Raw genomic sequence first — 144,179 nt, 5'->3', positions numbered from 1 at the left:
CAGGCTGATGCTTCTATATGTTTCTCTACACAAAACTTTTTTGTTTCTATACTTTTTGCACAATGATAACTTTTGACATATATGGCAACTCCTCCTTTCTCCATATTTTCTCTAATTACATGTGCAGAGAGCTTATATCCACTTACATTTGCCTTATCCATATCAGTAACAATGTGATGCTCAGACAGGCATAGTATATCTATTTCAGCCTCAGTTTCTAAATCTTCTAAACAAACCAGAAGCTCATCTAATTTATACTTTAAACTCCCAATATTTTGATGAAATATACTTACATTATTTTTAATTATAGTTTTATGAGAACCTTTCCTTATTCTAACATTTGCAGTACTCTCCTGTCTGAGTTTCTCATTGTGCTTAGGCCTAGTTCCTATACCAGTGGTCACATGGTGTTCAGAGGGGCAGATTATGTCAACTGGGTTGGTGACTTTAATTCATCAATACAATTACCCAGGACTGAGATACAATTTGGTGGAGATAAAATTTCTGGTGATTGGTAAGAATTTATAATTGACAGCTGTGAGTGGTGATCCAACGTGCTAGAATTGTGCTGTTTAATTTCTTTCCTAAACTGAAGATTTGTTTCAATCCTGACCTCTCGTAAAACTTGACATCTTTCTGTCTTACCTATCCTAAAAAAGGTAAACACTGGTATTTTACCATTCATGGCATTGCCTCCCCCCCTTAAATTTCCTGCTATTAGCCCAGCCAGTTTGCCCTTCCCTTTCCTGTTGAGATGTAGGCCGTGCCTGGTATAGTCCCACCTACTGGGAGAATCAACAGGAACCACACCAATATGAGCCCCCGCACCCGACCCAAGCAGCCGTTCCAACACCAAATTAACTCTCCCAACAGAAGAGTTCAAATGAGGCTGGTCATGGCGTCTCAGGACAGATTCAAATTAACACTGGTGTGTCTCGATGCCGAAGCAATCTTTACCAGGTCACACTCTATACTGTACCCAGGATCTCTGTCGAGACTGTTCCCTGGCCCTCCCACAATAACCAAGGTGTCTTCCCTGGCAAATCCTTTACAGAGTGAACCTAAATCCTCTGTCACCTGATCCATACTAGCACTTGGCTTGAAAAAATTTGTGACCTGGTATTCTGGTCCTAACTCCTCCTGCAGAAGTTGGCCTACCCCTCTGGCATGAGAACTGCCTAACAACAAAACTTTCTTCCTTTTCGATGACTTTCCTACATTCTTTTTCAATTTCCTATTGAAAGTTTGTTGTGTCGTGTCTACACCTACCTCTGCTTGAGGCTCATCAGTTTCTAACTGAAGCAACAGGTCAAACTTATTTTTGACATTCACCACAAAACTGTCAGACTTAGTTCTAGGCCTGTTCCTTCTGTTACCTGTTGCCACTTCCCGCCTCTCTTTGCCCTTCTCCCTCCTTAACCTGTCCAGATCTTCCCTAGCCTGATCTAGCTCAGCCTGAAGGGCAGCAATATTCCCCTCCTGTTCCACTATCCACATATCTCTGCTGCAAATCCTACATAACCACTGATGAGCCTGATCCCCTTTCCCGACACCCACGCCACTGCAGTCCCCCCAATGAAAGAAACTACTGCATCCATCACACCAAACCCCGGAACTAATAATTCTGCGGCAAGTCAGGCACTTCTCACTCATGGCAAAAATAATACTTTAGCTAGAATAAATCAAATTACCGAAAATCAAAGAACACCTTACAAGAATTAAGCCTATTCACAAATGTATATAAGCAAGTTTCTGATCTAAAATTCCGCTGTTTTTCTGAGATCTGTATTAAAACAATGAAGGTATACGCTATTTATTATATGTTTCACTCTATGGAATGAAAAAAAGGACAATTAAACGAAATACTTTAAGTTTGATTCTCCAAAAACGTTACGAGAATTAGGCCTATAAACAAATGTATACAAGCAAGTTTCTGATATAAAGTTATGCTGTTTTCCTGAAATCTGTATTAAAACAATGAAGTTATACGCTATTTACGGTAGTTTACTTATTTGTTACCGAGAAACTAGTCAAATTACCGCGAAACAAAAAACAAACCCGTTTACAAAATTTAAGCCTAAAAGCGACTTCGCGAAGTTACGATCTCTTCATGTTTTCTGAAAAAATACGCAAAGAAAAGTGAGACCTTTAACGGCAAGACTAAACGATACACTAATGCACGTATTTAATTTGTTGTTGTTAAACTAAATTATATTCCTGTCTAAATCACTTAACTTTCTGGAAATAGTTTCTGGCGTCACTTACTCGGCGGCCATCTTGGAAGCACCTCCAAGAATGAATGCTCTGAAAAGCTAATCACTTGCATATCACAGCATGTTCTTCTGTCGATTAAATTTCGCGTCTGTAGCACGTCATCTTCGTGGTGTAGCAATTTTAATGGCCAGTAGTGTACTTTCAAACCGGTTGAGTAAGTAGCGGAAATGCCGCGAGTCCACGGGTATATTTGCGAACTCGTGTACTCAATCTCCTTTCTGAGCGAGTCGAGTCCACTCGTGCCCTACAAAAGATGAAGGTGACGAGTGGGCAGCTTCGGCATCTCACAAGTTGAGTCTACGGGCACACGGAGACGACGAGTTCGCGGGGCCAACGAATATACGGGCCATGCAACGAACTTGTGACGGTCACACTAGCAGGCTTCTCCGCCAAACTTGGTGAACGCTCGGCTCCGAGCAGGGTCCACGAAAATCAGTATTGAAATGAAAAGGTGCCGACTAAGGCTCTTAATTTTGTCGTGCGCTGTCGAGAGCTTGCATGCATTTAAACGCGCAGTTAATAATTATTAAACTCATCTGAAATAGTTACTCACTCCTGGCCGGAGATGGCTGCTGACACTCGTAAGACCCCCAGTGTCACAGCACGTAACACTGGGTGGTTTTAATTGAAGAACAGCTACTCACAGAGGTACAGTGTGGACTATAATTATCTTTTGCTAGTGAAACTTAGTAGATATTCTTCAGCGTTAATGCGGAACCGATTTATGCTAGAAGTAAAGTAGTTTAGATTTTGGCCACCAGATTCAAACCTGTGAATCAAGAAAGACGTAGAGAAATTTTTCTGTACATAATACATTAGGGACGGAACGTGGGCAGAAAACATCAAACATATGAGAAAGGCATAATGTTGATTTTACTGTTCACTGTCGCTTACACATTATCTTCAATACGAGCACGGGAAGTGTCGACGAGATACTCCACAGCGTCAGACTTTCATCTAACGGGGAAATTTTGAACTCATTGGTTTCCAGCGTAAATCGGCTCCGCATTAACACATTATCATATCTACCAAATTTCACTGCCATAAGATACTTACAGCCTACACTGGACCTCCCTGAGTAGCCGCACTTCAATTATAACAGCCCGATATATACTCAACAGCCTCTGTTAGTCCTGTCTGGTATGGGTCTCATTCAGATTTACATTATTCTAGGATAGGTCATACGAGTGGTTTGTGGTCAGTATCCTCTGTAGACAGATTGTATTTTCCCATTATCCTACCAAGAAGCCGAAGTCCACGACTGATTTTCCTCTGAATCAGCCTATGTGAATATTTTATTTCATATCCCCCGAAATAGACCCAGATCTTTGTATCCGTTGAATAATGTCATTTGTGACTCATTAATACCTTAGTCACAGGCTAGTGAGTTTCTGCTCCCTTTGCATACAGAGGATCCATAGTTTAGCTACAGTGGAAATCCAAATGTTTTATCAGCCAAATCTCACATTTTTCGGGAGAATCAAAAAACATTGTACCTATCTTTATACGTAGCTTCGTTGTATCCAAAACAATGAGAAGGTGTTCTTGAAAAGCGTCAAAGCTTTCCATGTTTATAATTATAGGAGATAACTGCTTTTAAAATCAGTCATTAGTTTATTGCAATATATGAAGCGTGATGGAGGCGAATTATTGTGTCATTAAGCATCGGTAAAGGGCTTTGATTATTCTCTTTGCAAACTTGGTACCCTTTGTGCATGAAAGGAATTCTTCTGATGCGTTCCTAGCTGGAAAGCCCGGCGACCTGGTGGATACAGGTAGTGCCCACGGGCGAGCGGCGGTCGCGCGCCTATCTCGGCACGCTTCACAGAGGGCAGGCCTCCAGAGGATTAGCGACAGGCGAAGACGCTGCATACATCAACACGCTGCCAAGGGAAGCCGTAGACATTCGCATATGTGCCCGAGGCAGCGGAAACTATAAACTTAGAGCGAAAAACAGGTTTGGCTAGGTAATGCAGACAGAGCGGCGAGTTGAATAGCAACAACACGAATTGGGGGCCCAAGAATCTCAAGTGGCCCGGGGAAATTTGGGAGAAGTCTTGGTTTATTTGTATACTCTGTCTCACACAGGGTATCGCTCTCTTTTCCTCGCGGAATGCGACGGCAAGGAGGGAGGAAATTTTGAAACGGACCTCTTCATTGGCAAGAATCTCATGTTCGATTTGAAAAAAAGTACAAGCTACGTAATCTGCTGAAGGGCGGAGACAAGACGCTGGAGGGGAGCGGCTCTCTCTCTCCAGGTACGAGGAGCGCACTAGTATTGGGCAGTCTGAATATTGCTTCTGAGGAGGCAAGAGTTCACTCTTGAGTGCTTCCGGTAAGTCGCAAGGATTCTCTTATCAGTTGTCATGAGACAATGCACTTTGCATTCGTCGCAAACAGCGTAGAGAGCAAAGTTTGTTAGATCCAAGTAGGCGACTTTCAATCACTGTGCGCGTTATGAACAGCTTAACTCAGGATAACATTTTGATTTACTACATGTCCGATGACGGTAGTACTGTTAGAACAGTTTTGAGCCTTGTTGAACGCAGTTTCATGTAAGTTTGCACTTGAAGATGGACGCATATCGTCGCCCAGTAATGATAACTTCCAGTAAATGGTTTCGGTCACTATTTTCAGCGTGGGGCATGTTAGACGCTATCAACTACGTCGCCGGCAGAGTTCCGATGCAGCCGCACGCATTCAGCCGACTCCACCGCCACGCCGACCACGCTATGAACATGGTAATACAGAAAACGCCCGCCTTCCTAGCTGCGCATTCTTCTTTCGCTTTCTTCAATTTCTTTGCAATGTGTTTGATGCTCATACAGACACAAGGCAGAGTATTCACCGTTTGCCCGTTAAGAGAGTCATACACTCCTGGAAATTGAAATAAGAACACCGTGAATTCATTGTCCCAGGAAGGGGAAACTTTATTGACACATTCCTGGGGTCAGATACATCACATGATCACACTGACAGAACCACAGGCACATAGACACAGGCAACAGAGCATGCACAATGTCAGCACTAGTACAGTGTATATCCACCTTTCGCAGCAATGCAGGCTGCTATTCTCCCATGGAGACGATCGTAGAGATGCTGGATGTAGTCCTGTGGAACGGCTTGCCATGCCATTTCCACCTGGCGCCTCAGTTGGACCAGCGTTCGTGCTGGACGTGCAGGCCGCGTGAGACGACGCTTCATCCAGTCCCAAACATGCTCAATGGGGGACAGATCCGGAGATCTTGCTGGCCAGGGTAGTTGACTTACACCTTCTAGAGCACGTTGGGTGGCACGGGATACATGCGGACGTGCACTGTCCTGTTGGAACAGCAAGTTCCCTTGCCGGTCTAGGAATGGTAGAACGATGGGTTCGATGACGGTTTGGATGTACCGTGCACTATTCAGTGTCCCCTCGACGATCACCAGTGGTGTACGGCCAGTGTAGGAGATCGCTCCCCACACCATGATGCCGGGTGTTGGCCCTGTGTGCCTCGGTCGTATGCAGTCCTGATTGTGGCGCTCACCTGCACGGCGCCAAACACGCATACGACCATCATTGGCACTAAGGCAGAAGCGACTCTCATCGCTGAAGACGACACGTCTCCATTCGTCCCTCCATTCACGCCTGTCGCGACACCACTGGAGGCGGGTTGCACGATGTTGGGGCGTGAGCGGAAGACGGCCTAACGGTGTGCGGGACCGTAGCCCAGCTTCATGGAGACGGTTGCGAATGGTCCTCGCCGATATCCCAGGAGCAACAGTGTCCCTAATTTGCTGGGAAGTGGCGGTGCGGTCCCCTACGGCACTGCGTAGGATCCTACGGTCTTGGCGTGCATCCGTGCGTCGCTGCGGTCCGGTCCCAGGTCGACGGGCACGTGCACCTTCCGCCGACCACTGGCGACAACATCGATGTACTGTGGAGACCTCACGCCCCACGTGTTGAGCAATTCGGCGGTACGTCCACCCGGCCTCCCGCATGCCCACTATACGTCCTCGCTCAAAGTCCGTCAACTGCACATACGGTTCACGTCCACGCTGTCGCGGCATGCTACCAGTGTTAAAGACTGCGATGGAGCTCCGTATGCCACGGCAAACTGGCTGACACTGACGGCGGCGGTGCACAAATGCTGCGCAGCTAGCGCCATTCGACGGCCAACACCGCGGTTCCTGGTGTGTCCGCTGTGCCGTGCGTGTGATCATTGCTTGTACAGCCCTCTCGCAGTGTCCGGAGCAAGTATGGTGGGTCTGACACACCGGTGTCAATGTGTTCCTTTTTCCATTTCCAGGAGTGTATGTTCAACGGTTTTTTTTTTTTTTTATTCTTCCCTCATTTAATACATCAGGTCAACCCGTCTCGCGTAATTTTTTTATATGTTAAATTAGAATGAAGTCATACAATGCTCATGTTAAAAGGCAAATACCAGGGCAGGAACCTTATATAATTCACTTGTTGTGGGCTCTTGGTGCCAATTCAATTCTATTTGTTGTTTTTTTATTTGATACTTTCTACAGTATCTGGCGATCCAAATTTTTTATTTTTGTTTATCAGTATTTGAATAATTTGTGAGTGATTGTTAAATCAATCTGATAAAATTTCAATAATTATTGCATGTGCCGTTTAAGGGGGTAGGACGTGAAACGGGCCGACTTTCAGCAGGAGAGGCACCACAGGACATATTAATTTCCACTGTCTATACTTTTACAAATAAATTCATGAAACTTTGTCAGCATGACCAGGAAGGATTCAGGATTCACGCTCACAGCATTGGAAGTTCAAAAACATAAGAAAAAACTTATTTTTACATGTGACATTTCATCATATTTTCACTTACTATTGGCTGCAATTGTTGCTATAGGTACACTTTTCTTCGTGAGTAAGAGAGATTCTTAAATGAATTTTGCACAGGATACAAACCATACTTATAGCTGTATGAAACTCTAGAATTTATTTAATTTATAAAAAATGAATGAGCTGTTACATTTTAAACTTCATGTTTAGAAAAAGCTCAAATTTTATAGATAATTAACTCAATTTTTACCACCGTTTTTAATAGACTTGGAAAATTCTAGAGTTTCGTCCACATGTAAGTATGGTTTGTATGCTGTGCAAAATTCATCGAACAATCTCTCTTACTCATGAAGAAAAGTGTACCTTTAGCAACAAATGTAGCGAATAGTAAGAGAAAAAATGGTGAAATTTCACATGTGAAAAAAATTTATTTTGTTATGTTTTTGAACTTCCACTGCTATGATTGTGAATGCTGGATCCTTCCTGGTCATTCTGACAAAGTTTTATGAATTTATTTGTAAAAGTAAAGACAGTTGAAATTAAAATGTCTTGTGGTGCCTGTCCTGTTCCAAGTCGGCCCGTTTGACGTCCTACCTTCGTTAATGTAGTTTCACTGAATAAAAACACTTATATGTTGAACAGCACTAGAATCTAAATAAAATCCATACCTCTTTCTCCGTCCTATACGAGGTAACTTGCATATAAAAAATTAATAACATATTAAGAATGTTCTAAATTCCACACCAGGGAACTGACTGGCAGTAAGTGCCAATATTAAAGTTTTTGTTTCATGTCGCATTAATTCTGAGGCACTACATTTTATTTGTGATAATACTGATATAGATATGCAGCAGGAATGCATTAACTAGTATAAGTCTAGTCCGAAATAACCATTTGTGATATCTTATAATTTTTTGCAAGCGAATGAAAAAATTAAATTAATAAAAATGTTTCAGTTGTGTCTTCTGACTCTTATACAACTCCATTACTGGCATCAGGTATTGGAAAGATTACTGTGGAATTTCCAGTGCTGATGAATAAGAAAAGGCTTTTTTCTGGATGCAAGTTGTTTTGTCTATTCACTCTCCAACATTTTAAACCCAAATTATCTCCTTCCATTTGCTGATGGAAATTAAAGCTTTCACACGTTCTGATTACCTCACAGACCCTGCATCAACTAAATGGAACACATGCCTCAAGACACTGCTTGGCACCTAGGCATGTGCCGTATAGTAGCGGATGTTTTAAAATTTTGCCATGATTTGGCAGTTGGAACATCTCTAGAGACATACAACAGAGTACCGAGAACACAACAGCACAGGCAACGTGTTTTGTGAGAAAATGGTGCTTAGAACGTTCCACATTTCTTACATACAACTGACACTTAACGAAAATAAAAGAGCATATTGCACATAGATACGTGCAGAGATTCATTACTGTTCAATTGCACTATTCGAAATAAATTACTAGAAATGGGAACATCCATTAAACACCAAGAAGTAAACTTCCAGCGCGACGTAGAGTAGAATGACCGAAAGAAACAACGAGAATGAGTCAAAAAATAAGTCCCAAACGCTAGAATACCGCATATCGTTTCAAATTTAGTGGCAGTGGCTCGACACTGGACTCGCATTCAGGAGCACGACGGTTCAATCCCCCGTCCGGCCATCCTGACTTATGTTTTCCGTGATTTCCCTAAATCGCTCCAGGCAAATGCTGGGATGCTTCCTTTGAAAGGGCACGGCCGACTTCCTTCCCCATCCTTCCTTCATCCGATGGGACCGATGACCTCGCTGTTTGGCCGGCCGGAGTGGCCGAGCGGTTAAAGGCGCTACAGTCCGGAACCGCACGACCGCTACGGTCGCAGGTTCGAATCCTGCCTCGGACATGGATGTGTGTGATGTCCTTAGGTTAGTTAGGTTTAAGTAGTTCTAAGTTCTAGGGGACTTATGACCACAGCAGTTGAGTCCCATAGTGCTCAGAGCCATTTGAACCATTTGAACCTCGCTGTTTGGCCTCTTCCCCCAAACAACCAAACCCAAATTTAGTGCCTATACACATCTAGAAGGTGGCAGCAGACTTCAAGTGGAAGGTAGCCGAGACACAGTATTCGTCGCCAACGCTTAATGATCTACGAATGCACTTCAAAAAATTATTCACGTCAGTATTATGGTGAAGAAAAGCTGGAAGAAAAGCTTTAAAAAGTAGAAAGATATGGAGCGGAGATGGAGCTCAAAATTAATCAGTTACAGACCAAGTATGTATTAACATCTAGGAAAAGGTATAGTGAAGGAGTAAGAAGCATGAGTTTGAACAGGAAAGAATATGAACGCTGTGACAGCTTTAAATATCTTGGGTCACTGGTAACTGAGGATATTTGTATGAGAGAAGAAATACATGCAAGGATTACAGCTGGTAACAGGAGATACTTAGCACAAATTAAAGTATTTGAAGCAAGAAGGCTTAGTAGGAATCTGTAGCTGACAGTGTAACGTACAGTAGCCAGGCCTGTGGTGATGTATGGTTCGGGGACTTGCACAGTGAAGCAAAATGATGAGGGGTTGTTGCAGAGATAGGAAAGGAAGATACTTAGCAAAATCTTCGGGCCAGTGAATGATACTGGTTTTTGGCGAATCAGAAATAATAAGGAGGTCAGAGAGTTGTACAATAAACCAGATATCGTGGCAGAAATAAAAAGTAATAGAGTCCGTTGGTTGGGACATGTAGAAAAAATAATGGAGAGCAGCACAATCAAGAAAATTTTGAAAGGAAACGAGGTGTACACCATGTAAGGGGCAGACCAAGGACCAGATAGCTAGGAAACGTGGAGGAGGACTTGAGAAGAGTGGGAGGTAAAAGATGGAGAGCCAAGGCAGCCAGCAGAGAAGAGTGAGCGGAGTTTGTAAAGGGGACCAGGTAGCAAGTGAATAAGTAAGTATTATTATGACGGGCCAAATATCTTTTATTGAGTGTTGCGCCACACTACAAAGTGACACAGCTTTGGCCCCAAGCCTTTCAAACAATGGTGGTAACGATCAACGAATCATTTAGTTGCTCAACAATAGAATTCCGCTCCTTGTTCAAGGAGACATACGAGATCCATTGCTTGTATGTTGTCATTCTTGGACTATCCCTCTCAGCGACTGTTGCGAATCAGTTGCTCGAGTGCCCGCATATGGGTCGTCTATGATCGATGTCGACAGTCTTCCTTCCCGATCAGCATCACCCATTCTGGTGCGGACTAGGTCCAATTGTTGACACCATTTCACTACGGCTGGACGCAACACTGCGTTTGGTCCATGAACCAAAAGAATTTTATTGCAAATCTGCGACCAAATTAGACATTTTGCCCACAATAAACGCGCTGTTCCACGTACTTCAACGTTTCGTTATCGCGCCGTTTCACACTAATACGGTGATGCACCTGCTATCCCTACCGCAGTAGAACAGAGTCTGCAGGAAATACTAGACATGTACTTTGTTCTAACGAAGCGGCACTCTTGCTGAGCATTGGTCACAGCCCGCTGGGATGACATGTTTAACTTGCTTTCTGAGGTCTCTACTATTTATGGAAGGTGCGTCTTAGTAGTTCAGTGAATGGCCTCAAGAAAATAAAGGAAACAAGAGTTACGAACAAAACATTTAAATTAGTTTTCTGAGTAATCACCGTTAGTTACATCACACTTGTGACGTCGGTTTTAAAGCAACTGGAAACCGTCAGCAAACACTTCTCGTGGAATCGCTCGGAGCACCGTGGTCAGGCGCTGTTCTATATCCAAATCATTACAGGAGATCAGATCTCCTGGTGGCAATGCGATCCTGAAACAAACTGACTGTCAATGGCATGGTCTTCATCGTCTTTCTCGTCGCCCAAAGAATTTCAGCTGACAAAATCCAAGATTCAGACGATGTTGATCGCCTTTTTCGACAGCAAGGGCTTGATCGATCATGAATGTCTACCCTAGGGAGGCGAGGAACATGGTGAACACCATGACGCAACGGTGCCTCGAGCGACCCTACAGAAAGCGCTTGCTGCCAGCTAACAACTACTTTACAGCCGATATCATAAATCACGTGGCTGTGCGCCCATGACCCTCTAGCGGCGAGCCTGTGGCCTCATGGATTTTGCAGGGACCACACATTCCCCCGTAGACAATGGCAGTACGATCCCTTTACCTATTTTCATTTTGCAACCTCATGCTCGTTTCCTTTTGAATAATAGTCATACACACCGTTAACCAGCTTCAGTTGTATCATTCCCTTCGCTTCTAAAACCATCTCTGGTGGGTCAAATACAAAATTGTTCAATATGAGAATCCATCACATACCTCCGCACGACAACAATTAGCGCTTCAGATACCACAGTGAGTAAAGGGGAGGAATCTATCTCAGCACTGCTGTATATATCACTGATATCAATGGAATGGGATCACAGCATTTAATCTTTAACAACCGCCTGAACTGAAACTTCCCTGTGACTTCTAGGGCATGTCTAACAGCAGTGTAGAAGTTACTGACTGGCTTTACCAACGAGCTCTACAAAGCTTGGACGCGAGTTTTGTCCTTTTTGCTCAGCTCGTACACCCTCTGTTTATCTTAAAGCTCCTCCCAGGGGAAGCGTGAAAAATTAATGGAGACAATGCCTAGCTATGTTGCGTTCTTCATGCTATCTCTTTGCTCGAACGTTTAGTTCTATTCTCTTGCTATTTCCAGATGTTGAGAGTCAAATATTTGATTAATGCACATGTTTTCCATTATACTTTGAAACGTGCATGCTTATGCTACATTTGACGACATAAGGGTTTATATGTTTGAAACTAGGGACGGACTGTCCTCATCTGTGTGACGGTTTTTTCGAACCGAGCCTGCTACATTGATATATAGCATAACTCCGCCAATAATCCTAACAACGCTACAAATATTTATTTTCGGTTATAGAAGTACTGGTGCGACATTAAATAAATTGTTTACATGGCTACTGTAGCACATTGAGAAACAATCTCTAAATTATGTCTGAAAAAACATAGTAGGACTTCAAGATATTGATATGTAAATATGTGAAGCATACATAGGGGTTTGTTGCTTGCTGGAAAATTTAAACCATTTCAGTGCTTTTACTGCTGTATTCGGTGACAAAGTATCACAATTTTCCGTATTCTTATTAAATTATATGTCATTGATACCAACAGCTCTTCCACCTCCTTCTTCCACACACTAACCACGCAAATACTAATTCTTCAATCAGTTGGCAACACATAAGAATTATCTTCGAGTGATTTAGTATACCAGTAACTGCTGACCACGTTTACTCTCAGGAACAATACAAAATATTTGATTGCCGCACGCTGATTTACTCGAGTAGACTCTATGGTCTAAATAGAATTTTTTGTTTTGTTTTCCTTTCATATAATTTTTATATCTCTTCGTGATATTTTCATAGAAACATTCGTCCCGTAACACAGGCTTCTTTATATCTAACCGAGAAGAGAAATGTCAGTTTTCTCAGATTAAGCTTTAAATACTTTTTAATGAAACAAAATATATGTTTCTCCGTCTTAAGTGTTGATTTTCTAAAAGATATGGAACATTGTTTTTTTCTGTTTGTAAAAGAGAAGAAAAATATACATTTTCATAGACTTAGCTTCAAAAATACTTACATAGTGAAGTTTCAGTCCCTATTTCACCCCCATAAGAGTTTACTGTCCATAAACTGTGCAATATGTATTTTTTTGTGTAATAGAGAAGGAAAATACAATCTTTTATAGATTTAGTTTTGAAAATGCCTTCACAATGAAACAATTTCTTAAAACTTTTCATCCCCTGTTTCCTGTCTTAGGGTTTGAATTTCAAAAACACTGAAATAGATATTTTTCATTTCTAATGAAGGAGCTAAATTCAAATTTTCATAGATTCAGCTTTAAAATGCTTTCATAACGAAATATTTTCATAAAATATTCCACCTCCTTTTTTCCGCCCTATGGGTTGAATTTCCAAACACAACGGAACATCTAATTTTTGATTTGTAACCCAGAAGTCAATTACCATTTATCATAGATGTAGCTTAAGAAATAATTTAGCTGTTCTTTAATAATAAGTTATTTTTTTTAAAAACTATCAACCATTCACCCACGTAGGGGTTACATTTCCAAAAATGCTGAAGCACTGTCTTATTTATTTCATACAGAGAAGCCTAATACCAATTTTCATAGGAGAAGCTTCAAAATTGCCTTAATAGTGACTATTTTCAAAAAACTTTCATCCCCTACTACACACCATTAGAAGTGAAATTTCTGAAAGTCCCGTCTTAAACGACGCCTAAATTATAAGATCGACACCCTCTCCAATTTTCAGGTTTCTATCCTTACTGGTTTGAGCTGGGGCATGACCAGTCAGTCAGTCAGGACATTGCCTTGTGTATGTGTAGATGAGAGGGATTTGACTTCAACCAATAATTATATCTACATACTTCCCAAGGATGAGGTACCGAGAACTTGTAACATATGCTCCTGATTAAAGTACGTGATTCTTGAGAAGAAAACTGTGAAAGCTACCTAACAGTTCTACCTTGTTGCCCATAGAATAGCCCTGGAAAACTACATCACGTTGCACTAACAAAAATATGCTCGGCAAACCTTCATAAAATTATAGAACAGAAAGATATTGATAACAATGTTTACTTCGTTTCTACAGTTTCTGTTCTACACATTAACAATTAGTAGAAAACACAGTATTTGCATTCAAACTTTAAAAGTCTTTCTGTATGCACGTGTACCGTTCCATAATCATAGGCCAAAGAACGTAAAATGATATTTATGTATATTTTATTTATTAAACAATATGACAGTTTGTATTGTGCTCAGGTGTTCAGACAGGTGCAGTCGTTTCCGTCACACGATATTTCGACAGTATATCTTGCCGTCATCTTCAGGTGATACATGTACAATGAGCGTCTTCGCTACATACCGCCTCCTTTATAGTGTGATCACTCCCAACCGCTTCTCCCACTAACCGGTCATACAACGGGTCGGGTGGAGTGCTGCGCGGACGACATCGCCGAAGTCTGGGCGCGAAGCTCGGTCACTTAGCGTTTCTGCAGCTGCCGTCCGGCGTGGAAGTGTCTCTCGATCGACGCCTTGAGTTTAGTTGGCTGGACGCTGGGTCGCAAGCTCTGCTTAGGGTACAGCCACTGTCTATGTTGATCAACCTGTCGGCCACTCAAATTTGAAAGACCTCTTTCAGAATACAGTCTCAACACGACGATCCTCTCTTAACACTTCAGTTTCTTCACGTTTCATTGAGTAACGTATAGCCATGTAATTTTCTACATCTGCAGATTTTGTTGTGCGCTTAAGTTCAGTGTGTCTTCTTTGTAACTTGCATTTTCCACACAGTCCGCCTGATGTACGAATTAGGCATTTACAGGAAATATATTAAACAGTTTACGGAGCCCCAAGACGTCTTTCACCGTACTTAATAGAGCATTCGTTTGTTACGTCGAGCCATGCTTCTGCCGATTTTATTTCATACTTTGCCAGCGTACGGCAGATACAAATATTTTCAAATTCTTCTCGTTGTGTTCTGTTTGCTTGGCCTGTAACTTACGCATGAAGGCACGTCTGATTTTTCTCCCAGTGTGTTGATTCTTCTTGAATACGTCCTTAAGGGACTGAGCTCCTCTGGCAGGTTCCCTTCGTCCGATATTTCCCGGGCGCTGTGTGCCAGTGTACGTAGCATGGTGTGAAGGATGATGTCAGCTGGGGGCACGGACACAGAAATCAATGTGGGCGGCTTTCCCTTACACGCTTTCACTCTGTCACATAGTACCATACGCCTTGTGCTTGACAAAGACGTCCGGGAGGTCAAGCACCTTAACATCGTATTCAAAAAGAACATATAGGCAGGAGACAAATAGAACACGAGGAGGATAGCACGATATCTGTATCTGCCGCACGCCGGCAAAGTATCTAATAAAAGCGGCAGAATCCTGGCTCGTCGTAACACTGAATGCGTTTTCCATCCACCTAGGAACACGCTTGCACTATTAGATAAAGTAAAAGACGACTCAGGGCTCCATAAACTGGGTAAAGTATTCCAAGTTACTGCGGTAAGGCATACATCTGGCAGACTGTGCGGACAATCGAAGAAAGCTGCAAGGAACACAAAGAAAATAATAAACTTAAGCATTTTTATGGTAATTCATCACTTAGCAAGAAACTACTGATTGCACAAAAGCGAGCAGTAAGAATAATGTGTGGTGTTCAGCGACGGACGTCATGTAGATACCTCTTCAAGGAGATAGGCATTTCAGCTGCACCGTCGCAATACATATATTCGCTAATGAATTTCGTCGTATACAATGTGTCCATTAATGTTAACAGGAACCATGTTTACACATCCTATACACTGACTCATTCCACACCATTTCGATAAAAGAATCATTCAAATGACCTATGGAACAAATAACTAGTGACCAACTTGAGCAAACAATAAAGCCTTCGGCTACAAGACATTACATGGATATTGGTGAATCAGTGCAGTATGAAGAAACGGAAGTGTTATGACATACCTTATCGTTTTAGGACTGTGTTCTGAAGGAGGCTATTGAAATTCGATTGGCCAACTGACTGATCGAGAGAGATAATGATCTCACCCTAGGCAAAGTTTGACCCTCGACTCAGCCAGCTAAAAACGCAGCGTAGGCCGAGAGCCAGTTTCGCGTAGAATGGGGGCTGCAAAAGAACTGAGGAACCGGGGTTCGTGCCCAGACTTCGGTAATGTCGTCCCAGCACCACTCTAAGCGCCGAGTCGTGTGACCGGGTGGTGGTGGGGAGCGTCCGCAGTATATAGGAAGCTGGATTTAGCGGAGACGCTCAGTCTTGCGCTATAGGAGATAGAACGGTGACTGCACTAGGTGCAGCCTGCCTGAATCTGACGGCCACACATTCGATGCGGCAAAATGTGATGGTAACACCAGCAGCACTAGCCAGGGTTTGTGGAGGTTGCCCCTCGGCTGTACTGGTAAGGCGAATGCCAAAGATCTCTCCCAGAGCCTCCACCGAACATCACCTTCGACCCAAATACAGAGTGTCAAACCAGGATGTTTATAAATTAAGCTAATACTTCTGCACCCTACCGTGTCCCTCAGAGATTGAAAAAAGTATTCTACAAGTATCACCTGAAGATGACGGCTATGTACGCTGACGAAATACCGTATTACAAAGATGAGTGTACCCGGCTAGACACACGGTAACAGTACATATAGTCGATTCACAGTGTAAGCTTAAGATCACACAGTGTGACAATATGATAGTGTTTGCGTCTGCAGATTAATGTGTAAAACTGTAAAAATTGTATAGTCCCGGAGTACCAAGATTTTACACAGACTGCATAATCATTCCTATCTATTCAGATTGTAATGAATGACGACAGGTGTTGATGAAAGACTCTTTACTGACAATTACATGAATATTCGCACATCAAAATATCCATGTTCGTCATTTAATGTAGGAGGCACTCGGGCCACCCGCTTACGACAGCTGAAATACTGTGGCTGCGTTCACTATCGCTCTCTCGCAGACGTAAGTGTGCCATGGGGTGACTAGTGACCCGTAGGTGCACGTAACCCCAGATGGGACAGTCTTCTCCAATGGCTTGGTCGAATATCGATTGACTCAAATATATTATCGGTGTCAACAGAATCAGGGTCAGGAGAACACTGCTAAGCTCCTTACCCTTACCTACCAATTTCCTCGAAAAATAAATCTTCCTGGTCGACTATCGATTGACTCAAATATAGTATCGGTGTCAACAAAATCAGGGTCAGGAGAACACTGCTAAGCTCCTTACCCTTACCTACCAATTTCCTCGAAAAATAAATCTTCCTGGTAGAATATCGATTGACTCAAATATATTATCGGTGTCAACAAATCAGGGTCAGGAGAACACTGCTAAGCTCCTTACCCTTACCTACCAATTTCCTCGAAAAATAAATCTTCCTGGTCGAATATCGACTGACTCAAATATAGTATCGGTGTCAACAAAATCAGGGTCAGGAGAACACTGCTAAGCTCCTTACCCTTACCTACCAATTTCCTCGAAAAATAAATCTTCCTGGTAGAATATCGATTGACTCAAATATATTATCGGTGTCAACAAATCAGGGTCAGGAGAACACTGCTAAGCTCCTTACCCTTACCTACCAATTTCCTCGAAAATTAAATCTTCCTGGTCGAATATCGATTGACTCAAATATATTATCGGTGTCAACGAAATCAGGGTCAGGAGAACACTGCTAAGCTCCTTACCCTTTCCTACCAATTTCCTCGAAACATAAATCTTCCTTATCTCAGCTACTGTGCTCAAATTTCAGTTTCTACGTTAGTAAAATTTTTAAACGTTTCTGTAATAACGGCTCACATTTCGCAGACGAATACTTTCCTTTAACATCGTGTCCTTTCTCTCTATTGTAGTGTCTGCTCTAGTTTGACGTAGTCCATCTTCTTAGTGTCACCACAAATTTGTTATAAATCTCGTGAATTGCACTGTTTCGTCATGCACATAAAAATATTCAGTCTACTTATTTACAAATAGTACTTATGAATAACGGGTACGTTTTACGTCTTCATTTTGAGAGATTATGAGCTGGTTGAGGCTAATGTAAATATGGAGGTGATGAAAATAACATGTCGGTACACAAACGGACGAAAGTAATTTTGTGGCTCTTACCAGAGTTTTTGTCATTTAATATTAATAACACCTCTCGTTTCAAATAGGAAGTGTGAAAACTCTAGCGTGTTTTCTTTTCCCTGTCTCTGGGTGGTTACAACATTGCTTCCTTTCGTTTAATCCTGAAACGCATATGATATTGTTATTTAACATTTATTAACCCTGGCCATCATAATATTATTATTGTTATTTTAATGTTGTGGTACCTGACTTATTGTAAATCGCCTTACTACTTACCAATTCAGTGTTGCTATTTCTGAATTACTATTACTCAGTTTTGTGCACTCTTTAAAATGTTGTTTGTTCACGATCAAACCAATCTTGTGACACAGAACACAATATGGAGACAGCAGGATAGAGACCTTTTGCAGGTGGGCGGCCAAAGTGCCATGTCCAATAGTCAAGCGGAATATGGCTACTATTTCTCTTCTCGGTCCATCTCGGGGAACCGTGTCGTCTATGACGTTTTTTCAGTACTTCAGTTGTTTCCCTGACATGATATTTTGTTGGATCACATGAATAATTATTAAAATGTGTCGTTAACAATACGTTCCGCTGCAAAATAAAACGTCTTATTTTTTCCAGTCTCTTTAAATTTTTGCCCTTTTAGGCTACAACTCTATTTTTTCGTTACCACGTAAACCACAGTGAGCTAGTATCCACTGAACTGTAACTGCCTCGTTCTTCTGTTGCAGACATTTAATTACGTCTGGACTTCTTTAAATTGAACAATAAAATTTCCTGTCATACGCCGATCACTTAGGCTGGGAGTCGGCCAGTTATTGGGAAAAGAAGCACACTGGTTGTTGTATTCCTCTTGCTTACTGTTGGAGAACCGTTCCAATAGTGGAATCGCTCGCACCTGATTTGCCAACATCGTAGTCTCAGAAAGGCAATATTTACCATAATTTGCTCCAGTGTCTGTTGCATTCTGTGGGGTCAATGACTATGACTTTTGCCCATCAAGTGTTTGCCTGCTAATACATTCGTCAGTGGTGTCTGGATAGCAGCTGAATGAGGTAGGTGACTGCGATAAATGTTTACCGTGCAGAGAAACCTGTATAACTACTGTAAGCTCAGTGGCCATGGTAGTTGACTATTGAGCTCAGCCTATTGTGTAGTAGGCCATCACTGATAAGAGAATGGACAAAGCAGGCAACCTCTGAACGTCGCACTTACCATATATCGTCATTGACTACGATAACAAGCTTACGTGAGACACAAAAATTAGTTTGAGATACTCTTTGTATTTATGTTGAGAGGGAGAGAATACTAAAACAGCGTCATCTAAGCAGGTGTAGACAAGGGAAAACTTGAAAAGAACATTGTCTATGAGTCTTTTCCAAGTCTGCACTGCATTTTTGTGTTCATATAGCATGTAAAGAGAGTCGTAAAGGCTAAAACTGGTGATAATACCCGTTTCTGATATGTACTCCTGGTTCGTGGGAATCTGCAAGTAAATCTTTTTACAGTCCATGACAATAAACGCCGAGGCTCCTGCTGACCTATGAGTAAAGTCCTAACATTCAGGATTGAATAAGTGAAATGTTGTGGGTATTAAGAGCACAATACTCACTACACTGACTATATCTGCCAACCTTTGTAGGTATGAGATGAATGGGCCTGGCCCAAGGTCTGTCGTATTATATAATGATACCACATTGCAATAACTCATGAATAGACAACTTGGCTACACGAAGTTTATCCAGAGCTAATATATGTGCCTGATGTCGGACTGGAGGGCCTGGTGTGGATAGCACTTTGTCCGAAATGAATGAGTGAATCTAGCAGGGTAGATGAAACACACGCAGTAGCTACACAAGCACTGGAAGAAGGGTTCATTGTGCTGACTTGTGTCGGTGCTGCTATAAATGTTACAGGCTGTTCTGACAGGGTGTGTCTGTTGCCGGCTGCTTCACGCTAGCTGCCTCATTCATGGTGATTGTGTCGAAATGATTAGACTGTTCTCTAACAAGCTGATCCAAGTAGGAATACAGAGCTGTGAGTTCGTCTGTAGACACACGAATTTTAACGGCTAGTATGGTTCTTTTCATTTAGGTGAAGTGTTTCCTCTTTGAGATTGAGTAAGCGCTGCGTGAGTTAATTCAGTTCTAACGCTGATGCCAGACAGTCTAGAAGTATGTGTTGGTCATGTTTGCATGTGAGAGCAGAATGAGTGGTTTGAGAGCAGGCGTTTATTGAAGGCAGCTGCGCGGATGGCAGTGGAGTACCAGTGATCCTGGCTGGCAAATGTCCACTGCTGTGATACAGAACAGTTCCATGTGTCCCATCGGGGGAGAGATGAAAAAGTCATAGAAAATCAGACCCCAGCTTGGTTACGTTGACGTCGGTGATGAAAAACTGCTATAGAAACATATGAAGATGGTATCTATTCCCGAAGGAACAGATACCATTTATGACCATGCAGCTTCTCTAGAACGAAATGGTAATTAAATCGAAACCCTGAGCTACCTACAGGTGTTGTGGATATACATCAATGAGGACAGCTGAAAATGTGTGCCCGACTGGGAATCGAATCCAGGATCTTCTGCTTACATGGCAGACGCTCTATCCACCTGAGCCACCGAGGGCACATAAGATAGTGCGACTGTAGAGACTTACCCCTTGCACGCCTCCCGTGAGACCCACATTCCCAACTGTCCACAACCTACATTTGTAGTACTCCTCATAGATATTTGCTAACTAGCTCATTACTCGCGGCAGACTACACTGACGATTCCCGTAAGAGTTCGGGCAAAGCGTGTGCATTCGCACAGAAGAAGATACCATCTTCATATAGTTAAAGGCTACCCGGCCTTTGACCTACTTCTTTGCAAATGCACGTGCTTTGCTTGAAGTCTTACGGGAATCGTCAGCTTAGTCTGACGCGAGTAACGAGTGAATGGGCAAATATCTATTAGGAGTACTACGAATGTAGGTTGTGGACAGTTGGGAATGTGTGTCTCACGGGAGGCGTGCAAGGGATAAGTCCCTGCAGTCGCGCTATCCTCTGTGGCTCAGGTGGAGCCGGCACGGTAGCTCAGCGTGTTCGGTCAGAGGGTTTAGCTACCCTCTGTAATAAAAAAAAAACTGAGTGAACGGATCAACGAACAACCCGAACGGGTGTCATCGGACGTTCGCCACGAACATATTCAACGAACAATATAGAACAATAAGGAGATCAACAACAACAAAAAGTGGATGGAGAGTCTGCCATATAAGCAGGAGATCCCGGGTTCGAGTCCCGGTCGGGGCACACATTTTCAGCTGTTCCCATTGATGTATATCAACAACACCTGTCGCCACCTAAGGTTTTCGATTTAATTATTATTTCATGCTATGGAAACATTAGATCGACACCGAAGTCGAAGGTTGGAGATGTGTGTTCCTTAGGATGTTATTTGTGACTAGTTTAATGCACAAAGTTAAAATATGGATAGAAGTTTTTCTGGCAGTTGTAGCTCACTCGGCATAGCACTCACTTGTATTGACAAGAAAATATCGATTGCGAGTGTGATCCAGGATGCAGAGTCTACTACCCTGGGGTGGGGTCTGTGTGGAACTTAATTAGCTTACTGGTTTAGTAGTCAGGTGATCTGTATTGTAGCTACGATCCGGAAAGCCGCAATAGGCGTTCAGAATCGCATCGTTAATACGAGTCACCTGCACGCGTGATTGCAAGGTGCCACGCAGTTTCATGCTTTCTCGCCGAAGCGCTCGTGAAACCAACAAAAGCATGGCCGCGTCTTTTTGTCCGAGTGCGGAGTGCTGTTGACAGCTGGCTGCCTATTTGCTTTGACCGGTTCGAGGTCGCTGCTCGAACGTGTAGGAGTAACGTTATCCTCGGCAGCGTTCGTCAACACTCGGTTCCACCTGGCTGCCTGGAGCTGCCAGCTGTGGCATGTTCTCTGGGGCGGAAGTGGTCATAGTTGTCCGGTGAATTAGTGCATTGTCGATGTTGTAACACAGCTATAAGACTGTCTGTCAAATCACGTTCCCTTCTAACGACTCATGCTCATACGAGCTCACAGCTAATGGCGACAGAGGAGGTAGCTTCACTGTCCACTAAACACTGTGTAAGTCACTTTCTTGTATTCATACTTCTCCGGCACTATAGTTGTGAAGTATTTCCATTGTGTCGTGTATAACATGAGACGAAGAACGCAAGATTATCTGTAGTAAGTTCGTCGTGGGGCGCCAGTGTGGAGAAGACCCCGATGAGAGGTTTGATGATATAATGAAATATACACTATGTACACTATATTTCTTCATAACAATGTATAAGAATGCATGAGAATGTATACGGCCGAAGCGCGACACGAACTGAAGGCAAACATAGCCCTGTAGCAGAGAGAATGCATCGCTCACCAGAGAGTTGTCTTACATTAATCGACGCAATCGTTTCTTCAAATCTCTCTTCCTGCTTTCGCCTGTTAATTCATACCAACATAGCGTTTGAAGGCCGCTCTACAGCAGACTGTTTCGATAAGACAGTTCATAAGACTAATAAACTAATCAAAATGAATTCCACGTATGGTGTTGATTTGCTGTAGCTGCAGAAATGAATCGAGCAATGAAGGAAGGGGAAATAATAAGGTGGAGGCATTTCGTCGTATTAACTATTTGCCATTTCCAGTGGTTGAGGTAAGAGCATTTACGTCAAAAATGTTATCACTAAATAATTCTGTCAAAAACTCTCAGAATGTCCAGAACTAAGCCTGCTTAGTTAGAATCCAATCTGAGAAACTTGTCTTTGCGGTGTACTGGTCGTAAAATTCCTGCCACAACAATTTTACTTATCCCAACTACGTAAAGGCTGGTTGTAATGAACCTTTCGCTATCTGAGCCACTGTAGACGGTAGAGTATTTACCTTAGGGGTAACCAACTTTATAGGAACGATATTCAGACGGTGTGATGCAGAATTTGCGTCGTTAGTAGTCTTAGAGTCATGACCTTCCGGTAGGTGCCGGCACTGGTACCACTACCTGGAGATGAAACACAAGGATCAGTGTTCATTATAGATGCAGAGAGCCAACATTGGCAGCACGAGGTTAACAGGACTTGACTCGTAAAGCTTTTTATCAGAAGAACGGCAGTAGTGCACTGATGCCCTTCGCGATTATCGACGCGTCAAAGGAATAAGGAGAGGCCCTCTTTCCGCACCGGGATTGAGCAACACGAATCGGAAGTTCGAATCAACTGGCGGTTTGGGAACTGGTCCTGGGGGAGGCCGACGGCCAACTGCGCTACAAATTGTAGAAGAAGTTACTGTGATTGACGTAATATGGGAACTTCAAGTAGTGCATGAGCTGTGTCATGACAGATGGACTATACAAGGTCTACCGTTCGAAAAGTGCGACGAACAGATGTGAAATGGTATCTGTAAGAATTTGTGAATACAGATGGTCGTCACGTTGACCAAAGTTTGTAATCTGCAACGTAAACCTGGTACGCAATTAGCAAATGCCACTTTATCATGTGGAAATTACAAAGTGTTTCTTCAAATGGTTTATTGGTTGTTTCTCCTCCATATGTCGTTACAAATGCTCACACAAAGTTTTATTGTGCTGCGATCACTCGTTATTTATGAGGCGCGTCTCAAAAAGCGAGAGATTAATTATAACCACCCAGTATTTCCAAAACACGTGACATCGGTAAAGAAGTGACCAAATTGAGATGCTGGAAAGATCGGACATGCTACAGACTCATCAGGATATATTAGGTTCTCAACAAACTACACTGTTCTTGATATTCCGCTGTACCTTCTGACAAGCTGGCTCTGCTTCTTATGCAATCTTCAAGTGACGCTTGAAAATCAGCTGAATAACATTGTGTCCCGACACGTAAAGAGAGATAATTTTGTTTTGCAGTTCTAATTTTTTTTTCCAAAAACCACCCAAAATTTCAAATAATTTTTAACACATTTGCTCTGTTATCAGGTGTCTTCCCTTTTTATTTCATGGATTTTCTTTCACGCTGTAGAAGTCTTCCTTTTCGTGAAAATAGGTCTAAAACTACAGCATTATCCTGTACATTGATATGAGGGAGCTGTTTTGCGAGGACACACGATTCAAAGCTCTTACTGACTTCTGATGGCACTTCTGCTGCACCACCAGTTGCTCGGATCGTCCAGAAAAACATCTTCAGAATTCAATAACCCCATGACGGGTTTCTCGCCCCAAAAGATCGCAGTGCGAGCATGACGTGACGTTTTGCCAATGCTCTATTCTCCATTCACAACATAGCAAAGTGCCGGTATATCACAGTCCGTTGCCTTACATTGGTATAGACTATGGGTGAAATGATAATTAAATCGACACCCTAGCAACAAACAGGCGTTGATATACATCATTGAGGACATGTTTAAAATGTGTGCCCCAACCGGGACTCGAACCCAGAATCTCCTGGTTACATGGCAGACGCTCTATCCATGCCACCGAGAGCACAGCGGATAGTGCGACTGCAGGGATTTATCCCTTGCACGCTCCCTGTGTACCCGCAACATGTCCACACCACTACATACGTAGTGCGCCTAATAGATGTTTGCTCAGCACACTCATTACTCATGGCAGATTAGTCTACCAAGTCCCGTACCCCCCCTGCGGGTCCGGGGTAAGAATGGGCACGAGGTATTCCTGCCTGTCATAAGAGGCGACTAAAAGGAGTTTCAACCGTTTCGGCCTTACATGTGATGGTCCCCATTGGGGTTTGACCTCCATTTTTCAAAATTCTACAGAAGTACGAGCCTTTTGGGGAAGGACGCCTTACGTGGTGTACCACTGGTCCTCAGTGCACTAAGACCTTGGCACTCAGCATTGTAACAGCGGTGTAACCATACCCACTATTCCTCAAATTGGGCCTAAACGCCTGATGGGTTGTACAAGTTACGCCCATAGTGCGTCCCCATCTGCACCTACGATCATGATGGACTTTCCATGGCACCCGAAATCCAGCACGGTAGCCAGCCCGTTGTGGTGGGGTCGTCATGTATCCTCTAGGTTGTAGCCCCCTGACAACACAGGGGTCGTACTGCCGATACCTGAGCTGCATCCTCTCCACGTCGGCCAAAGAGTAGATGCCCGTCTCCTTGGGGAATCAGGACTCCCGGCAACGGTCATCCTGCCAGGTGGCCCTTGCTGAGGCTGGGTGGCGCCCGTGGGGAGAGCCCCTGGTCGGAGTGGGTGGTATCGGGGCGGACGTTTCGCAGATGAAACGTCAACATGTATCAGGTCACTCTGCGGCCGAGTCTTTTAAAAAGAAAGGTACTGTCTCTGGTTCTGGTTCTCCTGCCCTTTCCCCCTTGGCCACTCCCTGGGAGGAAGGACAGGCACGCCGGCTTGGGCGAAGTACTTCCCCCGCTATTTGGTCTGTTCTCGAACCGATGGGGGGACGTTCGCCGCCTCCAAGCCCATGTTCTTTGTTCAGCACATCGAGGACATCTTTGGGGAAATCGAGGCTCTCAGTAAAATGCGTTCGAGGTCCGTTCTTATAAAGACCACCTCCGCCACACAGTCGGTGGCGCTCCAGGCGTGCGACAGACTAGGGGACATCCAAGTGTCCATTGTCCCACATCTGGCACTGAATAGGACGCAGGGGGTTATTTTTCATCGGGACCTCCTGCTGCAATCTGATGAGGAGCTCAGGGCCAACCTGGAGCGCCGAGGCATGCATTTCGTCCGGCGAGTCCAGCACGGCCCCAAAGACCGTCGCATCGACACTGGGGCCTTTATCCTCACCTTCGAGGGGGACGTTCTCCCAGAGAAGGTAAAGGTGATGTGCTACCGGTGCGACGTGTGACCTTACGTCCTGCCTCCTATGCGCTGTTTACTGTGTTTACACTTTGGGCACATGTCGTCACGGTGTGAGGCTGAGCCCCTTTGTGGCGATTGTGGATGTCCTCTTTGTGAGGAACATACATGCACCCCACCACCTCGGTGCATTAATTGTCCTGGCATCCACTCGGGTAGATCCTTAGACTGCCCTGCGTATCAGAAGGAGAAGAAGATTCAAGAACTCAAAACTTTGGATCGTCTCTCTTATTCTGAGGCCAGGAAGAAGTATGACCGCATCCATCCCGTGACGTTGACCACTTCGTTTGCCTCAGTCATGTCCACTCCTTCCACAGTATCCTAACCCATATCCTGTCCCCCCTCCACCTCCTCCCCCTATCCGGGTTCTATGTCTCTGCCTCCCAAATCCCTCCCTTCCAAATCCTCCTCCCCCATGGCCCCCGCCCCCTCTGCCCCAGGGGCCACCCTTCCTCCTCCTCCCCCCCCCCGCCGCCTGAGAAGCGATCCTCTTCTCAGGAGTCCATCGGGGAAACATTCTGGACCCCGGATTCCGAGGTCTGGCGTTCCAAAACGGACCCCGCGCGTGAGGACCTTCTTCGGGTACAACCCACCATCCCTGTGCCTCCTCGGACTTCCAAGAAGGCCTCCAAGAAGAAGTCTCTATCCCCCTCTCCACCCCGGCGCGTTTCGTCTGACGCTCCATCCGTGAGTCGCTGCTCCCGGCCGTCCTCGGTTTCCCCGGGATGCTCTGCTGCCAGGTGCTCAGCTGGCCTACCGTCGGCAAATGATGCTGCCCCTCCTACCCAACCCGGGACCGCGGCCGCAGCTGGCGACTACTCGATGGAACAGGATCCGCCTCCCGCCGGTTGTAGCGTTTTTCCCTCGAAACCTGGCCCTCCGCGGCCGTCTAGGTGACCAGCTCTTCCCCCATCTTGTTCCGCCTTTTTTTTGACTAGCGATGGCCTTGTTACATTGGAACATAAGAGGTATTCGATCTAATCGGGAGGAATTACAACTGCTCCTCCGCCTGCACTGTCCGCTCGTCCTTGGTCTCCAGGAAACCAAGGTGCGCCCAACTGACCATATTGCCTTTACCCACTATACCTCGGAGCGGTATGACCTCACCCCTGTGGACGGTATCCCAGCTCATGGTGGGGTCATGTTGCTCATTCGGGACGATGTCTATCACCATCACATCCCATTGACCACCCCACTCCAAGCAATAGCTGTCCATATTACTCTTTCTGCTTTTACTTTTTCAGTTTGTTCCATCTACACTCCATCGTCATCCGCAGTTAGTCGGGCTGACATGATGCACCTGATTGTTCAGCTTCCTCTGCCGTTTTTATTGTTTGGCGACTTCAATGCCCATCATCCCCTTTGGGGCTCTCCTGCATCCTATCAAAGAGGCTCTCTCTTGGCGGATGTCTTCAACCATCTCAATCTTGTCTGCCTCAATACTGGCGCCCCGACTTTCCTCTCGGACTCTAATTATACCTACTCCCACTTGGACCTTTCGATCTGTTCTACCACTCTTGCCCGTCGGTTCGAGTGGTATGTCCTTTCTGACACCTATTCGAGCGACCACTTCCCCTGTGTCGTTCGTCTCCTGCACCACACCCCATCCCCACGTCCTTCGAGCTGGAACATACCGAAAGCTGACTGGGGACTTTTCTCCTCCCTGGCGACCTTTCCGGACCACGATTTTCTCAGTTGTGACAGTCAGGTCGAATACCTCACAGCAGTTATCATCAATGCTGCCGAACGTTCCATTCCTCATACTACCTCTTCTTCACGTCGCGTTTCCGTCCCCTGGTGGAATGAGGCTTGTAGAGACGCTATCCGTGCTCGACGACGTGCTTTACGCACCTTTCGCCGCCATCCTGCGTTGGCGAATTGTATTGGATACAAACGACTCCGAGCACAATGCCGTAGAGTCATCAAAGACAGCAAAAAAGCTTGTTGGGCCTCTTTCACCAGCTCCTTTAACAGTTATACTCCCTCTTCTGTCGTTTGGGATGGCCTGCGCCGGCTGTCGGGCATTAAGGCCCACTCCTTGGTACCTGGCCTGACCTCAGGTAATGAGGACCTTGTTGATCCTGTGGCTGTCTCCAACGCCTTCGGCCGCTTTTTTGCGGAGGTTTCAAGCTCCGCCCATTACCACCCTGCCTTCCTTCCCAGGAAAGAGGCAGAAGAGGCTCGGCGACCTTCCTTCCACTCGCTGAATCTGGAAACTTATAATGCCCCCTTTACTATGCGGGAACTCGAACGTGCGCTTGCACTGTCCCGGTTCTCTGCTCCGGGGCCAGATGCCATTCACGTTCAGATGCTGGCACACCTTTCTCCGGTGGGCAAAAGCTTCCTTCATCATACCTACAATCATGTCTGGACCGAAGGTTAGGCCCCCATGCGTTGGTGTGACGCCGTCGTTGTTCCTATACCCAAACCCGGGAAGGATAGACACCTTCCTTCTAGTTACCGCCCCATTTCTCTTACAAGCTGTGTCTGTAAGGTGATGGAGCACATGGTTAATGCTCGGTTAGTCTGGATTCTTGAATCTCGACGGCTACTTACCAATGTCCAATGCAGCTTTCGTCGCCGCCGTTCTGCTGTTGACCACCTTGTGACCTTGTCGACATTCATCATGAACAACTTATTGCGAAGTCGCCAAACGGTGTTCTTCGATTTGGAGAAGGCTTATGATAGCTGTTGGAGAGGAGGTATTCTCCACACAATGCACAGGTGGGGCCTACGCGGTCGCCTGCCCCTTTTTATTGATTCCTTTTTAACGGATCGAAAGTTTAGGGTACATGTGGGTTCCGTATTGTCCGACGTCTTCCTCCAGGAGAATGGAGTGCCTCAGGGCTCCGTCTTGAGCGTAGCCCTTTTTGCATCGTGATCAATCCAATTATGGATTGTATTCCACCCAATGTCTCAGGCTCTCTTTTTGTCGATGACTTCGCGATCTACTGCAGTGCCCAGAGAACATGCCTCCTGGAGCGCTGCCTTCAGCGTTGTCTAGACAGCCTATACTCATTGTGCGTGGCAAATGGCTTCCGGTTCTCTGAAGAGAAGACGGTTTGTATCAACTTTTGGCGATATAAAGCGTTCCTTCCGCCATCCTTACTTCTCGGTTTCATTGTTCTCCCATTCGTGGAAACAACTAAGTTTCTAGGGCTCACATTGGACAGGAAACTTTGTTGGTCTCCGCACGTCTCTTATTTGGGGGCCCATTGTACACGTTCCCTTAATGTCCTCCGAGTTCTTAGTGGTTCATCTTGGGGAGTGGATCGCACTCTCCTGATCGCTTGTATCGGTCCATAGTCCGATCGAAGCTGGATTATGGGAGCTTCGTCTACTCGTCTGCTCAGCCATCCCTCTTACACCGTCTCAACTCCATCCACCATCGGGGGTTACGTCTTGCGACCGGAGCCTTCTCCACTAGTCCCGTCGAGAGTCTTTATGCTGAAGCTGCCGAATTACCATTGACCTACCGACGTGACGTACTGCTGTGTCGGTATGCCTGCCGGCTGTTGTCAATGCCCGACCACCCCTCTTATCAGTCCTTCTTCGCCGATTCTCTCGACCATCAGTACGGGTTGTATGTGTCTGCCCTGCTGCCCCCTGGAGTCCGCTTCCGTCGCCTGCTTCGACAATTGGATTTTGCCTTCCCTTCCACCTTCAGAGAGGGTGAGAGCCCGACACCACCTTGGCTCCAGGCTCCGGTTCATATTTATCTCGACCTCAGCTCACTCCCGAAGGAGGGTACTCCGGCTGCAGTTTATTGCTCACGGTTTGTCGAACTTCGTGCTCGACTTGCCGGTCACACATTTATTTACACCGATGGCTCCAAAACTGACGGTGGTGTCGGCTGTGCCTTTGTCGTCGGGGCCGTCACCTTTAAATACCGGCTCCTCGACCAATGTTCCAGCTTTACGGCCGAGCTTTTTGCTCTCCATCAGACCGTTCAGTATGCCCGCCGCCACCGCCATTCATCGTATGTACTCTGCTCTGATTCACTCAGTGCTCTTCAGAGCCTTGGAGCTCCCTATCCGGTCCATCCCTTGGTACAACGGATCCAGCAGTCCCTCCATTCTTTCGCTGATAATGGTTCTCCTGTCAGCTTTCTGTGGGTTCCCGGACATGTAGGAGTGCCTGGGAACGAGGTTGCTGATGCTGCAGCCAAGGCTGCAGTCCTCCTGCCTCGGCCAGCCTCCCATTGTGTCCCATCATGTGACGTTCGTGGGGTTGTTTGTAAGAGGCTTGTGTCGTTGTGGTGGGATGCTTGGTCATCCCTCCAAGGAAACAAGCTCCGGGCAGTAAAACCGCTCCCAACTGCTTGGACGACCTCCTCCCGACCATCTCGGCCAGAAGAGGTCCTTCTGACTAGGTTGCGGATTGGGCATTGCCGGTTTAGCCACCGCTACCTGCTCTCCGGTGACCCAGCCCCGCAGTGCCCTTGTAGTCAGGCATTCACAGTGTGCCATGATTTATTGTCGTGTCCCCGCTTTAGTCAATCTCGTGTTGTCCTGTCCCTGCCATCTACTTTACCGGATATTTTAGCTGATGACGCTCGAGCAGCTGCTCGTGTTCTGCGTTTTATAACTTTGACTGGCTTATCCAAAGACATCTAACTTTTTTACTTATTTTATCTGCATCTTTGTAAGGACTTTCTGGTGTCCCCCATCCCCTTGAGTTTTACTAGATTCCATGTGCTCTAACAATTGTGACTGGGCGCTAATGACCTCAGTAGTTGAGCGCCATTAAACCCCACCAAAAAAAAAGAAAAAAGTCCCGTACGAGTTGGGGCATACCGTGTGCGCTCGCACAAGAAGTTCAATGGTCGGGAAGGCATATTTTAACTATATATGTTGACAGTATCTGTTTTTGAAAGAACAGATTCCATATTGGGAATGTGGGTCTCACGGGGAGCGTGCAAGGGATAAATACCTGCAGGCGCACTATCCTCTGTGCCTTCAGTGGCTCAGATGGATTTCTTTTTAGTGGGCATATTTACAAAGTTCAATTCGATACCTTCACCTTACCTCCGTCCAAACGTGGCCTTAACCTCATTAAAGTACACAAAAAATGTGTCACCCTGCTCCTAAATCGCATCAGGAAGGAGTTTCGTACCTGGAGGACCAGTATCATCAGAAACCTCATTCAGCTGTGGAAGCCTCATAGCCTTGACCCACCCGTTAATATCGCCGGCATTCCACTTTCTTACTGACATGTGCGACTGTACTACATGGAAATGAGCTACATTCGACACAACATCGTCGATAACGGAAGCCTGACGAACAGGAAGCTTTATCACCTTCTCATGACAACAAATCACAGGAATCGTCTCGAAGAAAAACATCCACATACACATTGGAGTATAGTATGGCGGAATGTGCACAGCGACATGTTACCATCACGCGTCATAGCCCACTGGTATCTAACAGTCAACAATAAACTAGCAACGAATGAAAAGCTACATAAAATAGGCCTTCATCCAACGCCCAACTGTGACGCATGCGGAAGAGTCGATACGCTTATTCATAGGTTGCCGGCCGAAGTGGCCGTGCGGTTAAAGGCGCTGCAGTCTGGAACCGCAAGACCGCTACGGTCGCGGGTTCGAATCCTGTCTCGGGCATGGATGTTTGTGATGTCCTTAGGTTAGTTAGGTTTAACTAGTTCTATGTTCTAGGGGACTAATAACCTCAGCAGTTGAGTCCCATAGTGCTCAGAGCCATTTGAACCATATTCATAGGTTCACGTGCGGACATGCAGAAGAAATTACAACATTTCTTCGTCAACGATTGTCGGTGATAGACCTTTTAGAGATCACTCAGCCACAAAAACTGAGATATCCACGAGCAAAAAACAACCCTGCAACGTGGATCATGGGCCACACATCATCGTTTATTATGCAGAATAGGCGTGCTACTTTCCTAGACTATTATTCTTACATAGAAATTGAACGCTTTAAAATGAGCCAACATTGTGACTACAGGAGGATATTTGGAAATATGCTGAAAATCATAATTATCGGTTAAATGCTTCAAATACAATATTTCGGATAGCAGAGGTTGCCAGTGACCTGTATGTATGAATCCTATTTGCTTCCTGGGACTTTTGTTCTTGGTGGAATTTTAAGATACTATTCAGATGCTCACCAATGCAGAAGGCATTTTTTCTTTCCCATTTTCGTTTTAACATTTTCCTTCTCTCGCAGAGCAGCGGACCAACTTTCCTTCAACAATGAAGTGATAGTCTTTTGTTCACCATAAAATATTCTATTTACTACTTGGCCAAAAGAAAAAGAGAAAAAAACTCAGGAAGATATTTCATTTCTTATACTGCGGAACGGCAGCCTAGAAATGATATTTCCAGAAAAATCTAAAAAAAAAAAAAATTGGTAGGATCCTATGATGGTGGTCTGGGTTCGATTCCAACTTCTGCCGATGATTTTTAATAGGGAGAGACAGATTCTATTCTCTTCTGGTTCCGCCAAGTGGAGAAGGTATAATGGCATTATGGTCTGAAATTGACATTAAACATTATATTCCTTCTCTACCAAGTAGACGTTAGGTTGAACCACAATAAAGTCAGGAGTGGCGAAATGTGGGAACTTTATCACCAAAAATCCAAAAAGATGGATCGAGCGTCAGCCATGTAAGCAAGAGATCACGGGTTCGAGTCCCGGTCGGGGCACTCATTTTCAAAATGTCCTCAGTTATGTATATCAACGCCTGTTTGCAGCTAGGGTGCCGATTTAATTATAATGATAATTATCATTTCATTCTAGAGACGCTGCACGGTCATCAATGGTATCTGTTGTTTCGGGAACAGATACTACCTTCATATAAAGATTATGGGCATTTAAATCTCGCAACGGCCACTCCACGACAGTTTAACAGCTGCCCCCTTTCACTGTTTATGTAGCTCGTAAGTCGTGCCCGCCCCCCCCCCCCCCCCCCACCGCTGTCTAACGCGATGCAGACTGCTGTCTCTCCCGTCTTATCAATTCACAGGCTGGCTGCCAAGCTGCACTGAGGGCAAAACCCTTATCTCTATTAACATGATTCGTAGACACTCGCATCTCGAGTGTCCCCACAATAGTGTTTTCTCAGAAACCATTAGTTGAGCAAACGTCATTGTGACAGATGCGAAAGTGAAATCAACAGTCCGCAGATGGCTATAGTCCAACCAAACGGACCTCTACGAAAAGGGCGTATTGAAACTGGTACCACGATGGAATACATGTGTTGAGAACGTTTGTGACTACGTAGAAAAGCGTATAAAAGATAAAGTTCATTTCTGATTTTTTTGTTTTATTACCTATTATACATTTTGGTAATAAAATCATTGTGCGTTACACATCGATCTTCCCTCGTATGGTCATATGAAATGAATGTCGTGGTGAGTAGGCATTAATATGATAGAATGAAAAACCACTGTGTTTTCCTGTAGTACAGTTAATTTTCACTTGAGCCTGTGAAGAGCAATGTTCCTGCACCAAAATGAAATGGCGTTGTCAGGACACGGTGCACAGCACCTTTTGGAAGAGCAAGGCGAGAGCCACACCCTATCAAAGTAGCCGGCAGCGAGAGGGGGCGTTGCCCTTACCAGTACGTGGGGGATCGTCGTGCCTCTCAATGGCAACCGTCGTACACTGCGCTGCCACTGAATTATAGAGAAGCCCACAGAAGAGCGCGCAGTCAGCTGGTGAGCGCACAATGAAACAGCTCTCTTGTGGGTAAACGCTACATATCCTTGCTTCATATACCATTCCGCCCTCTCGCCTCTTCTCAGCAATGTGTGTGTGTGTGTGTGTGTGTGTGTGTGTGTGTGTATCTGTGTATTGAGTGTCTGGTGAGGTGCGATATGAGTGGAAGTATAGGTTTTGTTCAAACGAGACATTAAATAAAATTAAAGAAGAAATGAATGGAATGGAAGAGGGTCGGGATAACAGAAATGTCGGACTTATGTCTGCTGTCTAGAAGTTAAAAATAAAAAGAAGTTTCACAAATTATCCTTTTTATTCTCTTTCATTCACGAAGTTTCATATTGTTCTTTCGAATTTATGTGCAGTTAAGACTGGGAAATGGGCGCATAGTGCTGTTATTGTGATTCGCTGGGGTACACCACTGTAGCTGACGTAACCTCTTCGCCCATGATTAAAATCCCCATGTCACTGAAATCCTCCCTCTCTTGGCAAATACGATGGGCGTTCAATAAGTAACACAACGAACATTTTTTGTGAAAGCAGACTGGTTCTATTCAGGATTCCAATAGACCGTATTATTCCCCCTCTTTTGTCTACGAAACCCTATTTTTCAACATAATCGCCGTCCCAAGTGACGACCTTACGCCACCTAACTGGGAGAGGCTACATGCCCTCATGCTGTCACTCTACGACTCAACGTCGAAGCCAACGTCTCGCTGCATCAATAACGCCTTCGTCATCCACGTAATGCTTCCCGGGGAGTGCATCATTCACTGGGCCAAACAAATGGAAGTCGGAAGGTGCTAGATCTGGGCTTTAGGATGGATGAGGAAGAACAATTCAATGAAGTTTTGTGAGCTGCTCTCGGTTGGGCAGACTTCCTCGATTAAGATTGTCTGCATGTTTTAACATTGCAAGAGTCACAACTGCTTTCTCCCAGCCGGCAGGCGTGAGATCGGACAGATTTGTTCAACCTTGTTGCGGTGATGACGGCCGCGTCGCCCAACGACTCACCGTGCTTTTGTTCACTGCCAGGTCTCCTTAAACATTCTGTAAGTCCCTATGAATATCTGCGATGCTCTTGTTTCCCGCCAAAGGAAACTCAATGACAGCTGTCTGCTTGGTACGTATATAATCCCACATACTATCATAACTTCATGAAATTGTAGGGGCCCAACAAATTCTACGTTTTTCCCCCGATATCGGCCGAGGAAAATGGTCTTACGTTACTTCCTGAACGCCCATCGTAGGTAGCGTCTCCTGAAAGCAGTAACGCGTGATAAACCACGTTAAGATCATTGCGTAAGAAGAGTACCACAGTTTCAAAAGAGAGTGCGTGTTCGAGGTTGCCTGCAGACACAGTTTTTCTGCGTTACTGATAACAGGTGCATTACCTGTGCAAGTGAAATGGCGCAGTAACTGGAAACGTACTGAAAAACTGAAGTGCGTGGAACAGTAGGATTCTTGTGGGAAATACGTCTAAACTGCACACAAATGCACCGTGATATCCTGGCGTGTATAGACCGAATGGAATGTTGCATCCAGCCATAGTGACATGGTGCCATCTGATGGTGATTCTGACCAGGAAGGAAGGCCATCCGTATTGACCACTGACGGCAATCACCAGGCAATTGAGAACTGATTCACAGTAATAGCAGACGTTCATACAGAGGCTCTCTAGCAGCTCCGTGACGAAGGAACTGATTTCTATCATAAAGTAATTGAAGAATTGATAGAACCTACCGACAGTTATTTACAGGGACGTGGAAACTGTGTTGAAAAATGGTGTCATTTATATGTGTCACTTCGATGTGTAGTGCAGCAGTCAACTGAAGTTATTTTGCCTACCGGAGTAACGTGTAGCTTAATTTTCGAAGGCCTTTCATACAACAATTCAGTGAGACATAATTTAATCGAAAGAACGGATATTTGAAGATTTAGTGGATTATATCGTTTCATTAATTTATTGGTGTATCTAGTGAACAAGTATAATTACGTACAGGTACTTGCATTACTTACCAGTTCTGACTGAACGGCGTTAGGTAGTAAGCAATACAATAAATCCATTTCGCGAGAAAATGATTCAGTGATAGTTCAGCTACCCTGACATACATGTATTACGGGGTTTCTCTAATTTTTTGCAGGTGAATACTGCAGCTGTTTCCAAGACAGGATCACCGCCCATTTCCCGCCCCTACTGCACCCGATTGACAACCTAAGGACCTAGATACCGTTGTGACGATAAAGTCAAACACTTGTTGCTCCACCTTGTAAGCGCGTAGACGGAGGTATACTTGAGGAAAATGGTACCGATGCCATTGTTTGAAATTCCTCGAAATATCCGTCAAACGACGAGTGTACATTTCTTAACGTATGACGGATTTTTTGTCCCGGTAGAGTGTGGCATCTAAACAAACAGAGGTTACACAGAGGAAACCAGATGCGCATCCGGTGTCTCAGAGAGGTGAGCGTCAGATGATGTGTTTGTGAAGAGGGGTGAGCTCCATACATACTACTGAAAAGTGTGTGACCTTTGCTGAAAACAAGCTCTCGTTGCTTCACTGGCTTGCAGGATGCACGCTCTGGTAGCTCCATCAGGAGAATTTTAATCGAATTTCAAATAGGTGTACGTACCTAACAGACTAATTCGTCGTGTGTTTATAGCAATACATGGATTTCAGAACACGACCTCAAAATTCCCTCGGTCTTTATCACTCTGTGTGCGGTGTCAGATGATGACCATGATACAGATTTTCAATAACAATTTAACAGTGTTAATGGAGAGTGACGAATGGTTTTCAATAACAATTTCAGAATATTAATGGATTTATGATGACTGACTGCCGGCCATGGTGGCCGTGCTGTTCTAGGCACTTCAGTCCGGAACCGAGTGACTGCTACGGTCGCAGGTTCGAATCCTGCCTCGGGCATGGATGTGTGTGGTTCTTAGGTTAGTTAGGTTTAAGTAGTTCTAAGTTCTAGGGAACTGATGACCTCAGATGTTGAGTCCTATAGTGCTCAGAGGCATTTGAACCATTTTTGATGACTGACTGTGAAACTATTAAGATGGAGCACTTTCCAGTACATACCGCCAGTCAAACTACCAAAGCAGGTGTCTTCTTGCCGCACTTGTCCCACTACACGTAAAATAACAAGAGAGAAACCTGAGATAAGTCTGTTCACCTTAAGAAAGTGTATCAGAAATGAGATACTTCACCGTATCGTTCATTTTCCGTGTTTTAGTGGATTGCTGATTACGGTTACGAGAGGTAAATTTTTGCACGTTGTAAATAAATATGTCGTACATAGTACTATAATGACCTATAGTTCCTCAGCCACATGAAGAGAGTGAACACTGGTGTTCACGGCGGCGCCGCCACAAGTGTTTTGGAGCACGCTGTTCAGCCTTGTTTAACACACGCAGTATCATGGTGTGGGAGGTGGGACTTTGTGTCCACCTTTTGAATATATCGTAATCTTGTCTGGTACTTTATATTTTAAAATTCTGAGAAAAAATTTTTACTGTCTTCAATGATCTATCAGATTCCGTAAAGATTTTAAATTTTTCAGTAAAACTTAACTACAAATTTAAATCTTAGTAGTGAATTGAATATTTTTCAGGTTCGGGACACTTCTTACACATCTACAGGGGATAGGCAAATAATATGAACACCTTTACTTACTTGGGAATGGTTTATTAATAAGGGGTTGGACCCCCATTTACGCGTAATACAGCAACGATTTTTCTTGGAGTACTGGCATATAATGATTCTGTAGTTTCCAGTGGAATGTTATGCCACTCCTCGATCGGAACCTCTTCTATCTCCTGTAGTGACAAGGGAGGCGGAAATCTGCTCCGGAGTCTGTGCTCCAATACCGCCCACAACGGTTCGATAATGTTCAAGTGCGGGGACTGTACTGTCCCCCGAAGACGCTGCAGTTCAGTTGCATGCTCGACGTATCACGATTGTGGTGTCATGGCTGTGTGAATGGCTGCGTTATCGTCCTGAAATACGGCATCATTGGTGGCGATCAACATTTGAATCATGGGGCGTATCTGATCACCTAAAATGTTCACATAATCGTCTGTAACACGGCCATCGAGAGTAATGACAAGACTAGCTGAATATAATGATATGGCTGCCCACACAATCACACTTCCACCTCCATGATTAACAGTTTGAATCAAGCAATCAAGATTGCAGGTTTCTTTTGGCGTCTTCCAGACATAGACCCGGCCCAATATTGGGATTAACGGAAACGTTGCCTCGTCGGACCAAATGACGCGTTTCCACTGATCACCCGTTCAGATTTATGTTCCTGTCACCATGTTTTACGCTCCTTTGCGTTGGTTGTTGTCACTAATAGTTTCGGTATAGCAGCTTGTCTATGAATATTCGCTTTATGTAGTTCTCGGCGAGCAGTGCCCGTAGATACGGGGTCTCGAAGATGGCTATTAAGCTCTGCAGTCACTTTATCCGCCGTTATTTTATGTTGTTTTGACACAATTCGTGTTAGCGTACTACGATCTCTATCATTTAGTTTTGATTTGCGCCCACTATTGCGTTTACACGATGACGTCTTTCCATGTTCTGTGCAGGCTGTCATGATTGTTGAAACAGCTGTTCTTGAAACATTCAAAAGTTGGTTACTGACGCTTCAGCTAATCGGCCCCTACAATGTGCCCATTTTATAACTCTATCAGGTCTTTCACTCCACGTCGACCTCGGCCTCTGGATGCAAATACGAAGTGTGCACTATTCGTAAACAGCCTGCACTGATGCCTAGTCCGTACTGAACACGCACAGTTCAACGTGACACGTGCCTTATCTGAATTATAGTATGAAGGCTTTCACGACCGGATGACATATCTTCTGGTAAACCTTCCGGGATGTAAGGACATGGTCCATGAAACTCTTCAGCTCCTAACGTCCGACCCGTCAGTCGGCAAGACTCACCGGAGGAGAAACACCCCTCTGAAGATGTCCAGCGCAGCTCTGGACGAAACGTTAGGAGCTGAAGAGTTTCATGGACCACGACCTTACATCCCGGAAGGTTTACCAGAAGATACTTATCTGCATTGTTGACAATCAAATACAACCATCCCATTACTACCACTGTTTACATTATTTTGCCTATCCCTGTATGTAACATTAAAAAGTGTGTTGCGAATGAAAATCGGCAACAGGTAAATGAGTTTGTATTTTTTAAATTTTTTGTGGTGGTCATAAAGTACCCCTCTACTCAGTGTGAACACTTCGAAAAAAGGTTTTAGTGTTGCTGAGATTGTCCTAAAAGATATTTTCAGGTACTACACCCAAATTATAATGCAAAACCTACTTAAGAAGTGTGCTTTTTCTTAAGAGTTAAATACGTTTTACGAAATTTGTTTTTTTATAGCCTTTTTGGCAGTGGGCGCAAAATATTCCCCTTGGTGTTACAGGTTATGTAGAACGTGTTAGTATTGCTAGGCTTGACGAAACGACGTCGTCAGTTATGAGTGCGGTGGTCACGGATGCGTCGAGATTAGACCGTAGGTAAATGGAAACGTGTCGCTTGGTCGTACGAATCAACGTTTCTTGCTACGTCAGGTCGATCGTCGTGTTTGTATACACCATTATCCAGGCTCGAAATATACATCGCGCCACACTATCTGACGCCATCTCTACGCCTGCAAACCACCCGCCCGTAATATCCAGGTATTACTTGGGCCTCTGGGAACTTAACGAGGACTGATCGAATCCGTACGAAACAAAATCGTTACTGGTTTCCGTTCCAAATGGAGATCAGTATTCTACTAAGCAGTTAGTCATAATGTTTTCAGTCCTCAGAGTCTTCTTCATATAGAGAGTAATATTGAGATCAATAGGACTCTTGCTAACAAGAATCCTTTCTTCTTAACTGTCTCAGTGTTCCCTGCAACATCCTTCTCTCGATAACAAGGGAAAGAGAAGCTAAGAGAGTATGAGTTTAGGACACAGTATTTCCGGGCTGATTCTGTTCATACAGCTCGTTTCACGTCTGATACAACCATAGATTTGTGCGGAAAGTGTTCGTGCCCTGCCCAGAGGGGTATGGAGGGTCGTAGTATAATGCACCGCCCACGGCTCCCACATTCGCGCGTATCTCTTCCATTAAGCGCGTTCGCGGCCCGAAAAGAAACCCGGCACTTAGAATTCTCGCTGCGTTTTTCATTTCTTTCCTGAGGCGCGACCAAGAGGCCTAATATATTCCGGGCGGGAACTGCAGTAAAAGCATGTCACGGCAACCCTTAAACGCCGAGAAAAAGCCTGGGAAGGAGACATTCTTCAGGCTCTGTCAGAAATTAACCTCCTCGGGAAGCAAGAGGCAGAAAGAATTTCGTTATCCGCCTTCGCGCCGGCGGAAACCTGCGTAGAAGCTTTCGTCCTCGCCTCGCCTCGCTCTTTCTCTCCGTTCGGCGAAATGCAAGTCTCCCCGCGTGGAAACAGCTGCTCCAGATTTTATCGCCTTCCTTATTCAGTTCATAAGGCGACATCTGAACTCAAAGTAATTTCGTGATCAAATTTGTGGACGACTCAAGTCGCCCACACTTTTGGGTACTACAAGCAGAAGAATTGGACTGCGATATTGTTTTCTGTGGAATCTCTGACGGAAGAATTTATGTTGGTTCTTCTAGGTAGATTTCTTGTGCATAATTTTCAGAGACAAACTGAAATGTCTTTAAACATCGTGGAACTTCTCTGAGGGAATTCGTAACGTAGTTGCGTCCTTATGCTATCCATAAGTACTGTAGAATACTTCTGTAGTCTAAAAATAAAGGCTAAAGGCCACGTTCAGACCCTGACGGCAGCCCCATGCTGACCGATGGCCGCGTCATACTCCGCCATGTAGCATCAATGGTTCAAATGGCTCTGAGCACTATGGGACTTAACATCTATGGTCATCAGTCCCATAGAACTTAGAACTACTTAAACCTAACTAACCTAAGGACATCACACAACACCCACTCATCACGAGGCAGAGAAAATCCCTGACCCCGCCGGGAATCGAACACGGGAACCCGGGCGCGGGAAGCGAGAACGCTACCGCACGACCATGTAGCATCATTTGAATGCAGTATGGAGGGGCAGCACGCCGCTCTTCCAGCCCATATCAGCTTTCGGAAACTTGGAGCGGCTACTTCTCGCTCAAGTACAGATACTTCAGAAACTGGCCTCGCGATGTTGAGTTTACCCCTTTCCAGTACTCGCACGAAAGAAAGAGTCGTGAGAGTGCTGTATATTGAACCCCTATCCTCCACATGGCAATCAAATGCGTTGGTTGACCAGCTAAGGAGGCGGAGTCTTCGGTCGTTTTAAGAAGTAGAAAAATGGTGAAGATTTAATACTGTCAGAAGAGAAACTAAAATGCACATAACATCCGTTCGTATCTAACGCAGCTTTGTATCATAGCAACTTGATCAATAACTGACATAGAAAAATGAAATTGATTTGCTACCACACGTGGGTCAAGAAATTCAGTCCTACCTGAATACATCCATCTTTGATAGCATGCTTTAATATTTAATACTCATTTTAACCTCGTCCGCGCACCACGGCCTCATGTGCAGTTTTCATTACGTTGTTTCTAGAATTAATTATTCAATTTACAGCGGAGAGTACGCTGATTATGTTTTCATTGTGTCTTGGACAGGAGTTTGGTAAATATGGTATTTATTGTAACCAAATAAAAAATTCTGAATTTATGCAGTCGAGCGTCTAGGGAGGTGAGAAAATTTTTCCTGGTGTGCCAATCTTATGCCGAGCAGATCCGTAGTTTAACACAAATCACATTTTCTGTCTGTTCAATACGCGTTGAAATGTGCATGCGCGTGCAGTTATTAGCAGTGGGACTGCAGGCACACACACCTCTAGCCCGCCTTCCACTCACGCCACAGCATCGACGTGCACGGATCGATTGGCGCCGTCAGAGGATCACTTGGAAGATGGAATGGCGCGCCGTCGTCTTTAGAGATGAAAGAAGATTCTGCCCGCACGCTAGTGATGGTTGTTTGCGCGTATGTCGTGGGCTTTGTGACCGCTGCGTCGTACAGTGCGTTTTTCCAAGACACGCTAGCCGCACTCCAGGCCTCATGATCTGGGCCGCATTAAACTAGAATGCTCGCACACATTTAGTGTTTCCGAGGGGACGCTAACCAGCGCTCGATACGGGACGAATGTTCTTATACCCGTCCTTTTTCCGTTCTTGCAACAGAAAGGTGATGTGTTGTTCCAGCAGGATAATGCTCGCACACACACACTACCCATGAAACTCAACGTGCTCTACAAGATGTGCAGAAATTTGAGTGGCCAGCAAGATCTCCGGACTGGGTGTTACAGCATGGGTCAATACCTCAAAACCGCTTGTGCTATTCCTCTGTAAATGTAATTATTTCATTTACTTCATATGCACTATCGCAACAATAAATCTTGAGTGAACTGGAAACCTCTAAAAGGGTGCACTATTTTTTTCCGGCAGTGTTGTTGTGAGGAAATTAAACTGCTGACTAACAGGTACCAATCAATGTGAAATGCTGATGGTCTGAACTGTGTCACTAAACCTGCTTTAGGAAATTTTCTACCTTCTACAAATATGCAAGAAACTTTCTAAATGCGTTTCGATTTATCATTTGCTTTAATTGCCCACAGTAACTGCTGTGTGTACTGGTACATTTCAACACGTGTTTGGGTTGCCCAATGTACCTTCACACGAAGTCTCACACTGCTAGTGACACACCTCAGTCGGGTGTTTGTGGTAAATGCTGGACGGAGGGATTCTCAACCTCATCGTGCGTACTCAAATTCAAAAAGATTACCCGTCGTATTAGTTGCATCAATCTCTGATCTAGCAGTACATCACTACCGATAGAGGTTCAATGTCACCCGTCATATTAGTTGTATCAGTCTCTGATCTTGTAGCATATACCACTAAAGGTTCAGTGTTCTTAACTTCATCCATGATACAGGTGAACAATGCTTTTAGAAAGTCTACAACCGTGTCAAGAATCATAACTGCTCTAGTTAGGTTACCTCATTCTCAATTTCTGTGGAGCTAAAGATATACAAAAAAATATCCTATATCATTAGCAACTAACTTACCAAGTTATTATGTACTCTGTCATTCAGCTGTAATAATAGCATTAAATTATATGTATAAAAATGAATAACAAGTATGTGATTGTTAATTCATCAACTACGAATACACCTACAAAACAGCAAAACCAAGGTTAAATGGCACATTTGAAAAAGCAAGAGAAGCTATTAAAATGTAGTTTCGAATCACTTTAAGCAGTCAGAAGTAGTACTAACACCCATAATAGAATTGAAGCACTGAGAACCATAAGATCCCAAAGGACAGCCACAAAGTATGGAGCAAAATATATGAAATATATAAATGAAAATCTAATTTGTATTAGCCTGCAGTCTCATAGGCCTGAATTGTTTTTAACAAAGGCTCAACTTCCTATATTTCCTATGAAGAAGTCGTATACTCACTTTATGTTGTGAAATGTTAATTGATATTTAGTATTAAATTTATTAATAATGTTAATTCACAAGATTTCCGTGTGTAGTCTACTGACTATAGTGTCGTTTGATAGTCGAACAGTTTGTAATTAATGTGAAACTAGAATCGGAACATAAGTAACAGATACTAAATGCACCACATACACACACTCACACACACACAATTACGTCCTGCACTTCATGGTCCTTGTTATCGTAATTTTCATTAATCGCGTTCTGTGACTTGAGGTTCAGATAAAGCTGCCGATATACCTCCGATTAAAAAGTTCTAGTATTATGTACATGATGTAGACATTAAATTATTTTGGCGACGTTAGGTAACAATCGAGCTGCGCAGAGGAATAAGATACACTTTCTGCATTAGGCCGATATGGAAACAGATATCCAAGAGATCGGTGGTACAGATTTTCTTGATTGCTCACATATATACTGTGGGCCTGCAGATACAGATAAAGGGATTTAGCCACACATATTAAAAGATGCCTTTGTGAAATCTCTTTATAAGTAAAATGACAAGAGAGGCTTAAACAGTTACCATTCAGTATCCTTAACGAGGCCTGTTCTCAAATTATTTGAAATAATAATCATTTCACGAGGAGGCTCACATATAAGTAGAACCAGTGTTCTTAGCAAATCACAGTCTTGATTCCAGAAGGAATGCTCGACTGGAAATACTATTTACACATTAAGTCAGGAAACACTGCAAGTATTAAGTAGGTTTGTGGTCTGTCGAATGTGTCTCAATAACATTCGGCGGTTGTGTAAGTGAGCGCCTTTAGTAACTGTGATAACTGGGTACCGACATTATTAACATCGCGTATTTCGCGTTTCATCGTAAAAGTTTGTTAGGACTTGACATGGTTTACTGATTGGTGATATAAATTTCGATAATTGCCTAAAGCTTGAAAACTGAATACACATTTTTTCTTCAGCTTCGTGCACATATAATGAAATCTGTTCTCCCATATGTTTGGTGTAGATAGAATTTGTTCGTGAAGTACTTCTGTTTTTTCGATGGCATATGTCACGTACTTGGACGAATAGCGCAAGACATTACTACAGTATATTAAGAACGATTGCTACTCATCAGCGTCAGTCGTTGACCTCAAACCATCAGTCAAACCAATTAGCACTTCACAACTTTTGATTAAGAGTTTGTAACTGCTATATTCCATATTTAATGACATGCTTTTCTGAACTAAAATTACCACCCATAAATAATTGAGGGAATGCTACAAATGTTTGTGTTTGTTTCGCTGTTGCAATCATCAAATATAATAATAAATAAATAAATACTTGGTGGACAGTGTTCCCCTGATGACTGTACAAACTCCCTGAGATGTGGGAGATTACCAAATACATTAACTGAAACAAGTAACCCCGATCTGAAAGCGTGTGAGTCGAAAGTTGGAAAGCTAAATATACTATTGATAACTGCCTCTGGAATACTAGAAACGTACGAATTGTTTTTTGTTAGGTGCACACGCAATAAATTGATTTAGTATGTGAGTAATTGCTAGCGTTTTAGGGAAGGCAAACCAAACCACTCCGTAGGTGTGCATTGTAAGGGCTGAGACAGGAAGACTGAACTGATGTACGCAAGATGAAATGATGTACGCATTCGAATGCGGTTCCAAAATGATAGAGCTGTAGCTCAGTTCGTACATCTTCAATGGAAACAGCTACGTCCTGAAAGGCGCTTGACCACATGTGTCTTGGTTTTGTGGCTAAGTCGTTTGCTTAAACTGACCCCCTTCCGATTTTTCCTTGTGTAGTGTAGCATTAACGGAAATATGCAATGGAGACAACAATTTTAGTTAAATGTCGGGAGCTACGGTTACTGTCATAGTAACGTCGAGAACATAAGATTAGTAAATGACAGCACTGGTCCACAATAGATTGGCAAGCTGAAGAGATTTCGGTTCACAGAGATGGGTGTTGGGCAGCAGGCCATGTAGCAGTCGCAGCCAGCAAGCAGACACGGCGGGCGGTCGCAGAGGTGTCGGCGGAGCAGCGACGTCAAACGCTGCCAGCACCTGCCGCCGGTCCAGGGTTCGGTTCTGGGCACGGAAACAATTTGTTGCCGTCTCCCCCTAAAACAGCAAACACAACTATTTGTCACTTCCTTTAACCCAGCGCAGCCGCCTAGGATTTTAGTAACAAAACCAAAAAACACACAGGATGTTTCCGTAAGAGCGTAAAAAAATGTAACGGGACATAGAGGATGTTCCACTTAACTATTTGAGGTAGGGAACCTGGGGTCGGAGAAGCCAGCTTAAGGAGATATGGAAGTAAAGTTGTCTACCACTTTGTCTAGCATTAATGTTTTCCAGCTTATTTACAGTCGTCATGCGTACAAGTTTACACGTACAATGCTGTTTATTTACATGTATATTCTGTATTTCCTGCAAGGAAACAAGGAGGACGAGCGTGATTACCAGGAAGTCATGATGCAGTTTTTTTTTTTTTTTTTTTTTTTTTTTTTTTTTTTTTTTTTTTTTACTTGACTTGTCCATAAGGTAGCTCTGTTGCTCTGTTGTATCCTATTTACATCACCCAATGACAGCATGTTCTGTGAACCAACGAGAGACCCATTCATGATTCATTGCTATTCAAAGACGTACAGTACAATACGATGGAGTAGTGCCGATACAGAATTTCCTGATTGCTGGATTGGAATGGGGGATTCTATTCCATTGTCTGCGAGGTCACCTGACCTGAATCTCCTTGATTATTTCGTATGGGGATATCTAAAATCACTTTTGTATGAGACCCCAGTGGGTACGGAGATGGAATTAATTGACAGAATTGCAGCTGCCTGTGATGTTATTTGAAACACACCGGGGATATTTGTCTGCGTACGTCAGAATCTTGTTCGCCGACGTCATGCTTGCATTGAGATTGACGGCACTCCGTTTCAGTACATTTTTTAAGATATAGTACGAATGGTACGTTCATTATGTCAGTGATGATATCTGCAGTTAACTGTAACTAATATAAATAAAAAAGTACAGATTAATGTGATTTTATTTCTATTATCTGCTTAAACTGGCTTCTCAGACCTCAGTTTCCCTACCTTAAATTGTTCAGTGCAGCATCCTCTATGCCCTGCTTTATTTTTGCACGCTCTTATGGAAACACTCTGTATATTAACCATAGTAATAAATTTTTTATATCAGTGATTAGTACACAAATATAGCGTAACTTCCAAAAATTGCTACTCAAAGACAAAAATCTTTTAAAAAGCATTCATCCGAAAATTTCAGTAGCGCATATCTCTTGGTGGTGATTATGGAATTTTAATAGGGAAGGAACTTTCATGACGCCATAATTTACACTCTGTCCTCGTAAAATTGAAGCCTGCCCTCAGTATTATGAGTGTTTCAATTTTTACTGTAATTTTGAACACAAGTCTGCGAACTATGACCATAAGAGCGTGTAAATTTAAAAAATCGGTTTGTTTGAGTCACTTTCGCCAACGATTGGAAAAGGGACATTTTTGTTTCAAGTGGAGGCTCTTTGCTTTGTGCTTCGCCTTGTTAGCCTTACTTTGGTTTGTGTTTTCTGTAGCATAACAGCGTGAAGTGCTCGCCATGATAGGGGAAGTGACTTTTCTCGCAAGAACACCTTACCTACCTCCCACAGACAGGCGTCCTACGAATATAAATTTCCCGTCTAGCAGCGTAGCGAACCATGGAAAAATGTACGTAGATCCGCTCGATGAGCTTATCTCTCTTTACTAATATTAGTTACTAATTTCTGTATTTTTTTACGTTTTTATCACATTTAGTAGAAGACAATCCTCCCAGGCATTTCTGAGCACTGTGTCGTCACTGATGTAACACGGGCGCTGCGAAAGAACAATTGTAACTTTATGATCAGCCTATGATGGCTCCTCCTGACGTAGAGATAGTGGGACTCGCCTGCTCGCTCTTCAGTTTAAAGAGAGACTAACCAACTACACACTTGGACTCAAGAACCGTGTAGGCCTTGATATTGGCAGCAACTGCGATCAGCCTGTGAAAATGTGCTTTTTCCGAACTGGAATGCTCTCCACAGGTGGTCAGGTCATAAACCAGTCTACGTCGGCAGCTCCCTCGCAAAAATTGAATAGTATCCTGTGTTAAATAAAGGTTTAAATTTTATGAAATTCCTTCCCATTTACGATACTCTTCTTTTCCGTGCTATTTCATACTCCGAAAGTGAGATGAGAAATTAAGGGAATTGATGTATGTGACAATAGAAACACTTTAACTGAAATACACTTCAGGGGAGGGTCTCGACCACAGCAAGGCCTTCCATGGCCCCCACCCCTTTTCCGCTCCCTGGCTCAGCACCTGGCTTGCCCATGGGACTGAGGGTAACCGTCCAGCAGCCAAAGCGCAACCAAATACATCACGTTCCGAGTCAGCTTCTTTATGACGGGTTTCGGTAAAGCATTACTGTAATTTAACGTACTTACATCGGCGTGAAAGTAAGGAAGCGGTTGCGTGATGCGCTCTGCGGAAACAGAGACGGAGAAAAATTCGCGGCACCGACCGAGTACTCTCCTTCCATGTCACCAGCCTCAAGCTCCAGCTGTTGTTCACACCCGAAACAGGCAACACTGGAACAAGCGCCACATTTAGCGACTGTTTACACTTTTCGTCCTCCCAAGAATAAATTTATATGCTCGAAAAACTATCGCTGTTGTTTCCTAGCGTAAGAATTGTCGTGTTTGTTTTTAGCACGTATGATTAATACTGCAATGGCTAAGTACCTTCACCGTAGGTAAACTAACATGAAAATCAACGATACATGTGTTATCCCACCCCGAAGAGCACGCTACAGACTTACGTGCCAGAAGAATAGCATTGGCTGACGCCTCACTTGGCACACTGGTGTTAGCTACTAAGCATCGACCCATCACCCGCCTACTTGCGTGTACACCACTACATGCAAAGAGCCTCGGCGTCCATCCGCGCTGACACGTTGCATATACACTAGGCGCACCGCGTTATCTTGTCTCGAGACGCGAGTCACTGAGGTAGCCAGCGACTCGACTGACTGGTGCTGCCCTGGTGTGAGGTGAGAAGCCGCTATGACAGGGGTAAATCAGCGGAATCTTTTATTTATCAACGAAGTTGTAGTTGCAATTACTGAAACCATCGCCCTGTCAACCAAATCTAATATACACCGGTAAAACGAAACGTTGGTTTGGTTGGTTTTTTTGGGGGAAGAGACCAAACAGTGAGGTCATCGGTCTCATCGGATTAGGGAAGGACAGGGAAGGAAGTCGGTCGTGCCCTTTCAAAGGAACCATCCCAGCATTTTCCTGGAGCGATTTAGGGAAATCACAACGAAACGTTATGGCCACTGCTCACAGCATGATTAAATGCTGCTTGGTGTCGGGGGCACGTGACACCGTAAGGAAGGTATTCCTATTAAAGGCGTCTGGGGATTGTAGAGGGGACTCAGTACATAAAGGTTTAATAAGGAACCTCTGACCTGAAAAGTACCGTTTGTATATAAAATAACTTTGAAACTCGTATTTCTTTCAAATATCCAGCTTCAAGGTACTATAAGGTGTGTAGCTTAATCTCTATAATCGTATTGTAGCACAGGACAACATATTCATTTGTATCAATAGTGTAGGCAGTAACTAGATGTGTCGACAATACAGAAATATACTGATGGCAACTATCGCTGCACGCCATTGTCATTCCTACTCGAGATTTTTCGCCAACTGCGGTCTTGGCCTTGGGCGTTTCGACTTAATATTTGAATCAGACTCCGTAGCGCATTTATGGTTGGAACTAAAATAGTGGCAACTATTCATTCCCAACCGATACAAAAGAGTTACACGTTTGCACCTATTACTGTCCTTCAAAGTAGTCACCTGCGTTGTGTAGATCCCGTTGCCAGCGATGTGGAAGGCGTAGTATGCCGTTAGCAGAGCCTGTTCTGCTGATAGTGCGAATGGAGCGGTCTACTGCCTGTCGAATCACTGGAACAGTTCTGAAGCGAATACCACGAAGTGGTTCCTTCATCTTAGGAATAAAATAAAAGTCACAAGGCTGGTTCAAATGGCTCTGAGCACTATGCGACTTAACTTCTGAGGTCATCAGTCGCCTAGAACTTAGAACTAATTAAACCTAACTAACCTAAGGACATCACACACATCCATGCGCGAGGCAGGATTCGAACCTGCGACAGTAGCGGTCACACGGTTCCAGACTGAAGCGCCTAGAACCGCAAGGCCACACCGGCCGGCAAAAGTCACAAGGACTTCAGTCCGGGGAGTATGGTGGATGGTACAGTACTTCCCAGTCCCATCGACCGAACAGAGCAGCCACAGCTTGCGCTGTATGCGCCCGCTCATTGTCGTGCGAAATGATGGGTGGGTTGCGCAGAAAGTGTCGCCGCTTCTTTCGCAAAGCTGGTCGCAGGTGATGCTCCAAAAACGAACAGTAATACTGTGCATTGGCAGTCTGCCGTGGAGGAACGTAATGCGTTAGGATAACACCATCACAGTCGTACACGAGAATCACCATAACTTTCGCCATACTGCGTCTCTGACGCCCTTTCGACTGCCGGGCGACCCATAATGACGCCATCCGTTGAATTGGCGTTTCAGTTTTGGCTCGTACGATGTGGCCCATCTCTCATCTTGTGTTACGATACGGCGTAAGAAAACCTCTCCTTCGCCCTCATAGTGCTCCAAGTGCGTCTGAGGAGCGTCGTAACGCATCCATTTCTGCATTTTCGTCAAGTCATGCGGAACCATTGTGATGCAATTTTTCGCGGGTCCAGGCGTTCCTTCAGGATGCGAAGTACAGTCGTATGCGCTAATCCGGTTTTGTGATCGGTCACTGTTCACTAACGCGGCAGCAGTATGCAAGTCTTCTTCAGAGACGCTGGTACGACTTGCCCGATGCATGTCTACCACAGTTTGCCGAACTTCGTTGAAGGCTTTTACCCAATGTGCCACTTTCTGTGCAGCAATACCGATTCCCCACACACATGTTGAAGACCTTGATTATACTGTGGCGCTGTACGACCTCTGGCTCATTTAACAACTCCGTTGTTCCTGTTTCGATAGGATAGTGACACCGCTACGTTAGACCGCTCGCTCACAAGTGACTGTGTTTCCCTCGATTGTGCGCACGCCGGTGACGTGGGATAGGCGAGTCCAAGTGCTCGGAGGTAAGGTAGGTTTGTCAATAACGTGTGCTATCAGCGACAATAGTCGATTCCATTGCATAGTGTCTCCACAGCAGTGTTTCCACTATTTAAGTTGCACCCTAGGTATATTTGTAGCAAAGCTGCTTTGCTCTTAAACGATTGTTTAATGGCACTTAATATGAAACTACGCGATAAAAATGTATTAATAAATGTCTCAAGTCTCGTTGTATCTGAGTGCTTCTGTTGTTAATCAACCCACGCGTCTCCAATATTCAAGTCATAGATTCTACATACAACTCATCTTGCTATTATTCCCCACCAAATGTGATCAGCGAATATAGAAGAAGTAGCGAGTGTTACGCCGTAAAACATATTTTAATATTCTCGTCCGACTAAGTCAACGGCTGCGAGAAACTGCACGTTCGCAACTGGGAGAGTTGTCTGTGGTGCTCCACGGATATGCCTAACATTGAAAAGAACGTCCTTCGTCTCTTAGAAGAATATCCGACGAATACTCGAAACATGACCCATTACATTGGGTTTCTGTAGAGGACAAGGGTCACACAGCTCATTGCTTCCGTTGTGCGCGCAAAGTGAAGCGGGAGATTAAAAAGTGATCCGACCTTCAAACTTATTTTACATCCAAATAGTACATTTCTGGACATGGTTTCTTTATCACAACTTTGTTTGCTAAGTCCGCTATACAAACCTGAAGAGCCTATGATAGACTTGTGAATCACCCTGTAACAGCAGAACAGAGGCGAATGGGAAGCCATTCTAGGTACGATAGGGCTGCAAATAGGGAATTCAGTTGACGTAAGAGACTCTGAAAAAGAGCAGATGGCTATGGCTCGGCTTCTCGAAAGGAGAATCTCTGAAAGCACGAAGCTGGTCGACTGTTTTGGCGCTACTGTCGTCACCATTAACGGGAAGTTGTTAAAAGGACGGTGGGATCACGAGCAGGCGCAATGTGTTGGACGCCTTAGTTCAGGACGTGCGCTCGGTAAACTGCCCGCTCTTTAAAGCTGGATAGCTGCTGATCTGTGGCAACATGACGACAGCGTACAATGCTAGCACAGGCACAAGTGTTTCGCAGAATAACTTTCAGGAAATATTGTTATACGTGGGTCTATAAAGCAGCCATACATGTTCCTTTGATGACACCGTCAGTTACGCTAGCAGCGGGCAGGGTATCGTCCCGATTGGACCGTAGATCAGTGGAAACGTCCAGGCAGGCCGGATTAATTACGTTGCTTGTCACACCGTGTCGATGGTCGTGTGAACATTATTGTGGACTACGTGATTCCATCATGCTTGATGTCTTCCCCTACAGTATTGGCACCTTTTCGCTGCAATGGTTTCAGGATCAAGACTGTGAATGCAGGTTGATGTCTTGACTACCTAATTCTTCTGATCTTAACCCGAGAGAACACGTCTGGAACCGTGGAACGCTATCGGGCGCCATCTCTGCGCTCGAAAATCACCAACCGATATTTACGGGAACTGCGTGACCTGTCCGTAGACACCTGTCCACGAAACTCCGCAAACCTCAAAGAACTTGCTACTGAATAGCAGCTATGTTGCGTTCCAAATATGGATAAATATGCTGTTAAGCAGATGTTTTGGTTCATGGACGAAAATGCTAAAGGATCTTACCGAACGAACAGGGCTACACCAAATATAAATGCAACGTCTGATTGACAATTCTACTCTAAAATTACTTGCAATTAGATTCCCTGCATACATTTAACATTTTCAAAGCTATAATTAAAACCCTAAATGTAGTAATTCTACGAACATTAGAAACAGCCTCTAAAATTTTTTGCAGAACTCAACGTTGTGTCGCTGTATGGCGTATCAGATTATGGGATGAATAAGTCCATGGACATGTTCATTTAGTCAGAAGATGTGGAACAACCGCTAGTAACTTCAATGACGTCATGAGGCATTTAAAGTTAAATAGACAGACACGTGTCAACATGCATAATAGTAAGAAAAGGAAACCGATAACTAACGAAGTAAACTCCGGTCATTTTATGCAGAATAATGCCAGAGCATTCACCACCGGTGCGTCTCAGACAGTACTAAGAGATGCTTCTGATGACAAGAATTACATTAGCTCGTACTCTGGAAAAAGTTACAAGATATTCTACACCTACACAAGCTCACAGGACCGCTAGAGAAATCATTACAAGCATAGAAACTCCCTGGTAGATTAAAACTGTGTGCCCGACCGAGACTCGAACTCGGGACCTTTGCCTTTCGCGGGCAAGTGCTCTACCATCTGCACTTGCCCGCGAAAGGCAAAGGTCCCGAGTTCGAGTCTCGGTCGGGAACACAGTTTTAATCTGCCAGGAAGTTTCATATCAGCGCACACTCCGCTGCAGAGTGAAAATCTCATTCTGGAAACATCCCCCAGGCTGTGGCTAAGCCATGTCTCCTCTCTATCCTTTCTTTCAGGAGTGCTAGTTCTGCAAGGTTCGCAGGAGAGCTTCTGCAAAGTTTGGAAGGTAAAAGACGAGATACTGGCAGAAGTAAAGCTGTGAGGACCGGGCGTGAGTCGTGCTTCGGTAACTCAGATGGTAGAGCACTTGCCCGCAAGAGGCAAAGGTCCCGAGTTCGAGTCTCGGTCGGGCACACAGTTTTAATCTGCCCCGAAGTTTCATATCAGCGCACACTCCGCTGCAGAGTGAAAATCTCATTCTGATTACAAGCATCATTTAATACCATTTAATTCCGCCCGTGAACTTGATAACCGCCTGGATTCGGTTAGAATGTGAGTCCACAAGGTTGTGCAGGTACGTCGTATCCCAGCTAAGCCACTCGCTGAGGATTTCATAGCGTATTTCCACCAAACTGTGGGGATGCTGATGTCGGCGTTTTACTCACTGCTCCAGCATGTCCCACAATTTTCTATCAGGTTCAAGTCAGGTGATTTTCCAGGGTAATAAAGATGTTATAAATTGGGGGAGGGTTCACAAAACCATTTACATATCCTTCCGATACGACCAGCAGTGGATTTTTGTCCGAATTTACATAGACAAATGCAGAGTGGGAAAAGGAAAAATTGAGTATCAAATTGACCAGGGCGAGGTCTAGTTTTGTAAAAAAAGCTTGAAAGCAACCAGGGGAACCAATAACCTTAATAAGTAACTGAGTGAAAACTGAATCATTTTGCGAGCTACTGCTGCTAGCTATCTAAATGAAATGTCAAAAAGTTCATTTCTTCAACATCTAGTAATTTTACACATAATATGTTACGTTGGTGAGGTATTTAACTGTCCAATAAATGTGCTATACTTCGTACTTTCACAATAAAAATTGAAAATTAAAAAGAATGAAATAAAAGGGCCAAACGTTCTGTGTAACGGTGTGCCTTAAATTAAAAACAAAATGGTACAGAAAAATTTGAGGGGCCTTTGAGTGACACTGGAATCATTACAGCAAATGAGATACCGATTGAGAATTTAAAGTCCAGCGTTCAATCCACCAGAAGAATATCCTCAAGTACTCATTAAAAGTGTAAGTTAAATGTTTAACTTTAAATTCGAAATCGGCTCATGATTTGCTGTACATGATTTCGTCTATCATTCAGAGAAGTGGCAAATGTTTCTCTACTCTAACTCTTACGTTCAGACAAATAATACTGAAAAACTTTGACAAATTTTTTGGATGCTTTTACAACTGAAAATGTATTTTGCTAATTCGTCATGGTAGAATAAAACTGTTTTCATTTCTAAAGAGATTTGTTGTAAGAGTAAAATATATTATGAAAGTATCCACAATTTTTTAATGAAAAGTATGAATGTGGGACTATTGTGGAAGTGTTTGCATCACAGCGTAAGCGTCCTGCTGCCGTCGTCATTTTTCTGCTTCGAACAGTGGTTAATCCGCTGCAACCAGGCGCTGTCATTAATGTTTATCCGACCTACACGTGCTGAACAAAGTTGAGTTTCTACTTGCGTCGGAATCACGTGTGGAGCTGCGCCTCCCCCGCCGGCGGCGAGCGCTTCTCCCCAGCAGCAGCTGCAATTTTGCGCTTCAGGTAGTTCGGCCCCAAGTTCTTTTCCTACAACAGCCGCCAATCTCGGTTCAAAGTTCCACCACAACTTGAAAGAAGCCCGGAATCGCTTTCCTCTCCGAGGGAAGATCGGCACACTACTGGGCAAACTCCGCGAAGAAGAAGAAGACGGATCACCGAATAAAAGGTGAAGTGGAGCACTGGGGCCGCGCTCGACCGAGAAATTCTTCTGCGAACTTTCAGAGTTCCCTCGCTAATGCACTGTTAACCAACTATGTAAGGAATATCGGCAAGTATTTTTCCGTCAGCTGCAGGGCCATCCAGGAGATTTATGAAATAATGATGTATCGTTTCGCCAATTTGATCCCACTGTGTCATCTGACAACTTAAATCGATTATAAAACATTGCTTATCAAACTCGAGAGTCCCATAAAGCAAGGAATATTAATCTTCCCAAAGTGATTTTGTTTCAGATATCGATATATACACAAAATATATATAGCGTGTTCTTTTGTATCATAGTAATAAATGTTCAAAATTTTTAGGTATGGTCGGTTTCAGAATATTTGAAACGAGGAGACAGAACTTGGAGCTCTTATACACAATCCATTATCTTCACTCCTTTGGGTTTTTATGATGGGGAGGTGGTATAATTAAATTCCTTTTGGGTGTACAGTCACCTCATTTTAAACGTAACACTCTCATCAACCAAAAGTTTGATTTGAGCACTACAGTGCCTTATGAGGCATGATTCCACTGGAGGTGGTATGCGGTTGCCTTCCCCGAGAACTTTGTAGTGACCCTCCCAGGACATACAGTTTAACCTAGACACTCAACAGTGGTGCTACTTTGCATTTTCCACATAAGAGACAGTGCCAGAGGAAAAGTATAAAGTATTTTCTTCTTGTGAGTTGTTTACAGTTCTTTAGGTCATTTATCGCAACCTAGTTTTATAAACGACATGCTAAAATACCACAATACATTGTCAGAGATTTTATAAAACGTCTTTTACAAAAGGTATTTGACAAACATTTTTACAGTGTCATACAGGCCTTACCACTGCAACATGTCACCGAGTAACAATGTGCTTACCTGCCTTGTAAAACTGTCCATGTTCACAGTACGTCATTACGTAGCTGAACAAGTGATTAATATATGCACTATTAGCTCTTCTAGGAAAGCCTCTGATCCAAATGGTTGCCAAAACTGAACTACGAAGATGTACCAGAAGTAAGCATCTAATTGTTTATAGAGGTTTTAGTGGAAGTGCTCATAATTTTGTTCTGAAAAATTTCTCAGTTCATCTACTGTCACAGGGTTGACCTTTCTTTTTATACGTACAAAATTTTAGATCTACAGCATACGAAAAAGGAAAAAAAAGTGTGTTTAACTGCCATTTTCGACACATTCATTAGACATGGAGCATAACATGAGGAAAGGTGGGGAAGGTAACGGGCCATATTAGCGATTAGGAGAAGCACGTAAACATTAAGTACGGACAGTTGGACGGGTATTCGAACCACCGTCGTCCCGAATGCTCATTAAGGTTCCATCATAACAGCGTCTCGCTCGTTACGACCTGTCATGAATCCTGTTACCTATATTATGAAATGCATATATAAGGTTAGCAAGGCTTTGCATGTATTTCGTAACAATTATCTCTTCTGTTCAAATCGAGCGGAAATCTTCTTTCTCTCTGTGCACTCGATTTGTTGCATAGTTCCAAACTATCTGTTTTTGGACCATCTGATTCAATAAGGTCTGAACCATCTATGCAGTGTAACTTTTTACACGTCTTGTTCGTTCACTTCAAAACTTGTGTAATAAAAGTAAAACTTCAATGGGAAAGGAATCAAAACCAACACCACAATCAAATTTCCGGCCAATGAACGCATCTAAGTGCTACGTCTGAGTGCTGACCAAAGGCATTCCTTAAATTCCCCAGTGTTACATCCAGTCCAGCTATTTGGGCAATTAGACACTGCGAACTCAACACTGTGAGATTGAGGCAATTCATGTTCACTCACCACTTTGAGGTGAAGCCGCAGAACGTCATTCTGCGATGTCGCCCGAAGGTAATGGCCCTTCTGACACCACTGTTACAGCTGGCTGATGCCAGTGTTGCAGTATGGCCGCTTCTGACTCCAGGATGACGTGTGTGGGAGGCTCTGGAATGAAATCTGTTGCTCAAGAGTGCAGCGTTAAGAATACTTACTCACCAGGTTAAAAGGTGGCTACACTGAGTCACAGCGCCAGAGATTGCGCCAAAGATTATTATTCCGCCGCCTCCACTGGAGCAGTAGTAGTTCAGAGGCTGCCGTGGGCAGTACTTGTTGAGAGGATGTCGAGAGCAGTACTAGTTGAGAGCATGTCGTGTGCAGTTGTTGTTCTGTTGGGCGAAACAGTAGATGCTGTTCGGTTGATGTAATGTATAGAGGGAAGATGTTGCAATGATCACAGTGTATTTTTCGTCAATATATATGGAGGTAAAAAAAATGTTTTATTTCACATTTCCTTTATGACAATGCCTCTTGGTCACAGCATCAGCCAACAAAGCATCTGGCTTGTGTTCATGTATTAGACTTGTAATTCCAGTTTCTATGTGCAATTATAGTATTTCTGGTTTTTCAACTAGTTCATCGTAAATGGTGTTTAAAATATCTTGTCCTATTGAGGAAGAACCGTGCCAGATACATGTACGTTGAATCACAATACCACACACAGAACAGATACACTTGTGCTTTGTTGTTTCGTAACTTTTATAGTTGCAGGGGACTTAATTAATCAATTGTGTTAACGGAAATTTCCTTTCATTCTTTATTGTTGTTTTATGCAGTCAGATTGGGTACAAATACTAGTCATGGCCAACCGGTTACGAGACTTCGTAACCGAACACACAATTACTAAAATTATTGCATAATAATTAAGACCCCATGCATGTGGCGACCGCTGCTTCGGATCATCCGTTGGAATTCTTTTGACAGTAAAAATAGCAGACAGTAGTATTGTTGTAGTAGTTCGTATTTTAGTAATTGCAGTCTATATTGCATGTGTAGATTTGGTAATTGAACATTTGTATTTTTGCTGAATTTAATTTTTGATGTCTCATATACAGGTTTGACAATTTTGTGCAGTTATGAAGTTTTAATTGTTCGTTAATCGTGTTTGTCGGGAAGCACTTCGTGTGAATGGTATTGTTGGTGATAAAGTGTTACATTGTGTGAAATTTTCGTACAGTGACGAGTTTTGTAAGTTTTGTAAATGATTACGTGATCGATGAAAAAGGCAAAATTAATAGATTGTCAGAATAACGAAATTGTTAATATGTCGAACTCGCCAACACAGGAGAACAGTATGATGAATAATGAAGTAGAAAACAATTTAATAATCCGGGAAAATAATCCGGAGCCAGTTCAAAATTTTCACAATCAAAAAATTCACAGAATACGAGACTAACGACAGAAGATTCTGGAATAGTGTATCGCTTTACAGCTGCGACGAAGGAAGCTAGTTTTACAGGAAATGTTAGGGGTGAAAAGAATTTCGAGCCAGTTGATATGGAGCAGTTGATGAGTGCAATATTAAATTTGGGATCACAGTTAGGATGTCAATTAAAAACAGAGATGGGAGTAATGGAAACACGGCTAGACTCACGAATAGGGGTATGTTTTAAAAATGTGAAAGATGAATTAAAGAAAGAAATTAGATAAGAAGTACAACCGAATTTGAATGGTCACAATAATAGATTAATTTCAATAGAAATTAGACAAAAGGAACAGGATAGAGAACAGGAAGAAAGAGATCGCGTGATAGTACAAAATTTTCAGAGTTAAATCTTCAACTTGCACACGATAAGCAAGAAATATTTGAAAGAATCGAGGAATCCGTACCAAATGACAGAATAAATAACCTAACACAACAATATGAACAGTTGACTACTAAATGTGTCAATACTGAAACCCGAGTAGCGGCACTTACGGAAGACGTAAATAAACAGAAAGAACAAATAAGTGACTTATCGGAAAAAGTTGAGGAGATTTCAGATAAACTGACAAATCTTAGTTTAAATGGGGACAGAGATTCAGATGATACAGCTCCATTGCCAGTTGCAGAAAGAGAAGAGTTGTTGTTGTTGTTGTGGTCTTCAGTCCTGAGACTGGTTTGATGCAGCTCTCCATGCTACTCTATCCTGTGCAAGCTGCCTCATCTCCCAGTACCTACTGCAACCTACATTCTTCTGAATCTGCGTAGTGTATTCATCTCTTGGTCTCCCTCTACGATTTTTACCCTCCACGCTGCCCTCCAATACTAAATTCGTGATCCCTTGATGCCTCAGAACATGTCCTACCACCCGATCCCTTCTTCTGGTCAAGTTGTGCCACAAACTTCTCCCCAATCCTATTCAATACTTCCTCATTAGTTATGTGATCTACCCATCTAATCTTCAGCATTCTTCTGTAGCACCACATTTCGAAAGCTTCTATTCTCTTCTTGTCCAAACTATTTATCGTCCATGTTTCACTTCCATACATGGCTACACTCCATACAAATACTTTCAGAAATGACTTCCTGACACTTAAATCTATACTCTATGTTAACAAATTTCTCTTCTTCAGAAACGCTGTCCTTGTCATTGCCAGTCTACATTTTATATCCTCTCTACTTCGACCATCATCAGTTATTTTGCTCCCCAAATAGCAAAACTCCTTTACTACTTTAAGTGGCTCATTTCCTAATCTAATACCCTCAGCATCACCCGACTTAACTCGACTACATTCCATTATCCTCGTTTTGCTTTTGTTGATGTTCATCTTATATCCTCCCTTCAAGACACCATCCATTCCGTTCAAGTGCTCTTCCAAGTCCTTTGCTGTCTCTGACAGAATTACAATGCCATCGACGAACCTCAAAGTTTTTATTTCTTCTCCATGAATTTTAATACCTACTCCGAATTTTTCTTTTGTTTCCTTTACTGCTTGCTCAATATACAGATTGAACAACATCGGGGAGAGGCTACAACCCTGTCTTACTCCCTTCCCAACCACTGCTTCCCTTTCATGTCCCTCGACTCTTATAACTGCCATCTGGTTCCTGTACAAATTGTAAATAGCCTTTCGCTCCCTGTCTTTTACCCCTGCCACCTTTAGAATTTGAAAGAGAGTATTCCAGTCAACATTGTCAAAAGCTTTCTCTAAGTCTACAAATGCTAGAAACGTAGGTTTGCCTTTCCTTAATCTTTCTTCTAAGATAAGTCGTAAGGTCAGTATTGCCTCACGTGTTCCAGTGTTTCTACGGAATCCAAACTGATCTTCCCCGAGGTTGGCTTCTACTAGTTTTTCCATTCGTTTGTAAGGAATTCGTGTTAGTATTTTGCAGCTGTGACTTATTAAACTGATAGTTCGGTAATTTTCACATCTGTCAATACCTGCTTTCTTTAGGATTTGAATTATTATATTTTTCTTGAAGTCTGAGGGTATTTCGCCTGTTTCATACATCTTGCTCACCAGATGGTAGAGTTTTGTCAGGACTGGCTCTCCCAAGGCCGTCAGTAGTTCCAATGGAGAAGAGTACCAGAATATAAATAAACATGTTGAAAATCAGGGAAAATTTAATGAACGCGTTAAAACGGAATTTGAGGCGTTACGAAAGCAAGTTAAACAAATTGAAAGCGAAATCGTAGGAAAAGACAGTAGAAGGAATTTGGAATCACCGATAGCAGCGGGTTTTGAAGAAAATAATTTATTTCATTTACGAGATGCAACAAGAGAGCGCCAGGCGCGCGAACTTGACAATAATCGTCATTCGGACTGGGACAGCCGCGGTAGGTCTTTGTCGCCACGAGGCGAAAACTTTGACTATAAGCACTTTTTAACTGTTCGGAAATTTAAGATCTTTCGCAGTTCTAAGAATGACATACATCCATGCTCATGGTTAGATCAATTTATGTACGCACTTTCACCAAATTGGTCACTAAGTCACAAACTGGAATTTATGTGTGGCTATTTATGTCCTCAGGGGATTCACTACACTAAGTGAATATGTGCCGTAGTGTGCACAGGTCCCCGAGCTGTAGTGGTGCTATTTCCCTTTTAGTTTTCTGCACTGCTGCCTACTCTTTAACTATTCTTTGTATCTATCAAAACAACTCTTCAACTATCAATCTATCTAGAAAAGGAGTCAGTAAAGAATAACCGGATATGACTATTTTACCAAAAAGTGACAGTTTTCAGTATATTGATGAGAAACGAACCGGCGACGCTCTTGGGCGCACTTATTAGAGATTGTAATAATTTAAATGATTTTTATCATGCATTTCTATCGGCATATTGATCCGAAAACACGCAAGACAGAGTCAACATAGTCTTATTATGCATCGTAATTTTAAACAGTCTGAGTTCAGCACGCCGGCACAATACTTTGAAGACATGATTCGAAAGAATCAATTCCTTTCCAACCCTTATAGCCCGACTGAATTAATGCGCATTTGTTTAACTAAGCTGCCACAATCTATAAGACACATTGCTTTAGCCGGACGATGTAAAGACGACTTTGAAACTTTCAAAACTTTGCTACAAGAACTTGAGTATGACAACGACGACGGAATTTCTTGTAATTTTTTCAGTAACGGTAATAACAATAGATTTTCAGAGAAAAGGGATAATGATCGGAACGGACGTTATAGCGGTAATTTTGGAAATGACAGACGAAACAGACAGGTCAATAGATACCAGCCTTATGACAATAACAGACGTTCTAACAGAAATTACACAGACAATTATAATAACGGAAATTCCTACCGAAATTACCAAACATACGGAAACAGTAATCGGTATCATCAAGACAGAAATTATTCATACAATAATAGAAATTCTTACTACAGAAATAACTAGGGTAGTAGATATAACCATAATTTCAGAAGTGACAGTCGAAATTACACAAGAAGTAATCATGCAGATAGCCAGGAAAATAGAAATTTTAATAACAAACACAACCAAGAATTTACATGTAACAGACAGGAGGGACCTAATTGGCATCCTCCACCTGACAGAACTTCAGAGGGACAAGTGAAAATCGTAGAAATTGATCCACGAAATGATGCTAATAATCAAAGACGTGACGCAAACAATCGACAAAGACTTGTAGCTTCGGCTTCTGGCAGCAATATAGACAGTTCAGAAGGTAATGACGCTACGACTTTACACTACGTACGCATGGAAGACATGACAGACATTTTGCTAGACGAAAAGGAAAATAATGTAGACACATTTCTACATCGTGTTATTGAAATATGTGTGAGTAAGAATAAGTTCACTGCGGTTTTAGATTCTGGGACCCCATTGAATGTTACTAGTGAATCAGTTTTCCGTATATGTGTAAGAACTAATGCTTGTCCTGTGTTACCTGTTTCTAAAACTACAACTCGAGGAGCTATTTCTGGAAAAAGTGTGGAAGTCAAACAACAGACCAACTTAAATTTAATTTGTCAAGGACATGATTTTTCTGCTAATTTTATTATTCTTCCATTACTCGGTACACAAATTATATTATGTATGGAGTTTCTTAACACACATAAGGCAATTTTAAACTTTAAGGAAGGAAGTGTGAATTTGACTGTTGCCGGAATGCCGAGATGTTTGAAATTTTTCGAGTGTGTAACGAAATCTGAATCAGACACAAACTGTTTAAGGTTTCTTACTTCTGATGTTTTTGCTGAGTATTATGACGACAATGTGTTCATTCATGACAACGACGATAGATACAGAGAAGGGATGGATGATATAATTAATAGTGAAGAATTAATCAATGAAAAGGTTAACAAAGCTGAAGTGACAGATGGCGTTGCAAGAGAAGAATTGCACCAAATTTTACTTCACATGCTACAGTATTTAGTCATCACACAGGAACTATACAAGGCTTACAATATTTATTTAAAGTAAAAGAACACACACCATTTCGAGGAAAAACGTACGCTACTCCTTTGGCTTATAGAGACAAGGTTAAGAGTGAACTTCAATGCATGTTAGATCAAAGCATTATGGAGCCAGCAGTCAGTCCTTATAGCAGCCCATTACATGTCGTTCTTAAAAAGGATGGGTCAATTCGTTTTGTTCTGGATTCCAGACAGATAAATAATATCATCATTCCTGAAACTGACAGTCCCCAAAATTTAGATGAACTTCAACATTTCCATGGAATTAAAGTTTTATCCACAATTGATATGCGTGCAAGATTTTGGCAAATAGAACTCCACCCTGATTGTAGAAAATACAATGCCTTTTTAGCCTTTGGTAACGTTTATCAGTTTCGGAAATTACCGTTGGGACTTACTGTACCTTCAGCAGCGTTAATTCGTGGTTTAAACGAAATATTACCTGTTTACCTTCGTAACAATATTACTTCATATGCTGACGATATTGGTATTGCTAAACGTTATTGGAGTAAGCATAACAAAATTTTGGATTCATTATTACGTATTTTTGCTGGAGTTGGCATCACAGTGAACTTAGAAAAATCTGAATTTGGTCGTTCTCAGGTGAAATTTCTTGGTCATATTATTTCTACAGAAGGTATTCTACCTGATCCAGAGAAACTAGACGCTATTCGTAATTATGCTGTTCCTACCACAAAACGTGATGTTCGTAGTTCCCTTGATGTCTGTAATTTTCGTAGACGCTTTGTTAGATTGGACAATTTGGCCACACCTCGTTTATGTGAACTATCTGGAAAGAATTCTAATTGGTGTTGGGATGAGGAAGCTCAATCAGAATTTGAACAACTTCGTGATCCTTTAGTTGCTGCTCCACTTCTTTCATATCCGGATTTATCTAAAGATTTTTGTTTGGCGACGGACTCATCATACAATTTCAAGAGATAGAAGAAAACGGCGTTGTAGTACAGAAAACTATTGCATTTGGAACTCGTGTTCTCTCTAAATCAGAAGAGAATTATTCGATTACGGAACTTGAAGCTTTGGCTGTTGTTTGGGCTTTCACAAAATTTCGCATCTTTTTGTATGGCAGACATACCAAGGTATACACCGATCAGCGAGCTATGGAATTTCTTATGTCAACAAAATTAACACGTGGAATATTGTCACGATGGGCGCTGTATCTACAGGAATTTGATTTTAGTATTGTTTACATCCAGGGTTCTTCAAATATTATTGCTGATGCTTTATCACGTACACCTATGGGTTTAAAACAAAGTGCTGAGGAGGATTGCAAAGAAAACAATTACGGTTTTATGTATATTCAAGGTGTTGTGTTTGAAAATTTTATTTCGTCTTCGCTCCAGGACATCGCTAAGGAGCAAAACAAGGATACAATCTGGAAGGACATTAAGGAGAAGTGGAGGAGAAAGGAGAGCCTAGCGATTACACAGTATTATTCAGTTCGCAATGATATTCTTTTTAAACGAAAATCGGTTGATAACTCTGGTTAGTTAGCATTCCTGATGAGTGGGTTAATAAATTGATTTGGTATACACATTTAAGTTATGCACACTCTGGTCCCAGAAAATGCTTTCATAAACTACGAGAAAATTGCTACTTCAGTAACATGGAAAAACGTATTCGATTTCTTCTTGCCAAATGCAGATTATGTCAAAAGGCTAAGCCGCCAACTATTTCTCACAGAGCACCGTTGTTTCCTGTCATTCCAGCGAAATTAAAGGAGATGGCTGCAGTCGATTTGTTCGGGCCAGTGGTTTGTTCTACTAATGGTTTTGCGTACATTTTGCTAACAGTGGAATTGACATCAAACTATGTGTGTTGTACACCTTTACGCTAAGCAACAGCTCGTTATCTAAGGCTTTGATCAAACATTTTCTTAAAGGAGTGGGTCATGTTGATAAAGTTATATCAGATAATGGATCACAGTTTCGCTCTAAAATTTGGTTTCGTACTCTACAGCGTTGTAAGATCAAACCAATTTTCATTTCACTTTTTCACCCTCAATCTCACGCTTCAGAGAGATGGATGAAGGAAATCAATGAATTGTGTCGTCTTTATTGTCATCAGAATCACAGAATGTGGGATCAGTATCTTAATATTTTTCAAAACATTCTGAATGAACTCCCTAATGATTCAACTTCTTTACCGCCTATATTGATATTAAAAAATAAAGCACCGACAAATCGCATTTCTGAAATCGTTCCTTTTCTGCCTACACGGAAACTGCGGCATTCTGAAGTTGTCAACCTGGCTCTACAAAATATTGCATCTGCGGCTGCTAGAAAAGAGAAATCAGCTAAACGTCCTGGTCGTTTAAAAACCTTGTCAGTTGGTCAAAAGGTGTTAGTTAAGGCTCATCGTTTGTCTCACAAAGGAAAAGGCTTGTGTCGCAAATTTTTCTATTTTATAACGGTCCATATGGAAAAAATGGAGTCTCATACTCTTGGACAGAGCGTAGGGGAGCGATACGGAAAACCCGCAGCGCCGTACTGGGCAAGGTCCTAGTGGAGGTGGTTTGCCATTGCCTTCCTCCGACCGTAATGGTCATGAATAATGATGATGAAGACGACACAACAACAACCAGTCATCTCGAGGCAAGAAAAATCCCTGACCCCGCCGGGAATCGAACCCGGGACCCCCTACTCGGGAAGCGAGAACGCTACCACGAGACCACGGGCTGCGGACAACGGTCCATATAGAGTTCGCAAAATTATTCATGATAACTCTGTCGAAGTAGAAACTCTTAAATCACGGCGCTCTAAGGGAATACATCATATATCGAACGTTAAAATTTTTGTGGAATGACATACTTTTGAGAAATTAACAGTTACATGTAAACACACAGAGAATACAAGGATACCGTGCCGTGTTCTGGCTGCGGCACATACTCAAAGCAACAGTCAAGTCTGCGCGCCGCACAAGTCAGTCGTTGACCGCAAACAATTACTTCCTACGTCACGCGTACCTACAGCTGATCGAGCGCTCAGTGCGAATGCACTGACAGCCGTAAACAAATACTCAGTCTAATTTCTCCGATTAAATTCAGTATAAAGCTATAGTGACTTGATAAATTATATTATTAACGTTCAGTTTTTTTTCAAGATACAGTTGCAAAAAATATATAAGAACTTCAGGTAAATTCTGTGTGTGTCTGGCGTTAAGAGGACTTGCTACCGAGAAAATTTCAGGAAGAATGTAATTTCGAAGAAGAAAGTAATAAAGTAAAAAGGGATCTATTGATTGAGTTTATTTTTCAGGTAACATATTTTTACTTAGGTATGTACTTTATACGTAATTTGCTGCTCGCGATTATGTGATTTATACTTTGTGTTACCTGATTTTGACAATGATTGATTAATGAACAGGGTTGTTTCTTATGTATATTATGCATCGCTTGGCTGCTCTGCTTTTTCACTGATGTCATATTTTTTATTATGTGCCTGCTGTGCTTATTTATTTAAATTATAATTGTCACCTGATTAGTTGTGCTGATATGATTATGTATGTAAGTCATACTTTGTGATTTATCTGCTTGCGCCTTCATGTTTACTTACTAAGATTACATATTAACATTTATTTGCTTATGCTGATATGATGCTAATGACCTGTTTATTATGTAGTATATGTACTTGCTGCTTTGCGTATGGTTTGCATATTTACACATTTCTGTTTTGTTGTCGTAACTACTCATTAATTTGGTATATAGAACTGCCGATATACTGTGTACGAACATGGAGTTTAGGTCACACTATGGTATTAATTATAGATTATTCGCTTGGCAGAGCCTCGTTATAGGGATTGTGCTACATCCACTTATTGACATTCTCTTCTCTACTGGTATATTTACTCGCTATTGCATGTTTTGCTTACGCTCAGTGCTTTATATTTTAAGATAAGAAAATGAACTGCTATAATTCTACGAACGACATTGGTACAAGAAACTTCTTCGAAGTCACATGAGCTAGAGGTTTTATGGAAGCTGTATAAATTTATGCTAATAGAAAGGAAGCTAACGACGTGCAATACCAACACTGCATTCTTCGTGAGCGGTTTAAGTAGCAAATGACACTTCAACAAAAAATACTCCACATGTTTGTTTCTGTTTTGCCATGATTCTTGAAGTGGTGTACACACTGTGAAATATTACGATTTATTCATTCAAAGTCTTATGTAATCACTCATACTCCGTACTGGTACTTACTTACTGAAAGTTATTCAAACTGAAGGCTGTTAGAGGTCATGCATGCATTTATTTTATTTTATGATTGACAAGGTAACCAAAATGTATTTTATAATTCATATTGAATAGAAGATTTGGCTCAGGTGGATTACACAGAGGTTGTGTGTGGACACTATGTCTTCGGATTGTATGGGATGATGAACTGAAGTTTGCACTAGGATTTTATCTGTTCTTGTTCGAGGAGACTGACTAGAGGAAAGAGCTGTTACGGAAGTGAAATGATATTGATGATAAGGTTTATATGTATCGACGTATTGAAGAGGTATTATTGAGGTATTGAGATTGTGTGATGTTGATGATTATTGGAGTTTTGGTGGACAAGAGATAAAGTAAGTGATGAGTATCTTTTTTTTTTTGTTGGTTTATATGGAACAAGGAGGATGAAAATGGCAGACTAGAACACTCAAGAGGAAGGAAGATTGTCTACACACACACTGGGCGGGTTCACAGGTAGATGCCGTGTTTCTTGACTTCCGCAAGGCGTTCGATACAGTTCCCCACAGTCGTTTAATGAACAAAGTAAGAGCATATGGACTATCAGACCAATTGTGTGATTGGATTGAGGAGTTCCTAGATAACAGGACGCAGCATGTCATTCTCAACGGAGAGAAGTCTTCCGAAGTAAGAGTGATTTCAGGTGTGCCACAGGGGAGTGTCATAGGACCGTTGCTATTCACAATATACATAAATGACCTTGTGGATGACATCGGAAGTTCACTGAGGCTTTTTGCGGATAATGCTGTGGTGTATCGAGAGGTTGTAACAATGGAAAATTGTACTGAAATGCAGGAGGATCTGCAGCGAATTGACGCATGGTGCAGGGAATGGCAATTGAATCTCAATGTAGACAAGTGTAATGTGCTGCGAATACACAGAAAGGTAGATACTTTATCATTTAGCTACAAAATAGCATGTCAGCAACTGGAAGCAGTTAATACCATAAATTATCTGGGAGTACGCATTAGGAGTGATTTAAAATGGAATGATCATATAATGTTGATCGTCGGTAAAGCAGATGCCAGACTGAGATTCATTGGAAGAATCCTAAGGAAATGCAATCCGAAAACAAAGGAAGTAGGTTACAGTACGCTTGTTCGCCCACTGCTTGAATACTGCTCAGCAGTGTGGGATCCGTACCAGATAGGGTTGATAGAAGATATAGAGAAGATCCAACGGAGAGCAGCGCGCTTCGTTACAGGATCATTTAGTAATCGCGAAAGCGTTACGGAGATGATAGATAAACTCCAGTGGAAGACTCTGCAGGAGAGACGCTCAGTAGCTCGGTATGGGCTGTTGTCAAAGTTTCGAGAACATACCTTCACCGAAGAGTCAAGCAGTATATTGCTCCCTCCTACGTATATCTCGCGAAGAGACCATGAGGATAAAATCAGAGAGATTAGAGCCCACACAGAGGCATACCGACAATCCTTCTTTCCACGAACAATACGAGACTGGAATAGAAGGGAGAACCGATAGAGGTACTCAAGGTACCCTCCGCCACACACCGCCAGGTGGCTTGCGGAGTATGGATGTAGATGTAGACGTAGAATAAGCAGTTTATACTTTTTTTGGAGAGAGGAAGTAATTGCATATCTTGGAACACTGACAGTTGTTCAGCAACCGTACATTTTGATTTGGCTTGGCAAACATTGGTATTGACATGATGAATATGACGTTGACTAACTATTATTGACTGTTATACACTGCTGCCACTACTACATGATACACACATTGAACATCAAATTTTGACAGAATTGCATTTACACAGTTAACACCATTCAATTACAAAGATGAGTGAGTGTGTTTTGTGTGTTTCCCTTTCCTAATCCCAAATAATTGGTACCGACCTTCCTCCTAAATATTATTTTATTTGTTTGTTGTGGCTTGCACTGACACCCATAAATATTATAGGTTTACTGATATTTGTGTATTTGTAATAGTTAATATGACAATTATCTGATATCATGTGTGTGTTTACTATAATTTGCATTTTTGGTGTAAGAGCATTGATAATAATTTTGTAAAGCAATTGTGTGTGCATTCAAACTGTTGTTGGTGCTTGCACTTGTTCAACATTGATGGGTGCCACTTGGAAATGTTTAAGTTCTGCTGATGAACTCTGATAAACTGTTTAATTGTTGATAGTGAATATTATGGACTGTTACCTGCACTTGTTCAACGTTAATGAGTGCCACTTGGAAATGTTTAATTTCTGCTGATGAACTCTGATGAACTGTTTAATTATTGATAGTGAATACTATGGACTGTTACCTGCACTTGTTCAACATTGATGGGTGCCACTTGAAAATGTTTAATTTGTGCTAATGAACTCTGATGAACTGTTTAATTATTGATAGTGAATATTATGGACTGTTACCAGCACTTGTTCAACATTGCTGGGTGCCACTGATGGAACTGCTCCTACTAAGATAAGGTTACTTGTTGCTGTCTGCACCTGTCAACATTGCTGGATGCCACTGATGGAACTGCTGCTACTGAGATAATGTCACTTGTTGGTGTCTGCGCCTGCTCGCATTTGCTGGATGCCACTATTGGAGCTGTTTAAATACTGCTGATGAAATGTTATGGGCCTGCTATTTGCACCTGTTGACCACTGCTGGGTGCTACTGTTGGAACTGTCAACTACTCTGAGGAGTGCTACTTGTTTATTGGTTCAAAATGGCTCTGAGCACTATGGGACTCAACATCTTAGGTCATAAGTCCCCTCGAACTTAGAACTACTTAAACCTAACTAACCTAGGAACATCACACACACCCATGCCCGAGGCAGGATTCGAACCTGCGACCGTAGCAGCCTCGCGGTTCCAGACTACTTGTTTATTGAACTATTGAAAAGATTTCATGTGAATATTTGTATAAACTGATTTTTTGTGTATTTACTGTTTATGAAATGTTATGAGACTCTTACCTGCACCTATTCGTCACTGCTGGTGCCATTGATTGAATTGTTTAACCACTCTGACAATTGATACTTGTGTAAACTATTATGTAAAATCACAGGTATGCAAGCATTTGTATTCCTTACTGTATTTTAGATATTAGGTTATTGAACGGTCAGTGCAAAGCTAAAATTTATTTAGTTATGTGATATTTACTTATTATTATCATCTTTTATTTTTGTCTGTATTTTTTGGACGAATTTGGTGGTATTTTCACCACCAATGCTGGCAAAAATACCATCAAATTCTAGCCCGTGGAGAGGGGCATATGAAAGGTGGCTACACTGAGTCACAGCGCCAGAGATTGTGCCAAAGATTATTATTCCGCTGCCTCCACTGGAGCAGTAGTAGTTCAGAGGCTGCCGTGGGGAGTTCTTGTTGAGAGGATGTCGAGAGCAGTACTAGTTGAGAGCATATCGTGTGCAGTTGTTGTTCTGTTGGGCGACACGGTAGATGCTGTTCGGTTGATGTAATGTATAGAGGGAAGATGTTGCAATGATCACAGTGTATTTTTCGTCAATATATATGGAGGTAAAAAAAATTTTTTTATTTCACATTTCCTTAATGACAATGCCTGTGTGTCACAGGATCAGTCAACAAAGCATCTGGCTCGTGTTCATGTATTAGACTTGTAATTCTGGTTTCTATGTGCAATTATAGTATTTATGGTTTTTCAATTAGTTCAATGTAAATGGTGTTTAAAATATCTTGTCGTATTGAGGAAGAACCGTGCCAGATACATGTACGTTGAATCACACTACCACACACAGAACAGATACAGTTGTGCTTTGTTGTTTCGTAGCTTTTATAGTTGCAGGGGACTTAATTAATCGATTGTGTTAACGGCAATTTCCTTTCATTCTTTATTGTTATTTTATGCAGTCAGATTGCGTACTAATACTAGTCAGGGCCAACCGGTTACGAGACTTCGTAACGGACACACAGTTACTAAAATTATTGCATAATAATTAAGCCCTCATGCAAGGTATATACCTTATTATTAGCTGCGATATAGCTCTCCAATGATAGCGACCCTGGTGCGACTGCAGTGTAGCGGGAGATGTCGACCGGGGCAGCAGAGTACAGTGGTAGCACAATCGTGACTGCCATCAGGTAGTGTCCTTGTTGACTCAAATCAATTGTTAGCTTTTCCGTACAGATGCAACTGGGGCAATATCCGAGGTGGGTGACAGGTATGCGTGGTCGCATCACGTTGAACCTAGGACCTTCGTAAACTGGCTGGGTTGCCAGCTTACGGTACTCACTGGGCGACCTTGCATCAGACAGTTCAGAGCATTGAATTCTTAACGCTAGCTGAGATCAGCAGCTTCGTCTAGTTGGTGCTGCTGCCCGATGTGGCTGTAGTAGCTCAGATGCTGGCGAGGAGATTGCGCCAGTCGAATGCTTAGCGCTGAAGGAATGCAACCACCGGCTGGGCTGAAAGCATTAATACTCGCCCTGGCCGGTTGTATTGTGGCAGCAGGTAAGCTCTGTCACATAGTGGGAACGCCGTGTTGTGATGCAGCACTTAGTGATCCAGTGCAGTACAGATGGTACAACGTTACTGTGCATGATGTTACATCAGTATTAGGGCCGAGCATCACTACAAAATTATGTCAATGGCTGCTCGCCTACCTCTTGACCGTTGTGAATGCCTGCCTGAATCTGACGCCGTAACGTTCACGAGAAGTAAAATGGATGTAATTTTGTTTATTTAACTCTATGTCCTTGACCCAACTCTCTACGGTGTCTAGGTTAACAGCACAAGACACAGAAGTATATGTTTCATCCAGATTCATTTGTATTGTTTCTCTTTTGATAACGACATGAACATATGCTGATGGTGGAAATATTGCGTTTACAAGGTGTAAAAAGGCTGTGTATTGGCGGGGCTGTCATTTTTACTCAAGCGATTCATGTGAAATGCTTTCCGACTTGATTATAGCTGCACGACAGGAATTAACAAACTTTGAACACGGGATGGTAGTTGGAGCTAGATGCATGGAACATTCCGTTTCGTAAATCGTTAGGAATTCAACATTCTGAGATCAACGGTGTCAAGACTCTGACGAGAATACTTAATTTCAAGAGTTACTTCTCACCACAGAAAACGCAGGGGCCGGCGTAGATTTTTCATTGCTAACAAACATGCAACACTGCGTGAAATAACCTCAGAAATCAATGTGGGACGTACGACTAACGTAAACGTTAGGCCAGTACAGCGAAGTTTCACGTTAATTGGCTACGGCGGCAGACGATCGACACTAATGCCTTTGTTATCAGCACAACATCGCCTGCAGCGCCTCCCCTGGCCACGTGATCATATCGGTTGTACCCTAGACACCTGTAAAACCGTGGCCTAGTAAGATGAGTCCCGATTTCAGTTGGCAAGAGCCGATGGTAGCACTGGAATCTGCTGCGCTCCCCACGGAAGCATGGACCCAAGTTGTCAACAAGGAACTGTGCAAGCTGGTGGTGGCTCCATAATGATGTGCGCTATGTTTACATGGAATTGGTCGTCTGGTCCAACTGAACCGATCATTGACTGGAAACTGTTATATTCGGCTACTTGGAGACCATTCGCAGTCATTCATGGACTTCAGGTTCCCAAATAACGATGGAATTATTGTGGATGACAATGCGCCATAACAGCTGGCCACAACTGTTCGAGACTGGTTTGAAGAACAATCTAGATAGTTCGAACAAATGATTTGGTGACCCAGACCACCTGTATGAATCCCATTGAACATTAATGGAACGTAATCGAGAGGTGGGTTCGTGGACAAAATCCTGCACAGACAACACTTTCTCAATAATGGACAGCTATAGAGGCACCATGGCTCAGTGTTTCTGGAGGGGACTTCCAACGACTTGTCATGTCGAGCTGCTCCACTAGGTGGGGGAAGAGGAGGTCCGACGCGATATTAGGAGGTATCCCATGACTTTTGTCACCTCACTTTAGTTATTGTTTACTTCTGTAGCTTCACCGAATCACAAAATTTATTTCATTTTCTTGACAGCTATACACTTCAGACACGAGATTCCAACGATGCTTAGCAGTATGAATAATCGTCCACGAATATACAGTTGACCATTTTCGAAAGAGTTGTCAGACGCTTTTTGACTTCAAATTAAAAAGTATTTATTAGTCAGACGTGTTCTCATACCTGTTTGATGTATTTTCCTATCTGTAAAACAATATTGGTTTTAATATGACGTCTAAATCGTTAGATATTTAGTAAGATTGCTAATTTTGATACGAAGTACTGAATGCTTGCTACAAATTAGGACCATTAGTATTACCTCATAGTTTATTGTACCACGTCTGCAGCTCGTTGTCTCGCGGTAGCGTTCTGGCTACCCGGGCACAGGGTCCCGGGTTCGATTTCCGGCTGGATAAGGGATTTTCACCTGCCTAGAGATGACTGGGTGTTGTTGTGTCGTCTTCGTCATCACCATTCATCTCCATTACGGTCGGAGGAAGGCAGTGGCAAACCACCCCTAATAAGACCTTGCCTAGTACGGCGGTGTGGGTGTCCCGATCGTTCATATTGCACCAGTAACTTCCATTTTGTTTCAAATGGTATTTTGGGATTGATGTCCTGGACAACGAAGTAAATTCCCGTATCTCGGATGTGTGTTAATTATATGCTCCAAATCATAGTACAGTTCGGAAGTATGTTATGTTTAAAGTATGTCTTTAAAATATTTTAACAATGTAGGGGTCATGCACCGTATTGCATTATGTGCATAATCACTCTATTTTGTTAAGTTGGAAAGAACGCTCAGAAAATATTGTGAGTAAGGCAAACTAAAGATTGCGTTTTTTTAATAGAACACTTAGAAAATGTAACAAATGTACGACAGAGACTGCCTACACTACGCTTGTCCATCCTCGTTTGTAATACTGCTGCACAGTCTGAGATCATTACCAGATAGGATTAACCGGGTACATTGATAAAGTTCAAAGAAGAACAGCACGTTTTGTATTATCGCGAAATAGGGGAGAGAGTGTCACTGATATGATACAAGATTTGGTGTGGACATCATTGAAACAAAGGCATTATTCGTTACAGCAGAATTTTCTCACGAAATTTGAATCACCAACTCTCTCCTACGAATGCGAAAATATTTTGTTGACGCCAACCTACATAGGAAGAAACTATCATAATTATAAAATAAGGGAAATCAGAGCTCGCACGCAAAGACGTAAGTGTTAGTTTTTTCCGTACGCTGTTCTTGATAGGAATAATAAAGAATTATTGTAAAGGTAGTTCGATGAACCCTCTTCAATGCTCTTACGTGCGATCTGCACAACATCCATGAGGATGTAGATGTAGATACATCACGTAATCGAAATGCCAATCGCAAGGTACTACGCTGAGCTCAAATAGTAGTCATAATATTATCTGCGTTAGCAGATGACGAGCAGCAGGAGAATGTAATCACAACTGGTGATTTATTACTACAGTGTTTATTAAAACTCAAGGAAACTTTTCTTTCATTTGGCTTAATTAGTTCAGAAATAGAAAACGTAATTACTGGAGACAAAAATATAGAAGTGCAATACATAACGCAGTTCGTAATTAGTTTGCGAAAGAGAGGATGAAGGAAACGCCTGCGTTAGCGATTAATCAGGATTGCGGGGCTTTTTAATCTCACTGTACAGACCGTCTGACCCAGTCCCTGACTGCTCGCTGCAGAAACATTTCATGGAGAATGTAATAAAATGTATAATATTGGACTCATTCATCAAAGTAGCTTAGGCTTGTGTACACGACGGAATAGATTTATATGTATTGAGCTCTTCAATATTTTACGCTTTCTGCTTCGTATTAATTTTCAAATCCCATATCTGCTTCTGTACTCATGACTGAGAAACACATTTTTATTTTAGTTAATCAGAAGAAGTGTTCTGCAGAGCAGTCACCACGGAGACCACCGCAAACTCATCTAAATGAGCACTCTATTATCCATTTCATGATGACTGACCCTTGACTTTGAGCTCACATTCTGGTCACACTGCATATGTTATACCTTTCAGAAATAGTGGATTTGTGTACTTCTATTTAGTGTGTAAATACTTCGTCTTAGGTGTAATTTGGGGCGACGTACACGGTAATATTTAAGAGAAATTGTGCTTTTTCTAGCATTTTTCGGCGAATGTCAACTTCAAGAACGCATAAAAATCAGACCATCATTAGTAGAAAAATTTCCTTTGTGCACTTTAAGGATACAATCCTATTCTATGTATAGGCGGAGTTTCGTTATTTTCTGATGACTCCTTTCATCGCTATAGTGTCAAACGCGAGACGCTGTAATAGCGTTGTATGTTTCGAGTAATGTCTAATGGGTATAGTTTAATAGAGGTATTAGAAAACTGCTACGTAACTAAAAAGAACTTCATTTCAGATTCAAGAGAATTAAAAATCTAGCTGAGAAACACAAGCTGAACGACGCGGACACGAGCCTAAGGAGAGCAATGGGAGAAGCGTTCTGTGACTTTGAAAGCAAAACTTTGCTAACCGATCTGAGTAAAATCCGTAAGAGGTTTCGCGCGTATGTAAAGCCAGTAAGTGGGTCGAAATCATCTATTCATTCACTCAGTGACCATACTGGCACCGAGATGGAAGATACCAGAGAGGATGGCGAAATAATGAATTCGGTCTTGCGAGATTGTTTCATGACGGAATATCGTAAAAAAAGTCCCTCGTTTCCATCGTCTTACGAACGTCGAAACGGCAGATATTGAGATAGCCGATTGCAGAACAGAAAAACAACCACAGTCGCTTAGTACTGGAAAGGCATCAGGATCAGATGAAATACCTAACCCATCAAGATTATTCGAAACAAGTTGCTCCTGTTCCAGCAGTAATTTCTCGTAGATCGATTGAACAACGAAGGGTGCCTAGCAATTGGAAGAAAGCGTAGGTCATTTCTTTTTCAAGAAGGGCTGTATGACAGATGCACACAATTATATCGTTGACGTCATTTTGTTGTAGAATTAAGGAACATCTTTCATGTTCAAGAAGTGTGATGTTTTTGGATAACGGAAATCTCCTCTATTAAAAATCAACATGGATTCCGCAAACAGAGATCCTGCGAAACTCAGCTCGCTCTGTTCCTCCACGAGACCCACAGCGCCGTAGACAACAGCGCTCAGGTTGACGCCGTGTTCCTTGACGGAACTCAACACGTCGCTCTTAACGGAACAAAACAGACAGAAGTAAAGGTAATTTCAGGATTACCCCAAGGATGTTTGATAGGACCGTTACTTTTTACAGTATATATGAAGTGCTTATTTCAATAGTGGTACAAGTCCATTTTTGTTCATTCTGAGATACAGAGTCCTAAAGTTAAATGAGCGCTGAAAAATCTGCAGTTGAGATACCAGAAATATTCAACCATATGGCTTCTTGCCAGAGATGAACCTTTCCTTCTGTTCGTTTGGATCATTAATTTCAGAAGCATTATAGGCAGCAAAGTGAAGGTAATTGACTTGACCACTATTGAAATAAGCCCTTCATATACAAATCATTTATTAGGAAGCGTCGGATGCTCTTTAGAGCTGTTCGGAGACGATGCGGTTGTCTGTAACACAGTAGTAATGCTAGAAGATAGTTACGATTTTCAGAATGACTTCGAGAGAATTGTTGAATGACGAAGGCTCTCGCAGTTGACCCCCAAATAAATGTGACACATTGCGCATACGTAGGAAAAGAAATTCCCTACTGACAGCTACTGCAGGGAGGCGTGCCAGAGATAAATCGCTGCAGTCGCGCTATCCTCTGGGTCCTCGGTGGCTCAGATGGATAGAGCGTCCGTCATGTAAGCAGAAGATCCCGGGTTCGAGTCCCGGTCGGGGCACACATTTTCATCTGTCCCCGTTGACGTATGTCAACGCCTGTAAGCAGCCAAGGGTGTTCATTCCGTTGTAGCTACATCATTGATGACAAACCGCTGGAAACAGTATCTACTGCAAAATATCTAGGAGTAACTATCCAGAGGGACCTTAAGTGGAATGGGCACTTAAAACAAATTGTGGGAAAACCAGATGCCACATTTAGATTCATAAGAAGAATATTAAGGAAATAGCTTATAAGGCTCTTGTTCGACCGACTCTTGCGAACTGTTCATCTGTCTGGGACCCCTACCAGGTAGGACTGATAGAAGAGATAGAGAAGATCCAGCGAAGAGCAGCGCGTTTCGTCACAGGATCGTTTAGCCGGCGCGAGAACGTTACGTAGATGCTCAACAAACTCCATTGCCAGACGCCATAAGAGAGGGTTTGTGCATCACGGAAGCATTTACTATTGAAATTTCGACGTATCACTTTCCGGGAAGAGTCGGAACACATATAATTTCCTCCCACATACGTCTTGCGTAATGACCACGAGGAGAAAATTCGAGAAATTAGGGCTAATACAGAGGCCTACCGACAATCACTGTTCCCGTGCGCTATTCGCGAGTAGAACAAGGTTGGAGGGCTCAGTTAGTGGTTGAAAAAGTAACCTCCACCACACACCTTTAGGTGGCTTGCGGATTTTGATGTAGATGTGGATGTAAACGCCTGTTCATCAGCAAAGAACGGTACTTCGTAGTCGCATTCTAGAGAGCATTGCTGCGTTCAATTTTGGTTGCGAGTAGAGGGAAATAATATGGGAAATCGTAAATAAACGTTCGATACTCAAGCAGCTCAAATAAATGAACATTTGTACTGCAGATTTCAACAGTAAATGGAAAAGTCGATTAGCTCCAATACATTTTGCACTAAAGAATGTGACTGAAATAAAACCTTCCTTAATGGCTTTCGCTGCTGGCTGGGGTCTCGCAGACTCGGAAAGTGCATGAATTCCTCCTTTCCGTCCATTCCACTCTTGAACTCTTCTTCCGTGATAATCGTATACCTATTCTGATGCATAAGGCACTTTTTGTTCTTGCCAACCGAACTATCTGGAATGATTTACACGACACCAAATCTCATCAGTGCAATAAATAGTCCATCCAGTGTTGCGTAGGTGCCTTATTTCTCGCAAGATCTCGTCTGTTTGGATCAGCAACGGTTGTATTGCTATGTCAAGACAGTGGGCACTTTGTGCATAACTATTTTCAAGTTTGTGTACATGACTCACTGAATTCCTCCAGACACTCTGGGGAACACTTTCCAGAGCGAATCGACACGGCATCATTTATCTTAAAATTCTTGTTCTCCTTTGCTACCTTGCTCTTGACAAATGCCCAATTAAGCTCAACGGCGTTCAATTTACATTACGCTAGAGGAAACCACAGAAGTTTAATTTTGTCCACTATGCTTTGCAAAAAGTGTTCCTGCGGCCTGAAGTACGGTCACGCTTGTTCCAGTAGGCCAACTTTAGTAAGTGTCCACATACGATTTGTGGATTACATGGAAGCTCTACGTTATTGTTTTCAATCCACTCAGTAATAGAACCCTTTCACCATTTCTCAGATTGATTTCCGTGATATTGAATTTATCATCCTGTGATATGGAGCATGACTAAAAACTATCGCAGATATTTTTGGTAATTTTTCGAGAACGCTCTAAGTCACTGTTTGCAGTTTCTGGAATTCATTTCATAAACATAAGCCAGCATTTTGTGCGAATCCATCTTCGTTCCCAATGTGGCACGTTATAATCCTCTTTGCAGAACCAGAATTCCTTCTTTCCGGCCATTCCACTCTTGAACACTTCCTTCTCTGGAATGATTTATGCGGCACCAAATCTCATCAGTGCAATAAATAGTCCATCCATTGTCGCGCAAGTGCCTTATTTCTCGCAAGATCTCGTCTCTTTTTCCTGATACTTGGTTATTTTCCACCAGCACAGGTTTTATGTTGAACGTTTTGCATCTGAAGCCCAATTTTCGAGTAACACGATAAAGATTGTTTCACTCATATCGGGAAAATCTTCCACTTCAGTCTTCAACTTTTTCGACACGGTTGCCACTGTTGTAAACTGCTTTCCCGCATAGAAATGGTGGATTCCTTTTTCATTATGACTTCCCATGTAGACTCGTCCAGTACTAACTTCTTTTGCCTGCCAGAACTCTTTTTTGATGATAAAAGCCACGACGTTTCTCTATATTCCCTCGAAATTCGCTTCACTGTAGTTTCACTAATACCGAGAAGCTCTCTTTACTGGCTGTGATACGGAACTGGTCGCGCCCTGTTCTTTCTCGGCCTCAAAGTAAGCACGTGCATAGACTTATCACCACTCCGTACATAACGCATGGTTTCTCACAACTATAGGCAACTAATTATGCTACGAGCAGTGTCTCACACGAATACACAACAACAAATTGGAGTACGATTGTTTCCTACATGATGGGAAGCCAGGATGTAAACAGTGTAACAATGAAGTGTAAATACTTTTCAGAGGTCCGTCAACATAGCTCACGCGGGCATGCTGCACATAGAAACGCAAAAACAAATAAATTAGAGATGTAATATTAAGGTTTTATGTAGATTTACATGCTTAAAAACATAACAGTTGTGGAAGGCAACAACAGAGCTTGTATTTACACTTTTTGTCTTGTTAATACGCATCACCATTAGGTGAACTGCAGCAACCTACGATCACCACTATTAGCACAAAATGACTAATTGGGAAGTTACAACTATTTATCTGGAGGTTGAGTATGGTTGTATCTTCAAGCACTGCAGAGGAAATTTTTCTCCTAATTGCGGTCTGACTTCTATGACTCCTCAAATTTGACACTCTCCAAAAAATGGTCGAATAAGCATGCTTTCTCTTCAATATTACTTCATATGCCGCCCCATTCTCAACTAAAATGTAACAATCATACACCAAAAAACAATCTACATTTCCACCATTCCAGCAAGGTGTTCGTCATGCTATGTGACCAGAATATGAGCTGAAAGTCAGGGGTTAATGATTATGAAATGGATCGTAGTAGATAAAACCATACTATAATTACGAGGTCGGTCACGTTTGATTTTGAACCTCTGTTACTTCAAGATCTTAATCGACAAATCTGTTTTTGGATGCAGTGCCACAGTACTAAATACAATACTGAGCTACAGTATTATACATTTCAGTTGTTTAACTGGCTAGTTCTAGCGAAAGCACGAAAGTACGAAAAATTTGTAATGGGACATATTTAGATTTTCTCTTGACTTGAGAGACTTGAAGTTCTCTAAGGCTGTAGATACACCAATAAGGAATATCTCAGTAGGCGGTACAGTTGAAGAGGAAAGGAGATCTCTAAAAAGGGCAAACAAAATTTGGAAAGAAAAACTTATATATAAAAAAGGTAACTCCCAAGAAACCATTGGTAACAAAAAAAAAAATACTCCAGTGGTTTGATGAAAGAGGGAAGTAAAATAATGTTCAGGGAAATTCAGGAATACCCTATTTTTCAACATAATTTCCGTTGAATGCTACGCCCTTACCCTACCTTACTGGAAGGGCTTGTGTGCACGCACGGTACCAACCTACTGATCGACGTCGGAGCCAACGTTTTGTTGCATCAGTACCCTCTGCCTCATCCACGAAGTGCTTTCCGCGATGTGCATCTCTAGGACTGAGCCAAACATATAAAAGCCCGAAAGTGCGAGGTCCGGGCTGTAGGGTGGGTGAGGAATGACAGCCAGTGATGTTTTGTGAGCAGCTCTCGGATGCGCAGACTTTTGTCAGGCCTTGCGTCGTCGTGGAGAAGGAGAGGTTCGTTTGCATGGAGACGGATGCTCTGAAGTCGTTTCTACAACTTCATGAGGGTAGCACAATACAGTTCAGAGTTTATCGTTCCACTATGAGGGAGGTCATCAAACACAATAGTCTCTCCAGAGTTACAGAAGACCGTTGCCATGACTTAACCGGTTTAGGATACTGCTTCGAAATTTTTCTTGGAGGAGACGTGGTGTAGCGTCACTCCATGAGCTGCCGTTTTGTTTCCGGTTCGAAGTGATGAACCCCTGTTTCATCGCCTGTGACGATTTTCGACAAATAACTGTCAAGATCAACTTCGTAATGCGCTAGCAATACAGCACAAATGGTCCTTCGTTGCTTTTCATGACCTGTTAGGAAGCGAGGAAGCCAGCGGGCACCACGCCTGAGTGCCTCAACGGGTGGAAGAGCGTGTCAGCACTACCAACCGCGTCCAGTTGGGCAGGGAGGCGTCTGATTGTGTTGTGTCGATCACTTTGAATGAGAGTGTAGTACGTAGCCGCACCCGTAAACCCCAAGTCACAGCTGTGAGCGGCCAGCCATCACATGGGAGATAGGACAGGTTGGCGCGACCTTTCTGCGATGAGGACGCTTCGCCCAACGAGTCACCATCCTTTAGTTCCCTTTCAGTTCTCCGTAGACATTCTCTAAGCGCCTATGAATATGTGGAATGCTCCGTTTTCCCGCTAAAAGCAACTCAGTGTCCGTTCTCTGCTTGGAACGCATCTGTGTTAGATAAGCAATTTTGAAGTCTATGTGTAGCGCCGCAACCTATCAGAACTTCATGAAGCTATAGGGGCTGAAGCGGGAATATTCCGCGACGTTCTTTAACATCTTCTGCATTTTTTGAACCGAACCGGGCCGAGAATAAAAATTCGTTGCTCCATTTATTGAACGGCCCTTGTATTATATAAGGTCAAACGCTACACATCGAAAATGTCTCTACAGGAGTGGCTATATTTTATGACCAAACTATCACCGAGATGTTATTCACCCTGGACAGGTGCCAGCGATGCTTTTTAATTTTATCTGGCCGAAGTACTCGCACAGCACGGCTGGTCTCGTTAATCTCGCAGGGGGATAGAGGGGCGCTTCGATGCAGTGTATTAAACCGTGCCCGTTTTCCAGCAGGTGCCGGGTATTGGCAGGTATTGATGCGAGCTGTTGTGCCCGCCGCGGCAGCAACAGGCGGCCATTGTGTGCACCGGGCGTGCCTATCTGCCAGGCGCCGCGCAGCAGGACACCCATCGGCCGGCACACAATGCTAGGCCACCCGGTACTCCGTGTCTGTGTCACACGTCGCGCTTGGAACAAGGGGGCGGGGTGCGGGGGTGGGAGAGGATCGGGGCGCGGTGAAAAACGAATAGATATATTTTGTAATAATGAGAACACGCTTCTCGTGAACAGGTGTCGCTCGCATGACAGTTACAGCGCCGTCGCCTATCTGCCACACCCGGGTAGCCACAGGCAGCGAACAGCTCCCCTGTTGTCACGTTCCCACTCGATTTCAGGAACATGCGTGTTAACACCGGAGTGGAAAAAGTATAATTAAGTCCTATAGCCAATGACGGCAATGATATGAGGGGTGAAAGGCAACTATCCATTTGTATATCACCATTTGCTGAAAAAAGGCTCTAGTATCACAGTTGCATGGTACTATTGGATGTTTTCTGTTATTTTTCGAGTAATGAGAGGACAGTCTACTGAATATCGTAGGAAGTAACTACAAGGAATTCTAATTAAACAGAATTTGGCATAAAATGACAATGTGGAGAGTGTTCATGTCGTACATAATTTTTATTTGGTTGTCTTAATGGCAAAACTTTTTTATGAAATCATCGGATTCATCTAACCAATAGCCTTCTTCAGAATCTAAAATATAAGTGAAAGAAAGTAAATTACTAGCTACTACATTAAGAAATTAAAAAAAGACAGTAGTTAGCACAAAAATACGGTGTAAGATCATTTGTTTTTAATCTCTTAATGTAGTAACTACTAATTCATTTATTTTTTTCACTTTCATTGTGGATTCTGAAGGTGGCTATTACACAGTCGAAACCTCTAATTTTATTCAAAAAACTTCGAGATCAGAAAACCTAATAAACGATAGAAATCCTGATTAAATGGATAATTATTTTTTCATTTGTAGCGGTACGTGAAATGTATTTCACAACTGTTTTACTGTCGTCAATGACCACAATATAAAATGATGAGTACAATCAGCATTTCACATGCTGTCTAATTACCACATTTCTTTTGATGTCTACGAAAAGACAAGACATGTGATAGTCACTATTACAGGATTACTGACGTACACAAAGAGAACATAACATCTAACAAGTATTTAATTGTGAGACTAAGAGGCCATACATATTGACACTTTCATCTATGTTATGCAGGGGGAATAAAAGACTCACATTTGTTGAATGGTTTTCTAGAAAAGTAACGTGCAAATCTAGAGAACATAGCACGAAAGACATTAATAAGTTTACTTTTACAGTATTGTGCTACAGCTTGGAGTTCTTACCATATTCACTACATGGATTGCCGGCCGAAGTGGCCGTGCGGTTAAAGGCGCTGCAGTCTGGAACCGCAAGACCGCTACGGTCGCAGGTTCGAATCCTTCCTCGGGCATGGTTGTTTGTGATGTCCTTAGGTTAGTTAGGTTTAACTAGTTCTAAGTTCTAGGGGACTAATGACCTCAGCAGTTGAGTCCCATAGTGCTCAGAGCCATTTTGAACCACTACATGGATTACTGCAGTTCGGTATTTACCATATGAAAATGCTAATGAGAAAAACGAGGAATTTAAGTCGAAATCCTTCGAAGAAAGACGAAGTAATTCCCGGGAAACCCTATGGTAATTCAAGAGTGGATCCAATTGCCGTAAGTAAGATATATTATTTCCGTTGACAAAAAAAATACACTGCCCTGCAATAATTAAGTGCGAGACAGAAGTACCCTAACCTATTAACTACTCAGTGGAAGTGAATGGAAGCGCTGGCGGATGTTGCCAGTCGTGCACACAAAGCTGAAAGGCACATGCCGTGAGGCCAGAGTGACTGCACCGGGTGCCGCTAACCTCGCAACTGGAAGCAGTTGAAGGGAAGGGAAAAAAAAACAATATGTCTCAATCAGCTACCATTTAGTTTCCACTGTGGTAGTGTTCATTACAACATGGCCTGGAAACAACATTTGGATGACTTCACACCGGGAAAAATCATCGGACAACTGGAAGGAGGGCAAACTGTGATGACGATAGCCCAGGAGTTTGACACTGCTCACAGAACTTTTTCACGTGCATAGGGAGCGTTCCGAACCACAAGCACGGCTGCACGAAGGGGAGGAACTGGTCGACCATGGTACTGCAGTAGCAGATGACCGCAAGTATGTGTGGTAGACAAGAAGAGACCCACGACAAACAGCGGTTACATTGGCATCAACATTTAAGAGGACAGCAACGCAGCCAATTCACGTTCCACAGGGTGACAGTGCAAGCATGATTTCTTCGCCCGGTGACGAGTACGTTGACCTCTGTTGACACATGCACGTCGGCGGGACCGTTTACGATGGTGTCAAGAGAATAGGGACTGGACTAAATGGGGTCACGGGCTCTTCTCACGTGAGAGCGGATTTAGACTGAGTAGTGATTTTGGACATTCCCTTACGTAGTTGGAGGTGGGAACACGTAATGTATCCAGGAACATCGTCGAATATCACGTTTTGGTAGTCTAGATTTAAATGGTGTGGAGAGACATAATGGTAGGTGGGCGTACTTACCTCAAAATCTTTGAACACGGTACAATCTATAGTCAATGTTATTGTAACATTGTATTCCTTCCCCACTTACATCATTTTGACCCAGACTTCATTTTTATGAATAACAATACGCGACCACATCGAACAGTGCGCGCGGAGGGGCTCTTGGAATTAGAGGATATCCAGTGAACGGACGTGCCTGCCCGTTCCTCCGACTTAAATCCCATCCAGCACATGTGAGGTTCCTTCGGGACACGTATTACAGTGCGTCCAAATGCACCATCAATCATCCAGTGGTTGTCAAACCCGCTGGAGGAGGAAAGCAACGCCCTAAAACAAGAACTTCTTACCGACTTTGGGGCCAGCATGGGAACGCGTTTCAGAGCATGTATTACTCTTTTTGGTGATCACGCACCCAATTAAGAAACGATGCCCCACCTATTTTAAGGGCCAAGAGAACGTTATAAATAGCGATTACTTAGGTGTAATTAGCATTTTAGTACAAAAATGTCATTTTTTTAGTAACATTGCGTTTTTCTACCAGCTACTTTCCTTATTAGCCTGTAACAGTTCTTTCTATACATGCTTCAAGTTTTATCGAGCTATGTTTTTTTGCAGTGACACATCAAACGAAAGTTAATCCAGTTTTCAAGTTTTGCTCACGAGTATAGTTATTGGAAATAAATATCTGATTCTCTCATAGGCACCACGTCTAGCTTTTTCCAGTATGAAAATGGTACTGTGCATCTTCATGCATAGTTGAAGCTAGCTCGTTTCACTACATGTAAGACGAAAATTTTTCCTCTAATCGACCAATTTCAATTATTGATTAGGTGTAGCTTAATTCATTTCAAAGTAGGTATGCAGTCGTTGCTTATTATAGAAGCAATCCCTTTGTATCTGTGTTTGATGGGAATCATTAGTGCCTAGACCAGCAGAGGAAAATGACAGTCGTATGGTAGGAACAGCCTAACACATCGCTACAGCACTTTTACGATGGTACGGGATACATCGCAAAAAACATTGTATTTTGTTGAACTGATCACGAGTAAAACAAGGCTCTCTAACATGTTTCAGATAAACTACCAATGGTTGGTACGGATCTGCCATTAATTATGAAATAAAGTAATACAGTGCTCAGATTACTAGCAAGTATTGGGAACAATGTGGTGATCAGTTCGCTTATCTTGTATCCCAGTGTAGATATGCCATAATTTCGTAAAAAAATTCTGTCGGGTGCATGGATGCTCGCTTCCAAACCGTTTCGACTGATTTCATTTCATTTCTACTGACTGAGTTCTCGAGTTTTCCCGGGTATTTATTTGTTCTAGTCTTCTATTTTTACATCTACTCCTCTTCTCTCTCTATCCATCACCTTCTCCGCCCTGTTAATAATTCCAACCTTTCGCATGCATCTCCTGCTCCCCCTCTAAATATATCTCCTTCTCTCCCTCTCTCTGTCCATCTCCTCATCCTCAAAAATGGTTCAAATTGCTCTGAGCACTATGCGACTTAATTTCTGAGGTCATCAGTCGCCTAGAACTTAGAACTAATTAAACCTCACTAACGTAAGTACATGACACACATCCATGCCCGAGGCAGAATTCGAACCTGCGACCGTAGCGGTCGCTCGGTTCCAGACTGTAGCGCCTAGAACCACACGGCCACTCCGGCCGGTTCTCCTCCTCCTCCTCTTTCCTTTATTGTCCATCTCTTTCTCCTTTCTCCACCCCCCTCTCTCTATCTCCCTCTCCATCTCCTCCTCTTCCCTTTCTCTGTCCATTTCCTCCTCCATTCTTTATGTCCATCTCCTCCTCCAGCCGCTTTCTGTCCATCTCTTCGTCCTTCCTCCATCTGTCTCTTTCTCTTTCCTTTCTCCTCCTCTTCTCCTTTATCTCTGTATAACTCCTCCTCTTCCCTACCTGTGCGTTTCCACCTATCTCTCTGTCAATTTCGTCCTCCCCCTGTCAGTCTCCCTCCGCGTCTCTGGGTGTCCATCTCCTTCTACACTATTCTCTCTCAACGTTATCACTCTTACCCCTATAGGCGGTTTCTAGCTCTTACCCGTATCATTCCAGACATATTTCACACAGATTTGTAAACACAGGTCAGCTGCGTCGCTAGTGAATTTCGCTCTGCAGTTCTGTTTTACTGCAGGTCAATGTTAATGGTGTCATATTTCCTGAAACGTGCGTCGTACAATGACATAATTTTGTAGGTATATTCAGCAGCGTATATGGATACTGCCTGTGAAAGATCTTGCGAATCGAGTATCAAAAAAGTAATTAATTTAAGTCATGGATGACGCGACAGTTTTACTGTGCGAAAAGCGAAAATGTAATCAGCGAAAAACTTTTTTGCTTTCATCGATTTGTGGGGTCTGCCAGCGAAAAATATTTCTTAAACGTTTCAAATTATGTGTAAACTTTGTTGCCAGTCACGAAGTGCCCTCACTCTCAAATACTGAAAGAGTGCGAGGGCCGTTCAGTGTGTAACGCAATACATCTTTTTCAGAGAGTAGGTTGGTTTTATTCAGGATTACTATACACCACATTATTCACCACTCCTTTGCCTACAAAGTCCTGTTTTTTAACATAGTCTCCGTTCAATGCGACGACCTTACGCTACCTTTGCGGGAAGGCCTGTGTTTTTGCGTGGCACCACTCTATAATCGACGTTGGAGCCAACGCCTCGCTCCATCAATAACCTTCCCGTCATCCACGTATTGTTTCCCACGGAGTGCATCCTTCATGGGACTCACAGATAGAAGACGGAAGGTGCGAGATGCGGGCTGTTAGGTAGATGAGGAAGAACAGTCCAATGAAAGTTCGTGAGCTCCTCTCAGGTGCGCAAAATTGTGCGAGGCCATGCATTGTCACGGTGAAGGAGAAGTTTTTGTGGCTGAGGTTCAGTGTCACAGCAGCGTGCGGAAGGCCGGCATGCTGGAGATCGGAAGGTATGCCCGACCTTGTTGCGATGGTGGCGGGCGCCTCGCCCAAGGACACACCGTCCTTTTATTTTCTTTCAGATCTTCGTAAACATTCTGCAAGCGCCTGTGAATATCTGCGATGGTCTGATATTCCGCAGAAGGAAACTCAATGAGAGCTCTCTTCTTGAGACACACTTCCGTTACAGAAGGCACTTTGAAGGCTACATATAGCTCCACCACTTATCTAAACGTGTTTAAACTATATTGGCTGAACCGGAAATACTCCACGATGTCCCGCAAGAAAACGGGAATTTTTCAACCGAAATTGGCCGGGAAGAAATTATTACATTACTTAATGAACGCATCTTGTAAAATCTTGATAGTCTTTTTCACCCCAACCTCATCCCTTTGATAGGTAGGTGATTCATACCCCAACAGCAATTGCTTGTTTGTTTCTAAATCTTAAATTCAGAGTACATATCAATTAATGAGGACATTTGTGTTCCTCCCATAGTTTAAGAGTATGACACGGCTCTTCCCGTTCTCCTGCATCACCATGATAAGCATCTTCGGTTAATCGTTGTTTCAGTTGACTTCTTGATTCAAACCAGTAAGTAGTATCGAGTTGGATGTTTCCGAGGTTACGCGCTATGACGTCACCTTCTCTGGCTTCCAGTTGACAAAGAAAATGTGGACCAGGTGAGATGAATTATCATGGACTGAGAGAATGAAGGGAAGGTGCGTCATACTGCCATACCACTTTATGATGACGTATCAGGCCTTTCGTCACTACCAAAATTTTATTCATAGATGGTTTTTACCCCTTGCAGAAAAATTCTAGTACAATCAGGTTGTTTAGGAATAGCTATTTGCACAGGAACATATAGGCGTATACTACACATATTTACCAGAACAGTACAGAATTAGTCTAAGCCGGACGATGTGGCCGAGCGGCTCTAGGCGCAACAGTCTGGAACCGCGCGACCGATACGGTCGCAGGTTCGAATCCCGCCTCGGGCACGGATGTGAGTGATGTCCTTGGGTTCGTTAGGTTTAAGTAGTTCTAAGTTCTAGGGGACTGATGACTTCAGATATTAAGTCCCATAGTGCTCAGAGCCATTTGAACCAATTAGTTTAAAGAAACAAATATATTCTCTCTCTCTCTCTGTCTCGCTGCCAGCCTCTCTCTCCCTGTCTGCCTCTTCCTTTCCCTCTCTCTATTTTTTCTCTTTACATAGGGTTCGTTTAGGTTAACTTTTGCTTTCTATACGATAGTCTAGAAGACTCTATATTAGAATCTTTTTGTTTTAGATGTTACTGACGGCAGTTAATGTTTAATTATTTTAAGTGAGATTGCTTTTAAACTGTAGTCATCCTTTATTTGTAGCATAAAAATCAGATCCGTTAAGACATTTCGTTCAGCGTCGTTGCCATTTCAGAAAATAAAACTTGGCTGGTTCTTGTTCACTTACTTTTCGACGTACTGCACATATTTCCCATCTCCACTGCGACGCTATTTTAGAACAGTATCAACGCATTCCAAGTCAATCAATCCCTGATAACTTCTATCTGCGACTCACATATTCTTTCGTTAATAGTTAGGGTGATACTCTAAATTCTATCTTGCAATGTTATTGGTTTGAGTCACTGACTTCGTTAGTTGAATGTCAGTGGTACATGACTTCCGATTACAACATAGTCCCTTTCAGGATCTCGTTTCCACAGAAAACTCCTTAAAATTTAATGTAACTTATATAACACACCATTAATTACAACTCAGCGACTGTGCACGTCCACACAACAATTTAATAACTGTAAATGTAAGTGTGGATAGTTGGTTAATTATGAGTTGGCTTTAAAAAACCCAACTTATTTATGCATTTGCATTGTAACGAAGACGAGCAGGTGACCATCTCAGTATAAAGAAGGTGTCCACCACAACCTGCATATGACATAAGAATAATTAATAATGACACTGCAGTGGCTCAGACAAACCAAGGCGCAACTTGCACAGCGCTGTGCGCGTCGGGAATGAACAAATTTTTGCTGACGGTAATCTCCACTACTACAGTGCAAAAGAAACACAGGTTATAATTTTTGGACACAAATGGTATTTATTCAGACTTATTCTCCCATCTAGATTCTCTCACCATTGAAATTTATAAACACTTTCTTTACGTACTGAATTGACGACGCAAGCTTGATCGATTACAGAGTACGAAAAAACTGGGGAGAAATATTGTGTATAAAAAAACAGTACAATAACATGCACGTGCGATTTTTAATAAGAATGTCGTCGGTCCCGTCTATGCGATTTGTCAAATTTGTTCCTATTGAGCTATGGGCGATCTTTCACAGATTGTATTTTTTCCGGTAATTCTATCCTTGTTTCTGCAGTGACTGTCTTTTCGTGTACCTGTTTTCTATTGTCTCCAATCTCTCGTCTTTCTTTCGCTTTAGTTCTCCTACATAGAAAACTGTTATCATAATATTTCTCCACACAACCAGAAACACACACACACACACACACACACACACACACACACACACACACACACATTGAAACTATGCATACTCTTTCAACTAACGTAACTGATATTTGTATACTCTTGGGAAGATGCTATGTATTTTAGAAAGCCGAAGTAATTTTTCTGATTCTTTATTTTTAATTACTCTTTACTACTTGGTACGTCCTGGACCTGTAAACACAATGAGCTCAGTCACACATATTTATCGTAGACTGCACCACAGCCATAAATTTTTTAATTGAAGCAGGTACTTTTTCAGTTACGTTGTATTTACGTAGACCCCTTCTGCATTCCGTGAAACGAGGAATTATCGAATGTCAGCTGTATAAAAAGCACGCCACATTACAAATATTCCCATTTTATGTGTGGAATTACTATCTGTATACCTGCGCGGAAGAAGCCAAGACCAGCACATGTGAGAAACTGTTTACCAGCTTTCGAAAGGGAGTCCTACAAATCTCGTTCCGCGAAGAGATTTCTTCAGTATACTGAAGATGTAGTAATCACACGGTGCGGATTAGAACCGAAGGGTGGGTGTGGGCGTCCGCCAACTTCTCCGAGCCCACCTGATGCAAATATTTTCGGCCTTCACTGTCTCAGTATTCTGCACACATCCAATTCTCCTACGCACACGCGGATTTCAGTTCGTTCACTGTCGCTACGCGACAGGTTTCAAATACTGATGTGCCCGTGGGAAAGGGGAAACCGCCCGGTTAAAACTGACAGCAGTATTTTAGTTTTAAATAACCGGTATTTTTCTGTATTTGTTTAGTCTCGGTTAAAACAGGTTTGTTTTGCAATTTTTGCTACTAACCGGGAAAAAACTGGTATATCAATAAGCCATAGCAGCAGTGCTAAAATGTTTGTGCTATAAATATCTTTTTTTAAAAACAAGTAATGTTTATTTGCAAAATTTCCATTGCTTTGAAATATTGGGTTTTTACAGAAATTAGGAAAAGCCATCAGCACTATTTTAATAACAACACCTACAGTTAGAAACTAGTAACAAACACATAACATAATTATGTGTTCAGTATTGCGGATACAATAATTGTACTGTTACCGTTTGGCGTCAGCTATTAGACGGTATGTGTGTACGTACAGTGTCCAACATTTGGTCCTACTGGTCTATACGGATGTTTCTCGAAATCGTTCTCGGACATCAGGTGTATTGGAAAATTTTATCGTCTCTAGTTTGGAAGTATTTTACGATTTGCCATAGCAATGAAGTAAAACACCTAGTTTGATTTAAAAGATTAAAAACTGTAGGAGGCACAAAAATTTCTTACGATATCATATAAGAAGAAAACATCCACAATGTTCCTTGGAAGAAAAGGTATATTTGTTTTATATACCTCTAATTTTATTGACATGCTGTAATTTTGGGATAATAACTGAACCTTTAATTTTGTGGTTCCTCCAGAGTTATAAACTGATACCATCGAAACGTTTCGATGCAAGGGAATCATCTACTTGTGATTTTTGGCTCCTGTCATTGCCACGCCCGTCTTCTTCACCTTCACAATCTTTGCTGGAATTAACGAGACCGATTTCTGCCACAGCCTCAACCTCATATAGATCGTGACCTCCTACTCCCTCACCTTCATTATAATTTTTCAGTCTGTGTTCGAAGTATAGGTTTATTAATGCAAGTAATAGGAAGAAAAAATAGAAAACAGCTATTTCAGTAATCGTTCAGGTTAAACTAGCGGCGAAAAGAACCGGTGTAACCGAAATCTGGTTGTTTCGGCGATAATCTCCATGCCTGGTGTGCCCAATTCCCCAGGTACACTTCTTTCCCAATGACTAACTGTACTTTGATCAACAGCTCATCCCAATACACTATCTTTAATCTCTTGTGAATGTCTGCCACTGTTTCGGTGTCATAGCGCCGAAACTGTATAAAGCACATTGGTTCAGACGAACCTCTCGTGCAGCAATTATCTTGATAGGGTGCTACGATATCGTGCCTAGCCGAAGGAGGTTGAATTAAATTTGAATAGAGGCAGGAAGAATGTTTCTGTGATCTTCATTAGCGTCGAAGACGTAGAATATAAGTTGTATTTATGAAAGAATTGTACATTTCAGCCGGCCGATTGGCCGGGCGGTTCTACGCGCTACAGTCTGGAACCGCGTGACCGCTACGGTCGCAGGTTCGAATCCTGCCTCGGGCATGGATGTGTGTGATGTCCTTAGGTTAGTAAGGATTAAGTAGTTCTAAGTTCTAGGGGACTGATAACCTCAGAAGTTAAGTCCCATAGTGCTAAGAGCCATATGAACCATTTGTAGATTTCTTTTGGCATGACATTGTTTTACACAAGGTGCGCATACATACAACTGGCATGGAAAACTTTGGCTGGTTTGATGTTTCTTAACGAAGATCACAAACTGTGCTGAGAACGACCTCCTCTAATGTTGATGCAGCGCGGTGTTCGAAATACCAGACTGTGAGGCACGTACAGCAGCTCTGCCTCAGGGGTAGCAGAAATAGCCGTTTCATTGATCTGCTGTAAGTCATGTGTTTGAAAATTATTTGAGTACACCTGATTCCCCATTTTCCCCACGGATTATAATCAGAGGGGGTAAAATCAGGCGATCGAGGTGATCAGGAGGTCGCATTTCCTCTGCTGACTGTGTTCTTCTCACTGAACACCTCACGCACAAGCGACAAAATTGTTAAGGGTGTATGTGTTGTTGCTCCACCTCTCTGAAAATCTGTCTTTTACCTTATGTTGAAGAACGAGTAGGATAAAGCAGTCTCTGGGCACACCGTGCAGCGGGCTTATTTAACTGATGTTATTGTATTGTACATCTGCTACTACTGAACGGTTAGGGTTGTGTAAAGCATTAATGAAGACAGAAAATGATTCAAATGGCTCTGAGCACTATGGTTCTTAACTTCTGAGATCATCAGTCCCCTAGAACTTAAAACTACTTAAACCTAACTAACCTAAGGACATCACACACATCCATGCCCGAGGCAGGATTCGAACCTGCGACCATTGCGGTCGCTCGGCTCCAGACTGTAGCGCCCAGAACCGCACGGCCACTCCGGCCGGCTTATAATCATTTAACTTGTAGTCGTAACTGTTTGTAGCTGCGTCATTTAAAGCCAGGGCATCAATCGTTCTTTAGTGCTAACATGAACTTTTTTCCATTCAGTGATATTTACTTGATTGTTGTTTGCATTGCTTAATAATTAAAATATCCTACTAAAGACGTCAGAATTCTAACAGATCTAATTGATATCAATAATAAGCGAATACACATAAAATTTACTAGTTTTGTGAAGGACGTTTTCGTATAACCAAGGTATCACTGCCATCGCAAACATCCATCTTCAATAGCAAACTGTGACCCAGAGTTAGTTGTTGTTACAAGAGTCATACGTAAACAATATTTGTTGAGAGTTCGTCTGTTTATTGTTTCACTCATACGTATTTATTCTGTATGTGACTGAAGTGGTCTCGTGTCCCATATCTGATATATAACCCAAGCTTTCTTCGAGACAGACGCTATTTACCAGGTAATATCAGAGTCATATTAGTTCCAGATATAAGCAGACGTTGTAGAGGTTGGATTAAATGGACAGAATGGACAGGTGTGTGAAGCTTTAATTCCAGGTGAACGTTTGGGTACAGAACCCTTACCGGTTACATGCAGTAAGGTACTTTCCAGTTTTACAAGCTAATTGACGGTGTGGAGGGAAGCATGAGCTGCGTATTTACTTGGAGGACATAGGATACGTAGCCAAATGAAAGTTTCTTCAAGTTTTTCACGAACAGTTTCAATCGAATAGAAGAGGTAAATTGGAGTCAATGACAGCAAAGAAGGAACGGCCAGCACCGTTTGAATCGGCGAACACTAACAGTTTCATAAGAGAATTTTGTTACGATGCGTAAATCAGACACAGCCGACCAAAGAACGATATTGAGATAATGAAATAGCTCTTCGAAGTACTGGTGAGGATTTCTCATCTGTAATGGCACTTGTCTGTGAGTTCAGGTACCCTGACGTGCTGAACAAAACCTCATTTGCTGCAATGAAACACTGAGAATCCAACATTTCAGATTTCAGTTCGCTTGGAAACCAGCGCAGAACTAAACACGTGGAAGTTCGTTTCAATGCTTTAACTCATGAACAATAGTAAATTTGTAAGGATACATGTGCAGAACCTTTTTGATAATGTTTCGACACGACGATGTCTTGATTATCACTCGCACAGATAAACAGCGTAGAGGTTTCGTCAGATCTTGTCTCCTACTTTCCTTTACCCGAGCATTGTTTTCTGGTCTTGGAACTCTTTTCTGAGATCTCCGATAAGAGTGTTTTTCACGAATTGTACTTCGTATAGCACTCGAAATTGAACACGTACTGTTTCATCATGATCACCAGTTTGTGTTGCATTCAACGGGCGCTAAACAGGTCTGCTCCTCTCACTAATTTAAACGCACTGACACAACGAAGTACTCTGGACAGAACGAGCGAGAGATGCGCAGACATATGTAAGCAAATGATTGGCTCATTTAAATCTCGGTTTCCAGCATTTTCTGTGAAGGGTAGCTCTCCTGATCACTAGCAAGTGTCTGATCTGGGTCATTCTTATATATACTTTCCGTGCTGATTTTATTTTGCGCACCCTTTAAATGTGCCTAGCATTTTACATGCGGCTTCGCCTTCATTATAAGAGTTGTGATTTAAAGCAGTGAAGATGAACAAGTGCTCATAGTTCTTAAGGTATGGATTTAAGAGCACAAGTTTACTGGACATTTTTTTCTTGTTTCGGTCCATACTGCCACTACCCGAAACATGGAAAGCAAAGGGCTTGCAGTAGAAGAGATTTGTTTCATACTATCGAAGAACAACGATTACTCATAGCTCTTAAGGTATGCGTCTTAGAACCCATGTTTTCTTGACTTTTTGTTTCGAATGATCATTCCTGTCATATCTCTGAATATTGACCATCACGTCTGACGCACCCTGTTTGGAGCGACAAATAATTTGTAGCAAGGTCAGGATTCGAACCTGCGTCTCTTGTTCACTAGGCGGATGCAATAACCACTACGCCTCTGTGGCATGGACGACCCTACCACGCCTCCATCCTCAATCCAAAATTTGCCCTCTTTTAGGAGTGAATGGAAATTTGGATTTAGGAGGGTGGCACGCTATGGTAGTCCAGGCAGTTGAGCAAGGCCACTCTGCCAAAGTGGCGTAGTGGTTAGCACATCTGCCTAGGAGCAGGAGACTTAGGCTCGAATACCGACCTTGGTACAAATTTTCATTCATCTCTTCAGTCTGTATATATGTATGTATGTCACTGCTTCATTAGTTTCCAGTGGTGAACGAGTACGATATTGAAAAGGTCGACCTAATGATTTGGCTCACATAATAATCTTTCCAAACAGGTGATAATGAGTTACATTTGTTAGATATTAAAGACAGCGATATTTTATGAATCACCCTTTCGTTGTCCGGTAAATTCCGGAGGAAACTAGGAAACAATACCAAGCAGTTTGGTCCTTCGGTCTCACCCCTCCACCCACCCCCTCCCCTTTTAAACCTACCAATAGGAGGAAACTGATTTATGTGACTGCCTAGACTGCTTTTATTATAATGTCCCTTGTACACAACGCAGAGCTATTTTACATCACGCGATGGTGCGAGACTGCAGTAGAGAGACGCCAGCCAGCGGCGTGGACTTGTTGAGCCGCAGCCCCTCCACTCGGCTGCACTGTAGTCGCGGCGCTGCCGGGCCGTCTCTTCAGCGGCCGCCTGACAAACGAGCGGCAGTTGTCTCTGGAGTAGCAGCAGCAGCAGTCTGCCGCCGGGATCGTTGGGATAATAGCCTTCCGGCGGAAACGCCGCTTTATTAGCCCCGACCGGACCTGCCCACAAATTGCGGCCGAAACACGACGCTGCCAAGGCGCCCCGCCACCGCCGCCTCTGCCTCGGGTCCTTATTTACAGGAGGACGGGGGGCCTCCAGCCTTCCAGCAGCGCTGGCCCACGACGTCTCGCATCAACTGCCTGAACAAAGATGCAGCACTCGAGGAACGAGGAAGCTTGTGTTAAGTGTAGTGCGAATTTGCTGCTCAGGTTTCCTGTAATGTTGGTATTTATGAGACGTTGAGCTAACGATACAGACAGACATTCGTAGACGAGAGTCCCGTCTCTGGGCGCTACAGACTGCCTGTAACCGGCTGATCTACTGCTGTCTTCCTACACACCATCAGCCTTTCCGTCACTGTTATAGTCATCCGTGTTTCAACATCATGAATTAGACGAAGAAAACAATTTACTGAAAATAGCAACACGGATTCAGAAAACATACTTCTTGTGAAACACAACTAGCTCTATATTTTCGGGAAGAAATAAATGCTACAGTCAGGGGATGTCTAACTGATTCGATATTTTTAAATTTCCCGAAGACTTTTGACACCGCTCCTCACAAGCGACTGCTAATTAAATTGTGTGAATACAGAGTATCGTGTTAGTTGTGCAACTGGATTCGTGATTTCATTTGCGAAACGTCGCAGTTCGTAGTGATGGACGGAAAGTCATCAAGTAAATCAGAATTAATATCTGGCGATCCACAAGGAGGTCTTATACACCCTCTTTTGCCCCTGATCCACGCAAAAGTTTTAGGGGACAATCTGACCAGCCGTTATTTCCAGATGGCACTGTCATTTACCACCTTATAAAGTCGTCAGAAGTTTAAAACCAATTGCAAAATGATTTAGACGGTACAAAAAGTGGCATTTGACTAAATAATGAAAAGTGTGAAGTCATCCACGTTAGTAGGCCTACCTTGAGGAATCCGCTAAATTTCGGTTGCACGCTAAGGCACACGAATCTAAAGACTGTGAATTAAACTAAGTGCTTACGGAGTACAGTTACGACTAACTGAAAATGGAACGATCACTTAGATAAAGCTGTCGCGAAAGCCAACCAAAGACTGCGATTTATTGCCAGAACAATAAAAAATTCAACAGGTCTACTAAAGTCACTGCTTACACTACATTTGTCCGCCCTCTTCTGAAATATTGCTGCTCGGTGTGGAATCCCCATCAGATAGAATTGACGGAGGATGTTGAAAAAGTTTAAAGAAGGGTATTTTATTTTCTATTATCATGAAATAGAGGAGAGTGTGCCACTTACACGATACGCGAACCGGACTGGCAATCAGTAAAAGAAATGCGCTTTTCGTTGCGGCAGGATCTCCTCACAAAATTTCAATCAACAACTTCCTTTTCCGAATGCGAAAATGTTTTTGTGGTGCCCACATAGATACGGAGAAACTATAATCATAATAAAGTAAGAGAAATGAAGGCTCGCACGGTATTATTTAAGTGTAAATTGCACAGTAATTATGCAGATGTAGACAGGAGCAGCTCACTTGATTTACTCAATTTATTTAGAACTTGTACGGAAACCAAAGTGCATTTATAAGAGTCGAAGACTTGAAAGGGAAGCAGTGATTGACACGGGAGTGAGACTGGTTTGTAGCGCTTTCCTGATGTTGTTCAGTCTGTAGAAACAGTAAAAGAGATCAAGGAGAAATATGGAAAGGGAATCAAAGTTACGGGAAAAAAATAAAAGCTTTCAGTTTTGTCAATAGCATTGTAACTCTACAGATACGAGAAAGGACGGAATGGATAATGTCCTGAAAGGAATTATGGGATGAACATCACCAAATGTAAAACAAAGCTTTCGGAATGTAATAGAATTAAATCACGTGATACTGAGCGAATTGGTCTGGGAAATAAGACATTTAAAGTAATTAATGAATTTTCCTATTTGGTCAACAAACAACGGGTGAAGGCAGAAGTAAAGGTGTATAAAATGCAGAGCGGAAACAGCAATAGAAGCATCTATGAAACGGAGTATTTTGTACGTAATGCACATTTAACGGTTGGTAAATCTTTTCTGAAAAATTTTTGGAATGTATCCATGTACGGAAGTGAAACGTGGACGATAATCAGTCCAAAGAAAAAAAGAATAGAAATGTTTGAAATCTAGTGACGAAGAAACTTGCTGAAGCTTCGATAAGGAAGATCGAATAGCTACTGAGGAAGCACTGTATCGAAATGGGTAAAAATAAGTTTGCTCCACAACAAGACTAAAAGAAGGGGTAAGTTGAAGTGGCGTATCCTGAGGCGTCAAGGAGACGTCAATTTATAAGTGGAAGGAAGAATGTCTATGTGCAGGAGAAAAATTGCAGAGGGAGATAATGAAATCAACAGAGTAAGCTGCAGCAAGTGTTCATATACTGCATTGGATTGACTAGAGTGGAGAGGTCGCCGGATCGAGAGAAATTTTCCAAATAACCATATGTCGCGAATGCCCCACTGCGGTGTTACGGCCATCAGACGACTACCGATCCGTGAATGTAACGCACAGTTGTGTGTATTTAAAGTAACTTGCTCCAACTAATTCCACTTATCATAAAGAGGACAGTTACTAAATATATTAGGCAAAGATAGTGGTTTCAACAAGACAGTCATTGTTAGAGATGTCTTAAACTCCTATTGATGGCGCTTTCTTAGATGAAGATTTTCTGTAATGTTTACTGGGTAGAGCTTGACTATTAAAGCGTTCCATCAATTCGTTAAGAAAATAACATGTACTGCAGAAAGAACAAGGAGCTAAGAGCGTCAACATGAGGTTCTGCAGGGTGCAAACTTTTCTAAAATGAAATCTAAAGAACAGATATTTTAACTTTTTCTAATCACCAAGTCTGAAGCAAGACAATAGTGATAAAATTTTTGAAACACACTTTTTTCTCAAATCACATTTCTTAGGTCAAATATTCAAAATTGCTACCTCCAAGTGTGACTGTACCTAGGTGATTCTGTGTCCCTGGCAGAAACAACAGTTACTCTCCGTTCAAACTACCCCTCTGCAATATTTTTAAACAGATGTAGCAAATTTTGTAATTATATAAGTAGGTTTAATAAAAATGAACCGTTATTCAAAATAGCATCGAGAAAAAATATTTCACTCAACGGAGTTGTATAAACTTTCTAAGAGAATTATCAGTAAAACAAAATCTTTATGTGATTGTTTGTGGCAGCTAGAGTATACAGGGTGTTACAAAATGGTACGGCCAAACTTTCAGGAAACATTCCTCACACACAAATAAAGAAAAGGTGTTATGTGGACATGTGTCCGGAAACGCTTAATTTCCATGTTAGGGCTCATTTTAGTTTCGTCAGTATGTACTGTACTTCCTCGATTCACCGCCAGTTGGCCCAATTGAAGGAAGGTAATGTTGCCTTCGGTGCTTGTGTTGACATGCGACTCATTGCTCTACAGTACTAGCATCGAGAACAATAGTACGTAGCATCAACAGGTTAGTGTTCATCACGAACGTGGTTTTGCAGTCAGTGCAATGTTTAGAAATGCGGAGTTGGCAGATACCCATTTGATGTATGGATTAGCACGGGGCAATAGCCGTGGCGCGGTACGTTTGTATCGAGACAGATTTCCAGAACGAAGGTGTCGCGACAGGAAGACGTTCGAAACAATTGATCGGCGGCTTAGGGAGCACGGAACATTCCAGCCTATGACTCGCGACTGGGGAAGACCTAGAACGACGAGGACACCTGCAATGGACGAGTCAATTCTTCGTGCAGTTGACGATAATCCTAATGTCAGCGTCAGAGAAGTTGCTGCTGTACAAGGTAACGTTGACTACGTCACTGCATGGAGAGTGCTACGGGAGAACCAGTTGTTTCCGTACCATGTACAGCGTGTGCAGGCGCTATCAGCAGCTGATTGGCCTCCACGGGTACACTTCTGCGAATGGTTCATCCAACAATGTGTCAATCCTCATTTCAGTGCAAATGTTCTCTTACGGATGAGGCTTCATTCCAAAGTGACCAAATTGTAAATTTTCACAATCAAAATGTGTGGGCTGACGGGAATCGGCACGCAATTGTGCAATCACGTCATCAAGACAGATTTTCTGTGAACGTTTGGGAAGGCATTGCTGGTGATGTCTTGATTGGGCCCCATGTTCTTCCAGCTACGCTCAATGGAGTACGTCATCATGATTTCATACGGGATACTCTACCTGTGCTGCTAGAACATGTGCCTTTGCAAGTAAGACACAACATGTGGTTCATACACGATGGAGTTTCTGCACATGTCAGTCGAAGTGTTCGTACGCTTCTCAACAACAGATTCGGTGACCGATGAATTGGTAGAGGCGGACCAATTCCATGGCCTCCACGCTCTCCTGACCTCAACCCTCTTGACTTTCATTTATGGGGGCATTTGTAAGCTTTTGTCTACGCAACCCCGGTACCAAATGTAGAGACTCTTCGTGCTCGTATTGTGGACGGCTGTGATACAATACGCCATTCTTCAGGGCTGCATCAGCGCATCAGGGATTCCATGCGACGAAGGGTGGATGCATGTACCCTCGCTAACGGAGGACATTTTGAACATTTCCTGTAACAAAGTGTTTGAAGTCATGCTGGCACATTCTGTTGCTGTGTGTTTCCATTCCACGATTAATGTGATTTGAAGAGAAGTAATAAAATGAGCTCTAACATGGAAAGTAAGCGTTTCCGGACACATGTCCACATAACTTCTTTTCTTTATTTGTGTGTGAGGAATGTTTCCTGAAAGTTTGGCCGTACCCTTTTGTAACACCCTGTATAAGGTTTAGTATGATATATAATTTCATTTGCACCTATAAGTTATTGAGAATCCTCAGCCTGCAGAGACTGGCAAATGTCAGAAGTGTACAGTGAAGCAGCAAATTTCCTTCAGCAGCCAGCACCCACTAGCCGGAGTTTCAGAGCTTACAATATCGTAACAGGTTACGGAAAAACATTGTTGACATGAGCTATGGGTGTAGGCGGCAGGCGTGTGAACAAAGCGCTCTGTTGCCACATTACTCGTATTAGCGATCGCGGTTGTTCGGTAGTAGCTGTTTCTTCATTATGGTACTTGAACGAAGCGAAACTGTAGAAATGACACTGCGACAAAAATGTGCTTTTACAGTCGTGGGCCGAGGGAAAGATAGTAGGACGAGAGGTTGTACAGCTCACGTAACTCACCCAGTTTATTCTTTATCTGTCTCTCTTGCTTGTTTTTTTTCCTGTCAGTTTTTGCGCCCCTCTTTGCTGCGCCCTTGGTGGAGTCCTGCCTCGCCACCCCCTCGGTACGGCCCCTCCAGCATCGTGCTGCAGCCCATGGCAACGAGTGGAGTGCAGCACACCATCACCAGCACAACACGGCAGCGGCGTAGATGGTCAGAACAGCACTGACAGATCCCCCCCAAACAGCCCAAACACTTTCGCTTACCGGACAGATTTCCCTGTGCTTGCTGTTGATTGCCTGCCTTTTTATATACCAAGCTCCGCAACTGTGCGTTTCCGAACTATGATCGTCTGGAAAATTTCGCACTGTTCGATATGTGCTACCTGGCTCTGATTCCATTAACAGGTTGTTTTTCTCTGCAGGCACTCACTGCCATCTACTTGTGGCTACGAAGGTGGCCAGGCCTTGGTCTCCCATAAAGAAAAACGAGGTCTACTTCCGATGCCCGAGCCAGAGCATGTATTGTTGGCGAAAATATGTAGTGCGAGGGAGTCTGTATCTTACTCTCTCTTTTTCGTGTATTTGAGAACACTGAGAAAGTTGCAAACAGCTTTGGCTGGTGAAGGATACCAGTGGGTGACAGAGATATATGAACGAGACAGAAAATGTGCGAAAGAGACGCAAGATGCTCGAGTAGATCAGCATGGTTTAGGAAATTCTCCGATACTTTTAGGAATGTTCTGGAACCAGAAACAATAGACTTTACACTCTATTAATTTAGACCCTTGAAGAAATACAGGGCGATTTAGCTGCCCTGGCAATGGGCTTTTTTCAAGCAGAACGCCTTCAAAAACCACGTTTGTGATTCTCATATTCTCTCGCTCACTACGCGCAAACGATTAGTCTTACAGAGGAAAGGAACAGACTCTTTTTGTAGGAAATCCAGTTTCGTTAAATATTGTACTGGGATATGTTTTCGCTGGAGGCCACGATTTTAGAATTATTCAACAAAAACGCGCTTGAAGGTTACTTTTGTACGTTTGTACTCGAAAACTACGAGCTCTTGCGAAAACGTGTCCCCGTACGGAATTTAACAACATTATATGGCCTATAAAAGGGTCCTGTTCATTTTTTTCTGTAAGACTGATAGTTTGTGGTTAGCGAGCGTGAGAATGTGACAATCGTGTGCATGGTGATTTCAGGAATTGCAGGTTGCATAAGAACCAGTGGTAGGGGCAGCTGAATCATCCTATACAAAGCCACATTTGGCATCAAACGTCACATTTATTTTCAAAACCTATAAAAATGGACTGATTATTTATAGAATTCCATCAGAGTCTTTACACATTCTCAAGAAAAATAACAATGTTATCAATTGCACGGAGAACATAAGCATAATAAGAAAAATGAGAAAGACGACTTACTATAATTCGGGAAGGAGTACAATGAGTAAGAGAGATTCAACGTGTAGAACAATGTGAAGATGTTGGAGAAGAGACTCACTTAGAGCACCTTCAAATCGAAACAGAGAATCGGACACACTGAAGCGTGCACTGAAGTAAAAAATATTATTTAGACACTTTCGCAAGAAGTAACGTAAAACCAACTGTATGAAAGATAGCTGCAATTTCTCTGCTTTAACTATATTAATTACACTAAATGTAAAAAACAATGAAATTTAGTTTCAAATTTCACGAAGATTCGATTCCGCACGACTCCGCACCTGATGGGTCAATGATGAGCAGCGGTTAGGAAATTGTGTGCTTGAGAAGAGAAGCTTATATTAAATAAACATAAGTGAAAATAATTGATACCTAAATTCTCTGCTTATTTCTGTTACGAAATTATAATGCTGATGGAATATGTAGTCATTTTCATTTTATATTTCAACAATTCTTACAATAGTCGCGTCTTTGACTAGGAGGCATTACACAATAACGGCTTTTGGGGTGTCTGTTGTCTAGTGCACGCTGCATCCTTTTTAGCAGAGCATGCAACACACATTCACCACAGTTACTTGTCTTTCTCTGCTTCCCCACAGCTGCAACATAGCTCATTAGGTTCTTTACTAATTGTGGGCAGTGATTTCAGTGAACAGTAAACTTGTTATGGTAACCATCGTTGTCGATATTATCGCAGATACTGCGAACATCAGATGATTCCTATAGCTATAGAGTTTGCTCCTTACTTCTGATTTTCTTTCTATTCTTTTCTCATTTTTCAGGAAAACTGCCACGTAGAGCTTTTCCGTTCTTGTTCTTCAACACTCTCCGTTGTTTTTCTTCATAGCTTACTTTCATTGCAGTTTGTTTTCCACAGGGATATGCACGTGTTCTCTTTCAGCGGACCTTTACCATAGTCTGCCGTTACATGCTACCACGAGGAGATTCTGTGTGTTAAGATGTTACAATTTAGAAAGCAAATTCTACAGCCAATAGAAGGACTTAATAGCATTTAACTGATTTTCTGTCTGATGAAAATAACGAGAAACCGCCGTGTTTTATTTCAATCACATTCATTCATTCCATAGCTGCAATGGCTGCCTTCTTGTTCCTGCTTGTTATTTATACGAATCAGAACAGGGCAGCAGTAAACCTAAGGTACCACGTTTTAGTGGAAGCTTAAAATATAGAAGACGTACGATTATACGCTGCGCTCGGTTACCCAACTCCCTTTGAATAATCAGGTGTTGTACCGAAATTGTAAAAAAGGTTATTCTTATCAGATTAAAATAAAACGTAGATCCTTTATGTAATAGCTGCGAAAGTAACTGTTTCTTTTAATGGTAACGAAACTACTCTTCAGATACAGTAAACCCCCAGAATACTGTAAGTTTCAGGGCATAGGACACAACACACCACTACTAGCGAAACTCTGTTCCTGTTCCATTTGCGTTTGGAGCAAGCGAAAAACAATTTCATCTACTAGTACGCATGTTGACGCCTGTGATATATTCACGAGCGATGTACAACACACAGAACAAAAGCTGCACACCAGTTCTCTGGGACCTATGACCTCACTGTTTGGTCGCCTACCCCAAACCAACCAACCAGTTATCCAGATTTTCCCTACTGAGATTAGTGAGAACAGATTTGATCTTCCTCCACTGATCCTCATTTACATTCTATGACAAACGCCGATGCAATATCAACCTGTTGCGTTTCTAGCAGCGCCTCTGTGTTCAAAATATTCGAAAGTGTGTCAATTCCTAAGGGACCAAATTGCTTAGGTCATCGGTCCCTAGACTTACACACTCTGTAACCTAACTTATGCTAAGAACAACCCACACACCCATGCCCTATGGAGGACTCGAACCTCCGGCGAGAGGGGCCAGGCAGTCCGTGACATCGTGCCTCTAACCCCGCGACCACTCCACGCGGCAGCGTCTCTTTGGATATACGCTGTCGAGCCTCTCCATACGCTCGAGAAGTGCTCTGGAACTTGTTGCAACGCTTAGGCCTCTCCTTACAGACGCACAGCAGTTCTCAGTATCCATTCTAATAATCTTAGCTTTCCTCTCGCCTCCCTTAAAACCTTTTTAACTTGTTAGTCTCGTTTCAAACTGCTACATTTTACATGGAATGGAAATGGTTATGTCGGCTACTTGGAGAACATTTACAGCCATTCATGGACTTTGTTTTTACTGCAGAAAATGCGCCACGTCACAGGGCCACAGCTGTTCACTATTACTTTGAAGAAATTCTAGGCAATTCGAGCGAATTATTTGGCCAACCAGGTTGCTCGATGTGAATCCCATCTAATATTTATGGGACATAACTGAGAGGTCAGTTCGTACACAACTCCTCCACTGGCAACGCTTTCGCAATTATGAACGACTACAGAGGCAGCATGGCTCAATATTTCTGCACGGGTCTTACAGAGACTTGTTGAGTTCATGTCACGTTGAGTTGCTGCACTATACCTCAAATCATCTTCTTCACGCCAAATAATCAAAATTACTACCTCTAATCGGATCCATTCTGTGGAGAAACAAGGGCTCTATCATTTGAGAGATACGGAGGCGAGCGAGTGTGCCGGAACTTAACTCAGTTCACTGTTACTAGCGCCACGTCGTTATAACGCGACTGTGCGCAGCATACAAGAATTGCACCACAATTTAAGAATGATAAAAAAATTAAAGAAGATTTTCCAAATTTTGTCGACAGTGTCGGTTAGACGGTCAGTGAGAGAGCACCTCTAGTTCCTGCTGCTAATAAGGCAAGTACACCGTTTGTTTGTTATATATTTTTAGGAGCTTCAAACAGGAGCGACTAATTTTCTGTTATGTGTGTAGTTACTAGTTTATTTTTGTAATCTCTTGCGTGTTTGAGTGCAAACTAGGCACAACCTTTTTATTTTAATATCAGTGTAGCGTGCACTACTGCCATTGTTATCGACGCTTATATCAACCCTTGTATCGGACAGGTTTTTGTTTGTTTTTGTTAGTGTAGCTGAGTGTCGGTTAGACCGTCAGTGAGAGAGCCCCTCCGATTCCTGATGCTAATAAGCCGACTACACCGCTCGTTTGTCATTTTTAGGAACTTCAAACTGGAGCGACTTCAGTAATGGATAGGAATTGTAATTACTGTGTACAGATGTGAGCTGAGATGTTGACCCTTTTCTCACAGCTCCAGGTGGTGTTGGCTTCCGTCACACAGCTTGAGGCTGCTGCCTAGGCACATCACTTAGGGGGAGGGGGGGTCGGATGCGTCGAGCACATCCCACTTGTCCCCCGATCTGTCCACTGCTGTGGGCGCCCCAGGTATTGCCTGCACTGAGGTTGACCCGACACCTGTGGCCGAGTGGGAGATGATTCCAAAGTCTGGCAGCAGCGAAAGAATTTTCGAGAGGCCGCACGTAGGGCCTCCCCAATTCGTTTGACGAACAGATTTCTGGCGATATTTGTGGCTGACGAAACCTCGAAGCCGGATGCAGTCATCCACCCTGTTCCAGAGGAAGCTTCTCGGCCCGCAAGGTCTTGGCATTCGCTAAGGGTGGGTTTGCTGCTATTTGGAGCTCCAATGTTAGGCGCGTAATGGGACCCCTTAGGAGCATGGCTACCACGGAGGGGAAGGAAGCCAGAGTGCACTCCGTTTGAAAACCGGGAGGAGTCATTTCGGATATGGAAATGGTGCTTTCGGATGCCACGAAGAGTACAGGGTAGAGCCAACTGCAGGGGGTGGCTCATGTCGGTACCAATGACGTGTGTCGATTTTGGATCAGAGAATATTCTCTCCCTGGTTTCGGGCAGCTAGCGGAAGTGGTAAAGACTGCCAGTCTAGCTTGCGAGATTAAGGCAGAGCTCACCATCTGCGGCATTGTCAATAGAACCGACTATGGTCCTTTGGTGCAGAGCAGAGTGGAGGGTCTGAATGAGAGGCTCAGGTGGTTCTGTGACCATGTAGGCCTCAGACTCCTTGACTTACGCCATCAGGTGGTGGGTTTCTGGGTTCCACTTGATAGATCAGGAGTCCATTACATACAGGAAATGGCTATACGGGTGGTGCAGGTTGTTGGGAGGCACTGGGCGGTTTTTTAGGTCATAGGGTCTCAGGAAAACACAGAAAGGGTATCCATCTAAAAGGGGGCAGGTAAAACACAATAAGATAGTTCTAGCAACAATTGGTTTTATAGTTGTAAATAGTCGTAGCTGTGCTGGGAAAGAACCAGAGCTTCAAGCCCTAATAGAGACCACTGTAGCTCAAGCATTTATAGGTACGGAAAGCTGGTTAAGCCGGAAATAAGTTAAGCCGAAATTTTTTCAAACGATCTAACAGTGTTCAGAAAGGATAGATTAAATACAGTGGGTGGTGGAGTATTTATTGCTGTCAGAAGTAGTTTATCTTGAAGTAAAATTGAGGCAGATAGTAGAAATAATATGGGTAGAGGCTACACTTGACAGTCGGACTAAACCATTAATTATGTCGTACTAACGACTCTCGCCCCCCCCCCCCCCCTCCCTCAGAAGACATAGACGTTAAACGGTTCAGATAGGTACAATTATAGTCGGTGGTGACTTCAGTCTGTCCTCGATATGCTGGAAAATGTATACGTTTAAAGCCGGCGGCAGGCATAAAACGTCATCCTAAATTGTACCGAATGCTTTCTCAGACAATTGTTTTGAACAATTAGTTAATGAGCCCATCTAAATGTAAATAGTTGCGAAAGCATACATGACCTCTCAGCAACCAATAAACTTGTACAATTAGTGAGTATCATGACGGATACAGGGATTAGCAACCACAAGACAGTTGCTGATGGACTTAATACCGTAACACCCACAACCATAAAAAAGAAACGCCAAGTACATCTATTTAAAAAAGCTGATAAAAATTGATTTAAAGCATTTTAAGGGAATCCAGTCCTTTTGATCTGATTATGTAAGAGTAGAAAACATGTGGTATGATTTCAAAGAGGTAGTTTCGACGGCAATTAAGAGATATATACCACATAAATTAATGAGTGATGGTACTGATCCCCAATGGTACACAAAACGGGTCATATCGCTGTTGCAGAAGCAACGAAAAAAGCACGCCAAATCTAAAACTACGCCAAATCCCCAAGATTGGCAAAGTTTTGCACAAGTTCGAAATATAGCGCATGATTCAATGCGAGATACTTTTAATAATTTCACAACGAAATTGTGTCTCGGAATCTGGCAGAAACCCAAAGGGGTTCTGGTCATATGTATAGCACACCTGTAACAAGACACAATCAATACCTTCACGGCCCAATAACAACGGTGAAGTCAATGATAATGGTGCCTCTAAAGCAGCGTTATTTAACACGGTTTCCGAAACTCCTTCACTAAAGAGGATGAAATAAATATTCCTTGGTTCTAATCAAGAACAACAGACAAGATGAGAAACATAGGAGTAGATATCCTCTGTGTATCAAACCAGCTTAAATCACTTAATAAAGGCAAGCCCTCCTGTCCAGATTGTATACCAGTCAGGTTCCTTTCAGAGTATGCCGATTCAATAGCTCCATATTTAGGAATTATATACAACCGCTCGCTCATAGGAAGATCCATACCTAAAGACCGGAAAATTGCTCAGGTCACATCAATACCCAAAAAGGGAAATAGCAGTAATCTGCCGAATTACATGCCCATTTCACTATCGTCGATATGCAGTAGGGTTTTGGAACATATAATATCTTCGAACATTATGAATTACCTCGAAGAAAATTATTTATTGAGGCATAGTCAGCACTGATTCAGAAAATATCGTTCGTGTGAAACACGACTAGCTCTTTATACTCATGACCTAATAAGTGCTATCAACAAGGTATCTCAAATTTATTCCATATTTTTAGATTTCCAGAAGGCTTTCGACACCGTTCCTCACGAGCGTCTTCTAACCAAGTTGCGTGCCTATGGAATATCACCTGAGTAGCGCTACTGGATTCGTAGTTTCCTGTCAGAGAGGTCACAGATCATAGTAATAGACGGAAAGTTATCGAGAAAAACAGAAGTAATATCCGGAGTTCCCCAAAGAAGTTTTATAGGCTCTCTGTTGTTCCTGATCTATATTAACGACATAAGAGACAATCTGAGTAGCCATCTTAGACTGTTTGCAGATGATACTGTCATTTACTGTCTTGTAAAGTCATCAGATGACCAAATCTAACTGCAAAATGATTTAGATAAGATATCTGTATGGTGCGAAAAGTGGCAATTGACCCTGAATAATGAAAAGTTTGATGTTATTCACATAAGTACTAAAAGATATCCGCTAAATTTCGATTACGAGAGAAGTCACATAAATATTAAGGCTGTAAATTCAACTAAATACTCAGCGATCACAATTATAAACAATCGAAATTGGAACGATCATATAGATAGTTTTGTGGGTAGAGCAAACCAAAGACTTCGATTCACTGGCATAACACTTGAAAGGTGCAACAGGTCTACTGAAGAAACTGCTTACACCACGCGTGTGTGTCCTATCCTGGTGTTTTGCTGTGCGGCGTAGGATCGGCATCAGGTGGGACCGTTGGATGACATCGAAAATGTTCAAAGAAGGCAGCTCATTTGTATTATCGTGAAATACGAGAGATAGTGCCACAGACATGATACGTAAATTGGAGTGGCAATCATTAAAACAAACGCCTTTTTCGTTGCGACAGGATCTTCTCATGAAATTTCAATCACCAGTTTTCTCCTTCGATTGGGAAAACATACCGTAGGCACACACCTACAAAGGGAGAAATGATCATCACGACAAAATAAGAGAAATCAGGGCTCAGTCTGCAGCTCGTGGTCGTGCGGTTGCGTTCTCGCTTCCCGCGCCCGGATTTCCGGGTTCGATTCCCGGCGGGGTCAGGGATTTTCTCTGCCTCGTGATGACTGGATGCTGTGTGATGTCCTTAGGTTAGTTAGGTTTAAGTAGTTCTAAGTTCTAGGGGACTGATGACCATAGTTGTTAAGTCCCATAGTGCTCAGAGCCAAATCAGGGCTCGCACAGGAAAATTTAAATGAGCGTTTGTTTCTTGCACCGATCGAGAGTGGAACGGTAGGGAGACAGCTTGAAGGTGGTTCATTGAACCATGTGCCAGGCACCTTATTATTAATAGCAGAGTAATCACGTAGAAGTATCTGTAGAGACTTCAGTATATTAATATTTAAATTGTAAGTCTCACGGTGATAAGATGAATATCTTTCCCTAAATACTTGGTTTCAAGAAAAAAATTTGTGGTGCTAAATAATAAAGCTAGAAAGCCAAAAATTCGTACGAATAAAAACATTAACTATGGAACCCCATTTAGCTACCTCGAGAAATTTACTGAGAACTAAAAAATAGAACTAAGAACGTCCTTATTTTTAGTCGGTAAAGTGTCATTTATATTATTTATGGAATGTTTTGACTACGGCATCTGATGAAATCCGTTAAATAATAGATCTACAAGTTTCAAGACTTTGATGTATTTAACAATCAATACAACCTCCCTTAAAGTTGTAGTTCAGAAGTCATGTTCTACTGTCGGTTCTGTTATAAAAATACTAGCGGGTAGAGTTTAATTGAAGTCGAGCTGAAGTTTTTTTTCTCAGATTAAAGCCAACTTAACTCCATACATACAAAAATTACGAAGATTCTAAATTGATTCATGACAGTGTTATAAACTAATACGAGTATGTGTCCGACAAGGCGGCCATGTAGATGCTGCTACTTGGGGATAGAGCGGATGACGGTAGGTGTTCCCTTCGGCCGTCAGCTGTGCTCGTATAAATACGGACTGACAGGCGGTGACTTCACCTCACTTCGCACCCAGCTACATACCATACGGTCCGGGTTAGTCAAAGGCTGACTTACGCGCTTCCTCGGGTGACGTCACAGCCAAGCTGCAGCTAAACGCATGTGCGCGGTACAAATAGGAAGAGAACTCGCGAGGACTGTGCACCGTCATGGATCGCTTAGATTTCGCGGAAGTAACTGTGTGCCGCCCGTAATGTTAAAAAAATCGCGTGGCAAGTGGTGACATTATTTTCCACTTTCGTGGCGAGTAATTAACTTTCACTATCAGAAGTCAGGCCGGAAGACCTTTTAATCGGAACTTACCGTAGAGGTCGCCTCTGAACTGCTCATAGGCTATTTATGATAGAGACATCATTATTACTATTATCATTAGGAATATTATTACTGTGTTATCATTGTGAAACTTTATAAAATATATCGATCAGTTAGAACTCGAAACTTTCATTTATAATACAGTTTCTGATCCTGTTGAGTAAACGGAGTGTAGAAATATTCTTTCAGTGAACAAAAGAAGAATGTGGATTTGCAGACTGGAAATTATGGTCAGTATGTTCTCCATCGCTTCCTACCTGACCACCAAAATAGTTTCCAGGCTCCCTTTATATATATATATATATATATATATATATATATATATATATATATATATATATATATATATATATATATATATATAAAGACGGCGACGGCGCCGCCGCCCCACAATACTGAGGTGAAACTGCGCGCCTGGCAGAAATGCCCAAACTCTCTCCTTTAAAACTACTTATGTGCAATGTTTTGTCGCTGACACAGCAGATTTTATAATTATGTAAGTAGGTTTGATAAATATGGAACGTTTATCTGATGTCATAAGGCTATATCTTAAAAATGAAACAAGCTTGTGGTACATTTAAACTCAGGTATAGACACTAATAGTTTACATCGGCTCCAGTTGTGAGCTGGTTCATGTGATCGCCGGTAGGTGTCTCTATGGCGCAACCAGCTTGCTCAGTCTGGCGTTCATTACTGAATGTGCATCGAATCGAGAAAGCGATAACACAGACCGTTTCGTGCTCTGTTTCTGCATTTCAATTTTACTTAAAACTGTGTGGCTTCATTTCGTTCAGAGTGCAGCACTACTTCTCGTATTGCACTCTTGGCCCTCAAGGCCACCTGCTCTCACGACTTCTTTTTTATTATTATTATTGTTTGTGGGATGTTTGCGAAAGACTGCGTCTAGTCTACGTGCTGCATGCGTACACTCTAAGCGCCGTTGGGTGGGCAGTGTTACTGCAGTAGCTCGAGGCATGGTTGCAAATGTATGGTACTAGTTTGACTGTTGTTTGGATGTTTGATTTGCGTCTGGTTTAGAGCATACTGAACATTTGTGAAAGATCGGGTACCTTCGACTTTAAATGCAATTCAGAAAAGTATCCCAAGAGTGTGTGTGCAAACATGCAGTCCTTTCCGTTAAGCTGTTAAGCTTCCCAGACAGTCGTGCCCATGAAACATGTTTTTACCACTCACTAAAGGAGCCTAGTGACTTCCTGGCATCAGAGGGAGGGTTACAGTCCTACCTCCACTAACTAGACGCCTGTGACAGCTGCCGACCGTAGTGGCCGAGCGGTTCTAGGCGCTACAGTCTAGAACCGCGCGACCGCTACAGTATTATCAAGCCTCATTAATTAATCGACTGCAGAGGTATCTCGACTCTGGTAACCGACTTAGGTGAACTAAATTTAAACACACTGTACCGCCGTAACAGTTGTATATCATATCACTCAAACAAACCTCTACTCTCAGTAGCGCGGAAATATCTCGGCCCTACGATCTAACGAGTATAGAGTGGGACATCTACATCTTTATCACAGGTGGTACAGACAGACAGTCTAGTGAAGTTATTCTGAACATATTTTTCCAAAAACTGTCAAGAGCAGTTAATTCGACAACCCACACCGACCGGCAGCATTTTACGTCTTATACGTTCAACAGGTTTTACCATGCCGATAGTATAATTATAGAGAGGGTAACAACGTTCATGATATCATTACAGCAACGTCGGTTATTGAAGTCAATAAATTCATCACGGAAGCTAGGCGAGTTTTTATGCTGGAAAGACTAGATAAGCAGTTGTAACGTCCAACAATGACTGGATAACGTTAGTTCCGATATAATGGTACTAGAGAAATTATGAGAAAGTTTTGAACTGATTGTAAAACGTGCTGTGAAGAAGTATGTGCCGTTTAATAACAACATACGGAAAATTCTGAGGAAGTAGAGATTGTTGTATTCTCAGTTTAAAAAAAGCAAGAGGACCCATCTACAGGCAAAAGTGGGTCCATAAAAAAATCTATGCGTGAAGTATACAACTTCCATTGTCATATATCAGTGAAAGACATTGATGATCCTACGTAAGATCAGTACGTGGATGGAAGGATGTGTCACCACGATGTGTCACCACGATGGCTCCGACAAGTGAAACATCAGCGACCTTGGCGGGTTAATGTATGGTGAGGCATTACGGGAGGAAGGATAATTGGCCCCCATTTTATCGATGGCAATCTAAATGGTGCAATGTATTCTGATTTCCTACGTAATGTTCTACCGATGTTACTACAAGCTGTTTCACTGCATGACAGAATGACAGAATGGCGATGTACTTCCAACATGATGGATGTCCGGCACATAGCTTGCTTGCGGTTGAAGCGGTATTGAATAGCATATTTCATGACAGGTGCATTGGTCGTCGAAGCACGATACCATGGCCCGGACGTTCACCGGGTCTGACGTTCCCGGATTTCTTTCTGTGGGGAAAGCTGAAGGATATTTGCTATCGTGATCTACCGACAACGCCCGACAACATGCGTCAGTGCATTGTCAATGCGAACATTACGGAAGGCGAACTACTCACTGTTGACAGAAATGTCGTTACACGTATCGCCAAATGCATTGCGGTTGACGGACATTATTTTGAGCATTTATTGCATTAATGTGGTATTTACAGGTAATCATGCTGTAACAGCATGCATTCTCAGAAATGATAAGTTCACAAAGGTGTATCACATTGGAACAACCGAAATAAAATGTTCAAACGTACCTACGTTCTGCATTTTAATTTAAGAAACCTACCTGTTACCAACTGTTCGTCTAAAATTTCTAAAATTGTGACCCATACGTTTGTGACTATTACAGCGCCATCTATCTCAAAGCGAAAAATGTGGTCCAGCTAAAAAATTCGTATTTATTTACGTACTACACGAATAGGTAATAAAAATGGGGGTTCCTATTTAAAAAAAACACAGTTGATATTCGTTTGACCTATGGCAACGCCATCTAGCGGGCCAACCATAGCGCCATTTGGTTTCCCCCTTCAAGCTAGACAAGTTCCGTTCTTTGTAGTTTTTTCGTTTGACACATTTCGGAGGTATTTGGCCCGGTCGCGATCAATGGACCACCTTGTAAGTGACAGTAATGTATTTCTGTCCAAGCATTTATTGCGTCTATAAGCAGTTCGCTGGATAATCATCCTCTACGATTTATGAGATGATACAAAGTTTCGAACAAGTTTCGCTAAATTTCCACTTCACAAACTAAACCATTCTTTCAGAAAGGCTTTTGTTAAATCGCGTATCAGTTAGGCGAGTGCAAAGACCTTTAGTGGTGAAAGGATAAAAAGCTGATAGTATTGACCGGTGGAAACGTGTAATGTTGTCCAACGACTGTAGTTTTACATCGTTTTTTACCGTAGGACGTGTTCTGTTGTGGAAAACCTCTTGCAATTATTCCGTCTATGAAGAATGGTCCAGATTTTTTAATGAACTGGACGAACATGCCGCGATGTTTGTGCGTTCTGTGCATAAATTCGAAGTAAAGGTAGCTGACAAAGGCTACGAAATCAATTTGGTGTAGTCAGTTATTGCTTCCAGCTAAGGATTTCCGCATCCAAAACAATAATAAGCCAGACGGGAAACACCCCAAATTAGCAGAGTGAATCTTGAAACTCTGTCGCGTTGTGTTCGCTTTTTGGAAAATTCAGGAGAGAATAAAACTGTGTGTGTGTGCGTGTGAAGCAACTGGCCCGGGACGACTCTTGCCTCAGCTCTCTCCAGTGCACTCTTAATTCCGGAAAATCACAGAACCTGGGCACCTTGCTAAAATATTACTCTTGGAAGAAAGGATGTCACAGACAAATGGCTTATTCACTGCTGTTGGTGCAGGGGGGCTCGGTGAACTGGTTGTTGCCAGTGCGAATGTAGTTCGCATTCTGCAACCGAGTGTCACTGTTTTGAAACATATGACAGAAAATACTCTGTACTAGTACGGGACTCGGAATTTATGGTTTTCATACCCCTCGGTAGGGTCTGTGTGAAATTTGAAAAATAGTAGGCAGATATTGACAGAACTGGTTCTGGATGTGGGTCTTCGGCCGTGTCTGGGTAGATCAGTCATAAACGGAATTGCCCAAAAGAGCTAAGACGTTGAGTTTATGTATGGCACAAAGATGAGTTTGATCACAATCAAGACCAAGTTACACATAGTCCGAAGCCTCTAAGGTCATCTGTTTGATTAATAAGAAGCAGCACCGGTCTTCCTGTGTGTGTTACAGAACTAGAATGATGCCTTTGTGAGGAAGGACACAAATTCCAATCGATATACAGGCGCAATTCGGTTGTCTGAATGAAAAAAAAATTGGGTACATGCAGTATAAAGGGCATATTTACATGAACCGTGCACCCCTTCCTTGTCAAGCCCACAAAATGATCACACTATTATATGAGGAAATGAAAATTTGTTAACAGAAAAGAGACTGTTCAGTGCAATAATGCAAAGTAGACTATTTAAAGCGAACTACACTGATAAGCCAAAATGATAAGAGCACCTGCTTAATAGCGCGTTGATTAACCTCTCTAACGCAATGCAGTAGCGATTCTGAGCGGTATGGATTCGACAAGCCTTAGGTTTATGGATGTCCATCTTATTGCATGGGCCAGGGACTTAAGCCGATGATATATATATGAAAAAATAACACCACATCTGTATTTTGAGAATGTCTTTATTCAGTCACAAGACAAGTTTCCGCAGCACATTACCGCAATCCTCAGGCTCCACCACTGCCAAAAGAGTGTTTGATTTCCTTGGCACATTTGCTGTGGGATCCTTGTTACTAGCACACTTGCAGTAGTTTCCATCCGGAATCTATGTTCGACGCCGTGTTGTCTCCAATGTAATCACAAGTGCCTAACATTCCCACGAAAAGTTGTGGGCACGTTAGGTATATGAGACTGCATTCGAGATAACACGGTGTCGAGTACTGAGTGCAGATGGAAGCTATCCCACGTGTGCTAGTAGCAAGGATCCCACAGTATATCCACCAAAGAAATCAAAGACTCTTTTAGCAGTGATGGAGATTGAGGATGGCGTTAATGTCCCACCGAAAGTAGTCTGTGATTGAATAAAGGCATTCTCAAGATACAGCTGTGGTGGTTTCTTTTGCTCATATTGTTTTTTGAAGATACGTGGCACTAGATGTCTGCACACAGGCCGTACAATTCCCGTAAATTATGTGCCCACGGTTTGTTTGCACGGAGCTGGCGTTTGTTGGTGTCACGTATGTGCTTCCTCGGGACGGGAATATCCCTCCGCCATACACCGTCAGGTGACTTGCGGAGTATGGATGTAGATGTAGATGTAGATGTAGACCATACCGGACGAATTTGATGGTCAGGTCATCAACATTTTCTCCCACACTGTAGCACAATTCTGGCCGTATGAAATATACAGTTTTCCTGCTGGTAGATACCACCGCCGTCGAGGAAGACAAGATTGAAATGAAGAAGATGGTCCGCAACAGTGTTCACATACTACACACCTACACACTTGTCGTGGTTCCTTCAACCACTACCGGAGGTCCCCTGAAAACCTAAGTAAATGGCCCGCACATAGCGTAATGCACTCCCCCACCTCTGCCCTTTCCGGCCTGCGTTCGTGCTGCGGTGCAAGTATCGAGCAGCCGGTGTTACTGCCCACTGCTATCGACCTGTTGGTGCAAGAAATGTGATTCATGCCACCAGGTGACACGCTTCCATCGATCCACAGTCCAATCTCGATGATGCCTTGCACACTACACTCGTAATTGAGGATATCGTTCGCTCAACATGAGAATGCAGGTGGGTCATCTATTGTGGAGACCCATCTTCAATAATGTGCGCCGAAATGCATACAACTAAATGCTTTTGCCTGCACCAGCCTGGTAGTCAGTAGTTAAATTGGGCACATATCGCCGCCTATCCTGCTTCACAGAGCGAGCAGGCAGGCATCCTGCGTCCACAATTTATGACGAGGTGTGGACGTCCAATAAGTTGTCCCTATTAGTGGTTTTTGTTATGTAGTGCTTCATACACAACTGTGATGAGAGGTGGGCTGTCGTCGTAGGGAAACTTGACAGGAGCAAAAATAATTATCGAACACGTAAACACGATAAAAAGGAGTTTTTCTTTACTTGTAGTTTACTCTAAGCCTATCGGAGAAACTTTACAAAAGAACAAACGGCGGTAAAGTCAAGCTATTACAAGAAACTAACTATTGGGCGTCATGTAGTATGAGGGCCTGCTGTTAATACAAGAGCGAACTGTTAAAGGCTGACTAAGACTGAAGACTGTCTAAGGCTGCGACTATGACTGGGCTGTGTAGCTGCCGCCGGCTATCCGACATCGCAGCGGCAGAGCATGCTGGCAGTCGGAGCTGCTGGAGTTATGCCTCAGCGAACATGCATCATTGGTACTACCGGATTCCCGAGCGACCGCCAGTTGTGAGACGTCAGTGAAGATGGTATCGAGCTATGATACCACAGTTTCACCATCCTCCAACCGCTTGCCACAGGTGCTCACGACAGCAGCCATGCGGCTTTTCACGGATGATGCTGTAGTATACAGAGAAGTTGCAGCATTAGAAAATTGTAGCGAAATGCAGGAAGATCTGCAGCGGATAGGCACTTGGTGCAGGGAGTGGCAACTGTCCCTTAACATAGACAAATGTAATGTATTGCGAATACATAGAAAGAAGGATCCTTTATTGTATGATTATATGATAGCGGAACAAACACTGGTAGCAGTTACTTCTGTAAAATATCTGCGAGTATGCGTGCGGAACGATTTGAAGTGGAATGATCATATAAAATTAATTGTTGGTAAGGCGGGTACCAGGTTGAGATTCATTGGGAGAGTGCTTAGAAAATGTAGTCCATCAACAAAGGAGGTGGCTTACAAAACACTCGTTCGACCTATACTTGAGTATTGCTCATCAGTGTGGGATCCGTACCATATCAGTTTGACGGAGGAGATAGAGAAGATCCAAAGAAGAGCAGCACGTTTCGTCACAGGGTTATTTGGTAACCGTGATAGCGTTACGGAGATGTTTAATAAACTCAAGTGGCAGACTCTGCAAGAGAGGCGCTCTGCATCGCGGTGTAGCTTGCTCGCCAGGTTTCGAGAGGGTGCGTTTCTGGATGAGGTATCGAATATATTGCTTCCCCCTACTTATACCTCCCGAGGAGAGCACGAATGTAAAATTAGAGAGATTAGAGCGCGCACGGAGGCTTTCAGACAGTCGCTCTTCCCGCGAATCATACGCGACTGGAACAGGAAAGGGAGGTAATGACAGTGGCACGTAAAGTGCCCTCCGCCACACACCGTTGGGTGGCTTGCGGAGTATAAATGTAGATGTAGATGTAGAACAGCCGATCGGCTTTGTCGTTCCCAGGTTTCTGGCAACAAAAATCTGCCGTTTGTTAAATTCGCTGACGTCAGTGGATTTCCCCGTTTTCGGCCGATATCGTCACCAGAATGATTCACCATTCGTCTCTGCCCCTTTTATATACTTCCCTTATCGCGTTATCTGCATGCAACGAAAACAGGTAGCATTTGATCCCGCAGTTGGCAACAGTCATAATGTTTTCCAGAACAAAGGACGTTTAGTGTTTAACATCGAGTCAGTAGAGATGAGACACGAGAGAGGAACTCATGCACAGTGTCTTCGGAAGAAATATCCCTGCTGCTACTGAATGCAACTTCATTGTGTCAAGACAATTTAGGAGGAAAATAAGCTGGAGGTATGAACTGAAGTTTGTGTTAGGGCGGGCATTGGATTGGGGTAGTCTGTCAGCAATGTTGTAATGTAATGGTCAGCATTCCTCCCTAGTAAGCAAGCAGAACCAGGTTCAAGATCAGTTGACTTGATCAAGTCACACCAATACCCAAAAAGGGAAGTAGTAGTAACTCGTTGAATTACAGGCCCATATCACTAACGTCGATTTGCAGTAGGGTTTTGGAACATAGACTGGATTCGAACATTATGAAGTACCTCGAAGAAAACGATTTATTGACACACACATTCAGTGCGTATTCAGAAAATATCGTTCTTTACACTCATGAAGTAATGAGTGCTATCAACAGGTGATGTCAAAGTGATTCCATAGTTTTAGACTTCCAGAAGGCTTTCACCATCGTTCCTCACAAGCGTCTTCTAACCAAACTGTGTGCTTATGGAATATCGCCTCAGTTATGCCACTGGGTTCGTGATTTCCTTTCAGAAATGTCACAGTTCGTAGTAATAGACGGAAAGTTATCGAGTAAAACAGAAGTAATATCCAGCGTTCCCCAAGGAAGTGTTGTAGGCCTTCTATTGTTCCTGATCTATATTAACGATGTAAGAGACAGTCCTAGTAGCCGTCTTAGATTGTTTGCAGATGATTCTGTCTTGTAAAGTCATCAGATGACGAAAACGAATTGCAAAATGATTTACATAAGATTGGCAGAACACCTAGAAGGTGAAACAGGTCTACTAAAGAGACTGCTTACACCACGCTTGTCCGCCTTATTCTGGAGGATTGTTGAGCGGTGTGAGATCCGCATCAGGTGGGAAGAAGGGCGGCTCGTTTTGTATAGTCGCGAAATAGTGGAGATAGTGCCACAGACACGATACGTGAATTGGGGTGGCAAATATTAGAACAAAGGCGTTTTTCTTTGCCACGGGATCTTCTCTTGAAATTTCAATCACCAGTTTTCTCCTCCGATTGCGAAATCGTTCTGTTGGCACTCACCTACATACGGAGAAATGATCATTACGATAAAAAGAAATCAGGGCTCACCCAGAAAAAACTAAGTACTCGTTTTTCCCGCGGGCCGTTCGAGAGCGGAACGGTAGAGACAACTTGAAGGTGGTTCATTGAATCTTCTACCAGGCCCTTTATTGCGAATAACAGAGTAATTAAATGAATGTAGATGTAGATTGCCTGATGTTTGCGTGCCAACGGAAACGTTCGCACAGACCTTTGTTTTCTAAGGTAAAAATCACGCCGTAAAGGAAATGTTGGTACAGAGCTTCTCAGACATTAATTTTCAGTACTACAATACCTTTCATCTTTATGGTTATCTTAACGACAAGTGTACTTACATCTGTGAGTTGCTACCAATAAATTCAGTGGATACAGAGTTAGGGAATTGTTAACAAAAAATGGTTCAAATGAGCACTATGGGACTTAGCTGCTAAGGTCATCAGTCCCCTAGAACTTAGAACTACTTAAACCTGACTAACCTAAGGACATCACACGCATCCATGCCCGAGGCAGGATTCGAACCTGCGACCGTAGCGGTCGCGCGGTTCCAGACTGAAGCGCCTAGAACCGCTCGGCCACTCCGGCCGGCCAATTGTTAACACTGCAATAATTTAACGTGAAGTAATTTAGCGGAAGACTTTCCACGTCTGTTTACAGTGTGATAATCTAAGGAGAAAAACATACTATGTCTGATTATTTCGTACCGAATAGTCACTTATCACAAATGACAATAACCTGATGCGTAACTGAAATTAGCAGCAGGTACGGAAAAAACTTCGAGATGCGCGAAAATTTAATTTGTGGCATGAACTTTCGAAAATATGGCATTTGGGCACATCTGTTGGAATCCGTGGCGAGGAATAAAATTTTACTCGTTTGCAACCGAAAAAATGTTAATTAAAAAAAAAAAAAAAAGAAACAGACGGCATTGCAGCGGACAGCATTCAGCCGACGTGAATACAAACTCGCACCAAAACCCGCACCGAAGCTACTGCGAGAGAAGAACGATGATCAATGGGCCTCCAGTTTGACTGGCAAATGAAATCGGCAGACCGAAAATAAAACTAAGTGCTCGATTTATTCAAACATCCAGTTCTGCAGCCGCACTGCAACGGATCACGAATGAGATCGTCAGGTTAGAAATGCTTCTGATCAATTAGTTTGCATTTAGTACCGTTCCGATACACCATAAAGCACTGTTAGTAGAATATCAGCCATTTACCTTGCAGAACTGGTTTCCTCTTCCTCTCCTTTCTAATCACGAGAAACGGGTCCACCCACGCTATTTACTTGACCGTTAGAGGGTGATGTGACAGAGACGTTCTACCTTGTATCCACCTACTGGGATTATGCCGTTCAAGAAGCTATCGCGGAGCAAAATGGTCACCTTTCAGCTATAACTAGACTCCAGGCAGCGCTTGTAGATCAGCGTGCCGACGTAACCTAATCTGGCAAATTAATATACATGCACAAAAGAAATAATGTCAGTTTTCTGTTTTTTTTTTTTTTTTTGCGCGACAACAGCTATAATCAGAATACCTGCTGTACCTATAGTGGAGAATGGAGACCTAGGGCAATTGTACAGATCGGTATGTCACCACATGTAAGATTTCATATTCACATTCGTTGACATCGTTAACCCTAGGTGAGGAAAAGGGGTGGGGGGGAGGGGGGGAGAATGTTACATTGATACTAAACGATCTTAAATTTTACTACTGCAAATTTATTCAAAGGAAGTTTTAATTTATAGGTTATACGTTAGTTTAATTACAATTATTAGACTCCAATGGTATATTACACACCAAATGAAGCGCAAGATGTCCTGTTTTATAACCTATTGCAATCGTAAATTTTACGAGAGTTTCGTAATCTAGGTAATCTAGGGTTAACTGCTAACAAGATCGTCACCTTCCAACCATAGTTAGACTTCAGGCTGCCTTTCACCACTACCTAATTCGACAAATTAATACATACACAAAATAAATATTGCCAATTATGTGTTCTTTCTTTTTTGGGCACATATGTGGTCAGACGCCACATCATCATTACGTTGCGAGACGAAGCCAGCATTCGTAAGGCTACATATATACATTCCTTGGTACTTGCATGATTTTGGTACTGTGTATAATTTGGCTACCAGATACAAATAAATGCGTCATCATTTGCGACTGTCCTCTCGTTCTGTTGTTTCCACGATAATTTGTTTACTTGCTTCCAGAATACAATTCTTTGTTGTTGAACGTACTATTTAAGTTACCAAGTAACTGTCCGTCTCTCAAATTAAAGGCGATGACAGAAATTGAGTTAACGTTTGAACCTAGGCGGGAAGAAAACTAATGGTGTATTATCAAAGAATACCTTCGCAAAAAACTACGATACTTCGTATTTTATTTCGTGCTCCTGCACGCAGCTACGATTAGAGTCAGATAAACTAAGGAATTTGACAAACTAATGAATTATTCGTGCTTTGTAGTTGTTTTTCGGTTTTATTACTTGAACAGTGACGTATTTCTGTGCCTTTCAATGAGAGGCAGACAGTTAAATTGTGGCGTGAATAATTTCTGGGAATCGTGCTTTCATTGGTAATTAAAACATTATGTTGAGCAACAAAGGATTATAGTTATGAAGCAAGTAAACAAAGTACAGTGGAAGCAATCGAACATGAGGACAGTATTCAATGTTAGAGTGGCACTTATGTACTTTTTAGGAGGAGAATTCATTAAGAGAACTGTCTGAATATGGCGCTCTGTCAACTTCGAATCTTTAAAGACAGCCCACTAGTGCGAGTATACAAGCGGAGAGGAGGAAATTTAACTTACAACGAGACAACCTGACAATCGGAAAATTGTAATTTTTTTTGTAAATATATGGTATGTGAAGTTCATAAGTCAAATATCAATTTCTCAAAGCAGTTCTATGCTGCTCTCAAAAATTCTCGATAAAATCGACTTTGAAGATTTTTGGGGAGTTTTAATTCCCAAATGATAAGTTGATTTCCAGGACGAACCGCATGGTTCATTCGGTAGTGTCGTGTACGATAATCAAGTGATCAATGGCACGTTGGTTAGGACCTTCCGATGGAGACCATCTGAAAATAAAATTCATGAAGTACATGCTGCTTAAGTATATCTAATCATCGTTTTTATGAATGAGGGACGTCCTCTTTTTTCCCATTATAGAGTGTGTATCTAAAAGAATCATCCAATTAAAAAAAATCATAACTATTATGTTATTTGAGATATGTACGTGAACAACGCAGTGTTCGAAAGAGCAAACTCTCTAGCTTTACATGGTTTTGTGTGTTTTTCGCAAGTTTATACAATAAAATCGTCGCATGAAGCATGACGTTTGAATTTAATGCGTCTTCACTACTAAGCGCATTAGCGACACATTTTGTAAACAGTATTTACATACACAACTGAACGTCCAAGCAAAGTTATGTCGTTGAACGACACGTAGGTCAGGAGATATGATGTCAGTAACAGTGAGAAGCGTAAAAGACTGCCGCAAATGAATGACGTTTAAATTTATTACTTTTTTGGTACTTACTCCATTTTGTAGATAGTATTCACAAATCCCGCTGACTGTACCCGTAAAAACATATCATCGTACGATGTATAATTCAGGAAATGCGACGTCGTAAACATTTGAGAGGCGTGAAAAACTGCAGATCGTGCACGACGTTCTGATGTACTACAAACTCCATTCACAAAACATTCTGCAGACAGTACTCATACATCGCCCTGGAAATACCAGCAAAATTATAACATTTTACGACGTCATAAACATTGAGCTGCGCGAAACTGAAATTGGAGGATGAAATCTACTGAAGATACAGGTGAAATATGTGTACAAATACGTGAGAAATATGTTAAATATATGTGAATTTTATTTGACATGTGCATATACGTACAAAGCCTCTGGTAAAAAGCTTCTCATAACCCCTGGAACGATTTCAACCAAATTTTGATACACGTATCAGTTACGGTTTGGAAAGAAATACTGTGGTGGGAAGAACCACAATCCTCCTATTAGGGTGAAGGCGATAACGTGGAGAGAGGATGGGGGAGTAGTAGACGAACGGACAGAGAGGGGGAACGAGAAGATGGACACAGATAAAGGGGAGGAGGATGGACAGAGAGAGAGGGGGCAGGAGCAAATGGACAGAGAGAAGGGTAAGAGGAGATGAAAAGAGGGTGGGGCGGGTGGAGGAGGTGGATGGAGGAAGAGTGGTGGAGGAGATGGACAGGGAGGGAGAGAGGAGGTTGGCAGAAAGAGAGGGGAAGGAGGAGATAGACTAATAGAATATTGGAATATATACATTCATGGACAATGTCGTATACTCAGCTAGTACTATTATAAGGTTCTGGAGTTTCCAGCCGATTGCTCGTTCGTCGAAAAGCGTGGGATTCCCTTGAGTGTCACATCTGTCACCTTTCGGCGAAGTCTTGAGACAGCTTCTTGGCTACCCTGATATAGGCGCAGCAGGGTGGTGCGCCACCCCTTCCCCCGCAGCCGGCCGCTGTGGCCGAGCAGTTGTAGGCGCTTCAGTAGGGAACCACGCTGCTGCTACGGTCGCAGGTTCGAACCCTGCCTCGGGCATAGATGTGTGTGATGTCCTTAGATAGGTTTAAGTAGTTCTAAGTCTAGGGGACTGATGACCTAAGATGTTAACTCCCATAATACTTAGAGCTATTTGAATCTTCCCACGCCCAGGGTGGCTAGGAGTGGAGGGCTGCAACGCTCTCGAGTTTCGGCTTTATCACTCGCCTCTCGCTGCACGGATGTCTCTCGGCTGGAAGCGCATGTAGCGTATTGTGACCATTAACTGGCCACAAGTAGAACACATGCCACTTCAGTCTTTCCATGTGCTTTGCCGCATTACCTAATGTGTACTGTATGTGTACCAGTATTACTGTTGGATTTGACATGTTGGTTTATAGCATGATGTTTATCGATAGTTATGATCTGTCATGCGTGGGATTAATGGTGCCACTTTATGCCTGACGATCGTTCGTTTCGAACCAAAACTGGCTATTTAATAACCTGACGATTTGCCGGAACTTAGTTGTTTATCAGACCATTATCAGTCCTAATTTTGATGGTTTTTGTAGTGCGTTGTCCTGAAATCCACCAGTCCTGCGCAGCACTCTCTGCTGCTCAAATTCAAACATACTGTTTTCTACCAACCTGCGCTCAGCGGCAGCCGATTCCTTTAGTAGTCCAGGCGAACCATCCTGACGAGGTCCGAGCACCACTGCAGAATGCAGTGTTTTGTCTGCCCGATGTGTCACGGCCTGAACTCACATTAAAGCCGGGTTTTTCTGGGTGCACAACTAGACAAAACGCGCGGGAAACAGAGTGAAATCCACACTCTGACTGGCCTGTGTCTACTCGTTAACAGATCACTCGAATTCGATGTTGGTCTGGTGCACCTCCCCGTCCTACAGGCAAGCGACAGGTGAAAACTGTGAGCATCGAAATTTAAGCCCATATAAAAATTTGTGAAACCTGGCTCCAGTATTCATGAAAACTACCTGCTCACCAAGTCAAGGCCTACCTACACTCGAAGAGATTTCACCTACCAGCAATTCCCCCTTTGAGTCACAGTCTTCCTGTACTCCGTAAATCCTTATCCACCCAGGTAATGGCCACTTTAATAGTCACCCTAAGTAAAGCTAACTTATATTGGAAACTTAGAAACTTGGGATCATGGAGCAACTTGACATAGATAAATCTGAAGAGCAAATAGAAATGATACATGAAATTAAAAAAAAAGTCTGGTGACTTGAAGTTTCAGAAGAATTGGAGACCTCCATTGCAAAGCAAAGAACACGCGAAGAGTGCTTAGCGAGCAAAATGGGTTTGATACTTTGACATTTATGATGATTTGCTCAGCGGAGCCAGGTGGTGCGTTACAGTTCTGGTGGAGTTAAATGATGCCCACAATGAGGTATTGTGTCGCCCTGTTCAAGCCTCGTTGACACCGCCATGCAAATCACAGCAACGAAAAAGCTAAACATGCTGGTGCCGGGTAAAAGTGACACCAACGGTCCACATAACGTCCAATTATATGGCTTCTTACATACCCATGCTTCACTGGTTCTAGTTATTTAAAGTTTAACTCCTGATTTTCCTTCATTTATGATTGGTTCTCCGTCCTAATAAAATGTCATTATACGCATAATCACCTTAAAATACGTTTTTAATTACATAGGTTACTTTATGATATTTACGATGAATATTCTGTTCTCCTAAAGCATATCTTACTTACATGCAAAATTATAGTTGCAAAGAAAACTGTTTTCGTGTTTGGAATTCACAAATAGAGGACACAGATTTGCTGCATTGGAGTGGGAGGAGAAGCTATACGCACCTTATGTCACATGTATACATTATGTGCATACTCCAGTCCTCAGTCTGCCTCGGTAGTTGCGCGTTCAGCGCTGCTGATTGCTAATGGAAAGGGGCTGGCTTCGGTTCCCGGCCGGGCTGGAGATTTTCTGCTGTTGGGGACATGGCGTTTTGTTGTCCTTAGTGTCGTATCGTTATAATTGACATTTCTATTGAGATGGCTGAAAGGGCATGGCCCGAATGCCAATAAGCTAAAAAAAAAGTTCTCTTTTCCTTTTAATTAGCGTGAGAACGCATCTCACGTACGTTACACATACCAAATGCTGATCCCTGGTGTGGATCATGTTTCACTTCATTTCATGTTTATTTTAAAATAGGTTTTGTCTAATAGAAGGGATACGCTTTTTAAGTTTCGTGTTTTTAATTTGGTTTTCATGTTTTGCACCTGAAGGTCCACTCACAGTAAAAATTTTGCGGTTGCGTCAGACTGAAAATAAAATAGGTTATAGTCATCTCCGATCGCAGAAACTTTGGCATTACAGTGCTTGTTCGAACATTTCCATCTCTGGTAGTTATTACAGTGTAGAACACCACATAAAAGCCCTCGGCTCCTCTATCGAACAAGTAAGTTGTGGAATTTAGACAGGGGGATTACTAACTTTTCCTTTATCATTTTTTGGGTACAGTTCATAATACTTCCAATCAGCGCGCTGATCGTTCGATCGCCCTCTTGTGTAATAATGCGCAAAAGAATGGTAAGAACGTACGTAATGTTTCGCAGCAGTTAAAAGATGCTGCACTAATTTTTATATTGTATTTGCACACACAGACGCGTTTTATCTATTTACACTGCAACTTCGGTGGGTGTCTAGAAATGTCACGAGATTTTTTCGTTTGCACATATATCTTACTGATTTAAAAACAGTTGATGGACGTTATTAAAATAAAATAGAAACGTGCTTACAGATCAAAGTGTAATCCATTATTAGCAAGCCCATTAGCTTTCTCTCATTTGGAAAACTTTTTGAAAGCTTGCAGTTTTCTTGTAGTCGCTCTATTTTCGAAATATAGCGCTGCAAATGGTTCAAATGGCTCTGAGCACTATGGGACTCAACTGCTGTGGTCATCAGTCCCCTAGAACTTAGAACTAATTAAACCTAACTAACCTAAGGACATCACACACATCCATGCCCGAGGCAGGATTCGAACCTGCGACCGTAGCAGCAGCGCGGCTCCGGACTGGAGCGCCTAGAACCGCTATAGCGCTGCAGCTGTCATTTTCTGTGCATAGAATGTCATTCGTTTTTGTAAATACTGCCAACTTTCTCAGTTTTTGCTCTCGATTGTCTTTCGTTTCGCTGTATTTGAGTTCATATAAGCTTTGTGTGTGCTCGCACCTACGCTCACGTGCGTGTGTCTATAAACTTTTTATGTTTCATTTTTGTAACGTTTACCTTTGAATTTATCTATGTACTGTTTATTCACTTTTATTTTTATTATTTATTTACTTTTATTGATTATTTATTATGTGTTTTATTTATATACTTGAGAGAGAAATGAGCTTTGTGATTAATTGCGAGTTCAGTCTGTTATATGATCAATAAGTGTAAACAGTGAGTGATTAGCTGTATTCACTTGGTCATTAAGTAGTATTTACTTCTGACTAACTACTCACTGTTTACACTGATTGATCATATAATAGACAGAAATCACAACTGATGATCACAAATCCCATTCCTTTCCTAAGTAAACAAATAGAATAAATAAATGAATATTAAAAATAAATAAATAAAAAAATAAAAAATAATAAAAATAAAATATGTAAATGAAATAAAAATAAAAAGTAAAGAGTACAGACACGCACACACACGCACAAAACAAACATGATCATATGTAGCCAACGGGAAACAACTGAGAGCTAAAACTGAGAATTTTGGCAATACTTACAAAGACGAATGACATTCTAGACACAGAAAACGTTGTTACAGTACTATGTTTTGAAAACAGAGCGGCCACAAGAAATCTACAAGCTTTGAACCAGTTTTCCAGACGAGAGAAAACTGCATGGTTTACAAATAATGAATGAGACACTGATCTCTAAGTACCTTTCTATTTTATTATAAGAATTTCCTTTTAAAAATTTTAAATCTATATCCTAAATGGGCAAATGAAAATAATTATGTAATATTTCAGGGCACTCACTGAAGATACCTTGTAAATAAGGGGAAACGCCTGTGGGTCAGCAAATAAAATAAATACATTAATGTGGACCATGCAAAAGGCGATTACCTTTTGAACTATTGTAATTTATACACAGCTGCTGCGAAAATAGCCACCACAAGAACTTTGTGATTGTGACGTTTGTTTGAAACGATGTCTCATAGTAGATTGCGAGTTGTTATTAAGTTGTTGAATGAATGTGGTCCTCTGACGGGCTCCATACGGAAAGAATAATACAGGAAGAGGCGTAGACTCTCCAACCGGCCACTACCAGCATAAGGCACATACAAACAACAGGTTACGGTTTAAAATGAACAAAGTTGTAAATTACAAAATGTGAGTTACTAGAACTGAAACTGAGCTTAAGTGCTAACTTCGTCGGAAAGGCCGACAGCTAAAAACTGATTAACACCAATAGTATGCTTTTCTAGGAAACGAAATTCATAAAAGATGAGAAATATTTACTGTCAAAAATATGTGCGCGAGAAGCCCATTCTCACAGCCGCCTCCATCCCTATTAAAGGTAGGTGTTTTTTCGCCACTACAGTGGTTCTTTTCATATAGTAAGTGATATGTGTACTCCGTTTGCCTGAAATCGATGCAGTAGTTTTAGAGTAATAACGTGACCTACATACACACAATTATTCTTATAAACATATAGATATCGTAGCAAAATTCAGTTGGAACCTGCTGTATTGTGATTGAAATACGTCCATGAGCAAATAAATGGATACCTAGGCAGCAGTTTGTAACACCGTGGTTCACCCTGGTGGGGCGGTGGCGTCGAGCCTCTGAAAGCTTTGAGCTTTGATGATCCAAATCCGCTCAACCACCGCAACAATTCATGGCTGCTGGTCCTAGTTGGGTCCAAGGTCAAACTTGTCACACGGTAGAACCCCAAATACGCTCAACACGTTTGTAGTCAGTTGACCTGGAGTGCAACAGAATCATCCCAATCTGCGTAGAGAGCTCATCGAAACAGTCGAACTCAGTAGGTGCGGTGCATCGTCGCAGTGACGGTACAGGGTGCCGCTGGTGAACAAATGGATTTAAATGATTGGGTTGTAAGTTCGTGGGTCATTAACTGATGAAAGACTGTGGAACATCAGTCAGGTGCCTCATCTTACCCAGTTTGAATGTTTCTCACAAGAGACTGTTTCCATCACTTGCCTGATGTCTTGTTGAAGAGAAGCATCCTCTTCTCATGTGATGTACCCAGTCCTCGTACCCTCGATCTACGTGTAGCAACATTCCACAACTCATAAGCGTAGGAGCCCTCTCTCCAGATTTCTAGGATATGAAGTGTGTATTCCTGACTTCTCCCTAATCTCCATGCTAAGTTACGAGAGATTAGATGGTATACACGCGTGGAAAACTGTAGCCAGTTGTATACCGCACATGTTTTTCACTATCAGCTATTAAGGTAATTCGGTCCACAAATCTTATGTGATACATGGATATTCAGTACATTTTTAATCGAGATATTTTTCTTTCAAAAATCTTCATTGTTTCTTGGACGAGATGTTAAAGAAAATGTGGTGATAATGACCAATCTTGTCTCGTCACTTTTCTAATTTCTGCAAATTTTTTAATGACAGTAAAACTGCGATATCGATGCAACAAGGTAACATGACATTATTTCTTAAGGAGGGTAGGACGTCAAACGGGCCGACTTGGAGCAGGAGAGGCACCACAGGAGATTTTAATTTCCAGTGCCTATACTTTTACAAATAAATTCATAAAACTCTGTCAGCATGATCAGGAAGGATTCAGGATTCACATTCGTAGCAGTGGAAGTTCAAAAACATATCAAAATAATTTTTTTTACATGTGAAATTTCATCTTTTTTCACTTACTATTGGCTGGATTTGTTACTGTAGGTACATTTTTCTTCACAAGCAAGAGAGATCCATTGATGAATTTTTCACAGCATACAAACCATACTTGCAGGTGTATGAAACTCTAGAATTTTCAAAATCTATTAAAAACTATGAAAAAATAGAGATAATTAACTACAAAATTTGATTTTTTTCTGAACATAAAGCATAAAACGTAACAGCTCATTCATTTTTTCATCAATTAAATAGATTCTAGAGTTTCAGACACCTGTAAGTATGGTTTGTATGCTGTGCAAAATTTATCGAACGGTCTCTCTTACTTATGAAGAAAAATGTACCTACAGTAACAAATGCAGCCAATAGTAAATGAAAAAATGATGAAATTCCACGTGTAAAAAAAAACTTCCTCTGCTATGAGTCTGAATCCTGAAAAAACCTTCCTGGTCATACTGACAACGTTTTAGGAATTTATTTGTAAAAGTATACGCACTGGAAATTAAAACGTCCTGTGGTGCTTCTCCTGCTCCAAGTCGGCCCATTTGACGTCCAACTCCCCTCCCCCCCCTTAAGTACAGCAACCATGGTGAGTTCAGAGAATAATTTTGAGATTATTGCTGTTGCAACTCAGAGGCCAAGATCCACATCCCGTGTAATGTGGCTCTGTGACGGAGAAGATTTACCTTGAAAGACTGCGGCGTCATAGAACCGTAAAGGTGGCCAGCTTGCCATTTCGGATAATCTTCGGCTCAGCTGCGGCCGCCGCACGCGCGTTTTAAAGCTGGGCGTAGCGTGGCGCGGGCCAGCCAGCAGCCAGCAGCCAGGTGCGGCGAGAGCCCGCTTTGATCCCTCTGGGCCTCTCAAATATGGATGAGCCGCGGCACTGCGGTCCGACAACACGGTCACCCTCCACCCTCCACCCCCCTCTCTACACACAGTGTCATCGGCCTTAAATCCCTAGCGGTTGCCGGCCTCTCGTGGCCTTTTCTGGAAATCGGGCCATGACCAGCACCGAAACACAGTACAATCGGACGACACTGCTTTCATTTTTTACGTCCAACATTTGGCGTTGCCAATCGCGATTTTTGTTTATTTAACTTCTCTTGGCCACGGCGCAGTCCCGAAAATCATTCCGATCATCAAGTTCGTTACGACTTACGAACTATATCTACGTATCTAACATACCTACGTCATTTTTTCTTTCTTTTTCTTGTTATTTCATAGCCGGTTTCGACAAATATCACGCATCTACAGATCATTTCTCGTAGTTACAGAGTAACTACCTCTTTCACTGTTATACAGGGTGTTACAAAAAGGTACGACCAAACTTTCAGGAAACATTCCTCACACACAAAGAAAGAAAAGATGTTATGCGGACATGTGTCCGGAAACGCTTACTTTCCATGTTAGAGCTCATTTTATTACTTCTCTTCAAATCACATTAATCATGGAATGGAAACACACAGCAACAGAACGTACCAGCGTGACTTCAAACACTTTGTTACAGGAAATATTCAAAATGTCCGCCGTTAGCGAGGATACATGCATCCACCCTCCGTCGCATGGAATCCCTGATGCGCTGATGCAGCCCTGGAGAATGGCGTATTGTATCACAGCCGTCCACAATTCGAGCACGAAGAGTCTCTACATTTGGTACCGGGGTTTCGTAGACAAGAGCTTTCAAATGCCCCCATAAATGAAAGTCAAGAGGGTTGAGGTCAGGAGAGCGTGGAGGCCATGGAATTGGTCCGCCTCTACCAATCCATCGGTCACCGAGTCTGTTGTTGAGAAGCGTACGAACACTTCGACTGAAATGTGCAGGAGCTCCATCGTGCATGAACCACATGTTGTGTCGTACTTGTAAAGGCACATGTTCTAGCAGCACAAGTAGAGTATCCCGTATGAAATTATGATAACGTGCTCCAGTGAGCGTAGGTGGAAGAACATACCGACGAAACTAAAATGAGCTCTAACATGGAAATTAAGCGTTTCCGGATACATGTCCACATAACATCTTTTCCTTATTTGTGTGTGAGGAATGTTTCCTGAAAGTTTGGCCGTACCTTTTTGTAACACCCTGTATACTAATCTATACGACAATGGAACTGACAGCTCTGTTCAGACTGGTTGTTCTGTTACAACTGGTTCTTCTGTAACTGCGAGAAATAATCTGAAGACTGGCGACAATGGCCGAAACCGGCCATGAAATAATAATAAAAAACAGCCATCTACAGACAGAAAAGAAGCCTGTTTCGTACAGACAACAATCGAGGATAACTCCCCAGTGACAAGTGTGTCCTGTTTTGAAACTCTACAGTATGTTCTGCATATTCTAGTCGTGTTCGGCCTCCGCTATTTTTCCTCTCTACTATTGATGATACTGCTGTTCTCAGTCGAAGCGAGGGACATATACAGGACGTATCGAATGGCAAGAACAGTTTACTCAGCGACAGGATATGGACTGCAAGAATACTGGAGAAAAAAAGAAAGTAATGAGGAGTAATAGGAACGAGATTAGCAATAAACTTAGTATCACAGTTGAGGACACGAAGTATATGAAGTGAAAGAAGTCTGCTACCTTGGAAAGAAAATGACGTACGAAGCAAGGAGGACGTAAAAAGCAGAAGAGCAGAGGCCGAGAGGGCGTTTGACATAAGCTATAGATGGATTTTCTAAGTCAGATGGACTGATAAGGCTAGAAATGATGAGGTTCTGCGGAGAAACGGCGAGAAAAGAAATTCATGGAAAACTCTGACGAGACGATGGGACAGGATGAGAGGTGTATGTTGAGACATCAGGCAATAGTTTCCATGGCACTGAAGGTCGCTATAGAGGGAAAATTGCTGGGTAGATGTCTAACGAATACCTGAGGGTCTTGTGTGTAAGAGCTTCTCTGAGATGAAGGAGTTAGCACAGTAGAGGCAAGTGTGGTGGGCCGAATAAAACCGATCAGAAAATTAATGCAATAAAACAAAAAAATTAATAAATAAAAAAATCTTATCCCTGCAAGATTTCATTACAAGGTGCGACAATAATGAGACTGATGTGAGAAAAAAAAAGTTGCTTATCGTTTTAGTCAAGTTTAGTGTTGTCTGCTTCAATGTAGTTCCCTTCTGATTGCACACACTTTTTCCAGCGCTTCTGCCATTGATGGTAACATTTCTGGAACTCATATTCAGTAATATCCTCCAAGACCATCGTCACAGCTTTTTGGACATATCGTGTTGTTTGAAAATGGTGTCTCTTGACTACCGTTTTGACTCTTGGATATAGAAAAAAGTAGCACGGAGCGATATCTTGTGAATAAGGTGGCTGTGGTAGCACCGAAATTTGTTTTGAGGTTGAAAATTGTTGTACTGACAGACCAGTATGGGATGGCGCATTATCGTTATACAGAATCCAATTATCAGCAATATTGGCATGGACACGAAAAACTCTTTTACGAAGTCTTTCTAAAATTTCTTTGTAGTAATATTCGTTAACTGTTTGTTCAGGAGGCACCCACTGTTTATGAACAATTCCCTTGGAATCCAAGAAGCACACAAGTATGCATTTCACTTTTGACTTCAACATTCGTTCTGCCTTCACTAAACATTTTATGCAAAAGAAAAACTTGAACTCTTGACATAACCTCCTCTCCAAAAGTCAGTTTATGGTATCTTCTTTGCTGCAGGCAACCTGAACATTTTTTCTTCCTAGACCGAATTGCTTCTGTTCTTCCATTAATGTGTTATTCTGAATTTTGTAGGGAAGGGAGTAGCTGCTCTTTTCTCTCGTACTCTTTCTTCATCACCTTCATCTTTACTTTATTTATCGGTAAGTCATATTACGTGATACGTGGGGGGGGATACTGTTGTACCTGAAGGATAGTGCAACTAAGAACTCACGATCTTTCTTGGTCGTAGTTTCAGTCTAGTGACCGATTTTCAGCCCACGTGAAGGTACGTGCGCTAGAAACTGTCATAATCAGTTTCCAGTCTTTCTACTGTATTTGTTGTTGCCAGACATGAGGCTATGTTTTCCCAGCGTTTGTAAATGTTGCGAGTTCTGCATAGGTGAGTGCTGTAGAATACATAAAAGCTACTCTGAGGACATTGTTGATTCTTCAGTTACAGAGTTTTAAAGTGAGTACAGTTCTTTATTATTTTAAAATTTGTTACATAACGAATGGGCGTTTCAACCACACTTCGTCAGTCGTGCACCACTTTGTACTTTGAAGTTCATGGGATACTGTATTTGAAATGAGTTTCTTTAACGTCTTAACAATTTTCTCTGTCACGAAAATGGAAATTTGTTTTTGTTGCCAGTAGGTTTCGTTTCAAAACTTGTTAACTTGTAACTCACTTTTGACAATGCTTTTTCTTAATTTGATTTCACTTGCTGATTATTGATATGTTGTTGAGTAATAATCGCACAGACTTTTAAATTCAATATTCACAAAATTTTGTCGCTAGCAACACTTTTAAATTTAAATAGAATATTTGTTCCAAGGTACTGTGCTGTTTTTAATGTCTATGTTGTGTTCCATTCGGTAGATCAAGTGGTATGGTTTAACTTTTTGTACATGTGCAGTTCATTAGACTGTACGATTTGTAGGCACATATACGTATAGTCACGCATCAAAGGATGCCACACACAGTAAAGTGACAACTTATGACGGGCAAATTACAGTCTTTCTCTATGGAAATATTATTTGATGTTTTGATGCCCATAATATGAAACACGTAAAGAGCGGCGTGCAGCACCGTACTAGTTCGTATGTTCATAAAATATCTGGGGTTCTTTTTGCTTTGCAATTTCCCTGAAATTAATACTGCTTTAAGGTCATGGGTTCGCAATATTATTGTGTGGCGTTTTTATCACTGATATTTCGGAGTAAGTTAATTTCTGTGAATTTGCTTAGCTGATATAAAAGGTAACCGGTATGTGTCAAACACACGATTTTATTGAAGACTTTTGCAAATAAATTGAAATGGTACTGAAGTTAAATTACATAGTTAAAATTGAAACTTTATAAGTTACTGCCGGGGCTCTGTGCCGTTTAGTACTGCCAATAATCAAATAAGAAGTTGCGGCCGTGTAAATGGCCAACAACAATCATTCATAGGCTCGCGCATTATTGCGCGTTCTGATATTCTGAAGAAATAAGTTGTTAGTTTCCTAACATATAGGGATGATAAAGGTACGCAAATAAAAGTTATAAGGGCAAATAAATACATATTTAACCGTAATGCAATGTAAGTACTGTTACAGTGTCTCTCATGTTAATCGTGATCCAAGTTAATTGCATAAAATCATTCTACTGTTTCACAGATGTTGAAATTTTTACCATAGAATAACGTATAATATACACATTAAATCGATATTGTTTTAAACTGAATTAAGTTGAATGATTAATGTTTTTCCTGTACATTTTTTTTTCATTTGTCTTTCAAAAATCGTAAAAGTCTTAACTCATTGCACTGTTCGTAACTCCATATGAGTAAGTATTGATCTCCCCAGGGCAAGGAGTACAGCACATGATCGTGACCTACCTTCTAACAGTTTTTCACATTTAGAAAAACCTTGCCTTTTACGAGAAATTTTTGTAATTTCGGAAAAATACTGCAGCAAGCATAAAATGAACGATATCATTTCAAAGTGGAATATGAAACTGTATTGAAGTTCTATTACACAGACGACTAGATGCCAAAGTCTGGAAAGTGTTCCAAGACACAACAGTGTCCCCTGTGTTGTACACTCTTTTCAACAGGTTTTCTAACTTTTGCTGACATTCTCAGCCAGACGAACTGTAGAATTGTGTTATCTGTGAAGCACAGCACTGACATCTGGAATTACCTTGTCCTTTACCAAGTTACCTCTCATTTCTTTTACGGGTATTTCGACGTGGAAGACCTGTAGCAATAAGCTGCAACTCTGCCCAACATCCATACTACCACGAATTTGTTTTTTTTTTTTTTCACTACGATGTTTATGATGGCACTGGGAATTTGTAGATGTAGAATATTCGTCTTCTAACAATAGTCAACAGCTTTCTCTAATTGCATTGTAAACGTGACGCTGGGTGCGTTTGCTATATCCCTCTGACAAATCTCACTGTAATGCAAATCCGTGAACGTTTTTATCGTTACTAATATAAGAGAGCTGTTCAACAAAGACTGAGACTGATTCTTTCCTGTGGCTTTCGTGATAGTTTTGTACCTGTACAATGAATGTTTAAAAAGAGCGGGCTTTTATGTATAATGTCCATAGGTGGCAGCAATCTCGCATCGGTAGGTTGGTAGCGATTCTCTATGTTGTAGACGTTCTTTGCATTTGACATACCAAACAATGGAGGCGACGAGAGTGGAGCAGTACGAAAAAATAAAATTATGTAGTAACTTTGCTGAAAACTCGAATGTTTAAAAACTGTACCGGTTGTGTACTGCACCTGTTGGGAGAATATTCCTATCAGTTTTTTGCCTTGTACGTAGATTATTATTTTTAAACAGAAATTATGTCATGTTACACATAAATGATAGACGTGTAATTCATTTCAGTATGACCTTTAACAGAACATTCTCAACTGCTACCTTCCCGCACGGGAAAGGTGTTTTCTGAACCATGATGCGGTTACAACTATTGTTGAGAACCACTTGTGAGAGAGCTCGTAGTTTGTTATAGACCAGGTCCCAATAAGTAGGCGCCATCTTCATAAGTAGTTGTGATTGTAGTCGGTACACGACAGGAGCTTTGGCACGTGACACATGATACCCCTATCAAAGCACGTTCTGTAGGGAATTCACTCATCAACAGGACCTCGCTGCCAAAGTACTAATCACAATTGGAATTCACTGTCTGGTAGAAACGAAGATGTCAGCCATCGAGGCATGTGTCGCACTATTCCCGTATCAAAGCAGCAGGGCATGTGACACTTGATAGCCCTATCAAAGCATGTTATGCAGGGGATTCACTCGACACCAGGACCTTGTTGACAGCATGCTTACCATAATCTGAACTCGCTCTTTGGTTGATACGATGATGTCAGTCATCCAGTGTGTTATTTAACGTGCAATTTTGGATGAGTCCTAGGCATCGAGATCCCTTAGTCTATGCAATTTCGCTCCCTTAACACCCAGAAAGCAGCCCTTAAGCCTGAAGGAATCGCACGCCGCTGTCAATAGTTCACCGGTGACGAAGATTCCTTTCTTTAGCGCGTCCTTGGTCCGGGCTGGCCGTCCAAAAGTAGTCGGAGAAGTCCCGTAGGAGTCGGTTCGATTGTCGGGCTATCAGCAGAAGGTGATGGTGAAAGCTGTATTACAGCACCAATAACCGAACTGCTGTTGATGTGTGTACGAGTATACCACGGAACGCGAGAGACGACCCACTTCTGAGTTTATCTTGAACAGTTCGTGCGGAAATGATTTATATCGCGGCGCTTCCTGCAGACAATGTGCGATGAACTGTGAACTGAACAAGACAGAGTAATTGTGAAAGTATTGTGCGATGTATGCTGGTCCCAAATTTGTTACCGAGATATCTGAAATTGAATTGAATAGAACGATAATTAAATCGAAACCCTTAGCTGCAGATAGGTGGTGCTGAAAATGTGTGCCCCGACCGGTACTCGAACCCGGGATCTCCTGCTTGCATGGCAGACGCTCTATCCATCTGAGCCACCAAGGGCACAGAGGATAGTGCGACTGTAGGGACTCATCCCATGCACATTTCCCGTGAGACCCACATTCGTAGTGTTCCTAATAGATATTTGGCCATTCACTCATTACTCCTGCCAGACTAAGCTGACTCCCGTTAGAGTCCGGGCAAAGCGTGCTCTTTCGCACAGAAGAAGGTCAATGGCCAGGTAGCCTTTAGCTATATGAAGATGGTATCCGTTCCCGAAAGAACGGATACCATTGTTGACCGTGCAGCTTCTCGAGAATGAAATGTTAATTAAATCGAAACCCTTAGCTAAGGGTTTCGATTTAACTAGAATTTCATTCTAGAGAAGCTGCACGGTCATCAATGGTATCTGTTCTTTTGGGAACAGTTATCATTTTCATATGAACTGAATGGATATGACGACAGGCGTAATACCGATACGCTCACGAGAAAACCGTCACTCGATTTGAGTAGTACGGCTACGAGAGGAATTCTAATGTCTGTAAAACATTAGTGTGAGAACAACAGAGCGAAGTGAAGCAACATTTCAAAACAGAAACAAAGTTCTTCCAAAACTGTGTTATTTTGAATAACCCAGTAGCCACATTCCGTCCGTATTGAACTGCTGCCTTGTACTTGAGAATTACAGCATTTCCAACATCTGTAGAACCAAGAAGGGAGCAGCAACTCGCCATAAAACTACTGTTAGGTTTCTCAGGCCATGGTCATTAAACGTTGCCGTGGCCTACCTATAAGTTGAGAATGACATTATTAATCTCGCTGTCATAACAATTTTTATGCAGATACGGGCCGCTTACAAGCCAATATCTCAGTAAAACTGTTAACTCTGAAGTAAAATTTCGTATCAACACATTTTGAACAAGACGACTTACGATCACAGCCCAAACACCACAAAGTTACCATTTTCCTTGCCGTCTTTGATTTTCCGCATTTTTAATTACTTATTTATTTCCTGAAGGATCTTGGCTTTGAACTGTCTGATATACTACGAAACTTCATAATATTATCAGTATTGCGTAGCACTTAATCTCAATATTGTGACTCGTATTGTGGATGTTGGTAAGACATACTGACGTTGGTAAGACGTATTGGGGAGATGAGGTAGCTCGTCCTTCCGTGTGGGTGTGTGTGTTTGGTAGTTGTAAACTGCACGCCGCTATTTACCTTCAGTATGGAGACACATGCAGGTAAATGCAACACGACCACACCAGCGTGCATCGGTGATGCTGGTCTTAGGACCTATACACTGTAAATTAAAATTGAAGCCAAGATATTAAAAACTCGATTGTTAACCGAAAGGCTTACAAATATTCAAATAAGAGTATTCACCTCGTCATGGCTTTTTCATTCAGTTCGATAGCATTACATAAGTTGCCTGAAAGCTGCAATGAAAGACGTTACAACAAAGTTGTTGCACACTGCAGTTTCTCTGCAACCGGTGACATAGAAACGACGGAGAGGCTCCGTTCCCGCCGCGGCCGCAGTGGTCCACAACCCCACGACGACTATCGCAGTCCACTTCACCCCTCCGCCGCCCCACACTGAACCACTCTTTCATGGTTGTTGTGCGCTTAGGCCCCCGGTAGACCCACCCAGGGAACGTCTCACACCACACGAGCGTAACCCCTATGTTTGCGTGGTAGAGGAATAGTGGTGTACGCGCGCGTGGAGAACTTTTTTGTGCAGCAGTCGCCGACATAGGGTAGCTGAGGCGGAATAAGGGGAACCAGCCCGCATTCGCCGAGGCAGATGGAATACCACCTAAAAACCATCCACAGACTGGCCGACTCACAGGATCTCGAACTAAGTTCGCCGGGCGGATTTGTGCCGGGGACCAGGCGCTCCTTTGCGCTCCGGAAAGCCGTGCGTTAGACCGCTCGGCTAACCGGATGGGCAAGAAACGTGTTAGTTCTCCCTTATTACATGCCCTGCTACGAGTACGAATATAAAATTAGACGAATACAGAGAGCAACTGACAATCCGTCCAGCGTAAAATCCACGATAAAGATAGCTTTAGCGTACTTGTGAGACGCAGGTGACACTATAAAGAATATTGCCTTTGAGCCGTGGTGGTTTGTTCTTTGTGTTGTGGTCTTCAGGCGGAAGACCGGTTTGATGCAGCTCTCCATGCTACTCCATCCTGTGCGAGTACCTTTATCTCCGAAACGCATCTCTGCTCCTTGCACCTTGTCTATCTCTTCTATTAATCCGACAAGTTAAGGATGCAGGACTGATGAACGAAAATCAAGAATTAGTGGAGCAAACTTTTGCAAGCCACTTGTTTCGAGGATGAATTCTCTTCCTTAAGATGGTTCCAGCAAATCTCAGCCTGACGTCAGTTCTTCCTACAGTTTGTTTTGTGAGTTAATTCCACTTTATATCGCTATGGATGGTTAGTGCTACGTTTTAAGGTGTGACTTTCCGCCAATAGTTTACTCGAACAGTGAATGTGGGTTTAATCGTCTACTTATGGGCAGTACTTTACACTTATTTATTTCATTGGGAACGGTCTGTCTTGATCACATAAATTGTTCGATTCACAATTACCGGTTTCGGAAATTGTCATGTTCAGATCATAAAAATATTCTCCTACAGGTATCAACGTCAAAATCCATATATCTAGGTACATTGCGTTGTTTTTGTTGTGGTCTTCAGTCCGAAGACTGGTTTGATACAGCTCTACATGCTACAAAACCCTGTGCGAGGCTCTTCATCTCTGAATTACTACTGCAACCTATTTCTTTCTAAATTTGCTTACTGTATTCCCCTCTTGGTCTCCCTGTACGATTTTTACCCCTCACACTTCCCTCAAATACTAAATTGTTCGTCCTTTGATATCTCAGAATGTGTCAATCGACCTATCCCTTCTATTGGTCAAGTTATGTCACAAATCCCATGCCTCCCCAATTCTATTTAGTACTTCCTCATCAGTTAAGTGATCGACTCATCTAATATTTTGCATTCTTCTGTAGCATCACGTTTCGAAAGCTTCCATCCTCTTTATATCGAAACTGTTTACCGTCCATCTTTCACTTCCATACATGGCTACACTCCAGACAAATACCTTCAGAAAAGACTTACTAGCACTTAAATCTATATTCGATGTTAACAGATTACTCTTCTCCAGAAATGCTTTTCTTGCCAGTTCTAGTCTACATTTTATATGATCTGTACTTCGAACAGTATCAGTTATTTTACTGCCAAAATAGAAAATTTCGTCTACTACTTTAAGCGTCTCGTGTCCTAATCTGATTCCCTTCACATCACCTGATTTAATTCTACTACGTTCCATTATCTTTGTCTTACTATTGTTGATGTTCGTCTTACACCCTCTTTTCAAAACACTGTCCATTCCTTTCAGCTGCTATTCCAAGACCTTTCATAGTTGTGACAGAATTATAATATCATCGGCAACCTCAAAGTTTTTATTTCTTCTCCTTGAATTTCAATGCTACTCCAAATTTTACTTTGGTTTCCTTTACTGCTTGTTCAAAGTACAGACTGAATAATATTGGGGATAGGCTACAACCCTGTATCACTCTCTTCTCAACCACTGTCTCTCTTTCATGCCCCTCGACCCATATTACTGTCGTCTGATTTCTGTATAGGCTGTAAGTAGTCTTTCGGTCCCTGTATTTTACCACTGCTACCTTCAGAATTTCAAAGAGAGTATTCCAATCAACATTGTCAAAATTTTTCTCTAATCCAATAAATCATATAAATGTAGGTTTGCCTTTCCTTGACTCATATTCTAAGGTAAATCGTAGAGTCAGTATTGCCTCTCGAGTTCGTAAATTTCTCCGGAATCCAAACCGATGTTCCCCGAGGTCGTTTTCTATCAGTTTTTCCTTTCTTATATAAAGAATTCGTTTTAGTATCTTGCAACCATGACTTATTAAACTGATAGTTCGGTAATTTTCACACCTGTCAGCTACTACTTTCTTTGGAATTGGAATTGCCACATTCTACTTGAAGTATGAGAATCCTTCGTCTGTCTCATACATATAACACGCCAGATGGAAGAGTTGTGTCATGGCTGGCTCTCCCAAGGCTATCAGTAGTTCTGACGGTATGTCGTCTACTTCTGGGTCCTTGATTCGACTTAGGTCAGTCAGAGTTCTGTCAAATTCTTCATATCTCCCACTTATATTTATCTACGTCCACTTCCCTTTCTGTAATATTGCCTTCAAGTTTATCTCTCTTGTACAGACGCTCTATACATTCCGTCCACCTTTCGACTGTCACTTCTTTGCTTAAAACTGGTTTACATCTGAGCTCTAGATATTCATAGTGCTGATTCTCTTTCCTCCAAAGGCCTCTTCAATTACCCCGTAGGCAGTCTTTTCCCTAGTGAAATATGCTTCTGAATCCTTACATTTGTCCTCTGTCCATTCCTGCTTAGCAGTTTTGCACTTCCTGTCAATCTCATTTTTTAGATGTTCGTGCTCCCTTTCGCCTGCTTATTTGCTGCATTTTTCAATTTTCTCTTTTCCTGAGGTAAATTTAATATCTCTTGTGTTATCCAAGGATTCCTACTAGGCCTTTTTTTTACCTATTTGACCCCCTGCTGTCTTCACTATTTCACCTCTTAAGGCTACCGATTCGTCTTCTACTGCATTCCTTTCCCCCGTTCTAGTCAACCGTTGCCTAACGCTCCCTCTGAAGCTGGTTCTTTTAATTTATCTAGTTCCCCTCTTCTTAAGTTCCTACCTTTCTCCCAAATTCTTCATTTTTACTCTGCAGTTCATAGCCAATAAATTATGTTCAGAGTCCACACCTGGCCATGGGAACGTCTTACAATTTGGGTCACGGTTCCTAAATCTGTGTCCAACTATTATATGATCAATCTGGAGTCTCCACGTCCCTTCCACAAATACAACGTTGTCTTGTGGTTCTTAAACCAAGTGTTAGCGATGATTAAATTATGCTCTGTGCAAAACTCTACCAGGTGGCTTCCTCTTTCATTTCTTTCCCCCAGCCCATATTCACCTACTATTTTTCCTCCTCTTCCTTTTCTTACTATCGAATTCCATCCCTCTCACAGTTAAACTTTGGACTACTTTAACTACCCGAATAATTTCTGTTACCTCATCATACATTTCTTCAATCTCTTATCATCTGCAGAGCTAGTCGGGACATAAACTAGGTACATTAGCACTTACTAAGTATCTAGATACTAAGATTTCGACGTTTATGGAGTTATCAACGTCAAAATCTACATATTTAGGTACATTATTTCTTATTATGTAAGTAGATGTGTAGATTTTGACGATGATACCTACATCGCAATATTTTTATGCTGAGAATGAAATGGCCAGTACAGGTAATTGTGAATTGTACGATGAAGACGGAACTTCACAAATAAAGTGCTATAACATGATCGCGGACTCATTTTCAGACTTTAAGTTTGCGATTGATACATTTATTTATGTTCAGTGTCAACTGGCAGTGCCTGTACGAATCACCGATCCTCTGCAGGTCTGCATACAATTCACTGTAGTCTTCAAGCGTTATTACCGTCACACAAAGAGCTGTGTTTTCTGTGAACGGCCCCATGGAGATTCCAGATTGTCTACCAGGTAATCTGCCCATATTTCTAACAATAAGGGCCCTATCACACTTCTTTGGGTACTCTCGTAACCACTTTACACCTGCCGATTTTGTACCAATAAGAGTAACGTGTCGAGTTTCATCTGCAAGGAGGTCCTGACTGCAATCACTAATCTGGTGCGATTTTCAGTAGCCTCGTACGGAACTGTAACAAATGCCCTCCAGAAGTCTGGACGGGACTGTCTGCAGCTCTCTGAACACGATGGACAAAGAGATCGAGCCCATTTTCAGACGTTCTCTGTTTGTGGAGTCTATTTTGATACTTATTTAGGAGATTTTCGTTCTTGAAAATCCTCGTAATATATTTCGTATTCACACCCTCTGCCCCAGGAGATTCTGCAGGATTAAATTTTAATATCGTGTCTCATCCGAAATAAATAACTCTGAAAATTTTAATGAAATGTTTGCATGGGCAGGAGATTCGGAGATGCATGTTACAGAGTGAAGACTGAACAGAGGGGTTTCACTCTGTTCTGAGTTCAGAAGGCTACGTTAAAGGCTTTAGGTCGCCTTATAGTCTTGTAGTGATAGAAAGCAGTGATAAGCGAATGCGAATATGTAAGGTACGTTCCGTGGCGTAACTCGCCGATATAGTGAGCTAAATATCTCCACTCTACCATCCCTTTTTTTCCCTTGCTTCGGTCCCCTTTCCAGAGAGTCAGGGAAAAAAATTACTCGCTCCGAGACCCAAAAGCGATTTACGGATCCGCAGACTAATCCCTCTGGCACCGGACTCGTCTTTTGTTCTGCACCGGTGGTTAAAGATACGACCGCTAAATCGCGCAGCCCGCCGTTCGTCCTGCACAATCCGCTGTAAAAAAGGCTTTTCAGATGTGCCTGTGTGTCGCAGTACACGAGTTTATTAGATCAGGGGGAACATTTCTGCTCAGATGACCAATACTGCTGCCGGTGGCAAGAGAGCTCTCGTCACAGAGATCGCAATCCCTGTGTCACATACTTCACATTATCTTTCAAAGTACAGTAGTGACTGAGGATTCGTTTTTAAACATCATCCGCCCGGATGAAGCCATTTTTATGAATCAGAGCGAATGATGTTCTGTCAGAAGTACCACTTTCCGTTTTAGATTACATTATCTCAATACATACAGGACAATATGGCTGATTCATTGTAACGGACGACCGTGCCATTACCATGATCATGAACAATCGAACTCCTCAAACCGCATTTCGGTGTTCTGCTGTTGGGTACTTTATTCTAGCCCGACAAGGAATGTGACACAATTCGAAAAACAGATACAGTATTCTTAGTTTGTGTGAATGAAAATACGTGTCAAATGCCCAACGTATATGAAAAACATAATGGTATTTTATGTCAGTAATAATTCTTGAAATTTAAAAGATACTGATAGTGCTTCAATTTAAGTTTTATGAAATTAATTTTTTAAGTCGCATTTTCTAAAGCGTTGCACTTTTGAGTTGTGTCACTGTTCTTGCAGGGCTGCGAGATATATAAATGAAGATATTTCTACATGCTGAACAACATTACACTAGTATTTACTTCATTTGCAACCTAATAACTATAGGTATTACAAGGTGTATGTACCTCCAAATACATTTGGCAAGATCAAACCACTAACGCTTGTTTCCCTGTGGGTGGCAGGTCAGGTGCTGAACTATGGACATGTGGATGCAAAATGGCTAATCTATACTGAGTGGTATAGTCTACATAATGGTCCAGATACGACTGTGCAGCAAACATCAGGCCTAAAGCTTGTGATGTGTTAGTGGGAAGACTGTTTGACACAGGGAAAAAACGACCAACACGTTGTTGTGTTTATGTATTAAGATACCACATATAAAAGTATGTGCCCCGTTAGTAAAATATTCAGTCTAACATTCGTCCAGTTATTATTACTTACAGAGCTACAGCTGATTACAGAGATCAGTTTTCATTTCGCGTGTTGGAACTTTGGTTGCCACAAGTTGGATAACTCAGCTATAGCGTTTAAGCGTGATGCGCGTATTTGCAAATGATGAGTATG

This window comes from Schistocerca serialis, chromosome 1 (assembly GCF_023864345.2).
Source record: "Schistocerca serialis cubense isolate TAMUIC-IGC-003099 chromosome 1, iqSchSeri2.2, whole genome shotgun sequence".
Taxonomy (NCBI): Eukaryota; Metazoa; Arthropoda; class Insecta; order Orthoptera; family Acrididae; genus Schistocerca; species Schistocerca serialis.
This window is presented reverse-complemented; position numbering follows the sequence as displayed.